This window comes from Pristis pectinata, chromosome 15 (assembly GCF_009764475.1).
Source record: "Pristis pectinata isolate sPriPec2 chromosome 15, sPriPec2.1.pri, whole genome shotgun sequence".
In the NCBI taxonomy this organism is placed as follows: domain Eukaryota; kingdom Metazoa; phylum Chordata; class Chondrichthyes; order Rhinopristiformes; family Pristidae; genus Pristis; species Pristis pectinata.
Genome location: NC_067419.1, coordinates 37,906,478 through 38,050,656, shown reverse-complemented (window position 1 = coordinate 38,050,656; position 144,179 = coordinate 37,906,478). Strand labels below are relative to the sequence as shown.

At 41.1% G+C, this 144,179-nt stretch overlaps 1 protein-coding gene across 8 annotated transcripts; it reads left to right on the top strand.

Moving 5' to 3' along the window:
* Nucleotides 1-43,310: 43,310 nt before the first annotated feature.
* slc38a4 (solute carrier family 38 member 4) lies at nt 43,311-128,029 on the top strand. 8 transcript variants are annotated; one of them, XM_052030021.1, is made up of 19 exons: nt 87,358-87,504; nt 89,468-89,566; nt 91,304-91,377; nt 93,157-93,429; nt 96,833-97,057; nt 99,020-99,113; nt 99,272-99,387; nt 102,879-102,952; nt 103,455-103,547; nt 105,594-105,675; nt 107,497-107,579; nt 108,650-108,708; nt 110,139-110,426; nt 110,511-110,590; nt 112,110-112,210; nt 112,446-112,570; nt 122,764-122,908; nt 122,992-123,089; nt 125,081-128,029. In XM_052030021.1, exons 5-19 carry the CDS (start codon nt 96,939-96,941, stop codon nt 125,180-125,182), a joined length of 1,659 nt encoding a protein of 552 aa, XP_051885981.1. In that variant the 5' UTR covers nt 87,358-87,504; nt 89,468-89,566; nt 91,304-91,377; nt 93,157-93,429; nt 96,833-96,938; the 3' UTR covers nt 125,183-128,029. The 8 variants fall into 8 exon arrangements, with proteins under 8 accessions (XP_051885978.1, XP_051885981.1, XP_051885980.1 ...); XM_052030025.1 differs by having other exon boundaries at nt 87,390-87,475; XM_052030020.1 differs by lacking the exon at nt 91,304-91,377.
* The last annotated feature ends 16,150 nt before the right edge of the window (nt 128,030-144,179 follow it).

Here is a 144,179-nt window from a genome sequence, read left to right as displayed (position 1 = left end):
AAAATTATTGGCTCTGAAAACGCATGGAAGATTTTCCGGTTTCCAATCATTGTGTTATGTATCTCAGTTTCACTTTTCCTCTATTTTGTAGGTGGACAGTGCTTCATAGTATTTTTCTCCTGTTGAAATGTTGCTCTTGGTGCCTTTAATTGGTTAACATGAACGTTAGAAATTCAGCTTACGGTACACTTGACTCAGCATTGAAGAATGGCTTTAAAGCAAACTGCTGGTCTTAACTAAAAGTGCATATTTTGTTGAGAGCTATGTACTGGAAAGTAAAGATATGGTCTCACTCATGAGGCGTGGGCTATTAACTTGGAACTAGTTTTATCAGAGCATTGAAATTTTCCTGATAATTTTATCAGAGATGTACACATGCATGTGGGTAATCTATAATAGTATTTATTACAGGATCTAGTATTAGGAAATGTGGCTCTTCTGATTAAGTAATGAAGCAACTGATAAGTGAGAAAAACAGAGTTAATACTTCAGGTCAAGACCTTCATCGATGTGAAACATTAACTCTGATTCTCTCTCCACCAATAGACCTGTTGAGAATTTCTAATATTATTGTTCCAAATTTCTGTTATCTGCAGTATTTTGCTTTTTCTATGGATTTCTGGCTCAGGTGCCCATGGAACCATATCCCCACAGGAGTCAATGGTTACAGGAAGTTTGAAGGAGTGAGGCAGGAAGTTGAAGGTTACGTTGGTGCTTCATTATTCAGCGAGTTGCTAGTGGCTACAATGAATAGCAAATAAACAAATAAGGGATAACAAGTAATAGATAACTACATGAGGGCGAAAGGATTCGAGAGATTTGCTAATTGGATGAGATAGAAAGGAGTGGAGGAAAGTTCACTTGGAGCATAAATAGATCATATGACCTCAATTTGTGCTGTAAATTCTGTGAAATTTTGGAACTAATCGTAAATGGTTATATTTATGGGAAGGATGTGGGAGGAGGATGGAAGCAGATAAATTGGGGCTGTTTCTCACACTGCCCCATTCCTGGCAAGGACATGGCCACTGCCCAACATCCTTAGGACCTACTGCTGGCCAAGTCGAGGTGTCACGTGATCTAGACAATAGGACCCTCTCCTGTACAAAATGATGGCCTACAATGGACCTCAGCTGCTACTTTTAGACATTAGTGAATAAAAACAGACTCCTTGCAGTTTTTGCTGGCAGACCACCAAGAGGAGTCCAGATGTTTTATGTTCCTTTTCCTGAAGGAAAGAAAGGAACATGCTTTCTACCTACATCGCCACATTCAACCTCTGTGAAAGAACTTGCCCTCAGACCAACTCCCTGCCATCCCCATGACTGCAAGGAACACCCAATACTGCCCAGAGAGGGAGGGAGGGAAAGAAAGGAAGAAAGAAGGAAGGAGAGATAAAGAACAGAACATTCTGAGGTTGAGAAAGGTACATCATGAATGCAACTCTTTCCATTTGATTTACTTAATACAGTAGGATAGAGAGATCAATGTTTTGAACAATGACTGCCAATGAGTGATATATAAATAACATTTGTGAAACATTACTTCTAACTTTATTGGCATTACTTTTTTAATCTCTTTAGTCCCTATCTAAATTGGCATTGAAAACAACTTACTATTTCAATTTAGTTTGTTTAAATACTCATGGATCAACAATTTAATTACATTAATTATATTTTACATAAATACCTGGAACTGTCTTCATTCATATTTTCTCTTTTCTTTAATGCAAGCGCTAACTCCCTTCCACTGGAAGGAAATTTGATACAAATGCATAGGAAAATTTTTCAAAAACAATGCACAGCAAAATCTTTCCACTCTAATCCATAGCATTGAAATCACAAAGTATCTGAGACACCACAATATGGTAAGCACATGTTATGAATAGAATGTTTCTTGAGGACAAATGATATGGTTTTAATTCAAAGCTCAGTTGCCAACCATAGATACCTCAATGAAAAATTCTTCAATAAACAATTTCAGTGCTATAATAATCGTGATTTAAACACCAGCCTTGACAAATACTCATTGTTTTTGACAGCAAGAAACATTGCATTCTGTTACTGCAGCAATTTTATTGTGAATGACTGGTGTTTTTAGATTGTGAATTAAACTCCATGGAATGTCTACAACTAGTTTGTAACAACCCTTTTATGGATGTTAAGAAGAGTTGGAAACCTTATAGTGGATGTCAGCAACAAACTACTCTGCTTGTTGTGAGACTTCTGATCATCCTATACAGAACAAACTTTAAGATACGCTCAAGTCCTGTCCCTCTGCTTCATCTATCCCTTAGACTAGGCCACAATACAATGAAGTAAATATGATGTCTAAATTTACTGTCATCTATACTCACCACCTCAGTCCCTAATTGTCCAAACTTTCTTCAACCAAAACAGGAAAGATGATTTTGCTTGGCCAGGGATCCCTTGGTAAAATGATGAATCTTTGATCAGTGGCAGGACCTCAAACAAAGTAATGGAGTGGCATTAGCAGACCAAGTCAACCAGTGCACACAAAGTTCCTCTGGATGCCTTTGGCAGCTGGGAAAGCCAATTCCTAGCTTTGCTGGCTGTTAAAGCCATCAATTTTGTTAAATATTACTGAATATTTCTCAGCATTTTTGAGTTCAAGTCTTGGAATGGGCCATGAACCTCAAATCTTCTGCTTCAAAAGGAAGATTACCAAGTGTCGAACCACAGCTGACACACTGTGTGTATTCAGGCTGATCCTTCAATGCAACTTAAGAGGAGTACTGCACAGTCGGAGGTGCCATATTTCAGAGGAGATGTTAAACCAAACTGGAGCAATCTGCTGGAGAAACTCAGCAGGTCAAGCAGCATCTGTGGGAGGAAAGAAATTGTTGACGTTTCAAGTTGAAACCCTGCATCAGAACTCAGGGCTAATTTCTTTCCCCCACCCCACAGATGCTGCTCAATCCACTGAGTTCCTCCAGCAGATAGTGTTGCTCCAGATTCCAGCATCTGTGATCTCCTGTGTTTCCTCTCTGTTAAACCAAACTATTTGATGTGATTTGGGGAATTCTCCAAGCACCATTACCAAAATTCACTCCTTAACCAGCATCGATAAACATCTCATTATCTTTACAATTACCTCATTGTGGTTCCTGGGACCTGATAGTCCACAAGTTGACTGCTACGTTCCCTGCATAGCACTGAATATACCCCAAAATATTTCATTTTTTGAAGCATTCTGGGATGTCCTGAAGTTGTGAAAAGTGTTTTATAAATACAAGTAATTTCATTCTATGCTGAGCTCCTGAATCAAAACTATATATATATGTGTGTGTGTGTGTGTGTGTGTGTGTGTGTGTGTGTGTGTGTGTGTGTGTGTGTGTGTATATGAGGTAACAAGTAACACACTTTGGTAGGAAGATTAAAGTGTTATTTATTGCTTGAATAATGGGAGACTCAATGGAACTGAAGAACAAAGGGACCTAGGGGCATACATGCACAACTCACTAAAGGTACCAACACAGGTTAATCAGTTCACAGGAGAAACTAACCACTGACATTCAGTTCTAGATGGACAGAATTGAAAAGCAGGGAAGTCATGCTAAATGTATAGAACCGTGGCATTGTGCATCGTTCTGTATGTATAAAATACATAGAGAGCCAATTCTAAAGGTCCGTAAAGATTCACAACAATGATGCCAGAAGTGAAAGGTCATAATTACCAGGGAAGACTGAACTTTCTCCAGTAAAACAAAGGCTATAACAAGACTTGACAGAGAATGTTAAAATAATAAACATTGTTTGATTGGAGAGGACTGAAGAACATGCTTCTATTTGTGGGAAAAGAAAAACAAAATTAGAAACGTAATTAAAATTGCCTGATGAAAAAAGCCTTTCACCAGGCAATTTTAAGAACATGGAAGGAAACATCACAAGGAATAGTTGGGAAAACAGCATAGGTGGATTGAAGAGGAAACACATCAGAGCAAGAGGGCAGGTATATACATAACTGGGCAGATGATGATGAGTGAGAGAAGGTTGTTATGGACCATAATGTCAGCCAAGACCAACCGGGGCAAATGGCCTGCTCTTGCGCTGTAGCCCCTATGTAACTCAGTGTAAAAACTAGGAGTTTGTCATGAATTCTGACCAAGCCTAGAACTTGGTCAGCACCAGAACATGAAAGAATAGCCATGTGTCCCAGACCTGAAACTGTAACTATTTCCCTTCGCACAGATGTTGTTGAACCCGCTGAGATTTCCAGTATTTTCTATTTTTGTTACACCCAGTTGAATGGAAATCCAGTGAGTCAGTGCCATCAGACATTGAAAACGTACAAGGGGCTATATCTCTGTATAACGTTGCCAAACAGGGTGAAATCAGCCCAAAAATATTTCAGACAATAATGGATAAAATACGGCAGGGTGTTCCCCACTACCTGTGCAATCAGGATGAAATGCTGATTGCCCTGGAAGTATTAATGACTTCATCAAAGAGCTGCACCATCATAATCTTCTTCAAAGTGAAGCAATTAAGCCTTCATGCAGCATGAAGTAATCTATTTGAGACTCATATTTGGCAAAAACAGACCAAGACCAAAGCGGAAGAAAATGGCTAGGGTATGCTGGAAACCCTCTAACGCTACAGAGCTCTGATCTTCCTTCAGGATGTTCCAAGACAGCAACCAATTTTTACCATATCTTGCCACCATTTTAATCCATTTTCGTAAGTCATTGAGAAAAGATGAGCATCAAGTCAAGTCGAGTCAATTCGGAGTTTATTATCAAGTAAAACTTACTTGCAGCAACATCACAGACACATAGCATTAGAGATGCAACATTCAAAAGAAAAATATAAATTAATCATTTCCATTGTAGTGCAAAGGATCATAGTGTTACTATACTGAGGTAGTGATTAGGGTTGTGCAGGTTGTTTGTGCATTGCATTGGGGATGGGGTAAGAGCACGGACAGTGTACAAGAGGTGAAAGGCCAGTCTCAGCAGTGGCTTCTTTCTTGTTGATGCCAGTTGAGCATTGAGACTTGCTTGCGATGTTTTATCTGAAAGCTTGGTGCAGTCATCACACATCTTCAGTGAGCAAAAAGACACACAGAATGGGGAAAAGGACTTGGCCATTATTTTGGCAAACAGTTGGTTCTATACATTTCTTCTCAGATGACCTTTCACACTGGACCATTTTTATACCCAAAGTCAGACGATGGCAGCTTCAAGACTACAATGTTGGGAGGCGTTGCTTTCACAATACGATTACCCTATGGAGCAATGCACCTGAAAACAAATGCTGTAGCTTGGGTTTTGTATTTTGGTGGGGCAATGACCAAGACCAAGGACTGTGGGCACAGCCACCTAAAACTGCATCAGGTGTGGAAGTGGCTGGCTCAGCCAGTCCAGAGGATGATTTTCTCATTTGTGGACAGCTACTCAGCTTGAAGTATTGCTGATGGGGTCCTGTACCTCCATGGAGTGAATTATTGATGAAATGAGGTCAGGGTTTGAATTGCATGGTTTGCCAAAAGAGTTGACTTCTAAAGAGAATCCATAGTCTGGTCAGCACTGTCTATACAAATGTATGAAAAATGAGCAGAATATTGGCCTTCTGGCTTCATCTGCTCCATCATTCAAAAAGATCATAAGAGATTGATTGTAACCTCAACTGTATATTCCTGCCTGGTTTCAATAACCTTTCATGTCCTTGCTTATCTACTTCAGCCTTAAAAATATTCAAAGACTGCCTCCACTGCCCTTTGAGGAAGAAAGTTCCCAAGACTCACAATCCTCTGAGAGAAAAGATTTCACCTCATCTCTGCCATATATGAGTGAGCCCTTAATTTTAAAATGTGACTCCTAGTTCTGGATTTCTCCACATGAGGAAACATTCTCTACATCCACCTGTTATGATGCCTCAGGATCTTATATGTTCCAATCATGTCCTCTCTCAAGCTTCTAAACTCCAGCAGATACAAGTCCATCATTTCCTCATAAGTCACCTGTCCATTCCAAGTGTCAGTGCAAAGCATTTACATTCTTCCTTAAATAAAGAGACCAGTGCTGTACACCGTATTCCAAGTGCAGTCTCACTAATGCCCTATGTAACTAACGCATAGCCTTCCTACTTTTATATTGAATTCCCATTGCAACAAACAATAATTCTGTTAGTTTTACTAAATACTTGCTGTACCTGCAGATTTATCTTTTGCAAATAATGCACCCAGATCCCACTGCATCTCAGATCTGTGCAACCTCTCACTGTTTAGATAAGATGCATCCTTTTATTTTGCCTTCCAAAATGGACAATTTCACAAATTCCCACATGAAACTCCAGATATTTGCTCATTCACTCAACCCACCTATATCCCTTTATATCTTACTTATGTCCTCTGCATGTCTCGTTTTCTAACCAAACCTTTGTGTCATCAACAAATTTAGCAACCATACCTTTGGTGCCTTTATCCAAGTCCCTTAAATAAACTATAATATGTTAAGGCCTCAGCATCGATACCTGTGGCATACGGCTCATTCCATCTCGTCGATCAGAGAACGATCTATTTATACCACCTCTCTATTTCCTGTTGGCCAGTCAATCTTTTAAAGATACCTATATGTTACAGCCTTCACCATGAGCTTTTATCTGCCACAATAGTGATGTGGCACTTTATTAAACACTTCCTCAAAGTTTAATAGAGTGTATTCACTACACACATTACCTAGAGTCATAGGGCACAGAATGCCCAAAGAGCTCATCGTCTCCACACCAACCACCAAGCGACTACCCAGTACTCATACCTACCAATCCCATTTTACCTCTCACATCCCCAAAAACTCCCACCCACCCCCATATCTTACCACCCACCTAAACCAGGGGCCATTTAGAGTAGCCAATTAACCTACCACCCTTTGGAGCATGGCAGGAAACAAGAGCATCCAGGGAAATCCACACAATTACAGGGAGAAGGTACAACAACACCAAAAGTCAAGATTGAACCAGGGTCTCTGGAGCAGTGCTGTAGCTGTCATCACCACATCTCCATGTTATCCTCTTTAAAGAAGTAACAAGCTTGCAGCTTTTGCACACACCGGTTGCATTCTGATATTTCCTTCTCATCCAAAGGCAAGGCTGAATGGTCAGTTTGACCAGCAAAGTAAATGTTGACAAAACAGTTGGGTTGGGCTTATTTGTGGAATGTTTCTGTCAGTGGAGTGAGGCTGAAAACAGAAGGCAGCTGCAGTTCTTTAAGATAACAGGGACTACTTAATCAGCACATTAAGTGTTGAGAAGATGGAATAGCTGCATGACTCAGCAAACAAGCTCTGTTTCAAATGGCAGCTTACAACATAGCTACAAACAATCTGCTGGAGGAACTCAGCGGGTTGAGCAGTATCTGTGGGAGGAGAGGAATTGTCGAAAGTTTGGGGTTGAAACGCTGCACCGGTCCTGATGCAGGGTTTCGTCCCAAAACATTGACAATTCCTCTCCTCCCACAGATGCTTCTTGACCTGCTGAGTTCCTCCAGCAGGTTGTTTGTTGCTCCAGATTCCAGCAGCTGCATTCTCCTGTGTCTCCATAGCTACAATGTAGGACTTCATATTTTGCCATCCTAGCACCCCACCCCCTCCCCCCCATCTTAAATTTTATTTACAGTGTGGTAGCAGGCCCTTCCGGCCCAATGAGTCTGCGCTGCCCATTTTAAACCCAGATTAACCTACCCGTACGCCTTTGGAATGTGGGAGGAAACCGGAGCGCCCAGAGGAAACCCTCAGAGCTAATACCCGTGCAGATCTAGTGATGGTGGGTCAGCAACACATCATGGTACAAGGCCACACAAACAATTTTGCCCGTACCTCTGAAACAACTTTCCAATTTTTTATAAATTAATCATTTTATGGGGTGTGGACATCATTGGCAAGGTCAGCATTTGTTCTCCATTTCTAAATGTCCACAAGAAGTGGTGAGGCACTTCCTTGAACCACTTCAGTCCTCCCAGTGAAAGTGCTTCCAGCAACGATTAGCTGCAACTTCCCCACTCCCTCCCCAAAGTTCTATGACTTCTATTTGAAAGTTGTTATTGGATCTGCTTCCATTAACCTTAAGCGCAGTGAACTGCATTTTTGCAACAATTCCACGCATAAAGCGAAACATTCTCTCAATCACTTTATGAAATTATTTTATACTGGTACAACAGTACTAATCAGGAAAGGTTGCTACTTGCCCTTGTTCATTGCAAAGTAGGCATGTTTATCAGAACAGAATATTTGAAAGGTCAAAGCCTCTATGGTCTACATTTATGTTTTCAGCTTTAAAAGTAAATTTGCCATGTTCCTTCACCAAAGCCTTAGAGTAATCAGCATTTTTTTATTAACAATTGAGTGCTGTTTCTCCTCACTTATGTCAGAATACTTCCAAAAATTTCTAACATTCAAAATAAAAGGAATGAGGTATTTGTGGTCAGTCCCCTGCTGAGGCAAGCACTTAATTCCACAATGTGGAATTTTTACTAAGTAAGATTGAACCCTGAAGTTTCCCTGCATCAGCCTGGTACACCATGAACCAAAGTGAAATGCTAATTAGTGTTCTAAAGCACTTCTGGCCTGCTGGAATTCATTTAAGCTGTTCTTTATAAGGAAAAAAGCAGTATCAAGTTCAATGCTCCTTACATCTTGCCACAAATAAAATGGGCCTACATGACTAGAATGGAAGTCTCATATCAGTAATCGTTCCAAATGATACTTTAGCTTTCTTCCTTTCCTTCTTTTAAGCTAGACCTCCACTCTTATATTAAGGCTTTATCCATTATTCTTTGAGCTTCTGTGAGTAACAATAGTCACAGAGTTATACAACATGGAGACAAGCCTTTGACTCACTAAGTCAGCGCCAACCATCGACCACCCAATTACACTAATCTAATACTAATCCATTTTATTCTCCCCACATTCCCATCAACTGCCCCTTGATTCTACCATTCACCTACACACTAGGGACAATTTTACGGTGATCAGTTAACTTACTAACCTGCACATTTTTTGGAATGTTATTGGAAACTGGAGCAGCCAGAGGATACTCACTGGGTCACAGGGAAAGCGTATGAACTCCACATAGGCAACACTGAAGGACAGGATTGCACCAGGGTTGCTGGAGCTATGAGTGGCTCTACAAGCTACCCTACCATGCTGCCCAAAGTGATCATTTCTATCACCAGCCTTCATCCCTTGGGCTGCTTCTTTTATTGATTGGAATTCATAACCCAAATTCAACCGACTGACGAATAACGGTTCCGCCGTCAGTTTCTCATGGCTTGGTTTGTCTTGGACCTCCACAATTGGGAGTCTGAGATGACTTGGAAGTCAGACAACGATACATTTGGTATAGGTCTCAATTGACTTTGCATCCAGCCCTCAGCTTTATGCCAGAGAAGGTTAGAGCACAAACAGTGATTCCATTCATTTGCCGTAAGTAAATTCAGGTAAGTGTTTGAGTTATTTTACTTTATTATTTACACTTTTAAAGTATTTTTTAAAATTGTTTTAATTGAAATGTAACATTTTTTAATAGCTGTTAAATTTAAATGTATTAAAATCTACTTCAATCCATCAGGGGCACTTAAAAACAATTCAAAAAGCTTTTACAGTGTCATCAGTAATAAATGCCTGAACCTAGTTATTACTCATTTACTCTCCAAAATGTAGGTGGATGGGCATTGTGGGCAGCAGGTCTGGCCATGAGGCTGGGTCCAATGTGATCAGCCCAAGTCATTCTCCCCTAATGATTAGTCACAGCTGTGACACGTTGGTTGGACAAGGAGTTCAGCATTTTATGTGCAAATTTGAATAATGAAAAATGTCTCAATCTGAACGACTGTATTGCAGCTATAGATGTGGTCATTCTCGAGATGTGTGCATTGCTGGCAAGGTCAGGATTCATTGCCCATTCCTTGTTGTTTTTGTTAGAGTGACAATATGACTTTATCTTGAACCACAACATATGATGAAAGTAGTCTCGTTACAAGAAGGGAGTTCCAGGACTTTGACCCAAGAACCGTGAAAAATTTTAGTTCAGCAACAAGTTGGCATGGTCCAGATTTATTTGCAATAAGATAAATTCAACCGTAGGATCTTTGAGTATTTTTATTGTAAACAAAAATTCAAAGCAGCTCAAACAACCCCAAACTCAGTGGAAAAGCCGCTGAAGCCTTGCTTTCATCACCAGCTGGCTGTCATATTGGGCAGGATTTCAGGCAGAAAATCATGATTGTTTCCAGCATCATCCTGTTGGAGATGGTGAATACATGTGGTGGAGTGTGATCCTGGTCATCTGTTCTCTCATTCCCTCTTGTCTACTAACTCTGGATCTGTACTTAAGTACAACATCCAGGAAGCCAGAAGGTCCCCTTACACTTAGCCCAACAAATAACTGATGCCAACTGAAGAGCTTGTTGAGAATGAACAGTCATTGTTCGCAATGTCTGCTTTAAGTTCAATTTAACCACTACCAGTCTTAATGTGGATCTGTAATTTTCACTGATATAGCAAACTGACCTTTGAAGTTTCTTTGAGTAGTTCACTCTTTTTTCGTACACAATCTCAAACTATGTATTTAGAAATGAGATTTTACACTAGAGATTCAAATGGCCAAATGTTTTTGCTGTCAGGTTGGTCTGGGGCCAAAGGGGGGACCGGAAGTGAGATATTTATTAGCTATCTCTTTAGATCAGTCAAGCAAACTAAACCTTGACAACCTTCACACCTGCGTCAGCAACAAGATAAGGTTGCGTTTCTTCTCAGTGTTTTCCACTGTGGTGCTTTTGCAAAGCCAGTAATTCCATATTAATCCAACAAAAGTTTTTATTTCGTTAACATATTATTTTTAGTGGGAATTGTATGTTACTGATTTAAACCCAACCAAAGTAAATACTACGAATCAAAGAGAGAAAAAATTCCTGTTCTGTCCTGCATTCCTCTACACCATGTGAGAATTTTAAGCGTATTTGCAGAAGTTATAACATTTAATTTATATAACTTATTTGCTATTGAGATCTGGGTAATTTACCAAAATGCTCAGTCTGAAGTTATCTATCCCTTTTGGCAGCCTAACTCTTGAATTATATTTCACTGATTTCCATTATTTAATTAAAAGTGTAATTTTGCTTAAATCCAAGCAAACAAAATTAAAAACTCTGTCAACTTTTTTTGTTTTTAGTAGCATGAGACTTTGGAAACTAAATATTCATGCACAACATTGCTCTGTAAGGGTGTGGTTGTCAATCTAATAATGCATTGTAAACCAGTCAGCATGAGATCGACAAGTGCTCTGACAGCTACCACCCACTTCCTTTTCACCACATCACCAATCGAACCTTTCTGTAATGTCTTCTCCCAAGATTCTGCTTCTGGTGTTGGTGTAACTAAATCTCATGGTCCTGTGGGGCATCTCAAATGACCGAGGTGATTTTACCACTGATGTACACTGTAATCAATTGCACATGAAGAATTTGCATCTGTTGTAGCTCAGTCACAATCTGTTCCAACTCTTGCTATACTTGTCTTTTGTAACCAGAGCCTGATGCCAACTCTTTATTAGGGGTTATTCCATTCAATAGCTTTGTTAATTGTTCCATTTTTAATATATTCAACAATTCTTTTATAGAATATGGATGTTGCTAAATGTCCATCCCTATAATTGCCTCTAAACTGAGATTAAGATTCATGTAGCGGTTAGTGTAACGCTATTACAGCGCCAGTGACCCGGGTTCAATTCCGGCCACTGTCTGTAAGAAGTTTGTACGTTCTCCCTGTGTCTGAGTGGGTTTCCTCCGGGTGCTCCGGTTTCCTCCCACATTCCAAAGACATACGGGTTAGGAAGCTGTGGGCATGCTATGTTGGCATCGGAAATGTGGCAACACTTGCAGGCTGCCCCCAGAACACTCTACGCAAAAGATGCATTTCACTGTGTGTTTCAATGATATCTTATCTTATCTTAAATGGGAGAGTCTGCAGTCAAATACAGAGGCAATTGAATAAGGGTGGCAGATTTCCTTCTCTGAAGGACATTGTCAAACCATTTGATTATTTTTTGCAATAACTCAATCATTTCACAGTTGTCATTCCAAATGTATTTAATTACTTGAGTTTAATATCCTCAGCTGTCCCAATGGGATTCACACTGATGTTTCTAGATCAACAGTACGGGCCGCTGGATATTAGTCCTGTAACTTATCCACAATGCTACTGTTTTCCCAGATCTCTTCCTGGAGATTCAGCCAATAGTGCAATGGAGTCAAAAGCCATATGACAATGCGAGAAAATAGTGCAGTGACTGATGTCCAAGTGAGGGTGGTGAGGCAGTCTGAACCTTTTATCTGTCAGTCATTTTCACCTGCTTTTTACCTCCTGACATTAGAGAGTATTGTGCGAGATAACCCAAATGGACCAGGAACTGGGTTGGGTTTTAAACATTTTGTTCTGGTGTTTCTTGCTTGTTTCTTTTGTCAAATTATTTACTTTGACTTGAGCATTCACAGTGCAGCAGATGTTCATTAAGTATCAAGTGTGGTAATGTTCACTCATAACAGCCTACGTCTAATTATGCATGTTTTTAAGCTACTTTCTAATTCCTTAGGATGAGATGGAAGGGAAGAAATATTACAGCGAACATGCAAAATGTTTCCACACCCTTCAGTATTTCAAAACTGGGATTCATGGCAGAACAAACCAGTTGGTGGGCTGAAGGGCCTGTTTCTGTGTTGTATGACTCTCTGACTCTAATTATTAAAAATTTCAAAACCAAGGTCAAGTGATATACAGTCAGCTCCGAACCTACTGAATGGGATTGGACAATTGAAGGGCTGAACAGATTAGAATCACAGTTACAATTCAGATTTGGTCAAAACACTGCCTCACAGCTAGAAAAATCTTTTGATTTTCAGGAAAATTATTACCACAATATATGGGATAAATCTGTTCCTATTGATGTTCCATTATAAACTATCCTAAAATTTCTCACTCTTACTTCACTGTTAAATGTAAGTAATTCTGACGGCAGGCCGACCATTAAAATAAATGCATTACTATAAACAATATTTTCATTACTTTTCTCCAAATAAAACTAATTCCAAACTCAGTAAAGTGAGCCCTGCACTGAATACCCTCACTCGTGATAAGTGATTGTTACAGCTGGATTAAAGGGAACTTAAGGTGATCTCCACAGAAGTTAGGGGAACATGTTACCTTTCTGGAAATATGGTAAAACAGTTAAAATAACTCTGAAGCCCATATTACACTTGTTATTTAAAGTCAATGATAATAAATGATGACCAAGGCCTAATGTATCTCACTCCTAGCCTATCAGGCACAGGGATCATTTCCTGGCAAGTTTTGAAGCTACAGATATTCACTATTTTAGCTAGGTAAATGATGGATTTTTTTTTGTATCATGAAGGACAGAGGAGTTATTTACAATAATCTATTTGTAAGGTAATCACACTGTACAAGCTTCAACTATTGTTACCTGCCGTTGAAGCCCTAATCCGTGTCTCTCTACCTCCAGCTCCTGGCTGGTCCCCAATCCAGATTCTCCATAAATTCTACTGCCCTTGTCCTGATGCCAGCCAAATTTCCTTCAACCACCACACTTCTGCTTGCTGATTTACATTGGCTCCTGAATCAACAATGCTTTGGTTTCAAAATTCTCAATCTGATTTTCAGATCCCTCCCTTTCTCTGTTTTCTCCCAACACAACACCACTCCAAGGCTCCACACTCATCCAATTCTGGTCTCTTGAGCATCTCCAGTTTTCCTCACTGAAACATTAGCCTTCAGCTGCATTTAGCTTAAGCTTCAGAATTCCTTCCCTAATGTTCTGTCTCTCTGCCTTTTCCTTCTCCCTTTCAAACACTCTTAAAATATCTCCCTCTTTGAAAAATCTTTTGGTCATCTATCCTATTGGCTCCTTATGCAGCCCAGTACCAAACCTTCTTTTGATAATTCTGTGAAGTGCTGTGGGATATTTTACCAGAATCATAGAATTGTTTCCATTAAGTCTATATACATTTCCATTAGAGAAATCCTTTCAGTTCCTTTCTCCGTAATACTGTAAATTAGTTTCCTAGAAGATCCTTTCCAATTCCCATTCCCTCTTGAAAGACCCGTTGATTCCATCTCTATCATTCTTTCAGAAGGTAAACTACAGAACATACCTAACCACAGCTTAAAAAAAAGATTTTCCTCACTACACCCACGTACCTTTTGCCCAAAGTTTTAAATCACTGTCCCTTGGTCCTTTGAACCAGCTGCTAATGGGAATACCTTCTCTCTGTTTATCCTGTCTAACCAGGTCATGATCTAGCAAGAGGATTTATATACAAAGATCTTCTGCCATTATATAGGACCGTGCTGAGACCGCACCAGGAATAATGAGTGCAGATCAGATTTCCCAACCTAAGGAAGGAATGCAATGAAACCTCACCAGATTGATTCCTTGAATGGGGGAGAACATAATGTGAGTGTAGATTCAGCAAACTGCTTCCCTACTCCCTAGAGTTATGAAGTATGAGATGCAAAACATACTAAATTGTTCTAGAGCTTGGCAGGGTAAATGAAGAGATGATACTTTTCCTGCAAATGAAAAATCAAAAAAAACTGCAGATGCTGGAAATCTGAAATAAAAACCAAAAATTGCTGGAAAGACTCAGCAGGTCAGGTAGCATCTGCAAAAAGAGAAACAGTTAATGTTTTACTTCCGGGATCCTTCACTAGTGATTGGAACCAAGGATCTCAGAACAAGGAGTTAGCCATTCGGGACAGAAATAAGAAGAGTTTTTATTACACCCAGAGAGTGGTGAATCTTTGGAATTCTCTATGCAAGAGTGCGGAGGCCCAGTTGTTGAGAATATTAAGAAAGAAATTGATAGATTTTGGATATTAAGAGAATCAACTGATGTGGTATGGGAAGGTGAAACTGGGGTAAATGATCAGCCACAATATTGAATGGTGGAGCACACTCAAGAGTTAAATGGCCTATTCCTGTTTTTATTCCTTACATTCTTATGTTCTTATGCACCTCTATCGCATCACCCCTCAACCTTTGTTATTCTAAGGAGAACAACCCAGTTTCTCCAGTCTAACATTGCAGATGAAATACCACATCCCTAGATCTTTCCAATAGAATTTTTAGTCCAAGGCAGTCCAATAAACTGCCTCTAAGTAATGGTAAAACACTTTATGAAGGCAAATTGTTGTTTTCATGAACAGAAAAGCTCACAAACATAAATATGTTAATCAAAAAATAAAATCACTGAAAATGTGTTGCATGTTGCAAAACAATCTCGGGTTTTCATTCCTTTGAAAACTGTTTGAAATATATTTTTAAAGATGATGGCACAGTTAGCACTGTACAGCTGCTCTTGATTGTCTGTATAATTGGTTGGTTATAATCTTAAATTGCAATTAAGTTGATGTCCATTTTCTAAAGTGCCTATCATTGTAACTTGAAGCAGCTGTGCTGAAATACAGCTGCAGCACGCTCTATGGATTTTTTTCCACAGGATACACGTATTTTTCAAGAGCTTGTAATCTGAACAAAGTGATTTGCTGCATTTTATGCACAGATCCCCTTAAATTGCTCAGCACTGTAAAATGGAGTTCATTTACTCAGAACACAAGGTTGTGCTCTGATAAACACCCTTTTTACACAATAAATCTCTGGGACCCAACACATGATCTGAATACAAAGGTATTTCAATATTGAGATTTGCTTTTGTGTTTTTTCTGCTTCGTAATGTTTTCTCCTTGTCTGTCTTGCACTGTGCAGTTTTGGTTCTGACTTTTGATTATTTAATAGTTTTAGAATTTTATTGTCAATTATTCCAAATGTCTTTTTCAAAAGGGTTTTATGAGTTTATCTCTTAGTTGGCTGGATAATTAACTAGGAATGGGGTTACTTTCTTGGTTTCCATTTGCAACATCTTATTTGGACAGTTGTCCATCTACAGAGGTAAGTGCCAAAGCACAGCAGAAATAAAGGGCTGGAGGGAGTCTCTAAGACCACCTGTTGTGCAGCTGACTGCTGGAAACCTAATTGGTCTCTGCTAATCTAATCATACCCAGTTTGACCAAACTCAGTATGTACCCCACCAACCCATCCACTCCTGTCAAAAAACATCATCTCTGTCATCCCCACTGAGGGAGTAGCTATGTTTCATTCTTTCTTTGCAAAGCCAGATCAGATGGATTTCTGATTATCAGCAATTTTTCTTAATATTCAAAGATATTGCATGCATGTGAACCATATCAATAGATGGCAGCATTGTTTTCTCAGTTGTAATTAAATGAATAGGCTGACTTTGAGCACCTATCTGTACTATGTTCAAGAATATTCAGGTTCTTAGCTTGTGGATCAGCATTTAAGTATCAGAATTTCGTTTTAGATATTTGTCAGGAAGATGATAAGTGACAGCACAACACTATATAAACAGAATCCCACCCACCACCCAATCAGCCTTTGCAGAGGTGATCAGGAAGATGTATTGGAACTATTGTTATTCAGGCACTGACTGGGAAACTGGTGAGGCTACAGAAGCGAGGGAACACACCGCTCCAGTGATCTCACTCTTCCCACACAAAATTTTAAATTTCAAAATTTGCCAAAAGAAATGGCAGCAAATCTGCAGCTGGTGTTGATTGAACAGCAGAGGAAATGGAACAAGATATAATGTGAGCAGCCAATCTGCCATCACCCAATTCCTTCTATTTGTGAGAAAATGATTCTGCACTTTAAGGTTCTCAGCTATTTTGCAGGTTTCCTGTTCCCATTCATTTTCCTCTAAAACTCCTGCCAAAATGTTTTCACAGTTGTAGATGCCACTTTATTACTGATCTTCTGTAAAGATTGCCCATGCTGCAATAGCAGTTGCTTAAACTTTCAGTGCTCTCCACAACAGGGCACTGTGCTGCATGTGGTCTAGGACTGAGGGACACTTTCTGATAATTGTGCATGTGGTTTGTGCAATCCAAGTTTCTACTGTGGAGGTCCTGACCTATTTTTGGCCTGACTGATAACATATGAAGGAATGATGGTGTCTGATCTGTTATGGTTTCACAGTATGTCAAGATTTGTAGTTAAAATGGAAGCTATCAAAGACCTCTAAGGTTTTGTTTCTTGCTTGTTGGTTACTGGTCCAAACTTAAATTCAGTTTTAATGTAGGCATTAGCACTCCTGCCATTGAGTCAGAACATGATTAGTTCAAGGTTCAATCTACAAACTTGAACACAAAAATCCACATAATGTTCAGAGGGAGGGCTCTGCTGCTGGAGCTGCCAGTTCTCAGTTCAGAAGTCAAACTCTAAGATAGATGTAAGAAATGCCATGGCACTCTTATGTAACAGAGTGTTTATGCCTAGTGTCTTGGCCAATATCTATTGCTGGGTCAACATTGTAAAATTAGTTTATCTGGTCATTATATAATAAGATATATGTGTGACGCTTCCCATGACAAAATTGTGTTACAACAGTGACTACACTTCCAGAGTATTATATCACACATTGAGTGCTTAGTGGCATCCATAAATATAGATACAAGTGTTTATTTTAATTTAATTTTAAAGTCACTACTTTTTCCATTCTTGTCACTGGAGGCAATATGTGCTTCTCTTCATGCTGCTCAGCAGCTTCAATATGGTACTAACCTCCCTTTTGACTTTTTACTCTCTGTGTTCCCCTACACTGCAACCACTCTTGGCTGACGTTAATTCAGTCTTGCAACCTAGAATCAAGCCTTATACATTTGCACGTGTACTTTCTTATTGCAGTTGAAGACTTTCACTGCTTTAAAACAGCATACCTGTGATGGGTGATCTCCATTATATTGGTAGCAATTCTTCCTGCCAATCTCAACTTCCTCATCAAACTCACATGCGACTTTGCCTTAGTATCAGCCTTAGTATTTGCCTAAGTAAGAGGGGCTTGGATGAGCACATGAATGAGAGGAAAATAGAGGGATATGGGCATTCTGTAGGCAGGAGGGAATAGCTATATCGGCACAACATTGTGGGCCAAAAGCCCTGTTCTGTGCTGTACTGTTCTATGTATCAGAGCTCCTGCCTTTGCTGCTGCTGTTTGCCAGCACACTGCATTAACACTGGTATTATTCATGAGCCAATACTCTTCAGTGTTTTCAGAAGCCATCATCATCGATGCATGCATTTTTAAATACATGCTCACATTTTAAATCTTGTATACTCAATAAGTTATATTTACTGGTCCGGTTAAACCCCCATGAACTTGTCCCACAATGCTCCACTCAGGAAGGCAACAAAATTAGCATTGACAGACTTTCAACACAACCACAAAATTATCAATCTTGTCTGCCCATTGGCTTCCAGTTCTCAATTTGTAACTTTCTACAAACTCCAAAGGTGCCAAATTAAATTGATTCTAGAATTTCTGTCACTTCATAAGATAACATATCATTTATCTCATCTGAGGTCTGAAATAAAAAGTAGCATACACATCTGAACCTCTCTCTGTTGGCAAGATTGTCATCCTACACTCTTGCATGCCTTCATTTTTGATCTGACTTTTATTTTCAGTTTCAACAATATTGTTTGCCTCAAAGAACATCTCCATGTATTACACATAAGGTGAGAAGGGCTTATGCACTACATCATAAAGAACAAGGCTCCCAAGTTACGTGGATTGTGTCCGATCTGCCACCTCCTACTGTTCCCACTTTAACAGCTACAAGGCTTACCTCAATAATTGCGTGCAATCCTTTTTTTTATAACTGCATGCACCACTCTGTATTTCTCCTGTGGTCAAGCCTGAATTTGAATCCCATCATTTGACAAAAATAGAGAAGTTTTCTTGTTCAGAATGTTGTGAAGCTTTGTAATTTCTCTTCCCCAGAGGACCTTGAGATGCTCAGTCGTTGCATGGAATCAAGGCTGTAATGGGTGGATGGCTGACGTTAAAGGAAACAAGAGATGTGGGAAAGTGGCTTTGAGGTTGAGATTATTTTTCTCTGCTATTCAGGAAGACATTCTTCTGTAATCTCAGATCACAGTTTCAAGGTACAAAATACCTCGGAGATGAAGAGGTTAAGGGACAAGATGGTGGAGGAGTTTAAAATATGGAAAGGACTAACAAGTAGATGGAGGAGAATTACTTTTAATTGGGGAATACTGAACAAAATTTGCTGTGAAAGATTTTGTGAGATCATGGGAATGTCTGGACGAGGAAAATCCGGCGGCAAAGCTCAGTCCAAGGACAAGTCTTGCTCGTCCTGGGCCGGACTACGCTTCCCTGTGGGCCATGTTCTAGTGCCTCCACCTGCTCATTTTGGTCTAAAACACCTGCGGTAACTTCACCTCCACTTCTCCAGCCACTAATGTACAACACCACTCTTCGTGACTTGATGCTACCCAATTTAAAAAGACTGGGTAAGAACATGGATAGGAGGGGTTTAGAGGGATATGGGCCAAATGCAAGCAAATGGGACTAGGTTAGTGGGCAAGTTGGGCTGAAGGGCCTGTTCCCTTGCTGTATTACTCTATGACTCAAAAAGGATGGCATTTTTGGTTTCGAGCAAGTCAAGTTAAAAAAAGATCCAGATTAAGCAAGTCAGGCATATTTGCATTGCTCATTGGATAATTTTACTTTTAGTATCTTCCCTGAATCTCTCAAAGAATGCCAGATCTATCAACAGGGAGACTACTATAAGTTCTTTCCATGAAATCTATTAAACAAGTAGCAGAACAAGTGCCTTCTGCTGATGAAGCAATAATTTTTAATTATGCTCATTTCTTGCTATTCAGTTGTCTAACACTCATCTTCAAAATTCCAAAATGATTATCAAAAGAAAAATGACAATTTGAATGTTGAAAAAAGTACTCAGATTCTTGTCCACTAAAATTCTTATTGATGCATTTTACAAAACTTTCTATGCTGCAGGAAAACGACTTCCTAGGGCGGCTTCATTAACAAGCAAGCACACAAACAGAGGCAATTATGAATTCCTGCAACTATCACAACAAGACTTCCTTTCCAGCTGTTCTTTTGCCACTAATAAAATTACACAGAGTTGTTCACAGGAGATGAATCAGTATAATGTACTTTACTGTAAAATAAATGCACTTGGCAAGGGAAGTGGGAATAGACTTCAGCAAAGTGTTAGCCCCCTGGAAACCTAAGATCAGCCTGTCAATAAATCTCTTCTTATCTGTGTTTTGCTGGTACTGAGAACGCCATGTTAATTTGTTTCCATTCTTCTCTCTAAATGTAGAATGCATACTAATCCCCAAATAGTAAGCAATGCAACAAAATCAAGAGAATAACATTATTTGCCAAATATCACACCCCTATCCTTAAAAATGATTGTTTCCTCACAATGGCTTTCTGCTATAAAGATTTTGCCTTCACTTTCAAGCAATGAACTTTAGTATACATCATTACCATGAATGCATTCAGACAATGCTACTTAATTACATTAGTTTTTTTTTGTATTTGCTTAAGGATAGTTCCTTCCTGTGCTTCTCTGATGGATTTCTTAGTCACTTCTCCTCAGTTGCACTTACTTTAGACGTCAGTACAGACATCCACCAGGGAAGTGACTCAATGGTCAGTTATTTATTACTGCCCACCAGCAAAGGTATGTAACTTGCCAAACTGAAGTTAAGTTTTGCTGCGAAAATGGAACAGCTTCTTCCCCTCTGCCATCAAATTTCTGAACAGTCTATGAACACTACCTTGTTACTCCTTTTATTTGCACAATTTATTTATTTTGTAATTTATAGTAATTTTATGACTTTGCACTGTACTGCTGCTGCAAAACAACAAATTTCATGACATATAAGTCAGTGATAATAAACTTGATTCTGATTCTGAAAAGAGCTTTCTGTTATTTGTGTTAATTGAAGAATTAAGAAAAGCCACAAGTTGCTGAGTGACTTGAAATGCCCTGCTGTTGGCAGCACATAGACAGAAAGTCACCCTGAAATGTCCTGTGGGTTTTGTGGTTGCTGCTTTTGTGCACTAATTGTCAATTAATTTGTTTTTGCTGTACGAGGTATATTAACAATTGCATAAACTGGGAGAATTATTTAATGAACTTTGCAATGGTTGCAAAACTTCACAAACTAAAAGAACCAAACTTCCTAGAGTTTGGAAGAGTACAAGTTGATTTCATTGAGACACTGAGACTCTGAGGGGGATTGACAAGATAGATACCACAAAGCTGTTTCTTCTGGCCAGCATTGTCTCAAGATGAGGGGCCATTTAGGGCTGAGATGGGATGGTATAGCATAGTATAGGTAAGACTGGGCACCCTGATTGTTCAACATACCTCGAGAGGAAATAAAAGCAGAAAATGCTGGAAATATTCAGTAGTCAGGAAGCATTTGCAGAGTAAGAAATAATGCTTCAGATTGAAAACCCTTTGGTAGAACTTGGAAAGGTAGAAAAACAAGATAGTGTTATGTTACGGTGAGGATGGAGGCAGGTTGGTTAGGTCAGAGGGAATATCTGATAGCATGCGCCCAGGGGTGCCATGGGAATAAGCTGTTGATGAAGTTATCTGGTTGACATACCTCTGGAGGCCTGAGTGGAAAGGAAAATCTCTGTTGCTGAGGGAACATGAAGCTCTCTAAAGTAACAGTGGGAGCAGGCAGCAATCAAAGTCAGCACAAGGTGTCAAGTCCAAGGACCTGGACACAGTTCTGAGAAAGTTTAATAATCTCGCATGCGTGGTTAAGTTCACTGCAAACATTATCAAATATCATCACCCAATACACCACTATGTCTCATGCAGTGAGCCAAGCAATAGATTCCCATTTCCCATCAATCAGGGCTGAAGCATTCATTTGCCCCACTGCTAATTCACACACTTACTGCTGCTTCAAGTCCCATACCCACATCTCACAATGTCCATGCACTGCCAGCTATCCAAGCATGGCAGGAACACATTGTGCAGCACTCACTCACACCCATCCTTCCAGAATCAGTACCATCAACTGCAAACAAACAGGGTACAAGTACAGCTTCAACTGCTCCCAGCCCTGGAGGACAGAGCGCAAATGGAGCAGGAAATGTCCCTACCATTGGAGCCATAAGAGATAACTGAATGCTCATATCTGATCCTCCTCCTGGTCATTTCACATTCTCTTCTGGTTTAGAAGCTGCAGAAGTGTAAGCATACGTCTCATATGTGCCCCCTACTCTCCAAATCCCCTCCATATAATCCGATCCTTCTCTACTTCTTTCTCCTCAGAAACCATCAGGAAGCTGCAGACTCGAGTGACTCAGGTGAGGGTTTAAATGGGAAAGCAAGTCACACTGCATTATGCCCCATTAAATTGATGTCCATACTGTGAAACAGAAACCCAATTTCATAGACAGACTCCAGCAACAAAGGTGAAATGGAGTGTTACATTTCTATAAAACACGACAGCCTAGAAAGGCATCTGTACCATTTCTCCTGCATTAAATCAGTTAGCAACCTCGCTAAAGATTTTTCAAAAAAACCTAAAAATGGTGATGTTTGTTAGTGCTATTTCCAGATCAATGCTGGTAGCTTCCCTCTTCTAACAGAAGCCTGGTTCAAGAATGGTGGGTATTAGGGGTAACATTTCACATGTCATTAACACTTTTCCTCACAGCTCTGACCTCAGGAAGGAACTCTTAAAGAGTCACACCACAATACTCTGAGCACTCTTTTCAGTTTTGGGGAGCATTGGTACAATGATGGGAGGGAGGTGACCAAGAATTTTCAGAGGAGGGTAGGGGAATGCATAAAAGCTTTTGAAGGAGAGTAAACAGAAGACAACTGCATTACACAAAGGGTGTAGAATCAGAATCTGGATTATTATCACTGACTTATATGAAATAAAATTTGTTTTGTGGCAGCAGTATAGTGCAAAGAAGTATAAATTACAAAATAAATAAATGGTAGAAAAGAAAAAGGAATAACGAGGTAGTGTTCATGGACTGTTCAGAAATCTGATGGCAGAGGGGAGGAGGCTGTTCCTAAATCTTTGAAATCATAGAAAGATAAAGCCCTTCAGCCCACAATCATCAACCACCCATGTACACTAATACTACATTAATTCCATTTTTTATTCTTCCCATGTTCTCATCGGCTCCTCCAGAATTATCTGAAAGTGTCTGAGTGCCCCTTATGAATGCATGTATTTTTAGGAGCCCTGCAAAGCAACAAAGTGCCCCTTCAAGCTATGAATATACAAATCACATTTACCAAAAAGATTTTCTACTTCACAGGTGTAGCATATCTGGACTTCAGCAATGCAGCACTGCACAGCATGTTGTTTTGTAGTGCAGATGTTGTGTGAAGCATCTGTCAGCTGAGACAATCTGCAAGGATCCTAAGGCAAGGTTTCTGACAATGACCATGACCTCCAGTGTGAAGGCAACACAGGCACTTGTGTTTGTTTGCTAGAGCGACAAACTGTCCATCCTTATAAACAGTTGCTGTTAATTCACTCAGAAACATGCACATATTTGCTAATAATTGAGGTTTTTGTCAGTGAAGCATCCTTTTTTTTATGGGTATTGAACAGATAAATTCTAAGCATCCTGTGAAACATTTAAATCACAGGTGAAATGTATTACGTATGACAGTTAAGCAGAGAATAAATCTATCTTCTTGGCTAGTTGAGTTGGCAGGTGGTACAGTGTTGCAGTAGGTGGTGCAGCTGCCTCACAGTTCCAGTGACCGAGGTTTGATCCCAACCTCTGGTGTTGTCTGTGTGGAGTTTGCACACTATCCCTGTGACTTTGTGGGTTTCCCACAGGTGCATCTGCCACATTCACAAAGATGTACTGGTTGTTGGGTTAATTGGCTATTTTGTTTACCCTTAATGTCAGAAAGGTGGTCATTGCACAGGTGAGAGAGATTAAGTTATAGGGAAATAAGTAGGGGAATGGGATTGATTTGAGAGCCTCTATAAGCTTGATGAGCCAAGCAGTTTCCTTATACAGTATGTTATAAGAGAACACTAGATATGAGGTGCCTTCTGCATAAAATTTCTTTGTGGTGTTAGTATGATTATTTAAAATATTTTGTGCTCTTTATAGCTGGTACCTGTTTAATATTCAAACTATTAACTGTTATTAATCTTGATAACTACATCATAGCCCTCTCCTCATTGACATTCCATTTTAATCTTCATCTATCCCAGCTCTTCCTTTGTAGGGATGCCTGAACAACTAAGGCTATGAATTTCCCATGACCTGTATTTCATATTTGGCCAAAACGCAAAATACTTCAATGAAATGAGATTGCAGCACATTTAAATTCTGTTCCACAGAAGTAGTGCAAATAACTGTGAGGCATGCCATTAAAGAGTTTTAACAAATAAAGCTAAAACTTGGCGCTATGAATTCTGATAAGGTTCACACTTGAGCTTTGTGGTTTTCTTCCCAACATTCCATTCCTGCTGTTTCTGGCAAATCTCACATTTTTAATGGCTGCTAAACCACAAAGTTGTTTGTTTCACGTTCTGTTTAATGGAAACTTCATAAAATTGTTTTAGGTCCAGTGATTGGTGAAGTGTACACTTCACAAAGAATTCTAATCTTTGGCAAGTATACAAGTTGTCACAGAGAAATAAATCATGGGTTTTCCTATCAAAGTTGTCAATCGTGGTCAACAATTGGTGGAATTTCGTGTTCATTTCACAAATGCATATTTTAAGCCTGTCTTGAACAATCTGTCATGTTCAGAAGGGTATTAGCATGCATATTGATCAAACATGCCCAGACTTTGAGGATCGTTGTCAATGATTGACTAGAATATCTTGTGCACATTTTTGAGGTTAAGGCAGACAGGATCCAAGGCAGGCTGACTAATTGGATCCAAAACTGACTTGGTAAGAGGAGGCAGAGGGTAGTGGTGCAAGGATTGTAAGTCCATGGCCAGTGGTACACCATACAGATCAGTTCTGGGAACCTTGTTGTTTGTGACATATCATTAATAACTTGGATGTGACTATAGGAGGTATGATTTATAAGTTTGCAACTGACACAAAAGGTAGTGGTGTTGTGGATAGCAAGGAAGGTTGTCTAAGACTACAGCAGAATATAGATCAGATGGAAAGTTGGATAGAATTTAATCCCAACAGGGTCAGGTCAGGGTGATACATTTTGGGAAGTCAAATAGGGGTAGAACAAATACAGAAAATGGTAGGACACCAGGGAGGTACGTTGGGGTTCAAGCCCATAGTTCTCTGAAAGTGGCAATACAGGCAGATAGAGTGGTAAAGAAGGCATATGGAATGCTTGCCTTCATAGGTCAGGGCATAGATTATAAAAGTTGGTACTTTATGCAGCAATTTTTCCTACACTGGTTGCACATGGAGTATTGTGCACATTTCTGGTCACCACATTAGGACAGAAATGAGGAGAAACTGCTTTTCCCAGAGAGTAGTGAATCTGTGGAGTTCTCTGCCCAGGGAAGCAGTAGGGGCTACCTCATTAAATATATTTAAGACACGGTTAGATAGATTTTTGCACAGTAGGGGGATTAGGGGCTATGGGGAAAAGGCAGGTAGGTGGATCTGAGTCCACCTCCAGATCAGCCATGATCTTATTGAATGGCAGAGCTGGCTCGATGGGCCAGATAGCCTACTCCTGCTCCTATGTCTTATGTTCTTGTGTTGTACGTGAGAGAGTACAAAGGAGATTCACTAGGATATTGTCTGGACTGGAGGACTGCAATTGTGGGAAGAAATTCGATGGGCTGGATTTGTTTTTCCTGGATGCTGAGGGTAAAGGTATATAAAATCATAACAGGCATAGACAGAGTAGATAGGTAGATCATCAGAATTTTTTTTTCCATGGTATGGGTATCAAAAACAAGATTGCGCTGCTTTACGGTGAGAGGAAGGAGTTTTTAAGATATCTGAGGGGTAAGTTTTTTTTACACAAGGTGGTTGATACCTGAAGCTTGCTGCCAGAGGTGGAGGTAGAGTCAGGTACAATCATTTTAGAGACATTTATACAGGCATTTAAACAGGCATGGTACAGAAGGATACGGACCCAGAGCAAGCAACTGGGATTAGTGTAGAAGGGGCCAAAGGGCTGTTTCTGTGCTATATAACTCTATGACTCTATAATGTAGTGGGCCAAAGGGCTGTTTCTGTGCTATATAACTCTATGACTCTATAATACTGATATGATGCCGGAACTTCCAAATTGGATCACAACAATTCAGCTAACATGCTGTAAGTATGCAAAATGATCTGGGCTTCAGCAGCAGCAAGGAACTGATTCAAAGTTGAGCTATGTGGTTTTCATCCCAGTATTCCAATACTGCAGTTTCTGACATGGATTGCTTCTGACTGATTGGAACAGAAGTTTGTTAATGGTGATTTACTAGTGTTTCCCTAACACTGGAGGTTCAGAGGTTTTGAGGGTATTATGGTTTAAAATAGAACTAAATTTTAATCTAAACCCAATGCTACCATTTCTTTGGGTGAGCAGCATGACAGGGAAAACAAAGAGAGGGTCAGCTGATAGAGAGAAAAGGAGGATTCTCCTCACAGGAAAGGGGTCTCTCTGGATGGGAATTGAGCACTGAGAGTAGGGAGTAAACTCGTACATCCATCTCACTTGGGGAATGTGTCAGGATTTCCTGCTTCTCAAAGGATGTGGTGACAGAGATCTGCCACACCTTGGAGTCAGAAAGAAAGTTAAGGATTGTATTGCCTATGAAAGGGAATGGGATTTTCTTTGCTTATGGCTCTTTCCAGATTGGTGTTAAGGACAGATTCTAGCACATTGTGGATATATTTGTAACACATATTTTTGGAAGACTCTTGAACAGTTCTCTTATACGATAAAGGTTAACACTTTCTCAATTGACCTTGTTGTGACCCTTGCACCTTATCTTTCTACCCATACTGTACTTTCTCTGTAACTGCAACACTATTCTGCTATTATTTTCCTTTTGTACTACCTCGATGTACTTATGTATGGAATGATCTATCTGGATGGCATACAAACAAAGGTTTTCACTATACCTCGGTACATGTGACTATAATAACCCAATTACCAGTTACCATATTGCTGCTTTCAGGAGATAACTGGGAGTAAAATTCATTTCTTTCATCTTGAGCAAGCAAGCAGAAAATTGGCATCCTCAGGATTCTGAATTTCCCAATAGTCCAAGGAATCAGTAATACACCCACATCACCTGATTGGTATCTGGAACTGTATAGGAACTGCAAGGAATATTTTCTCTGTCAGTGTTAAAGTGCTCTCCAACCTTTCACAAAGGATCATGATGGTGAGAAATAATGATTTGTTGTGAATGCAGAGTCGCAAATGGCAAAAATCTGAGAAGATCTGTGCTGTCATTGCTGCACTCAGACTTTGGATAACCTCCACTTGTGCTGCAATGGAACTGAGGCATTGGCCATCAGATACTGGCTGATGGAGGAAGTTGGCCAGTTCTTCCCTGCTGGAAAGGAATGGCTCCAGGCACCATGCACAAGGATGGAGCTGCACTGCCCAATGCTCCTTGACACACCCAGCCTTCAAACAGATCTGTCAATTCCATTCTACATGGCCACGAGCCTTTATCATCTGTGCTCACCTGATGACTCTACTGACCTCTAGGGAGTTAGCAGGTGGGCCAGCCTTTCACTTTTCCCTGCCCACTGGGCACTCATGCCCAATGATTCGCTACACACAGTTCCCACCTCTAAGCTGACCACTAGAGTATGCAAGGTATCCCTTTCTGAGCTGGTGCCTGTTAGTGTTAGATTTCGGTGACTCACCATAGGCAGATCCCATTTCCAAGTTGACCTCTATAATAAGCAAAGTATCAGGTTCTGTGTGGTGACTGTGTATGTTAGATTGAGTGATGTGGTCCTTTTCACTGCCCTGCTCTCACTGCTCAGTCATCGTCACCTGGTCAACAGGGAGGCTTCTGAAAGGAGAACTTCAGAAGGATAGGATCATAGTGAGCAGCAAATGCTGGTGAGGTCCACACTTATAGCAGAGGATCTCACAAACCAGAGGAGCTATGGGAATGAGGAGAAAAAGAATTGAGCAAGATCATCTCTTGCCTCTGGGCTACTTCAGCCAAAGACTCTATGTAAACCACTCCATTAACAGCCAACGTTCTGTCCTTGGGGTGAAGAGGTAGAGAATGCCTTTGGAACCACATTTCTCCTTTGTGTGTTTGCTGGTGCTGTTGATAATTGACAGCCATCTTCTTTCTGGAGGACAGAGGGAAGACTGTGTTGTGCCTACAATGAATGATTCATTTGCAAAGTGTGGCTGTAAGGTTTCTATGGGCTATTTAAACATGAGGTTCCTCCCACCCCTGATTTTAGAGAGATCCATTCAGTGTGTGCTGCCCTTGTATAACATAGGACAGTTAGAGAGGCTAGCAATGTGGTTGGAGGAGGATGGAATTTGACGAGTATTCATTAACCTACGCAATGGGTGTGAGATCATTAAACTTTACAGCACTGCCCGTGTGTTCCTGTACCTTCATTCTTTGTGTGTTGAAGCAATTCTGATGGTTAATAATTGGATTGCAACTGTGTTTAGTGAACTGCATTTAACATCAATGCCCAATTGAGTTACCTGTAATAAATAATAAAATTGTCAAAATCTAGTTTAGAACAGTATTCGTGTGATTTACACCCCAAAACAAGTGCTAAAATGGAGCCTGCATAATCCACTTTCACACATCTCCTGACTCAAGCTTCAGATAAGGACACTAACCCCTAAAGACACAGTCTCTTCAGCAGCCACATAACAATAATACATTTATGTTACTTTGGAGAAGGCAAACTGCAGGAGAGAAGGAGGGAGGTCCTACAAACACTCAAAATGTCATACAAGTCCTGGTCTCCATGGTTATTAACTGAGGCAATAAAGAATGCAGTTACAGCTGGCTAACCACTGAAAACATAGTAACAAGATGGACCTCCAATTTTATGCGAGTTCTTTACGTATAAAACAGGTAAGGATTAATCATGGGTAATAACAAAGCACCAGAAACCCAGTACCATCCAGTGTAGTCTCCTCCCCAGCTCATTATATGCAGGAATTAAATGTTTAAGCTTGATGCATTATATATACTTAGAGCAGGCAATCTCTTCTGTTTTGTTGGTACCTAAATATTTTGCTTCCCCATATTAATTACACATATGAAAAAGTGAGCTGTTTGAATATTGAAGGACAGCAATGGCATTTAACCCAGCAGGCTGCTGATCCATCATGTTTACAGTGCCGATGTGGAGACAAATAGAGCAACATTTGAAATACTTTTCAGTAGAATATGTTTATATTTTTGGTATTCCTTATGTACTGAAAAATATGACACCATCATAATATCATAGAATACTGCATGGTTATGACATATTGCAGCCAGAATTAGAAACCACTTACACCATGCAGACAGCTGTTTGCATGCCTGTTAAGGTCACAGTTGGTTCAAATCTTTTTATAGCATGGTTCCTCCAGCCAAGTTCAGAAGATCTCCTCAACTTTCAATTCATATTTGCATCAAGTCACCATGACAACATTTTCCTAGACCTAATTTCTTTGCAGTAGACAGCCAGCAGCTAGCAACAACCCACTCCCTACAACCTCCTGACCCCACCACCTCTCCAGTCCCCATCACCATATTGCAACAGAGCTCCAAAAAATGCGGAGAATAATGCAGAGCGATTTTTGAGTATTTTCTGACTTCAGACAAAATACATTTATGGATCTGTAAAATCAGAACCCATTCCTTACTGAGGGACGGCCTTCTCCTCATTATGCTCTGGTGTTGGACACTACACAGAGTTTAACAGAAATACTCAAAGCTGTGCTGATTTCCCATCACTTGTGTAAGTAAATCCATCCAAATGCCCTGCAGCGGGTCAGACCAGTGTCCCCATTCATTTGAATGGAGCGGCCTGGCTTTGCAAGACGAAGATAACTATATAGCAATTTACATTGTCATTGAGTTAAGTGGTGTAAATGTTTAAGTGTTGTTCAGTAGTTTGGTTCTTCATTTTGTTAATAAAAAGCGTTCTAATTGATTTATTACAATTAATGAATTTTCTGAAACATTCAAAGTTTTCAGCAGGCTTGACAGGAATTTAGAGCTACTTATGTAGTTTAGCAAATGAGATCATGTTAAGAGGCAGAGTAAGCTGCCTCAGTAGTAGCAGGAAGCTAAAAAGTTGCACCATCTGACTCTGTGAGTGGGCAACATAGCAGGTGAAGTTCAGCCTATGAAGATTAAAGAAGCACACACCGTAATATTTTCCTAAAGGTCAAAGATTACGAGCTGTAGAAGAACAAAGTGGATTTGTGTGTCTGACATGAATTACTGCAGGAAGTACACAGGGAAATACGTCATTAAAATCTTTCCTCCCTTTCTCCTCTCCTCCTCCTCCTCTCCCCATTTTCTCCCTTCCCTCCCTCTCCTCCCATTCCCCCTTCCTCCCCTTTACCTGAAGTTTTTCAAGCCAAATATTGTCATGATAATAGAATCAGGTGGTGTGTAGCTATTGTATACACTTTCTAAGTCTTCCCCAATTTAGAAACAGATACATTAGCATGGAACACAACATGGACATTTTGATAACTTAGATTGTTAGGTTATGCAGGTGGGAAAATTACAAGTGAGAGCTGCTAACAACAGACAATTCCTTCGCACCTCCAAAGTCATTCCATCAATTGTCCAACCAAGGATCATATCTGTTCTTGCAGATATCTGGTCAATCTTATCTGAGTAGGATCCTGACTTCCAGTGTGAAAGCAATACAAAATGGTAATTGGTTTATTATTGTCACATGTACCAAGGTACAGTGAAAAACTTTGTTTTGCATGCCATCCATATAAATCATTCATCACATCAATACATTGAGGGAATACAAGAGAAAACTATAACAGAATGCAGAATATAGTGTTACAGTTACAGAGAAAGTGTGGTACAGGCACACAATAAGGTGCAAGGCTATGACGAGGTAGATTGTGAGGTCAACAGCCCACCTTTTCATACAAGAGGCACTTGTGTTTGTTGCTGGAGCTGCAACATCTCCACTGTTATTAACAACTGGAGTCAATTCACTCAAATATGCACATATTTGGCTTACAATGTGCTGATGAAATTTTTGTCCGTGCAATGCCTGCTCATTGGGTACTGCACAGATGTAGGGCAGCACAGTTGGTGCAGCCAGTAGAGTCACTGCCTCACGGTGCCAGAGACCTGGGTTCAACCCTGACTTTAGGTGCTGCCTGTGTGGAGTTTGTGACTGTGTGTGGGTTTCCTCCCACATCCCAAAGACCTGAGGGTTGGAAGGTTAATTGGCCATGGTAAGTCGACCCTAGTATGGAGATGTGGTAGAATCTAGGAGGGAGTTGAAGAGGACTATAAAAAAAGGATTTGAAGTTCTTGATGGTCAGTGAGCCAAGGGGCCTATTTTCATGCTGTATCTCTGTAATTCTATGATTTCGAGGTATCATGCAAAGCACTTAAATCATGTGTGAAATATGTGACATACCATGATTAAGCAGAGAGTAATGTACAGTAAATCTAACATATAGCTTTTAGAACCAACGGGTGTTTAAGATAAGATGATAAGATTTCTTTATTAGTCACATGTACATTGAAACACACAGTGAAGTGCATCTTTTGCGTAGAATGTCCTGGGGACAGCCCGCAAGTGTCGTCACGCTTCCGGCGCCAACATAGCATGCCCACAGCTCCTAACTTGTACGTCTTTGGAATGTGGGAGGAAACCGGAGCACCCGGAGGAAACCCATGCAGACGCGGGGAGAACGTATAAACTCCTTACAGACAGCAGCCGGAATTGAACCTGGGTCACTGGCGCTGTAATAGCATATGCTAACCACTACACTACCATGCCTGCTTTCATTACCAGTGACAATTCGGTAGGGGCCTGACACTCCAACCCAGCCATTTTCTGGGCTAGATGATTTGGAGGGTGGCACGATTTTGCAGCAGGTAGCGTTGCTATGTAGCAGCTCTCACAGCCTGGCCTCAGATGCTCACTGTGTGGAGTTTGCACTTTCTCTCTGTGACTGCAAGGGTTTTCCCCTGTTTGTTCCAATTTCCTCCCACATCCCAGAAACATAATGGTATGCTAATAGGCAAGTGCAAATTGCCCCTAGCGTAGGTGGGTGTCAGGAAATTCAGGAAGAGTTGATGAGCACGTGAAAGAAAAGGGTGCAGAGAGATAAGTGGGGGAATGGTAGAGCTGGATGTGCTCTGATAACCAGCATAAACTCAATGACCTGGATGTCATTAGGAGATAGGAGATATATAATAATCTATAAATGTCTTTACAGGCTTTTCACTCAAACATCCAGGATTTTCTTTCACTGAAAGCAAGTTAGTTACTACATGCTTGTGAGAGATCGTTGTCCTCTAGGCAGGAGCTAGATCATTGTTGCTGCTTCCCATATCTTGACCAATGACAGGAGAATAACCGCTCTTGAAATGATGAACAGCTAATAAACCATATATCTTTCTTTTATGTAGATGATTACAACATGACCAACATGACCAACAAGACCCAAGATGTGCAAACTTCACAGTGAGTGATGTGTTATGCTACATAAAATGATAGTTCTACAACTTCAATCAGATATTGCTGCATCAGGAAATTTGACACTATTACAGACAGAGGATTTTTGATTCCCAGCCTGTGTTAGATCTCATACTAACAACTCAAATCGATGGTGATGAGATAGCTGCCGTTTAGAGGAGAGTTATTTATTGTAAAGTGAGAATGTTGCCTGTTAATGAGATGAGCAATGGAAGAGTGTCATTCTAGAAGCTTACTACTCAGTAAAACAGCTGAAGCATTCTATGACACTATAACACTTTGGTGTTGGAAAGTATTGGATAATTTCATCCTGATGGATTTTTTTAAAGCTCCTCAACTGTCCTTTGGTCCCCTGAATAGTTTTATTTATGGGATTTGCAAACTTCCACAACTTCCGATTGTCACCGCAGGAAGAAATTGGAAATAGATTTGCCCTATAGAAATAAAGGACTGCAGATGCTGGAATCTAGATGAAAAACACTATAATGCTGGAGGAATTCAGCAGGCCAGGCAGCCTCTCCTTCCTCAGGACTGAAGATAGGAAAAGGGGGAACCCAATATATAGGAGGGAAAAGCAGAGCAGTGATAGGTGGACAAAAGAGGGGAGGTGGGGTGGGCACAAGGTGGTGATAGGTCAATGCAGGTAAGACGTAGTGATAGGCTCATGTCTGAGTTATGTGAGGAAACCCATGCAGTCACAGGGAGAATGTGTAAACTCAATACAGACAGCACCTGACGTCAGGATTGAACCAGGGTCACTGGCACTCTGAGGCAGCAGCTCCACTAGCTGCACCACTGTCGACAATGATCTTAGATATTAAAGATCACAGCAGAACCTCTTGATCTTGGCTATTAAATTATTATTTTAAAAATTACTGTCCAGGAATTCATGTCTGGACAGTAGCTCAAATAGTGCTGCATTGTACACTTCCTCTGAAACTAACTCCATTGAAGTCAAAATATGGGAATGCTAAAAATCTGAAATGAAAACAAGAAAAGCTGAGCAGTTCAGAGAGCAGATGCTACTATGTAGCACACCTAATGGTACCAATTGGGGATGAATTTCATTTATAGGTTCAATTCCTAATTGACAAACATTCTGAATAGATTTAACCATATGAAATTTAAACATTTTAGAGCATTATTTTCCCTTGGGCGTTTCTGGAATATATTTCAGAAGACTCACAATCATAACAAAAGTTCTATTCAGTATTGCCCCAGTTGAATTTTAATTCATAATGTCTCTTTCATTAACCTCTGTGTATTCATTGTCTTCATAAAATTCTCATCATTTTTTTCTTGATATTCATATTTGCCACAACCATGATGTTAGCTGTTGAGAAAGAATTACAGTGTAAACCATAAATATACTTAAAACTAATAAAAGCAGATGGACAGTATTAGTCAATGGGAGACACAAGAGATTCTGCAGATGCTGGAATCTGGACCAACACACACAACATGCTGGAGGAACTCAGCAGGTCAGGCAGCATCTATGGAGGGAAATAAACAGTCGATGTTTCGGGTCGAGACCCTTCATCAGGACTAGTCAACATTGGTCAATTGATTCTTTTTCAGATTAACACCTACTGTTTTCCATATGTTTCTAAAAAAAATGACAAATGAATTTTGTATATTAATAAAAACATAAGGCTTTTAACTAAGCTTAGTCAGTGATTGTTTGAGTCATGTAGATCAGGAAAGTCGCAGGTTCAATCCCTGGACCACATTGAGTTAACTGAGTTTAGCGGATTGGCAGCAAGGGCAGTAGCATTTGGCACTGAAGTAGCTCTAGGTTGGGTTATATAAAAGTCATCCAATGTACTGGCTGTCTGCTTTTTAATAAATATCCACCACTATGTGGACTTGATTAAACTCAAGTGGTGCCCTTGAGACCAAATATCACATGAGCTCCCACATGAACAAAGATAAAATACCAATCTTTGTCTTTAGACCATGCCCAAATTGTCAATATTTGGTAGTAAATTAGTGAAATTAAAGATGGAATATGGTAAGAAATAACATAAATAACTAAAAGATTTTTTTAATGCTTTGCCAGTTTTAAATTACTTTTAAAACCTCTGAGATAATTAACATTAACTTTTAGACTGTGAGGAATACAAATCAATGATCATGTATTTGAAATGCTAGTGCATCCTTGAGGCTGCCTGCTTTTGAGTAACGCTAGTTTTAAGGAAATTTATTGCAGATGGGCTGACAAAAAGTACAACTTTTGGTTAATTTTTACTTCATGAATGGATGCAACTGATCCTAAAGAAAAATAGAATTAGGTCTCTAAGAAGCAAAAATATTGAGACTAACAATGTTTTTGACTCTGCTTTCCTTTCATTCTTCTCTGAACATCTTAAGACATTTTATTCAGAATGGGTATTTAGCTGAATCAATCTGGAATTATACTGAATTTCCTTGTGTGGATTTGAAGAATAGAATACAAATATTTTTAGTAATTGTTCCGCAGGAAATATTTCAATACTTCTGCTATCAAATGCTTTACAACAAATGACTCAGATGATTGTATCAAATGTCATGTAAAATCTATGCAATAAAAAGAAGCAATAGCTACCTGTCACATTATGCTTCATCAAGTGAGATTGTCTCTTCCTAGTGAGAACAAAGTGTTCTGCATGAGTTATAGAGCTCTAGCAGAATGTCACTGAGATTTCGAGAAATATTTCAAAATAGAACCCTAAGAGAAGGTCAGTTCATTTATGATGTTTAGTGTCTTGGAACAACCACTTCTGTTGACTTTGTCAACATTACATGGTACAGCAAAACTCTGATTTTCTGCCATTTGGAAATCCCAATAGTTTGGCTTTTGTTGGCTGTTAGATATCTGTACATAAACATTCTACTTAACATTCTTAACTATGTTTTGTGGTCCTTTGAGGAATGCTGTACCAACAAAAAACAACGTAAAGGTGGTGAGTTATTTAAATGGTGTCAGATTGGGAAATGTTGAGGTGCAAAAAGACTTGAATGTGCTTGTATGCTAGTCACTATAAACAAACATGCAGTGCTGCAAGCAGTTAAGAAGAAAAATTGTATGCTGGCTTTCATAGCAAGATTTGTGTGCAAGAATAAGGGTGTCTTGCTACAGTTATACAGGGCCTTGGTGAGAATACACCTGCAATATTGTGTCCAGTTTTGTCCTCCTCACCTAAGAAAGGATATAATTACCATAAAGTGAATGGAACTAATTCCTGTGATGGCAAGACCACTATATAAGGAGAGATAAGGACAACTATAGTACAGGAGAGTGCAAGGGGACCTGATTGAAATTCATAATATTCTGATGGGGCTACATAGACCTAATGTGGGAAGGATGGGTTCCTTGGCTGGGCTATCTAGAATCAGGAGACACAGCCTCAAGTTACAGAGCAAGAAATGTACACCTGAAAGAAAGAGAAATTCCTTCCCTCAGAGGTTGATGAATCTATAGAATTCTCTACCACAGAGGGCTTCAGAGGTTAAATCACTGAATACATATATATATATTATAGACAGAAATATTTCTAGACGCAGGTATGGGGAAAGAGCACGATATGTTATTGAGCTGGATGGCTAGCCATGATCTTATTGAATGGCAGAACAGGCTTGAAGGGCTGAATGGTCCACTCTTGCTCCTTTTTTGTTTCTGTTTAACTTTAGACCAAATAAAAAATTTAGGAATTCTAATTCTACACAAGCAGCACCCGAGGCCAGGATTGAACCCAGGTCATCGAATGTATATAGCAGGTTGATTTGAGGGATTGGGGAGTCCTAGAATATTTTTGGGATGAGATAGATGCATGGTGACCTTTGATAATTACTTTGCAATTTTAAATAGTCATGGTAGTTTCTAGGCATTGTACTTCTTAGACATTTATGTGTGTAATCAATTTTTCTAGTTGATGTTTGAATGAACATGAATTCACAGTTTCACTAGTTCATGAGGTTACTTGTGGAATGAAGAGGGATCTGAGTTAGGGAGCAATTGGCCATTTCTTACTTATTTCCTTCATTCAACATTTAGTAGCAATATAGCAGACTGGTTGAGGCAATGTTTTAGTATGTGCACCTTCTTCTATCCCAGCACGAGTTGTGAGTGACAATGGGTGGATTGAGTGAGGGTCAACGTTTAATGGCCATCCCCCCCAAATGGGGTTTTCACACACTCTTATTGTAATAGAGTGAGAAATGTTTCTATTGTATAATCAATAACAAAAGTATAGTAAGGATAGAAAATATTCAATTAGAAAGAGAAGAAAAAGTTAAACACATAACCAATGAGGAAGAAGGATTTAGACCAACTGATTTCAGATAATGCATAATCAAAGACCACACCCACCTGGGTCATTCTCTCTTCTCTCCTCTCCCATCAGGCAGAAGATACAGGAGCCTGAGGGCACATACCACCAGGCTCAAGAACAGCTTCTATCCCATGGTGATAAGACTATTGAACGGTTCCCTCATATGATGAGATGGACTTTTGACCTCATAATCTACCTTGTTATGACCTTGTACCTTATTGTCTAGCTGCAATTCACTTCCCCGTAGCTGTGACACCTTACTCTGTATTTTGTTATTGTTTTTACCCTGTACTACCTCATTGTACAGTGTAATGATTTGATTTGTATGAACGATATGCAAGACAAGTTTTTCACTGTACCTCAATACAAGTGGCAATAATAAACCAATGCCAATACCAATAATACCCACAACAAAAGAGTTCAATTATAAAGAAATATAATTATTTTCTAAGTTACTTTGCAATGTTAGTTTAAGGACTACCATATAGAGCAGGAAAGTCATGGGTTCAATTCTTAGCCAAACCCTCAGAGAACTGAGTGGTTAAGAATCCTTGGACTGGGTGAGTGTGTTTACAAGCTTTCTTGTTCCTGAATGCTACTTAGTGATGTTTTGCTTATTGGTGTCATTTGGATATTAGATTAAAACAGATTAGGGGCTAGTTGTAATGAACAAATAAACTACCTACTCAAGGTATGGGCTGACAAGTAAAGGATGCCAACCTGGCAAAGTGCAGCAAGGTCTGCCTAGGCTTTGGAATGTGCACTAAATTCAGCACATTTGAGAGATAACTTTGGAGAATTAAACAGTAAATTAATTATTGAACATCAGAATAAAAACCAAGGCTCCCTCTGCCTGCTTAGATTGATGTACAAAATCACCCAGCACAAATTTGAATATAAAGTTATCCAACATTATCATAGTAAATTCTCGGCTCATTGCTGGTTGTGAGGCCCTGTTGTATTTTAACTTGGCTGCCTAGTTTCCCTACATTTCAGAAGTAATATATTGACAATAAACTGCTTTGACTAGCCTTAGGATATGAAATCATGTTGGAACAGGGAGAGCATTTCTAAAATTATAAATCATTGTTGGAAATAGGAAAAATAATTCATCAAGTTACAGCTGTTTACTATTGTTTGACAGGGGAAATAATTATTCCCAACATTGTGATTCCGTTAAATTATCTTCACATGACCACACATACTGGGCTGAGACGTACGTCTTTTTTGACCACATTTCATTAACTTCTGTGTGAAATTTGATATAAGGAACATCGTGACAAATGTTTGTGTCATATACTTGAAAGCATTTTCCACTCTTTCATCTTTGTAAATTCAGAGCAAGTGAAAGATTAGAGAAGGAGCACTGAGTAATGGAAGGGTAGCCAAAAGAGCTATCAATCCAACTCATTTTTAACACATTACAGTCCCTTTCTGCCAGCTGCTATATTCTTGGCTTAAGTTCCAAAGCTGTAAACATGAGAAGATTAATGGATCATGCAGATAATTACAGATTATACAGTTGACATATTCCATTTTAATATTTTGATTTCAAATGTGCGTAATCCAACCATCAAAGCATTGGATTTGTCTAATGTATGCTGAATTATTGTTAATACAACAAATCTGTCTAATGGTTGAATGATGGAAGTTTATAGCAAAAATATAAACTGCCACAACATTATGAAACTTTGAGTACAACTGCTAATGAATCATCTACAATACTTTCTGGGCAGTTTGATTTCTATGTCTTCATATATGGGGAACAAACTCTTCCAGTTTTCCCAGGGAAATGTCTTGCATCTTCCATAATCTTGAGCAAATTTTTGCTGACCATACCTACTCCCTTTCACTCATAAGCCCTGAACTCTCTAATGTACAATAGCAATAACTTTATTTTACACTTTTCATCTTTGATTTTAGATCTCTCCATGGTCTCACCATTTCCTGACTCAGAAACCCCTCAAGATCTAAGACAGCTCAAATTCTGGCCTTTTGCAGATTAAAATTAATACAACACTGGCGGTTTTGCTGCTCAGGCCTTAACCTCTCCCCCTCTCTTTCTTCCTTTAAGAAGCTGCTTAAAACCCACTTCTTGGTAACCTGCCTGAATATTTCCTTTTGAGGTTTGGCATCAAATCTTGTTTGACAACATTCCTGTAAAGCTCTTAGGATATATTATGCAATTAAAAGAATAACATACTACTATCTGTAGTTGTTATTATAACAGGTGCTTCTGTTAGTGAAGAAAGTTCATATCGGTTTGTTTGTTGGTCAACCTTAATTTGGGAAAGAAACTATTTAATTTAAGAAATAAAAACAGAAAATGCAGGAGGTACTCAACAGGTCAGGCAGTATTTGTGGAGAGAGAATCAGTGTCAACACTTCAGAATTGTTTGCTTTTTAATTAATTGAGTAATTGAATAATCAATTTCAGAAATTGCTAATTGTACGACTGGAAAATCCCAATACTGAACTTTTAAGATAACCTTTGAGAATCACAATATATTAAATGCCTTTGACATTAATTAAATTGAAATATAATTTTACCTCCAAATCTCAGATTTTCCTTTATTCTAAGCAGAAAGTTAAACTTTTCAGCCACAGTATATCTGACCACATAATTACACCTATCAATAATTTAAAAGCACCACAAACCACTTTTCTTCTAAGGCCCAGATTTTGTGGTTGTCATTACAGTGAAATTGTAATTGAATGCACCACAGTTTGGGGGGAAAATCAGTGATCCTCCAGAACTGATATCTGACATTACTATGCTCCTAATTATTGGATATTGATTTAGAACAATCTATCAGTTTCTGTGTATATGTCATAGCATTTTAGTAGATTCTAATCACAGTCTGACACACTTGGGTTAGATTTGGAATTGGCAGATTTAATCCTATGCCCACCATGAGAGTTACCCCATCTTTAGAAATTAAAAACTCCCAGTAGAGTTGACAGAAATATTCTGCCTTATTAAAGCAGAAAATGCTGGAAAAACCCAGCACGTCGGGCTGCATCTGTGGGAAGAGAGACAGAGTTAATGCTTCAGGTTGAAGACCCTTCAGTAGAACAGTGTGCCTTGTTATCCATGCAACTAAATAGTGCTAATTGCATTAATTCATCCTTTTCCTGTTTCCCATCAACTCTTCTTCCTTCACCAATCCATGCAATTTAATTGTGAAAGTTACTAAGTTTGTGCTTAATACACTGAAGGTGTAAGTCAATTCTGTCTCTCTGTGTAAAGGTAATCATCTTGGATTCAGTTATAAATCATTTACTTTTACTTTCATATCTATAGATCTTCATTTTGGACATACCCTGATTTTAACAAGCCAGCTGCTAGATTCTAAAATTTTTTAAAAAGTCATAATCTCAGAGCTGGGCACCCAGAGGTGGGAAGTGGGAGTAAAGCAAATTATATCTTTGGATAACATAGACATAATGAGCCAAATGGCTTCCTATTGTGCCATAAATTTCTATGATTTGATGGAGACTTTTACTGGCCTCCATTTTATTTCAATGGAGCTGGTGAGCTGCAGTAATCAAGTGTGAAATCAGTTGCAACCTACCCAAATGGTCCCACAGTGAATCATATGTGGGTACAGTCACAACTATGGAGGGGTTTTCTGCATTGTCCTTTGCCAACTATTGTCCATGTTACGTTCCCAGGACTCTGGAGAATCGTGCCTGCTTTTTATTTTCCTGAACCATTCTCTGCAAGCTAATAGGAGGAGAAATGCACCTTTAATTACTAATGTTAAACCTATGTGAGAAGGTTGGCTATCAATTGAATTTACCCCAATAGCTTCAGTTCCATTGACTTCAATGGAACAATCAGATTAAAGAAACTGCTAGCAGGGGCTTAATGGGCCAAATGGCTTCCTTTAATAGCATAACACTTTTATACTGACTCAGACTCAATGCAGCATATTGTCGACATGTTTTTTCAGCATAAAACTATTCACTGTACTGATGGTGGATAAGGGGATCTCTATTTTGTGCTTTTGCTGACTCTGGGTATCTTTTACAGCACACATAGGAACCATTGAGACCGCTCAGGGCTCAGCCCATAAGCTTCAATGAGGAACAAGTGCAGCCTTAAAATCAAATGTGTCTGTGCTGCCTCACCCTCTCTGAACGTTATCTCTAATTGCTGACAGGACATTAACCGTCTCAACCTCACCACTCCCGTTACCTATTCCAACCACACCCCTTCTGAACCTCACTGCCCTCCACTCTCTCCGTACTACTCCTAATCTTACCATCAAATCCACAGACAAGGGTGGTGCTGCTGTAGTGTGGCGGACTGACCTTTATATTGCCGAGGCCAGACATCAACTCTCGGACACCTCCTCTTACTTATCCCTCAACCTGGACCCACCAAGGAGCATCAGGCCATTGTCTCCTGCACTGTCACTGACCTCATCACCTCCTGAGATCTCCCCTCTAATGCCTCCTACCTCATAGTTCCCCTAGCCCACACTGCCCGTTTCTACCTCCTACCCAAGATCCACAAACCTAACCGCCCCAGTAGGCCTATTGTTTCTGCCTGGTCCTGCCCCACTGAACTCATGTCTTCATAACTTGACTCCATTTTGTCGCCCTTGGTCCCACCTACGTCCATGACACTTCGCATGCTCTCCGTCACTTCAACAACTTTCAGTTCCCCTGCCCTGACTGCCTCATTTTCACTATGGATGTCAAGTCTCTGTACACTTCCATCCCCCATCAGGAAGGGCTTGAGGCCCTCTGCTTCTTTCTCGACAACAGATCCAACCAGTTCCCCTCCACCACCACCCTCCTCCGTCTGGCAGAACTGGTACTCACCCTCAACAACATCTCTTTCAGCTCCTCCCACTTTCTAAAAGTGTAGCCATGGGCCCCAGCTATGCCTGCCTTTTCATCATTCTCCGCAACTTCCGCCACCTCCTACGGGATCCCTCCACCAGGCACATCTTCCCCTCACCTCTCCCTCCGCTTTCCGCAGGGATTGCTCTCTCAGCGACTCCCTTGTCCACTCGTCCCTCCCCACTGATGATCCTCCCGGCACTTATCCCTGCAACCGCACCAAGTGCTACACCTGTCCCTACACCTCCTCCCTCACCACCATTCAGGGTCCCAGACAATCCTTCCAGATGAGGCAGTGCTTCACCTGTGAGTCGGAGGGTGTCATTTATTGCATTTGTTGCTCCCGGTGCGTCCTCCTGTACTTCGGCAAGACCCGACACAGATTGGGCGAGTGCTTTGTCGAGCACCTTCGCTCCATTGCAGCAAAAGCCAGTATCTCCTGGTAGCCACCCACTTCAATTCCACATCCCACTCCCATACTGACATGTCGATCCATGGCCTCCTCTACTGCCACATTGAGGCCAGACGCAGGTTGGAGGAACAGCACCTCATATTCCGCCTTGGGAGTCTCCAATCTGATGGCATCAACATCGATTTCTCTAACTTCCGGTAACCCCTCCCCTCTTCTTTCCCCACCCCTGCCCATCTATTCCCCACTTCCTTCCCTTTATTCCATGGTCCACTGCCATCTCCTACCGGATTCCTTCTTCTTCAGCCGTTTGCCTCTTTTAACTATCACCTCTCAGCTTCTCCCCACTCCCCCACCCACCTACCTACCTGTCCCCTCTCACCTGGACTCACCTATCACCTGCCAGCCTGGGCTACCACCCCTTCCTTCTCCCCCTCCCCCGACCTCCTCCTTCTGGCGTCTGCCCTCTTCCTTTCCAGTCCTGATGAAGGGTCTCGGCCCGAAACGTTGACTCTTTATTTCCCTCCGTGGATGTTGCCTGACCTGCTGAGTTCCTCCAGTATTTTGTGTGTGTTGCTCCAGATTCCAGCATCTGTAGACTCCCTTGTGCCTGAAACACCTCCCACCCCCGTCAATGTGTAATTGCAGAACAGAACAAGTTTCACAGCCCAAACAAAACAGTGATAACACAGAGGTAAAAGTGCCTCCCCTCTCCGAATGTCAGGAGGAATTGTTACAGACCAGCGAGACTCAGACAATCAAGAGAGCTGGTAAACAATTTTAAAGTGTAATAACATACAGGAGAGGTTTGGGCAAATTCCTATGCTGACACCCACGGTGAATGTGCAGGACCACTGTGTTATGTGCTTTATCCTGGGCACATAGCTGACCACTTAATAGCTAAATATGTTTTTATTATATCTGCAAAACCATGCATTACATCTTCGAACACAGCTAGAATGGCTTGCCAAAACACTGAAAGCACCGTCCTCCTTTAAGAAATTCACACTAGTTAAAAACCGCTTTGGTAGTGTGCCTGGTGTGTCCAGACCTTTGTGAAGGGTCTGCCTCGATTGGTGGACCCCCAAGCACAGGGCGTGTCTTGTCATTCATGAAACATGAAACTGTTTGCATGCTGGGTTCACGTGGTGGAAATTTCCACTATCTGCTGTTAAATGCTGAGGATATCCCCTCTGAAATTACAATTCTCTGTTGCTCTCGTTACTTGATTCACAATGCAATTTAAAGGTGGGTTTGATTTACTTTAAAAAAAACTGTTTATTAATTAAAAAAGCATCCGCATTGTTTAATTCTCCAATGTGTTGTAATAAAATCCAAATGGTTTCAGACTGAGTTGTGTATTTTAAGCGGGAGACGGGTTTGACTCTTTTTTTGTTTCTGGACCCACTGCTGCTTAGAAATTAAGAAGTGGTTTAAAATGCAAGCGGGTATTTATAAACGATTGCAAAATGTGCAGTTAAAGTCACGGTGAACTTAAATGAGTGAATGTGTACGTTGGCAAAGGAAGAATTATTGTCAATATTGTATATGGGTTGTGGTTTTTAAAAAGGGGTAAAGGGGAATTATCGTTGTACAACCAGAGCGCTTTGATTCACTTTCTGCACATCCTATGCCATGTGTATCTGTGTGAAATGCGTTTGAATCGTGTTGCATTCTTCACGGTGTCTGAAGAAAACCCCTTTGTATTGATCTCCGCCAAAGCAGTTTTACTTGAGAAATGTTGCCGCACTGTAATCGCACTGTTGCCTTTGTTACACGCGTGATGATTGAGCATTTTTTTTTACCCAATTTTCTGGTACTCTTCTGCCCGAGTGAGAACTGTATATTGTATCATGTGGGAGAGGCTCTGTTGTGTGGAGGTTGCTTTTTTTTAAAAAAGTCCAAGGGCTGTCTGCTGAGGGCGTGGTTATCAATGTTGCATTTTGCATTAATTTAATAGTGGATGCGGCTGTCTGTTACAGAAAACTGCAATGTGATTCTATTCCCCCCCCCCCCCCCCCCCCATTAATGTTTATCGATGTCATCCAACAACCTGCTTCCTGGCAGCTAACCTCGGGGCGAGGCGGCGTTCCCCACCGCAGGTTGCCGGATATAACGCTGTGCTGGTGTGGTCACTGTAGCACAGGGCGGAGGCGAGAGGCTGCCCCACGAACAGGGACGTCCTCTCGATGGATGTTCCTGCCTGCAGCGGTCAAAGAGGGCTAAAAGTGCAAAACCCACAGGGAGAGGATTGTTAAGCCATCTGCACTCTCCCGGATAAGCAAAGCTTATCATCCAAGCTTTCAGATCCCTTCCCTTACCACCGCTCCCCCTTCTCCGGGTCTTTCTGGCTCCCCCGTCACCTCCGAGTGCACTTGCACCATCCTTGGAAGCCGTCAAAGGTTTAAGATCCATCAGTCCTTCCCCTAAACCTCTCCACCTCGCTTTCCCCCTTTAAGATACTCTTTCAAGCCTATCTCTTTGATCAAACTTTCTGTCACTTGCCCTGATATATTTCAATGACAATCTGGATTGCTGGAAATCTGAAATAAAAACAGAAAATATTCCGCTTCTGTGGAAAGAGAAACAGAATTAACATTTCAGGTCCACACCGTTTGGTTGGAACACAGGTGTCGCACCTGAAACATTCACCTCCGTTTCTCTCTCCATGGATACTGCCTGACATGCTGAGTATTTCTACTGTCTTGTTTCTGCTAACGTGTCTCAGCGTCAACTTCAGTCTGATGATCGGCCTTGGGAAGTTTTGTTCTCTGAAACGCGTGATAATAGTGCAAGTTGTTGCTGCCGTCACCCACTGACCCCTGAGATTCCTGATCACTGAGTCGACACTGGCTGATGCTTCTGCAATGCAGGAGATGCGAGGAAAGCCAAGGAGGCCGTGAGCAAGCTCTCTGCCCCTCGTTTCCTGTACCACTCCCAACCCACTTCCACAACCCACCTGCAGCCAAAGTGAGCTCAGGTTCTTCTCCTCTGGTTCCTGGCATTGAGTTAATTCATGGAGTCAGCACAGAAATGGATCTTCAACCCAATGCATCCATGCTGACCATGATGCCTCTCTATAGTAATCCCATCTGTCTGCATTAGGCCCATATCCCTCTACTCTTTTCCTATCAATCACCTGTCCAAATAGCTTTTAAACATTGTAATTAATATCTACCTCCTCTGATAGCTTGTTTCATATAACCACCACCCTCTGTGTGGAAAAACCTGCCCTTCAGAACTCCTTTTACATTTTTTTCCCCTCACCTTAAACCTTCCCCCTCCAGTTTTAGACTCCCTGGGGGGAAAAAAGACTCTTACTACCTACACCCTGTGTAATCTTATAAACCTTGATAAGTTCACCTCACAGCCTCGTATGCTCCAGTGAGAACAAACTGAACCGATCAAACCTTGCCTCATAACTAAAGCCCTCCATTCCAGACAACATTCTGGTGAATCTCTTCTCCACTCTGTCCAATGCTACCAAATCCTTCCTGTAATGTGGTGACCAGAACTGTAAACATAACTCCCAAGTGTAGCCTAACCAATGCTTTGTACAGCTGCAACATGACATCCCAACTCTTGTACTCAATTACTCAGCCTATGAAGGCAAGCATTGCCAAATGCTGCCTTTGCTACCCTATCCACCCTGTGTTGTCATTTTCAGGGAACTATGAACTTGCACTTCATGGTCTCCCTGTGCATCAACACTCCTAAAAGATCCCTGCCATTTACTGTTTACGTCCTGCCAGTATTTGTCATCCCAAAGTGCATTACTTCACACTTGCCTGGATTAAATACCATCTGCCACTACTCCACCCACGTTTCCAGCTGATCAATATCCATCTGTGTCCTTAGACAACCTTCACCATCTACAATTCCACCAATTTTCATGGTGTCAGCAAAATTGTTAATTAGACCATCTGCATTCTTATCCAAGTCATTTATATATAGTATATATATATAAAACAATCTCGTATAAATTCATAGCCTCAGATAAATTTACTGCATAGGAGTCCACTCAGCCCATTGCTCCATGGTAATCAAAAAGGAGTTATCAAAGCTGATCCCACTTCCCTGCTCATGGCCAGCCAGTTCCAGGGCTTGTATGCACTCCGCCTTGTGAGTCTCCAACTTGATGGCCTCAACATCGATTTCTCTAATTTCCGGTAACCCCACCCCTTCTTTTCTTCTCCCAACCCCACCCTCCTTTGTCTTCCCTTATTCCTATGTCTCCCTTCCCCCACCTTGATGACCTGCCCATCTCCTCTCCTCTCCTCCCCTCCGCCATCCTTATTCCATGGTCCACTGACCTCTCCTACCGGATTCCTTCTCCTTCAGCCCTTTGCCTCTTCTACCTATCGCCTCTGATTATTACATCTTCCCCTTTCCCCTCACCTGGACTCGCCTATCACCTGCCTGCGGGCGCTCATCCCCCTCCCCCCACCTTCTTATTCTGGCTTCTGCCCTTTTCCTTTCCAGTCCTGATGAAGGGTCTCGGCCCGAAACATCGACTGTTTATTTCCCTCCATGGATACTGCCTGACCTGCTGAGTTCCTCCAGCACTTTTTGTGTGTTGTTCCCGATTCCAGCATCTGCAGAATTTCTTGTGTCTCCTTGTTGCACTCGTAGCTGTCTTTCAAATGAGGTAAGAAATTTCTGCCTCCATTGCCCTTTCAGGCAGTGAGTTACAAACTCTCACCAATCTTTCCACATGCCCTCTCTCTTATATTTGTCAGTGACCTTCATGTCCTTCAACGATTGACCTCTCTGCTAAGGGAATAGGTCCTCCCTGGTCATCCTGTCCAGGGCCCTCATAATTTTATACACCTCAGATCCCTCATTCTCCTTTGTTCCAAAGAAAACCATTCCAGCCCAGCGTCACCTCATAAATGTAATTTTCCAGATCTGGCAACATCCTCATAAGTCTCTGCACTAACTCTCATGCTGTCACCTATCTCTATAAGGTGGTAATTAGACTAAACACGGCATAACTGTCTAAGTCTCTCATTTTTATACATTGCAATCAAATCTCCTCTCACTCTTCTTGCTAGTTCCTTGTTTAACAGTTATCGACTGCATATCCACTGTGCATTTACCAGTGTAAATTCAGGCCTTCTGATACCAACAATGCAATGTCCCCCTTTCTTTCCTTAGTGTTATTTCTTTTCTCCTTTTGGGCAGATTACAAATTGAACCAGATTATAGTTATATTTTTCATGTCTTGAGTTAAATAAAAGGAGCAATTGTTTTCCCCTTCTGCCAGGTACCTTTCCCCTCCACTGGAATCTGACCACATAATTAGCTCTTCATTATATTAGTGGAAAAGTGCTGCCTTGTTGCTATTGCACTCATTGAGATGAGATGCATCCAAATCTGTCTGATTGCAGTTGGATATAAAAGGTCCCATAGCACAATGTATGCAAGACTAGTAATATTCCTGGTCTTTCCTGACTAATATTTTTCTCCTATGCAAAGCAGATTAAATTAGTTATTTGTGCTGTTGGTCAGGCTTGCTGTGTGAAAGTTGTTTGCCATATTTGCCTATATAATTTTACTTTCAAAATGATTTGTCATATCTTTGGAATTTGAATGGTGACCTCTTCCTCATTCTCATGTTTTGCACAGTGTTGACGCTGCCTGTCAACATGATGAAATCCCTCATTGTTCCCCAGCACTCATTGGCTGCTATACCTTGTTCGCCCATTGTACTTCACTCCTGGTAGTTGGTTCATTAACCTCAAAGAAAGTGACTAAGAAGAAGGAGTACCCAGGGTGGCAGTTATCATAGTGTTGTGGTTCTTCCTGAAGGATGCTATCCCCATAAGTAGCCAATTGCCAAACACATCAATATAACAATACTCTTGGCATTCAGGGAATGGCACATTTGATTCCAAATCCTGTCAGGGATGAGAATTGCATGGTAAACGTCACGTGGGCTTGAAATAAAAGCTGGTGTCTTGAGTAATGCATTAGAATGTCTCTGGAACTGGAACTCAATAAGATTCTGTGCTCTTCCAGAGGGAATGGAAAAGTGAAATATCAATTTGAATTGTGTTTTAATTTAACTGTGAACAAAAATAATATATATCACGGAAAAGATTCACCTTTGGATACTAGTGCTAAATGCATGCATGGATATTGGCAGTGATTTGTACTCACCCCTTCACATTCATTTCTGTTAATTTCAGTTGACCAGTGGGAACTAAGTGTGTGGAAATGATACACCTGGAGACCAGAGGCAAAGATTTTCCCCTGCTCTATGATGCATGTTTCCTTTGGACCAGCTATCCTGAGGCTTCTATGTAGGGGCAAAGCTATCTTAGTGCAATAATTCAAATGCAGGATTAAAATAGGCATGTGTGGAATGCTATTGAAATGTTTAAGTATCTCCAATGTAAAGCTCTATATCATTACCTGCCATTGTCCTGTATGCCACTCAATTCTCCCAGTTGTCTTTGCCACTGACGGACTAAATTACTTAAATGCTCTCCCAAATGGCTTCTAATACTATACCTTTCACTATCTCTAGCTCACTGACAATTCTGCTCGTTCTCCAACCCCAAGTCTTGCTCTACTAAAACTCACCTTGTCCTTGGACTACATTAATATCCATTTCCACAAATTTAACACTATTGCACTTTTCACATTCTTTATGAACTAGCTTCTCTCTCCATAACATTCCATAGCCAATAGCTTTGGCCCACCTGTGGTTTCATGATTTCAGTTGTGCAAGTCCTCCTCTCTGGAGAAACTCTCTTGAACTCCTTTTAGTCACTTCCTAAACCCAAAGTTTATGTTCACCTGGATTATTCTTAACCTTTCCTTTGATGCTTTTATGACATTTTATTTCCTGTTAAGGGCCCCTTATTCATGAAAATTGCAGTTGCTTTATTTTCTAATTGTTACAAAGAATCTTGGATTTGTAGGTGAGATATGAACTTTTGAATGAAATATTAAAATATTTTTGGTACAATAGGATATTGATTCTCCAGTACAATGCAGGGCTGAATATCAAAGCATGACTCTGGCCCTCTCTGATTTCTGGGTTATGAATTTGGTTGGGAATGCAGGCTAGAGAATGGGAAAATTGGGGGCAAACTACCCTGGTGGTCATTGTTTCACGTTCATCGAACTGGATTAGTGTTGGCACGGGATGTCAAACATAGAGTCACAGAGTTGTACAGCACGGAAACAGGCCCTCCGACCCAACTTGTCCATGCCAACCAAGGTACTTTCTGAGCCTGTCCCATTTGCTTGCATTGGGCCCATATCCCCCTCTAAACCTTTCTTATCCATGTCCAAATGTTTTTTAAACATTGTAATAGTACCCATCTCTTTATTGGTATTGGTTTATTATCGTCACTTGTACTGAGGTACAGTGGAAAAACTTGTCTTGCATACCCATTATACAGGTCAATTCATTACACAGTGCAGTTACATTGAGTTAGTACAGAGTGCATTGAGGTAGTACAGGTAAAAACAATAACAGTACAGAGTAACGTGTCACAGCTACAGAGAAAGTGCTATACCCACCACCCTCTGTGGGAAAACTTGCCTCTCGGATCCCCTTTAAATCTTTCATCTTTCACCTTAAACCTATGCCCTCTAGTTTTAGACTCCCCTACCCTGGGAAAAAGACTGTCCATCCACCTTATCTATGCACCTGATGAATTTATAAGATCACCTCTCAGCCAGAGGAGAAAAGTCCCAGCCTATCTATCCTCTCCTTGTAAATCAAGCCCTCCAATCCCTGCATCATCCTAGTGAACCTTTTCTGCATGCTCTCTAGCTGAATCATATCCTTCCTATAGTATGGCCACCAGAACTGCACACACTATTTCCAGGTGCAGTCTCATCAATGTACAACTATAACATAACGTCCTAAGTCTTGTACTCAATGCCTCGTCCGATGAAGGCAAGCGTGGCGTACACCCTCCTCACCTCCTTGTCTATCTGCATCACCAATTTTAGAGAATGATGTACTTGTAACCCTGGGTGTCTCTGTTCTATAACATTCACCTGTCATTTCTGTGCAAGTCCTACCTTGATGTAACTTCCCAAAATACATCACTTCACACTTACCTGAGTTACATTCCTTCTGCCATTCCATTGCCCACTTTCCTAGTTGATCTAGATCCTACTGTAACCATAGACAACTGTCTTCACACCACACCACCAATCTTGGTATCATCCACAAACTTATTAATCATGCCATCTACATTCTCATCCAAATTGTTAATAGATATGGCAAATAACAGGGGACCCAGCACTGGTCACAGGCCTCCAATCTGAAAAAATAACTCCACTACCACTCTGACTCCTTTACCAATTTTGTATCCAATTGGCTAGCTCACCCTAAATCCGATGTAATCTCGTCTTCTGGGGCAGTTTACCATGTGGGATCTGTTGATGGCTTGCTCAGTGTAGGTAACTTAAATATGTGATCAGTGTAGGTAACTTTTAAAAATAGGTGAAATAGGGTAGTTTTTTTCTGTTCTGTTTTTTTTGTGATGCTGATTTATTAAAGAAATGATATTTATTATATTCTGCACTGAGAATCGAGTTAGTGCTCGATCTGGGCAAAGGACCTTGGCTTTTAAACCTTTTATTTTGTAATGTTTATAAAATGTTTTACATTATAGTTTCTGGATTTAATTTTTTTTTAATGTCCCAGCTTTAACTCAAGATAAGGGGTTAAGGGGACAAGGGTTGGGTTCTGACCCACTACCAATGTTAGACACAAGCCATTCCACAGCAAGAACATCACACAACAAAACAAAACTACTATCTGCCTCAACCCTGTGGTGAGCTGCTTGTGTCAGACAACGGGTATCAGCAGATCATCCTGAGGTGAGGAAGCCCCTGGGTCTGTTTTTTTTAAACAAATGTTCTGCAGGAATCTTTGGCCCAAGCCAACAAGTCTCCTGCCCTTAGATCATGCTGTTTCTTTCAGCATGGTTTGAGGTGTGCTTTTTTTTCTGGGAAGCCTGCTTCCAGTTGCCTGGTGATACTCTCTCTAATGCATTGTCCCTCTGAACAAGAATGGCTTCTGTTCTCATAGAAGAGTTTTGGCAGCCGGTGAGATTACTGGGGGTTGAAGCTGGCACTGAGATTCAATTCTTGTAAATGTCTTTGTCGCTCTGAACATTATTTAAAAAAAAGATATTTGAAGACACTGTTCATTTTTCTTAAAAATAAAACAAAAAACACACACCTCAAACAATTAAATTCATTTAAGCAAATTGAATTACATCAAATAAAATGTACAGATCAACAGAGCATTCAGTTATTTAACTCGCTGTGTCTGTGTGGACCCATCTACCTAAATCTTATTTCTCCTCTTGTATCCCCATCAACTCTCCCCTGATCCTCCTGCCACCCACCTACACCAGAAGCAATTTAAATTTTCCAATTAACCTACAATCTAACATGTGGGAGAAGCGACACAGTCACTGGGAGAAGATATGCCGTGCTGGAGGTCAGAATCGAACCTGGGTCTTTGGAACCGTGAAGCAGCAGCACTAACTGTTGCTCCACCACTCTGAAAAGTGACTTGCACCAAGTTAACTTGGCACTGCCTCAGCGGGCAGATTCTCCAGCCTAAAAGCTATGAAATCTGAGGAGTCGTGGAGTAATACTGCATGGACACGGGCCCTTTGGCCCAAATGGTCCATGCCAACCAAGATTCCCATCTAAACTAGTCCCATTTGCCTGCATTTGGCCTATATCCCTCTAAACCTTTCCTATCCTTATATCTGTCAAAGTACCTGTTAAATCTTATTAATATATCTGCCTCAACCTGCCTCCTCTGGCAGCTCATTCGATATATTCACTGCTCTCTGGGTGAAAAAGTTACCCTTGGGTTCCTATTAAATCTCTCCCCCTCAGCTTAAACTTATGCCCTCTATTTCTTGATTTCCCCAACCATGAGGGAAAAGACTTGTGCATTCATCCTATCCCTCATAAATTTTATACACCTCTATAAGGTCACCCTGTGATAAGAATCGCAAGAATTCTGTGCTTTCTCATTGAACTCCTTGAGGAATCCACCCAGCACACCAAAGCTTTCCTGAGGCTGACACTTTCTAGAATGGATGACGAACTTGAGCCTGAGGCTTGGGAGTCCCGAGCATCCACTCAGTTAACTACTTAAAGACCAACAGATCCAAGTGGATCTGAGGGAATCTCCTGGCTTTTAAGCAGAGGATCACCCAATATCAAATTGCTTTGATTCAGCTGGGATAAGATGGACCGATAATTCCAACAATCAACCATTTGAGGCATTGAGTTCAAGAGTCAGGAAGTTAGGTTGCAGCATTTTTTAAAAAAAATTACTCTGGTTAGGCCACATCTGGAAAATTGCATTCAATTCTGGTCACTCCATTATAGGAAGGATGTGAAAGTTTTGGAGAAGGTGCAGAAATGGTTTACCAGGATGCTGCCTGGATTAGATGACATGTGCCCATGAGGAGAGGTTGGACAAACTTGGGTTGTTCTCTCTGGAGCAGTGGAGGCTGAGGGGGATACCTGATAGAAGTTTATAAGATTGAGAGGCATAAATAGAGTAGACCACTGGTATCTTTTTCCCAGAGTCGAGATGTCTAATACTAGAGGGCAGGCATTTAAGGTGAAAGGGGGTAAGTTCAAAGGAGATGTGTGGGACAAGTTTTTTTTTTACAGAGAATGTGGTGGGTGCCTGGATTGCACCGCCAGGGTTGGTAGTGGAGGCAAATACAGTAGAGGCGTTTAAGAGGCTCTTAGCTGGGCACATGAATATGGAGGGATATGGACCATGTGTAGGCAGAAGGGACCAGTTTAGTAGACGTTTAATTACTAGTTTAATTCAGCACAACATCATGGGCTGAAGGGCCTGTTCCTGTGCTGTATTGTTCAATGTTCTACTCAGCATATGAACAAAATTTATTAATGAAAAAAGTCTTCAGAGGACTCGAGGGCTTCAGTTCAGAGGACTTCGGAGCAGCTGAGTTTTTTCTGTTTATCACTTTTATTAGTGTTTTAAGTATAAGGGTTAGATTTTTATAACTTTCCTTAGTAAATGTTTTAAAAGTTTTTTCTAACTAGTTGAGTGGGGGCTGGACTGCGCAGGCGCGGTGCGGGCAGCTTGAAAAAGCAAACAGCCTATAGAGCAGGCAGCGTCGGAGCGGGCAGCTGAGTGAGTGGGAGCAGAGTGTTCTGGGCTTTGGCTCAAGGGGCTTCGGTGTGAAGGGGCAAGGAGGGTAAGTAGCTGGTAAGTAGGTAAAGGTAAGGTTTACCTGTTGTCTATTATAGATTTGTAGGTGGGATTAACTAGGGGGAAAGAAAAATAAGGTAGTCAGATGGAGGACATGGTCATATGCTGCAGCTGTTTGATGTGAGAACTCGTGGACCTTGCTGTGGTCCACGATGGCCACATCTGCAGTAAGTGCTTGAAGCTGGAGGAACTTCAGCTCAGAGTTGATGAGCTGGAGTCACAGCTACAAACACTGTGCAGCATAAGGGAGGGAGAGAGTTATGTAGACACAGTCCATCAGGAGGCAGTCAGCCCCCTTAGAGCAGGTACATCTGAGGTTCAGGATGCAGATAGAATGGTGACTGTCAGGGGAGGGAAGAGGAAGAAGAAGTCAGGCAGGCAGACAGAGCAGGGAACCCTGGAGGCTGTTCCCCTCAGAAACAGGTTTTCCGCCTTGGAGGCTGTTGAGGGGGATGACCTGCAGGGGCCTAGCTGCAGTAACCAGGTCTCTGGCACTGGGACTGGTACTGTTGCTCAGAAGGGAAGGGTGGGAAAGAGACATGCGGTAGTGATAGGGGACTCGATAGGGAAACAGATAGGAGGTTCTGTGGCAGTGAGCCTAAATCCCGGATGGTATGTTGCCTCCCAGGTGCCAGGGTCCGGGATGTCACTGATCGGGTCCACAGGATTCTTGAGCGGGAGGGAGAGCAGCCAGAAGTTGTGGTCCATGTTGGCACCAACGACATAGGTAGGAAGGGGAATGAGGTCCTGAAGAGCGAGTTCAGGGAGCTAGGCAGAAGACTGAGGAACAGGACCTCAAGGGTAGCAATCTCGGGATTGCTGCAGGTGCCACGCAATAGTGAAGGCAGGAATAGGAGGAGGTGGCAGATAAATGTGTGGCTGAGAAGTTGGTGCAGGAGGGAGGGTTTTAGATTTCTGGATCACTGGGATCTCTTCTCGGGAAGGTGGGACCTGTACAGAGAGGACGGGTTACACCCGAACCAGAAGGGGGCCAATATCCTTGCGGCTAGGTTTGCTAGGGTGGTTCAGGAGGGTTTAAACTAGTTTGTGAGGGGGAAGAGAACCAGAGGAGTAGGTCAGAGGAAGAAAGGAATGGGGAAAAGTTAGATCAAACAGGTAGAGAGGCTTTGGGGAAGGAGAAGCAGAATACAGGCTATAAAAGTAGTAAGGTAGATGGACTGAAGTGTGTTTACTGAAATGAAAGAAGTGTCAGAAATAAGGGAGATGAACTGAGGGCTTGGATAAGTATGGGGGACTATGATATTGTGGCTATTACTGAGACGTGGCTGACGTCAGAGCAGGAGTGGATATTGAATATTCCTGGTTTTCGGTGTTTTAAGAGGGATAGGGAAGGGGGGATAAGAGGAGGAGGGGTGGCAATACTGGTCAGGGACACTGTTACGGCTGTGGAAAGGATGGATGTTGTAGAAGGATCATCTCTAGACTCTCTATGGGTGGAAGTAAGGAACAAGAAAGGAGCAGTTACTCTACTAGGAGTATTCTATAGGCCCCCCGGTAGCAGTAGAGATATAGAGGAGCAGATTGGCAGGCAGTGTATGGAAAGAAGCAAAAATAACAGGGTTGTTATAATGGGAGACTTCAACTTCCCAAATATACACTGGAACCTGCTTAGTGCCAAAGGTTTAGATGGGACGGAATTTGTTAAATGTGTCCAGGAGGGATTCCTGATGCAGTATGTTGACAGGCCAACTAGAGGGAATGCCATGCTAGATCTAGTTTTAGGAAATGTACCTGGACAAGTGAAGGATCTATTGGTGGGTGAGCATTTGGGGGACAGTGACCATTGCTCCATAACCTTTAAAATTGTCATGGACAGGGACAGGTGCAGAGAGGACAAGAAGATATTTAATTGGGGAAGGGCGAACTATGAGGCTATAAGGAGAGAACTTGGGAGTGTAAAGTGGGATGTCCTTTCTTAAGGGAAATGTACCATGGAGATGTGGTCGATGTTCAGGGATCTTATGCAGGATGTTAGGGATAAATATGTCCCGGTGAGGCAGAGAAGGAATGGCAGGGTGAAGGAGCCGTGGGTGACGAGAGAGGTTGAACGACTAGTTAGGGAGAAGAAGGTAGCGTACATAAGGTATAAGCAGCAAAGTTCAGACAGGGCCCATGAGGAATATAGAGTAGTGAGGAAGCTACTTAAGAAAGGGCTGAGGAGAGCTAGAAGGGGACATGAAAAGGCATTGGCTAGTAAGGTTAAGGAAAATCCCAAGGCCTTTTTCACCTACGTGAAGGGTAGGAGGGTGGCTAGGGTAAGGGTAGGTCCGATTAAAGACAAAGGTGGGAGAATGTGCCTGGAGGTGGCGGAAGTGGGAGAAGTTCTCAATGAATACTTCTCTTCAGTATTCACCAAGGAGAGGGGTCTTGATGACGCGGAAGGGAGTGCTGGTAAGGGTAATGTTCTCGAGGTTGTAGATATCAAGAGAGAGGATGTGTTGAAGTTGTTAAATAATATCAAGACGGATAAATCTCCGGGTCCTGACAAGATTTTCCCCAGGCTGCTTCGAGAGGCGAGGGAGGAGATTGCTGAACCGCTGGTAAGGATCTTTGAGTCCTCGTTGTCCACGGGGATGGTGCAGGAGGATTGGAGGGTGGCGAATGTTGTCCCCTTGTTCAAAAAAGGTAGTAGGGATAGTCCAGGGAATTATAGACCGGTGAGTCTCACGTCTGTGGTGGGTAAGCTGTTAGAAAGGATTCTAAGGGATAGGATCTATGAACACCTGGAGAATCATGGACTGATTAGGGACAGCCAGCATGGCTTTGTGAAGGGAAGATCTTGCCTCACAAGCCTGATAGAGTTCTTTGAGGAGGTGACCAGGAAGATTGATGAGGGTAGTGCGGTGGATGTGGTCTATATGGATTTTAGTAAGGCGTTTGATAAGGTACCTCATGGTAGGCTTCTTCAGAAGGTCAGAGGCCAAGGGATCCAGGGAAGCTTGGCTGTGTGGATTAGGAATTGGCTTGCCTGTAGAAAGCAGAGGGCTGTGGTGGAAGGAGTGCCCTCAGATTGGAGGGCAGTGACTAGTGGTGTCCCGCAGGGATCGGTTCTGGGACCTCTACTTTTTGTGATATTTATAGATGACTTAGATGAGGGGGTGGAAGGCTGGGTTAGTAAGTTTGCGGACGACACTAAGATAGGCGGTGTTGTGGATAGTGTGGAGGGCTGTCGGAACTTACAGAGGGATATTGATAGGATGCAGAGCTGGGCTGACAAGTGGCAGATAGAGTTCAATCCGGAGAAGTGTGAGGTGGTACACTTTGGAAGGACAAACTCCAGGGCAGAGTACAGAGTAAATGGCAAGGTACTTGGCAGTGTAGAGGAGCAGAGGGATCTGGGGGTTCATATTCACAGTTCACTGAAAGTTGCCTCACAGGTGGATAGAGCAGTTAAGAAGGCCTATGGGATGTTAGCTTTCATAAGTCGTGGGATTGAGTTTAAGAGCCGCAAAGTGATGATGCAGCTTTACAAAACTAGTTTTGGTTGCCGCATTATGGTAAGGATGTGGTGGCATTGGAGAGGGTGCAGAGGAGATTTGCCAGGATGCTGCCTGGATTAGAGCGTATGGAATATGAGGAGAGGCTTAAGGTGCTAGGGCTTTATTCACTGGAAAGGAGGAGGATGAGAGGAGACGTGATAGAGGTATATAAAATATTGAGAGGAATAGATAGACAGTCAGCGCCTCCTTCCCAGGGCACCAATGCTCAAGACAAGAGGGCATGGCTTTAAGGTTATGGGTGGGAGGTTCAGGGCAGATGTCAGGGGGAGGTTTTTCACCCAGAGAGTGGTTGGTGCATGGAATGCACTGCCTGGGATGGTGGTGGAGGCAGATACATTGGACAGGTTCAAGATTTTGTTGGATAGGCATATGGACAAATGTGAGATAGAGGGATATGAGGGAGGAAAGGGTTAGATAGTGTGAGGGTGGTTTGATGGACGGCACAACATGGTGGGCCGAAGGGCGTGTTTTGTGCTGTATAGTTCTATGGTACTACTCTTTCAAACTTTATTTGAATGTTCCAGAGTTTAGCTTCTGAACAGTGGAAAATGGGTAATCTTCTTCAAACTTCAATAAAGGATTTCACTAAGCTTACCCCTTTAGTTACAAAGTTTGATCAAGTTTTAAGCACAGTTCTAATTTTAACTGCAGCAATTATTTTGCAGAGCATGCTATAATTTTCACAAATGTTGGTTACAATGTGTAGTTTAGGAGATGTTTTAAAGAGGAAACCCTTCTGATGGATTTATTATTGAAAAGCATATTTGGATGCCTTTGTGTTGACAGACAGAAGTTACCTTGATTTTCTTTGTTCTTCCTTTCCAATAGTTTTGTACAAATTATGACCTTTTATTAATTTCCTGCTTTGTTCTTCAGCGTAAATTGTAAAGGAAAATGTTAAATTGTTTTCCTGTTTAGGAGATGAATTTCCTTCTGTGACATCAGAACCTGCCACAATGCTGTACAGACACTGAAATACTATTGAATTATAGAAGCATAGTTATTATTGTAATATAGGAAATGGACAGCCAGTTTCCTGTTAACAGCAGTATGATAACATGCACATAATGTGTTTTATTTGTGATGTTGATTGAGGGATATATGCCAGGACTGTGAGAATTATTTCAAATACAAAACATTGCTGAGCCACATTCTTAAATCATTGTGGACATTGTTGTAAAGGCATTTCCATAGTGTCATTGCATAGACTTTCAGGATTTAGTCCCATTGACAATGAAGGAACAACAATGTATTTCCAAGTAAACACTGGTCAGGGGTGTAAGTTGGAGGGGAACTTGCAGGTGGTGGTTCCCCTGTAGCTGTTCTTGGTGGTAGAGGGTCCATTTTTGGGCAAAGATATTGGAATAGCCAAGGCATGTAACAGCAGATGGCACATTCTACAGCTACAGAATGCCACTGGTGGGTGTATATTTTTGATCCAGTCTTTATCCATGGAAAACACTAAAATGATATTCGTGCAGGAAGGAATCCGCTCTTGGGAGAAGCTGGCTGGCACAGTGCTAGATGCAACTTAATGAATAAATGAGGGGATAAATATGTTTATTTACTGCAGAAATGAATCACCAGTTTACTAGCAGAATGTTTGGAAACTGGGTGAAAGGTGATTGGAATGCATGGAATTTGCAACCTGCTTGTAAAATAGTTTAATGTTGATTGATGCTTTGTTTCCTTGACTATCTGTTCAAGTGACTAAACCTGTTTGAAGTAGTGACCTTGTCAGATTGCATGTAACAAAAATCTAAATCAAAATAATCTGTAAATTGCAATCAAGTTAAGGTGACTATAACGTTTTTAACTATGTTGTCAAAATACAGAGTGTGTCTAGAAGTTGATTAGACAAGCCCTGGAGTAGCGAGGAGGCATGAGTATATTGGGACAATGAGCTGGATGATTGTCAGGGACTATAGTCGAGAGTGTATGACTGCAGCCCACCTTTTGGCATAAGCACTTATTCCCATCGCTAGCACATAATGACTGCGATGTCTACCATCTGTAAAGTGTTCTGCAGTTACTCACCTAAGTACTCTTTCCAGTGAGACCAAGTGTAGATTGGTGACCATTTTGCAGAGCACCTGTGCTCAGTCTGCAACAGGCGTTGTGAGCTTCTGGTTGCATGTCAGTTCAACTCTCCTTCCTACTCCCACACCGACCTGTCTGTCCTTGGCTTCACTGTGGCAGCGGAGAAGGCCAAGCACAACCTAGAAGAACAACACTCCGCGTTCTGCTTGGGTAGCCTACACCACAATGGTATGAACATTGACTTTTTTCCAATTTCAGGTAACCCACTCCCCCGTGTTCCTTTCCCACTTGACCAACCAGGGTCTCTCCCCTTTGTTCACCTTTTCTATCTCTCCCTCATTATCTAGACTTATCACCCTCCCCTCACCTGGTTCCAAGTGGGAATGTCTCCTTTGGAATGGGGTGGGGGTGCGGTGGGATATGTCTGGTGGTGGAAACAAAGGTAGTGGAAATTACTGACCTGTTGAATGTGGAGACTTGTGGAGTGGAAGGAGAGTGGGTGAGAGCAGCTGTGGGAAATGGAGGGGAAGCCACGGTTAATGCAGAGGGAAGACATCTTGGAAGTACTGGTGTCGAAAAGACTCATCATCAAAACAGAGACAGTGGAGAAGAAGAAACTGGGAGGGTGGGATGGGGTACTTACAGGAAGCAGAAAATAATCAATGTTAATGTCGTGAGATGCAGAAAGTGATCATGCAGACGCAGCAAGCAGCAAGGAAGGGAGTTTGAGAATAAAAGTAAATAAATCTTGCTGAGCTTCTGCTGGTGAGACTTCAGTATTGTGTGTACAGTAGTTTCAGTCTTTGTTCCAAGAGGATATACTTGCCTTGGAATTTAGTGTATTGTGGATTTATTAGTTAGATTCCTGAAATGAGAGGATTGTCCTTTGAGGAGAGAGGGGCCTTGCACACTGAAATTCAGAAGGAACAGAGGTGATCTCATTGAGAGATTAAAATATTCCAAGAGGGATTGACAGGGTGGATGCCAATTAGTTGTTTTCTACGGCTGGGGCGTCTAAATATCCAGAAAGTGCGGCATAATCACCGAACAAGTTGTCTGACATTCAGGACTGAGATGCATTTATAAGCTGCTGCAAGTCTTTACCTCAGAGGGAAAGTATGTTCAATATTTGAGTATATTTGAGGCTGAATGATTTTGGGCGTTGATGGAAAATCAGAGGAGATAGGAATAGATGAGGAAGTGGATGAGGCATAGGATCAGCACAGGAATTTTAATGCGTCTGCTTTTGGAAGTGCACCACACACACATTGTACACATGCCAACATACATGCATATAAAGTGCTAACAACAATTTCAATGAAATTCCATGTGCCACAAACCCATCAGAAATAACATATCCCCACCATCTGTATGTTATTGCTGTTGGGTTAAGACCATTCATTCTATGAGAAGTAGCAATTGATGAATGTGATGGCTGACCTGTTAGAAGTCCACAGAGGGTGTACTTATTTTAGCAAAAACCATCTCCAATTATTGCAACACTGAGAGCAGTACTAAATAAATAGATTTCTATGCTTCAGGAAGTTCAGAAAGATAGGATTGTCTGTGAATCTCAAATAAACTATGGAATGTTAGCCTTTTCCTCGAAACAAAATCGATCAGTGCCCCCTATTGTTCCAGGAACCAACAAAGATTTGATGACTAAATGACCTCATTCTGCATTCAATTCTACATTTAATTCAGTTGCCTGAAGTCCAGTTTTTGCAAAAAGTATTCATGTCACTTTTTATCTGTTCTCAGGAAGGGGAAAACTATGAAATAGCTCCATTACATTCATTGGACAGTCAAAATCCTTGTTTAACAGCTGTAAGAAAACACTAACGGTGCATGCAAGAATACCAAAAAACAGATTGTGAATTCAGAATTAACACCATTTCTACAGGTGACACACCTGACTTGGTGCCATTCTACTGAATACTGACTGATGTAATGTAGCAGTTAGCGTAACACTATTACAGCGCCAGCGACCCAGGTTTAATTCCCGCCGCTATCTATAAGGAATTTGTACGTTCTCCCCACGTTTGCGTGGGTTTCCTCTGGGTGCTCCGGTTTCCTCCCACATTCCAAAGATGTACAAGTTAGGAAGCTGTGGGTGTGCTATTTTGGCATCGGAAGCGTGGCGACACTTGCAGGCTGCCCCCAGAACACTCTACTCAAAAGGCGCATTTCACTGTGTGTTTCGATGTACATGTGACTAATAAAGAAATCTTACAATCTTGTGTTTTCCTAATATTGGTCACCCCCAGGTTACGGCAGGCTTTCATTCCTGTGAACTATACGTAACCTGAACAAATCGGAAATGTGGCCATGAATCAGGTTCCCCCACAGCAGAAGATGCCTGCAAACCCACAGCAGCTGGCAAATCCATTCCGCCGGTGTCCCCAGTCTTTGTTCACGTGTATGGGCTGTGCATAAGTTGGGTGTTCATAACCTGTGAGGGACCTACAGATGTTTTTTTTCTTTCCACCACTGTATCAATCTCCACTAACATCTGAACTCCCTGCTGACAGTGTCCCAGTGTTCTTCAGCTTGCTGCCTGCCAGCATGGTTTACTGTGCATACGTTCTGAACAAGTCCAAAAATCTCTTTGAAATTCTGCCACTGCATACAATATCAACCAAATGAAATATAAACAGTATGGGGAGGAAGAGAAGTATAGCTAGAAGCTCTGGCTCAACTCTGGTGTGGCCTGTGAGGAATTTGCATGTGAGACTGCGTGCATGCCCTCCAGGTGCTCTGGTTCCCTGCCACATTCCAGAGACATCCAGGTTGATAGATTAATTGACCCTATAAACTGCCCCTTGTGTGTGGTAGAGGGGGAAGTTGATGGGAATGTGGGGAGAATAAAATGGGATAAGTATGGGATAGGTGAGTGATGTTTGGCAAGGACACAGTGGGCTGAAGTGTGTGTTTCTGTGATGTATGACTCTGTGACTGCAATATACAAGACAATCTATGCAAACAGTGCATAGCTATTATTTTGTAAAAGTTTATAAGCAGAATATGACTACTTAAACTTTTATTGCAGCAGACTATTTTCTTGACAAGCGACATGTTCATTTTATATAGAAAACTTCTTTATTTGTTATGCATGCTGTATCTTGCAGATTAGCAATCCACTCAATCATTTCACACTTAACATCATCTACATGCCAGAATACACTTTGTTCCCACCAGAAAGATCAAGAGATTCATCTGTATTACTTTGAAATATCTGGTAGTGCCTCATTCATTCCTAATCACATTTTAACTCTTTTTTTCTCCCTACTGGGGATGCTGGTGTGGAAGAGGACATTGATATTGGTTTGCTTATCCTTGCGGTGAATTTGGAGGATCTTGTGGAAACGATATTAGTGGTATTTTCCAAGGCCTTGAGATACCGATTTAGTTCGGGTCTCAGAAGCATATAGGAGGATAGGGATCATTTGTAGACCATGAGTTCCGTGCCAGGTCTGATGTCTTCACCATCAAATACCCTTTTCCTCAATGACTAAAGGCTGTGCTGGTGCATTGAAGATGATGATGAATTTCATCATTGATTTTGGCCATCACCAAGAGGTCGCGCCTGAGATTTGGAAAGTGGTCCATGTTTTCCAAGATCTCGGCATGAACCTTTTATTGTTGGAGGGCAGTGTGGCGCAGCAGGAGCGGGTTAGCAGAGAACCTTTGACTTGCAGCTGTTGAGTATGTGGCCCATCCCCTCATGTACTTAAGTGAATGAGTTGACAATGTCTTGGAACTCGGTCTTCAAGCATGCACAAACTTGAACATCATCTATAGCTCTGCTTGCTGAGGTTTGGGTGACCTTGGTTCTGGAGTGAAGTCCCCATAGGTTGAACAGGTTACTAATAGTAGTGAAGGTTAGCTCCACTCCCACAAGAAGTTGTTGGAGATGAAGTGCAACATTGTAGTGAGAAAGAACGTAGGGACAATGACAGCTTTGTTTAACACTGAGATGGGTTCTGTTATAGACCCATTGGTTAGTATCATGGTTTACATGTCATCATGGAGCAAATATATGATAGAGATGAGTTTAAGGAGGGTGTTCTATAGTGCGAAGAAGGCCATGTATAGTGGCTACTGCTGCTGTCTTAATTTTTCTTGGTGTTGCTGTTCAGTGAAGATCATGCCACTATACCTCTAGATTAACACAATGCACACCTCTGATTAAGGGAACAACCCTTTGGCCACTGGGAGAGTTGAGGAACCCTGATGATGACTTTCCCTGTGGCAGAGAACAGGGAGAACCTCTTTATAGTTACCACAGTCAGATTTGTCTCCTTTCCAGAAGATGGTCACAATTGTGGTTTCTCTGGGGTCCCCTGTTTATATCCTCCTCTCCCCAGATGTGGACAGTAAGGTTGTGGGTTTTTTTAAATTGAAGCTCTTCCCACTATGTTTTAGGAGTCTGCTAGGGATACCATTTTCCTCCTGATGCCTTGTGATTTCTGGGACATGGCTTTCTCAACCTTGTCAACTTATGACCAGTGCTAGGATCAGTCTAAGTCTCTTGTTGTTCATCATGCACATTAACGAGTTAGAATGCAGGTGGCATGATTAGTAAATTTGCAGATGACGCCAAAATTGGTGGTGTGGTGGACGGTGAAGAAGGTTGTCTAAGGTTCTAGATCAACTAGGAAAGTGGGCAAAGGAATGGCAGATAGAATTCAATGCAAACAAACAGGAAGTGATGCATTTTGGGAAGTTAAAGTAGGGCAGGATATACACAGTAAATGACAGGGCCCTGGGGAGAGTTGTAGAACAGAGAGACAGAGGGGTACAAGTACCTAGTTCCCTGAAAGTGGCGACATGGGTAGATGTGGTGAAGAACATGTATGGCACACTTGCCTTCATTGGATGGGGCATTGAGTACAAACATTGGCATGTCATGTTACAGCTGTACAAGATATTGGTGGGAATGTATTGTGTGCAGTTATGATGGCTATTCTATTAGAAAGGATATGATTAAGCTAGAGAGGGTGCAGAAAATATTCACAAGGATGTTGCTGGGATTGAAGGATTTGACTAATAAGTAGAGACTGGATGGGCTGGGACTGTTTTCCCTGAAGTGTAGGAGGCTGAGGAGTGACCTTGTAGGTTTATAAAATCACCAGGGGCGTAAATAAGGTGGATGGTCAGTTATTTTTCCCACGGTAGAGAAAGGTTTAAAGTGACGGGAAAGATTTCAACGGGACCTGAAGGGCAAGTTTTTTTCACACAAAGTGTGGTGGGTATATGTAGCGAACTGCTAGAGGAAGTGGTAGAGGCAGATACAATTACAATGTTTAAAAGACATTTGGACAGGTTCCTGGACAGGAAAGGTTTAGAGGGATATGGACCAAGTGCAGGCAAATGGGACTTGCTCAGGAAGGTACCTTGGTTGGCATGGACAAGTTGGGCTGAATGACCTGTTTCTGTCCTGTAGGACACAATGACTCCAGGAGGAATTAAGAAAGTTGGATTCATCCTGCTGCCAAATATTGGTATGACACCAAGAACATTCCCAGCTAGGATTAAATGGAAATCCTCCTATTTATATTCCATACTCTAATTCAAGAGCACCTTAGCACTTGTGTTAGCATACCAAGAAATAAGCAGAACTCTCTGAGCTTGCGTTGCCCTTGCTATATTAGTAAACATGGGCGGGTATGGATAGCTGCGTGTTTTATATACCCCAACCCCCAGATACCATTCCTCTGGCTGTAAACAAATACCTTCAGAACAGCGGATCAAGCAGTACTCGTTCGATTGTACAGAGAGGCAGTAAGAATTCCTAAGCACTCAGAAAAAGTTTATTCGCAATGATTGTTGCATTTCATGGAGAACTGAATGTGTGAGGTTGGATCTAATAGATGCACAGGTGAGCCCGTTATTCCTTTTCTATAATGAATCCTTTAGAAAAGTCTGGTCACAAATAGACCTGCTTCCTCACGTATTAGCTACTCTTATCCGTTGCAGCTTCTCTTAAAGGATCTTTGTAATAGGAGATTCTATTGTTACCACAAGATTGGGGCCTCTTTTGCTCCGCTGGTTCCTGCTATTTTTTTTGTCAACTTTTTCTTGCCACCCAGTTTGTGGTCTTGTTTGATCTCTTTTGGTGGTGGGAGGTGGAAGAAGCAACAGGATCAAATTGCTATTTGAACACAGAGGTGAGTGCCAAGGCTTTTCAATTGGCTCAGAAGTTATTAACCAATTAAGGTTTGAGATCCAAAACTCATCCTCGTTCTTTTTGTGAGACTTACCGGTTCAGTTATGAACCAAACAGAATAAAACTCGTTGAGAAGCAGCTGAAATAATCCATCCCCTTGTTTCCAATATATTTGGGGAAATACTGCTTGTTTACTGAAGATTAGAATTTTAAATAAAGGGGAAACACAGTTAACAAACTTAACAAGCTAACCTGTGAGATAGGACACATAATTTGTTGACATTTCTGTTAAACTCCTCTCAATCATTACTGGAATACAACAAATTATGCTCAGATAGTGCCCAAGAATCATAACCTTTGTGTAAATCAGACTATACAGCTTCCTCTTCTGAGATAAAGTCGGTGTTCAACTTTTATTGTACAATGAATGCTAAGAGGGAAACTGTTGACTTATGTATCTCATTTATCAGGCATTCGATTATTTTTGTCATAAAGGTAACTATCACAAACTTTTTTTGTCAAAGATTACAACTGTTGAGAGTGGTGGCTCATTCAGTGCACTATTATTATTTACTCGGATACATGCCTGACATTATAAGTGAAGCACAGTTTAATTTTCAGATTGTAAAAGTATATGTTCCTCAGAAACCAAAAGATGGCAAATACATTTTGCTGCTTGTTCATGGCAATCTAATAGTATAATGCATCTTCCAGATTTATTACACAGAATTATTTAGGGCAAATGTGTGTATCATACTAAGGCAGTCCTGCTTGTAATGGGATTATTAATAGTGTTTAATTTCATTGTGATATTTTGAGATTGGAACATGGAAATAACCAGATGGTTAACATCTTTTGTGTCAAATTCCTCTCGCTGCTATTTCATTATGGGGTTTAACCCTTTTAATTGTCTACTGTAATTCTGCAAAGACTTAGTAAGAATGATGTTGCATTTTTTTAATGTATTGCATAATCTGTGGTTAGGCAGGTACCAAGAAATTCCCATATTCTAAGGGAACATTTCTAAAGATGGTGCAAGGAACTGTTGTGCTTTAAATTATAGGATATATGGAAAGGTCTGTCACAATAGACGGAAATAGTTTACCGATATATATTAGTAGAGGCCCTGGATAGACAAGGGTGCAGTGAGGGGTTTAGGTATGCATTTAAGTGCACGCAATGAAAGCTGAGCTTTTTGTTTTCAAAAACGTTTATCTATATTTTCAATCTGACATCTCTCACACACATCTTCCCTGTTAAGTGATGGTCCATCATTTTCATGAAGGCAATCACCCATGACAGTGGTTCCCAACCTGGGTGCGAGGCACCCCCTCCCCCTAAGAGATGCTCTTGGGAGTGGGAGGGGCTCCAAAGACTACAGAGGATCCATGGGGTTTTAATAATATTGAAGTAATTTAGTTAGAATGTTCACAACAAAGGTAAAAATAAATAAATATTTACTCAGTACACCAGCTTTCCCAGTTGCAACAGTGGTCCGACAGTGGTCCTGGGAGAGTCCCAATAGGAGTGGTCTATGACAACATCGAGCATTTCTTGGCCGGGTGGGGGGGGGAAGCAAGGACAGGATACATTTTTCACTGAGTGTGGACAAATGGGAGTTACCTCAGGTTTTAAAAACAGTGACTTCCCCTTACTGAGGTATAATAGTATCAGGGAATCAAGTGAAGGATTTGCCCTGCACAGGCACTAACAGTCGTAGGCTGGTGTGTGGTTAATTCTGTGCTCTGCATTGTAGTTGGTATTGGTTTATTACTGTCACTTGTACCGAGGTACAGTGGAAAAACTTGTCTTGCATACCGATCGTACAGGTCAATTCATTACACAGTGCAGCTACATTGAGTTAGTACAGAGTGCATTTAGGTAATACAGCTAAAAACAATAATAGTACAGAGTAAAGTGTCAGAGCTACAGAGAAAGTGCAGTGCAGGTAGACAATAAGGTGCAAGGTCACAACAAGGTAGATTGTGAGGTCAGAGTCCATCTCATCGTATAAGTGAACCATTCAATAGTCTTATCACCATGGGATAGAAGCTGTCCTTGAGCCTGGTGGTATGTGCCCTCTGGCTCCTGTATCTTCTACCTGATGGAAGAGGAGAGAAGAGACAATCACCCGGATGCATGGGGTCTTTGATTATGCTGGCTGCTTCACCAAGGCAGCGAGAGGTAAAGACAGAGTCCATTGAGGGGAGGCTAGTTTCCATGATGCACTGGGCTGTGTCCACAACTCTCTGCGGCTTCTTGTGGTCCCGGACAGAGCAGTTGCCGTACCAAGCCATGATGCATCCAGATAGGATGCTTTCTATAAAAGTGCACCAATAAAAGTTGGTGAATGTCAAAGGGGACATACCGAATTTCTTTAGCCTCTTGAGGAAGTAGAGGCGCTGGTGAGCTTTCTTGGCCGTGGCATCTACGTGATTTGACTAGGACAGGCTGTTGGTGATGTTCACTCCCAGGAACTTGAAGCTCTCAACCATCTCTACCTCGGTACCATTGATGTAGACAGGTGCATGTACTCCACCCCCTTTCCTGAAGTCAATGACCAGCTCTTTTGTTTTGTTGACATTGAGGGAAAGGTTGTCATCATGGCACCATGCAACTAAGCTCTCTATCTCCTTCCTGTACCCCCACTCATCATTGTTTGAGATGCAGCCTACTACGGTGGTATCATTTGCAAACTTGTAGATGGAGTTAGAGCAGAATCTGTCCACAGAGTCATGAGTGTATAGGGAGTAGAGTAGAGGGCTGAGGACACAGCCTTGTGGGGCACCAGTGTTGAGAATAATCGTGCTGGAGGTATTGCTGCCTATCCTCACTGATTGTTGGTCTGAAAGTCAAGAATCCAGTTACAGAGGGAGGTATTGAGTCCCAGGTCTCAGAGTTTGGTGACGAGTTTGCTTGGAATTATAGTATTGAAGGTAGAGCTGTAGTTCCTCTGCTTATCACTGAACATTTGTGTATCAAAGACACTGTCGGAGGTTAATTAACTTTTTTTTCAAAAATATTGCAAATATAAAATACATTACATTCTTACATTCCACTTTTATTTCCCGAACATAGAACAGTACAGCATGGGAAAAGGTCCCTTCGGCCCACGATGTCTGTGCTGACCATGATGCCAATCCAAACTAATCCCCCCAGTCTGCACGTTCTCTATACCTCCCCCCCCCCCATTTCCTGCCTGTTCATGTGCTTATCTAAATGCCTCTCAAACATTGCTATCATATCTGCTTCCACCACCTCTCCTGTCAGCACATTCCAGAGACCTACCACTTAAAAAAAAATCCTTGCCTAGTAAATCTCTCTCAAACTTTCCGCCTTCTCACCTTAAACCTATGCCCTCTAGTATTTGACATTTCCTCCCTAGGAAAAAGATTCTGACTGTCTAGAAAACAATCCATGTTTGTCTAACCCCTCCTTATAGCTAATACTCTAATTCAGGCAACATCCTGGTGAACCTCTTCTGCATCCTCTCCAAAGCCTTCCTGTAATGTGGCCACCAGAACTGCACACAATACTCCAAATGTGGCCTAACCGAAGCTTTATCCAGCTGTTACGTGACTTGTTAACTTTTAACCATATGCCTTCTTTACCACCCTCTACTTGTGTTGCCACTTTCTGGAGCTATAAACTTGCACCCCAAGATCCCTCTGTGCATCAGATAATCTGAGGAACTTTTACACAGGTTCCAGCACCTTGGTTTGCAGTGGTGGGAGGGCTTTCTCCATTGAGCTTTTGTTGTGACTGTACCAAATTTGAGTGCATCCCTCAGCACGTGGTCCTGGCCTGCAGCACTCCATCAAGCACTCGAAGATCAGCAAAGTTTGGGTAAACCAGAGGACATTTTTCACCAAGCTGGTCATCTATCAGCAGCAGGTGGTGTTTGCCTCTGTATGTGTGTGTATGTGTTTCCCTGGCTATGGCACATGGAGCACAGAGTCCTGTGGTAACCTCAACTAAGACCACTGTATCTCTGTCCAGATCTTCCTGGCAAACATTCTTTGGAGAAGGAGGTGGATGATGGTATCATCCCACCTGGGGACAACATGCTGTGTTGCTGATATTCTGGTTGTGTGAGGAGGATCTGGCAGAGACAGTCTTCCTCTCCACCAGCCAAGCAAGATCATGGTACTTTATGTTAAAATCAGTGATCGGATAAATCTCTGCAATCTAGTTTTCTATTCGCATGCACTAAGTCATTGTTATCTAGATTTGACTGGTGAATGCTGCCTCAAGAGAGGTTCATCATTTATGGCTTTACTTGTAAGTACCAGATAGAATGAATATTTTGTCCTTGATTACAGCCATCCTACCACTATCATCCTACTCAATGCTGTGCTGAATCTGCTTACAAGCTCAACATCCTACTAGATTGTGAGCTGGGTCTCTAGCCCAAAGATTGTTGATTCCATCTCCAGGACATTTCCTCCTCAGTCCCTTCCACTTTTCGTCTGCAGCTGAAACCCTCTTCACTAAAATTTGCCCATCTCAGACTCAGTTCTGTTAATGCTCCATTAGTAAGCTTGTCATCCCCATTCTACAACATCCAACTCATTCAAAACTCCACTGCCCCCACTAGCTCCCATTTGCCCATTATCCTGTCCTTAATGACCCACCAACACCTGACATTTGTGTTTAATATTTTAAAACAGCTTTTAGATTATTTTATTTCTTTATTTAAAATACTAATTTTTATTTTTCATTTTATTTTTAATTGTTTTTAAAAGTTGCTGAATGTCAGACATTCAAAAATCTTTACTAAACTACTTTGACAGCTGGCAAAGTGGGAGACAGTCTTTGGTTGTCAAAATGGTCAAGGGTTATGGGACAGGTCTTCCCCATCGCTTCATTCAAGACCCTGCGGTGGCTTAGATCCTCAGTGCCAGACCTCGGGATGCTCAGCAAGATTGGAACTCTTTATCCAGACTTGGTTTATTTGGGATATTTGGTGGGCAACAATTTAGGGTGGTGGGTCAGAGCCAGCAAAGTCCAGGTCAAAAAAAAGCTGGAACTTGATGGGGTTATGATACCGTAATTATAATGTGTACAAGGTAAATACAGTTATTGAACCAGCTTTTAGGTGTGGCTAACTTAAGTATGAAATTTCAGTGAACTGGATTCATTTTCTTTGACTGTACCACTGCAACCAAAAATAAATGTACTTACGTTTAGTTATTTGATCTTCTCTTGCACACTGACATGCCACTGACTTCAGATGAATAACTAGAAGTGTCGTGTCGTTTATCAGCCAATAATTCATCACGAGAGCTCAGTCAACTTCCAGTTCTTCTGACGTCTGCAATTTGCATTAACCTAAGATTTAAAATGTCAAGAGGTCTAAATAGGACAAGGTCCCCATTAACCATAAGAAATGTTTCAACACCCCAAACTCTTTTATATTCATGACTGCCGTGAATTGTTCAAAAACATGCACCAAGTCTTCCACACTCACCCTTTGCTGACTGTCATTGGCTCCTGGTTCATCTACAGCTATGATATTGAACATTTCATTCTTGTGCTATACTCAAATCCATCTAAAGCAGTCTTTGCAACTTCCCCAAACCCTTCAAACCTCCGGGAATTCTACATGCATCCAAATTTGAGTAACTTCTTTCATACAATTATTGATGCCTGTGCCTTCATCCAGGTAGTTCCTAAATTCTATCATTTCCTCTCTTTAATCTCCAACTCTTTCTCACCCTTTAAGGCTACACCTTTGATGACTTTTTTTTTTGTCTGAATAATGCTACTTTTGAAATACCTTGTCCCTTAGTATCTTCTCTCATTCATTTTATAAGATATTGGAAGACAGCCAGTAATTGAATCTAACAAAGTACTTTGTTTGTTAAAGAACCTTTTTACGTTGACCTCTTTGCTGAACTTTACAGCTTCTGAAAGCCTCTATGTTGAAACATTTATAGCAATATATGGTAAGCTGGTGTTCCAATAGTCCAAATTGGTCACAAACTACAATTCTTAAGAGTACATAGCCAATAGTACATAATCCACGCATGTTACTCCTGGGGTTGCTTAATGCTGTAATTACATTTTTTTTATGTAATGGCACAAATTAGCTTGGGGCTGAATATTTCATGTGAACCTAATTATTCCCAATTGTTGTTCTTGTTATATGGCACTGTAACATAAGTATTTATGTTCAGACTATTTCACGTGAGAAGATTTTGTAAAAGATGAGATGTCTCTATTAGTCACATGTACATTGAAACACACAGTGAAATGCATCTTTTGCATAAAATGCTCTGGGAGCAGCCTGCAAGTGTCGCCACGCTTCCGGTGCCAACAAAGCATGTCCACAACTTCCTAACCCGTACATCTTTGGAATGTGGGAGGAAACTGGTCCCTCTTCATGGCAAGTTAGTGTTCCAATAGTCTAATACCTACGGCACTAATAATGGAGTCATGACTTAATCGCCATCATGGTTAAAGTGAGATTGACATCCCCTCTGAAAATTGAGATTTGCTCATGTGCCCAGACCAAAAAATTACTTCTCTCATTGCTGACGCAGGTTGATGAAAGAATGGTCTGGCCATCCAGAGAGGTGCTTGAGTAAATCTTTCCCTTTCCAACCAGTCAATGTAAGATATCATCTTCTGTTAGGGAAAGCTGAATTTAATCAGGTTAGTCAGGCTTGCCTTCATGCTTTTTTTTAATTAAGCCGAAGCACATATTAACTTAACCCTTTGGCAATAAACATGATGTCCCAATATGTTTTGAATGAAATATGCTGAGAGGTTGTGCATCACTCTGTTTATTCTCGCATGAGACAGTTTTCAGCTTTTCCCCTTACATGCCTAATTTAATCTACTTTGTGTTATCCCAGGTAAATAATGGTTCTACCAATTTTGCTTTAGGCGAAAAATCTTGACGTTCTTCATTAAACTTTTCCATTTGTTTCAGTCAAAGGGAAGCCTGAGGGAGGTGAATTGTAAATTGTATTGAAAAGTAAATTGGCATCTGTCAAAATAATATAGCCTTTTAAAGGAGTTTTGTTCTGAGTTGAGAAAGCATTGGTGTTGGGTTGTGGCAAGATACAATTGGAAAAGTTATCCAGATATTGGTATTGTAAACATCTCCAGTTACTAAATGCCAAACCTTTAATTGCTGCAATAGTTATTAATTAACCTGCAGATTAATATTAGTTTGTTATCTGCACAGCAGTTGTTAGCCTGATGTCAGAAATATTGAACCTGATGAGGCATAATGGCACTGCCAGTGCTGACAGTGGATTGTAATGGGCCCAAACAAGCTGACTGATAGCCAGCAACTCTGGCATGTTTGCCCCCCCTATTCTACCACATTGAGCCCTGCAGTGGAGACAAGACGCCTCACCTTTAAGCTAAAGAGGACAGGCAGACTCTTGGTGACCCGTTTTTACAGCCTGAAATAGGCTGTGAATCTTGTGGAAAAATGTTAATGTTTGAATTATTATGGTTATTTAAATAGCTTTTGTTATTTGTTAATGTCTTATGGTATTTTAATTCAACTTAATCATTTAATTTTTTTAATTATTTAACTATTTTGAATAATTTGTAAATGTCTGTGTCTATTGGGGATGTTTAAAAATCTATTTGCTGTCAAAATCTATTGGAGCATTTGGGGTGCAGCGCCTCAGTGGTACACCACCTGGGATCTACTTGTGTCATACAAGATACTTGTATGACACAAGTAGATTATCAAATCATTTGTCCCTCCACATCTGGAATAGATAAGTACTGGGGGCTGGCACTATGAACAGCAGGTCTGGTCTAGCATAATCAGCCCATGATTTATTTAACGTCCCTGAAACTAGAGCCCACAACCCAACCCGTGATGCACTGTTGAAAGAGAGCTGCAAAGTTGGAGGTGGCGTGTTATGGATGAAAGGTTAAGCAGAACTTGATGTTAATACTACTGACGCAGATGAGCCCCTTGCTATTTGTGGGATTTTGCTACATGACAAAGGTGAGTACAGTTTAAAATTCACTAGACGTGGGGCATTTGCAACATCCTCAAGAAGTGAAAGTGGCAGTTAAATCAAAATCGGTAATAGTAATAATTACAGATTAGTTCAGGCTGTATCTTAATTAGTTTTTGAAGAAAATCTTCATTTTCTCCAATGTAATCATGAACACCTTTTTGTTTTTTGCCTGATTTCTGCCGCACTGTTACTCTTCCGTCCCCTTTTCACCACAGTTCCGCCATTGAACAGGTTGTCCTACAAAAATAGAACACTACAGCATAGTACAGGCCCTTTGGCCCACAATGTTGTGCCCACGTTTTATCCTGCTCCAAGGTCTATATAACCCTTCCCTCCCACATAGCCCCCTATTTTACTATCATTCATGTGTCTATCTAAGAGTGTCTTAAATGTCCCTAATGTATCTGCCCCCACAATCTCTGCAGGTAGTGCGTTCCACACACCCACCATTCTCTGTGTTTTTAAAAAAAAACTTACCCCTGACATCCCCCTTATACCTTCCTCCAGTCACCTTAAAATTATGTCCCCTCGTGTTAGCCATTGTCACACGGGGGAAAAAGTCTCTGACTGTCCACTCTATCTATGCCTCTTATCGTCTTGTACACCTCCTGTATACCAAAACAAATAGAATTGGTGAATTGCCTTTATAAGCATCTTGAAAGCCATATGGAGAATTCTTAGAACAATATGATCAAAAATATAATTGAATGAATTAATTGATGGCAGGGGAATGTTATTAGTGGAAATAAAAGTATTTTTCCAGTAGGCTTTAGTGGATTTTTTAAAAATCATTTTAAAAACAAAATATTCATCTAATGGCTAGAGAATCTGCTCTATTGTTGCAATGCTTAAAACCATCCCCACACAAGTAGCATCAAGTTTATTAGGTCAAAAAAAGTTGTGCTTTCTGAACTGCAGAAGACAGTAAACAGCAGGAGTACAGACATGTTTATAATTGGCATTTGCATGAGATGCTGAATTATTGACACAGATTGCATTGGCTTCACTTGCACCATTGAAGATTCTAGTGTCGGTGCATCAGGAAGTTGCTACAGAAGAACATTTCAATAAGTATGCAAAATGCTCTCTTATTCTCATAGGTTTTTGCTAGACAGCTTTTAAATTACACTTGATGTTGTTTTGATTATGCATGCTGCTTCACCAGATTGATTCTTGGGCTGCGGGGGTGGAATTGCCACAAGAGGAGATGGTAAGCAAACTCTTCAGAGTTTAGAACCACGAGAACTGATATCGTTGAATCATACAAGTTACTTAGATGGTTTGACAAGGTAGCTGCAGGGATGATGTTTCCTCTGGTTCAGGCATCTTGAACCAGGGGTTACTGTCTCAAAATAAGATGTTTGCCATCCATAACTGAGATGAGAAGACCATTTTTCGCCCATTCCTTGGAATTCTCTACCTAAAGGGCTATGGGGGCTCAGTTGCTGAATTTACTCAAGACCGGTGTGTGATAGATTTTTGGACATTAAGGGAAATGAGGTTCGTAAAGGAAAGTACACTTTATCAGCAAGTGTGCTGAAGACTGTGTATCAAAGAGGACAGTTTCGGGTGTTCCCAAACCAGAAACAATGGATAAACCCGGAGATCCATGCAGCTCTCAAATCAGGTGACCCTGACCAATACAAGAAATCAAGATACGACCTCTGTAAAGCTATCAGGGATGCCAAGAGACACTATCAGTCTAAAATCGAGTCCCAGACCAGCCGTCAGTTGTGGCAGGTCTTACATGCTATAACTGGATACAAAACAAAGTCGGGCAGCATCACTGACAACAGTGCATCCCTTCCCAATGAACAACATATTCAATGCACATTTTGAACAAAAGGGGATTGGAATGTTACCACCCATCCCGACAGCCTCCAATGCACCTGAACCCATAGTCATTGTTGATGACGTAAGATCAGTCTTCCAGAGAGTGAACCCGTGGAAAGCATCTGGCCCGGATGGTGCCCCTGGCCGTGTCATTGAGTCTTGCGCAGATCAGCTGGCGGGGGGTATTTTCAGACATTTTTAGCCTCTCCCTGCTTCAATGTGAGTTTCCACCTGCTTTAAGAAAACCACTATCATCCCAGTACCTAAGGAAAAACAAGGTAACATGCTTTAATGACTACCGACCGGTGGCTCTGACATCCACCATCATGAAGTGCTTCGAGAGGCTGTTCGTGGCACGCATTAACTCCAGCCTCCCAGACGACCTCAACCCACTTCAATTCACCTACCGCTGAAACAGACGCCATCTCCTTGGCCCTACACTCATCTGGACAGTAAAGACACCTACGTTAGATTATTGTTTATTGACTATTCTGTCTTCAATATCATAATTCCAAGTAAACCCATCTCCAAACTCCAGGACCTGGAATCAACAACTGCCTTTGTGACTGGATCCTTGACTTCCTGACCAACAGTAAGGAAAGGCAGCAACACCTCTGCCATGATTATTCTCACACTGGTGCATCCTCAGCCCTCCTACTCTCCTCTCTATACACTCACAACTGCCTGGCCAGATTCTCAGACTCTGCTCCACCTCCATCTGCAAACTTGCAGATGATACCACTGTACTGGGCTGCATCTCAAATAATGATGAGTCGGTGTACAGGATGGAGATAGAGAGCCTAGTGACATAGTGTCATGACAATGACCTTTCCCTCAATGTCAGCAAAACAAAAGAGCTGGTCATTGGCTTTCAGGAAGAGGTGGGGGGGGGCAGTGCGCATGCTCCTGTCTACATCAGTGGTGCTGAGGTCGAGAGGGTTGAGAGCTTCAAGTTCCTAGGAGTTAACATCACCAATAGCCTGTCCAACCACATAGATGCCACAGCCAAGAAAGCTCACCAGCGCCTCTACTTCCTCAGGAGGCTGAAGAAACTTAGCACGTCCCCTTTGACCCTCACCAATTTTTATTGATGCACCATAGAAAATATCCTTTCTGGATGCATCATGGCTTGGTAAGGCAACTGCCCTGCATGTGACCGCAAGAAACTGTAGAGAGTTGTGGACACAGCCCAGCACATCACGGAAACCAGCCTCCCCTCCATGGACTCTGTTTACACTGCTCACTGCCTCGGTAAAGCAGCCAGCATAATTAAAGACCCCGCCCACCCCGGACATTCTCTTCTCTCCTCTTCCCCCCGCAACCCCCCCTCACCCCCCAGAAGATACAAAAGCCTGAAAGCACATTTCACCAGGCTCAAGGACAGTTTCTATCCCACTGTTATAAGACTTGTCCCCAGAATGATAAAATGGACTCTTGACCTCAGTCTACCTCGTTATGATCTTGCACCTTATTGTCTACTTGCACTGCACTTTCTCTGTAACTATAACACTTTATTCTGAATTCTGTTATTGTTTTACCTTGTACTACCTCAATGCACTGTATAATGAATTGATCTGTATGAACAGTATGCAAGACAAGTTTTTTACTGTACCTCTGTACATGTGACAAGAATAAACCAATTCACCAATCTGCTGACTTGCTCTCCGTGGATTTTCATATTCAGGTGGATTTGCATATTCAGGAGATATGCCCAAGGCTCCACCTCAGACTTGTTGCAGAGGAACCAGAGGATCTGGAACTCGTAGCTGTACTCATGAGGTTGGTCTGGAATGTGGGTCAAGTGTGCAGCTGGTGCTGGGGTTCGAAGTGCTTGTATGTTTCAACTTGTTCTGAAATGTACAAGCTGAAACTTGCTTATATACAAGTTGTTCTATCCACAGAGTAGTCAATGCTAGCAGCCTTGATGGTATCCATGTTTTACTCTGTGATATGTAGGAAGTCCACACCCCATCCCTCATGAATAACAAATACTTAGTGTAGCGCTGAGACAAAAGATCAGCCATAATCTTGCTGAATGGTGGATTAGTAATCAGGAGCCAAATAGGTTACTCCCAATTCTATTTCTTGTGTTCTCGTGTAGTCGGCCAATGTGCTGGGAACCAGCATTTATCCTGAACTTGCTGGCCAAACTCTGCCAATGATTCCTGGCTTTAATCCTCATGGAGTCCAGTGATGGAGCACAAACTTCCTGCATTTCTCCAGCAATTAAGCTGTGGAACTTTGCCTACAAAACAGTCCTATATATTTGAATGAATGGGAACAGTGGCAAGGATAAAGGTAAAGTAATTCAGATTTTTTGAAGTAAATTTGCTTTGATATCGTATATAAAACCCTGGTTAGACCACACTTAGAATATTGTGTTGAGTTCTGGTTGCCTCACCATAGGAAGGGCGTGGAAGCTTTAAAGAGGGTGCAGAGGAGATTTACCAAGATGTTACCTGGATTGGAGAGCATGTCCTATGAGGATAGGTTGAGCGAACTTTTCTCTTTGGAGCGAAGGAGGATTAGAGGTGTACAAGATGATAAGAGGTATAGATAGAGTGGACGGCCAGAGACTTTTTCCCAGGGTGGAAATGGCTAACATGAGGGGGCACAATTTTAAGGTGACTGGAGGAAAGTACAGGGGGGATATCAGAGGTAAGTTTCTTACACCGGGAGTGGTGGATGTGTGGAACACACTGCCAGGGGTGCTGGTAGAGGCAGATACATTGGGGACATTTAAGAGACTCTTAGATAGGCACATGGATGATGGAAAAATGGAGGGCTATGTGGGAGGGAATGGTTAGATTGATCTTAGAGTAGGTTAAAAGGTTGGCACAACATCATGGGCCGAAGGGCCTGTACTGTGCTGTAATGTTCTATGTTTTATTGTCAATTGTTTAAGAATGTAATTGATAAATAATGTTCCTGAAAGACATCCAGAAACAATGAAAATGTAACAGTATGAAAGACAGCAAAGCCCAGAGGTACAAGGGTGCCCGCTCTCAGCGTCTGGCATTTTGAGATAGGACAGCTTTAGCTAGCAGTTTAATAACAGGCAGAACCAAAAATGGTGTGTTTGTGGTTGGCACCTTTGCCAGCTGTGATTTACTGCTGGAAGCAAATAATTTCAAAGGACCTTGAAATTGCATTCATAAATGTTTAACTAGTTTGTAATTAATAAATAAGCAAGTCAGGCAGCAAAAGGAAGATAATTTTTAATATCTTCTCCAGCACTTTTTATGTGTGTTGCTCCAGATTCCAGCATCTGCAGAATCTCTTGTGTCTCCATCTTTTTTTAAAAAGTTTGTGTTTAATTTTCCTTCATTATTTTCAACAAGAATTGAGATTCCAGTCTGGTGTGTTTAACTTCATCAATAAAAGGTCTGGAAATTTAAATTCTGCTAGTAAAATGTGATCCAATTTATGGGATCGACTTCTAGCTCCAGACGTATATTGGGGCAGATCTGTTGTCCAAGTATCAGCGCTTATACTGGGACTTATCCCTGCAGGAGTTCTGGTCTCCAATGCTGGATTCGGCAAAGCTATACCCCACTGTCTGCCACCTTGCTGCCCTGTTACTCTGGACTCTGGTGGAGTCCAAAGGAGCAGCATGATTTTCTGCCGATCTCTCAACTTTCTGGTAGTCCTCGTTCAAATGCTAGGGGAAAAGCAAGTAGCGTTTTCATTACTTATTCAAGGTAGATTTTTTAATGGTTTGAAGTTGATTTTTAGTGTGGGAATGTTTTCTTAGTGTTTTTTTTAAAAAAACTTTTCAACAATATTTTTATGTGTTGCTGAATGTTTGCAAATGTCAAAGAGATTCACAAGTGGCTCTGATAACACTGACAGCTACAACAGCCTGTGAGCCATTTGAGGGTTGTTGGGGGGGGGCGGCGGTGGTGGTGGGGGAAGGTGTTTGAGGTGAGTCTCCGCTGTCAAAGCCATTCTGTCAGTGCAACTGGCTGTCTGCTGCAGCAGGTCCATGACGTGCCCAAGTGCTGGGAGCTGAGCTCCCAGTGGAAGGCTACACTGAGGAACGATGCGGGAAAGGACCGTGTGGCACTGGGGCAGGAGGACGGCGATTTCAGGGCACGGAAGATCAATTCCCACAGATGCCGCCTCAGAATGGGTGGCTAAGAAAATGAATTGATCTGTATGAATGGTATACAAGACAAGTTCTTCACTGTACCTCAATAATAAACCAATTTCCCTGATGACCGTCTAAACCAGGTCTTTTAAAATACTAGTATGCCACAGGCCCAATGCCTGTTTATTATTATTTATTAGTTTATTATTGTCACTTGTACTGAGGTACAGTGAAAAACTTGTCTTGCATACCGTTTGTACAGATCAATTCATTACACAGTGCATTGAGGTAGTGCAGGGTAAAAACATCAGAATACAGAGTGAAGTGTCACAGCCACAGGAAAGCACATTGCAGGTAGACAATAAGGTGCAAGGTCAAACAAGGTAGACTGTAAAAGCCAAAACAGAAATGCAATGTGCCTGGCTTGGGTCTTGCTTCAATTGTTGTCAGGTCTACATGCAGCCTAACTCATGGTTAGTGGAGGATTCCAGCAAAAAGGCACGGTTAAGTATGTATCTTGCTGAATTCTGGCCACACATCTCTGCTCCTCCTAATCACATGAACAGGCTGCTTCTGGCCATAACTTGAACCAGTTTGGACTACAAGTGGCAATCTAACCCTGGGTACCGCCAGCCATCTTGCTGTTCCATTTGCATTAGTAAGCCTGTACTAAGACAGCCAAATAAACAAACAAGAGTACCAGTTGGGTTAACTGCACCAACTTAGGCTGTAGTTTAATACTTAAGCCATGTTGTTCACTGTAGCCCCTTTCTATATTTGTCAGATGGTGTGGCCAGCTGCTGGTAAGCAGATCTGGGCCTTCCAAGCAACCCACCCTGATTGAGTTTGGTGTTGTCATTCAGTGTATTAGATCATCGCAGTACAGCATAAAAATAGCCTATAGTCTGTCTTCCATGATTTGAAATGGAAAAGGAGATCTGTAACAGATAATTCTCAGCTCACTGAGCTGCCTCTTGCCCTAACTCCACCTTCCAAATGCTGCCTCCTTGTTTATTCTCTATTACTGCCATGCTCCAGATGTGCTACACCATTCAGATCCCCTTGGTTGATGCCCAATCTTTTGTCCGAAACATTCACGCCGTGCACCACTGGCTCATCAGTGTGTACCGCCTACAAAATGAACAACATCTCACTGAGGCTTCTTCAACATCTTCCAAACCTGTGACTTCTACCACCTAGAAAGGCAAAGACAGCAAGAGCATGGAAACTATGCCATCTGCAAATGCCCTCTAAGTTGTGCATTATTCCGACTTGGAAATGTTGTTTCTTCGTCGCTACTGTCTATTTTGACACATTATTTCTGGAAGTCCATCCCCAGCCACACTGTGGGAGTAACTTCACCAGTTCAAAAATGCAGCTTGTTATCTCCTTCTCAAGGTACTTGGGGTAATGCAGAGACGGAAGTTCTGAATAGAAAATGTCCACAATAAATGAGACTTAACATGATGTCTACTGAAAGCATGTCTCCAATTCACAAAATGCTAGCCTTGAGCTGTGGTGGTATGGCAGGATGTGGTACAGGTTTGTTTCCTTCCCTCATGTTGCTATGATTAGGCACCAGCCAAGAGTGATCAGATTAGATACTGAGGTGCCATTAGGTTGTTCTCGTGCTTTTCCTGGAGGGGTCCAGGATCAGGCTGGGGGTCCATCTTTTTATAACTGCAGATCTGACTGGGAAATTAGAATGATTCCCATAGTTCAGGAACAATGTCCCTGACATCACACTCAAGGTAAATGAAAGTCTGACTGTAGTCATTTGGGGGCCTAGTTAAAATGTTAAGGTTATACTCCCGTAGCACTATTTAATCTGCATCGTGGGTGACAGTTGTTATTCTTTAATCTTTGTATTGATGCATTGGGTGGCAGTGCTTGCTGGGCATCAGACAGGATCTTTGGATTTCTCTCAGTTCATCAGCAGCCATTTTGGGGAAGGAGTGCGGGGAGAAGGGTCCAATCTCTTAGCTTGTGTTTGGAACCTTGTCCTTGGGTTATCAGTAGCATCTGGCTCCAATCTTGATTCCTAAATCATCATTGCTGTCAGATGTTATGCAGTAAGACACTGTATGTTCATTGAAATAGGCTGGACCTTGCCTTGACCCCTTTCTCTGGGTATCAGAATCAGATTTATTATCACTGATGTATGTCATGAAATTTGTTATTTTGTGGCAGCAGTACCATAGAACCATACAGCACAAAACAGGCCCTTCGGCCCACCGTGTCATGCCGTCCATCAGACCACCCTCACACTACCTAACCCCTTCCTCCCGCATATCCCTCTATCTCACGTTCCTCCATATGCCTATCCAACAAGCTCTTGAACCTGTTCAATGTATCTGCCTCCACCACCACCCCAGGCAGTGCATTCCATGCACCAACCACTCTTTGGGTGAAAAACCTCCCTCTGACATCTCCCCTGAACCTCCCACCCATAACCTTAAAGCCATGACCTCTTGTCTTGAGCATTGGTGCCCTGGGAAGGAGGCACTGACTGTCTACTCTATCTATTCCTCTCAATATTTTATATACCTCTATCACGTCTCCTCTCATCCTCCTCCTTCCCAGTGAATAAAGCCCTAGCACCTTAAGGCTCTCCTCATATTCAATACTCTCCAATCCAGGCAGCATCCTGGTAAATCTCCTCTGCACCCTCTCCAATGCCTCCACATCCTTCCTATAATGAGGCGACTAGAACTGAACACAGTACTCTAAGTGTGGCCTAACTAGAGTTTTGTAAAGCTGCATCATAACCTCGCGGCTCTTAAACTCAATCCCGCGACTTATGAAAGCCAACATCCCATTGGCCTTCTTAACTGCTCTTTCCACCTGTGAGGCAACTTTCAATGAACTGTGAATATGAACCCCCAGATCCCTCTGCTCCTCCACACTGCCAAGTACCTTGCCGTTTACCCTGCACTCTGCCCTGGAGTTTGTCCTTCCAAAGTGTACCACCTCACACTTCTCCGGATTGAACTCCATCTGCCACTTGTCAGCCCAGCTCTGCATCCTATCAATATCCCTCTGTAAGCTCTGACAGCCCTCCACACTATCCACAACACCGCCTATCTTAGTGTCGTCCGCAAACTTACTAACCCAGCCCTCCACCTCCTCATCTAAGTCATCTATAAATATCACAAAAAGTAGAGGTCCCAGAACTGATCCCTGCGGGACACCACTAGTCACTGCCTTCCAATCCGAGGGCACTCCTTCCACCACAACCCTCTGCTTTCTACAGGCAAGCCAATTCCTAATCCACACAGCCAAGCTTCCTTGGATCCTTTGGCCTCTGACCTTCTGAAGAAGCCTACCATGAGGAACCTTATCAAACGCCTTACTAAAATCCATGTAAACCACATCTACCACACTGCTCTCATCAATCTTCCTGGTCACCTCCTCAAAGAACTCTATCAGGCTTGTGAGGCAAGATCTTCCCTTCACAAAGCCATGCTGGCTGTCCCTAATCAGTCCATGATTCTCAAGGTGTTCATAAATCCTATCCCTTAGAATCCTTTCTAACAGCTTACCCACCACAGACGTGAGACTCACCGGTCTATAATTCCCTGGACTATCCCTATTACCTTTTTTGAACAAGGGGACCACATTCGCAACCCTCCAATCCTCCGGCACCACCCCCGTAGACAACGAGGACTCAAAGATCCTTACCAGCGGTTCAGCAATCTCCTCCCTAGCCTCTCGAAGCAGCCTGGGGAAAATCCTGTCAGGCCCCGGAGATTTATCTGTCTTAATATTATCTAACAACTTCAACACATCCTCTCTCTTGATATCAACAACCTCGAGAACATTACCCCTACCAGCACTCCCTTCTGCATCATCAAGACCCCTCTCCCTGGTGAATACCGAAGAGAAGTACTCATTGAGAACTTCTCCCACTTCCGCCGCCTCCAGGCAAATTCTCCCACCTTTGTCCTTAATCGGACCTACCTTCACCCTAGCCATCCTCCTACCCTTCACGTACTTGAAAAAGGCCTTGGGATTTTCCTTAATCCTACTAGCCAAAGCCTTTTCATGTCCCCTTCTAGCTCTCCTCAGCCCTTTCTTAAGTTCCTTCCTCGCTACCCTATATTCCTCACGGGCCCTGTCTGAACCTTGCTGCTTATACCTCACGTATGCTACCTTCTTCTCCCTAACAAGTCGTTCCACCTCTCTCGTCACCCATGGTTCCTTCACCCTGCCATTCCTTCTGTGCCTCACCGGGGCATATTTATCCCTAACATCCTGCATAAGATCCCTGAACATCGACCACATCCCCATGGCACATTTTCCTTCAAAAAGGACATCCCACTTTACACTCCCAAGTTCTCTCCTTATAGCCTCATAGTTAGCCCTTCCCCAATTGAAAAACCTCTTGTCCTCTCTGCACCTGTCCCTGTCCATGACAATTTTAAAGGTTATGGAGCAATGGTCACTGTCCCCCAAATGCTCACCCACCAATAGATCCTTCACCTGTCCCGGTTCATTTCCTAAAACTAGATCTAACATGGCATTCCTTCTAGTCGGCCTGTCAACATACTGCGTCAAGAATCCCTCCTGGACACACTTAACAAATTCTGTCCCATCTAAACCTTTGGCACTAAGCAGGTTCCAGTCTATATTTGGAAAGTTGAAGTCTCCCATTATAATAACCCTGTTATTTCTGCTTCTCTCCAAACACTGCCTGCCAATCTGCTCCTCTATATCTCTACTGCTACCGGGGGGCCTATAGAATACTCCTAGTAGAGTAACTGCTCCTTTCTTGTTCCTTACTTCCACCCATAGAGAGTCTAGAGATGATCCTTCTACAACATCCATCTTTTCCACAGCCGTAACAGTGTCCCTGACCAGTATCGCCACCCCTCCCCGTCTTCTTCCCCCCTTCCCTATCCCTCTTAAAACACCGAAAACCAGGAATATTCAATATCCACTCCTCTCCTGACGTCAGCCACGTCTCAGTAATAGCCACGATATCATAGTCCCCCATACTTATCCAAGCCCTCAGTTCATCCCCCTTATTCCTGACACTTCTTGCATTTAAGTAAACACACTTCAGTCCATCTACCTTACTACTTTTACCCCCTGTATTCTGCTTCTCCTTCCCCAAAGCCTCTCTACCTGTTTGATCTCACTTTTCTCCATTCCCTTCTTCCTCTGACCTACTCCTCCGGTTCCCTTCCCCCTCACAAACTAGTTTAAACCCTCCTGTACCACCCTAGCAAATCTCGCCGCAAGGATATTGGCCCCCTTCTGGTTCAGTGCAAGACATAAAGGCATTAGTATAAGTTACAAAAATAAATAGTGCAAAAGAGAAATAACGAGGCAGTGTTCATGGACCGTTCAGAAATCTGATGGTGGAGGGGAAGAAGCTGTTCCTGAAACTTTGAGTGTGGGTCTTCACACTCCTGTACCTCCTCACTGATGGTGGTGACATGAAGGCATGTCCCAAGTGGTGAGGGTTCTTTAAAGATGGATGCTGCCTTCTTGAGGCACCGCCTCTTGAAGATGTCCTCAGTGGCTGGGAGGGTTGTACCCGTGATGGAGCTGGCTGAGTCTACAACCCTCTGCAGCCTCTTTCGATCCTGTGCATTGGAGCCTCCATACCAGGTGGTGATGCAACCAGTCAGAATGCTCTCCACTGTACATCTGTATGAATCTTTGGTGACATACCAAATCTCCTCAAACTCCTAATGAAGTAGAGCCACTGGCATGCCTTCTCAGTGATTGCATCAATGTGTTGGGCCCAAGGTAGATCCTCTGAGATATTTACGCCAAGGAACTTGAAGCTGCTGACCCCTCAATGAGGACTGGTGTGTGTTCTCCCCACTTCCCCTTCCTGAAGTCCACAATCAATTCCTTGGTCTTGCTGACGGTGAGCACAAGGTTGTTGTTGCGACACCACTCAACCAGCCGATCCATCTCACTCCTGTACGCCACCTCATCGCCCATCTTTGTCACTCATTTTGACCTCACCAACCACCCCCCCCCCCCCATACAAACCCCATGCAAGTTAAAATCAGCCTGTATGGCACTATTCTAACATCACGAGCAAATATTGATCAGAAGAGGAAAAAAAATTGGATCCTTCACATCTTCCCAGCAATTATTGACAAACTATAACATGATTTGAGATACAAAGTGATTTTCTCTTCCCAATGAAAGAGTTAGCTCTGACGTGCAGCAATTAAGCTGATAGCTGTCTCTCATATCATGTCCTCAAGCTAAGGAGGCCTGGTACTTGCCTTAGTATAAGTGCAGTCAATGCCACATGAAGGTTAAAGAGTGACCGCCTGCAAAGAGTATAAATTTTGCGTTGAAGGTCTCAGTGTTGGTAAAAGGCCAACTTTCTCCCGACAAAATGTAGCCATGTTTGGCAAGTGTCTGCAAAGCTCTACTGTCCTTGACTGGAGCATGTGGTGTTTGTAGAGTAATCTGCTGACCTCCCTATTGATTTCCAATCTATTCCCAGGGATGAAAGCTTTTGTTTACTGAAGAGCCACCAGGTCCAAACTCAAACCTGTCACATCAATGAAGGCTTTACTTGCCAGAATATAAACAAACAACAGACAGGAAGAGACCCACTCGTCAGTTCAGCTCGCACCATACGATTGTGATGACTTGTGATACGCATCCAAAGTCTTCCCACCTACCCAGCTCCACCTGAGAGGTGAAAAATCATGTAAAAATTAATGGGAGTAATATCTAGAAATATGTGAAATTCTCTTTAGGATATTGAAGTTGATCCAGGAGACCACCCTGACCCTGATGAATATTATAAATTACATTTTGTAAAAGCATTGACTCATTGGGCTAAAATATCCTCCTTCTGTCCCATGGTAATTCTATGGTTCTACCAGGTGATTTCTGGTCCAGCCCTCCTTGGAAGGAATTCATCAAATCAGTGTTCACTGCAGGAACTGGCAGCCTGTTGTGTATGTGCAAAACCTCCTAATAATTAACCTAGTTACAAGAACACAAGAAAATAAGTAGGTTCAAGCCACTCAGGCCTTCTAGTCTGTCCCTGCTAGTCAATGGGTAAGCAAGCACTGAGCATCTCCCAGGAAATTCCAAGCCAATGAGGTGCCAGATAAAAATATGACCGAACCAGCAAATATTACCCCTTTCCTCGGTTAGTTTCACGATTAGCATTTCATTATTTATCAAACAATTTGACTTTGCCTCTTGCAGCCTAAACTAGAAATCACACTTCACCACTGGAGTCCCCATGTTATGCCAGATACTCAACTTTCCACAATGATACCAAATTTAAGTTCTAGTCTCATACCAATTCATCTCTCATTCCTGGATAGGTTGTAAGGATACGCATGTTGCCCAGTGGGGTAGTTGTCTCAATTCTTTCATCTCCCATTTCTACTTTTCTTATTTCCGACTTTCTGTTACTATTTTACTGATATTATCACATTAGCATTGTCATCACTGGTACTTTCTCACTATGCTGCTCTGTGTTTGTTATTCTGTATCCCAATACATTGGGGCCATCCTCAATGTATTGTCTTTGTAGCTGATTCGTTTTGCCTCCACTCCATGAATGCATAGAATTCTACAGTCATTCCTTCTTTACGGTATCTCAGGAGCTTAAAAGCCAATCTTATTTTCCATTAATCATGACTTCTTGAGTAACCTTTGCTGTCTAGTGGTCTTTTCTGCTTTGGGCTTTAGCCTTTACATGAGTGGTTTATAAAGAAAAGAAAATTTGCACAAGGAATAGAAATGATACAACTTCAATGTAGCAAAAATATTGTAAGGGTTTTTTTTACAATAGCATTATCAAACAGAAAAAATAATCAAGCTACATCAAAGCAGGAGATCAAAGGCTCTGTCAAAGAAACTGGGTTTTAAGAGGAGACTCTTATGGAGGAGAAGGAAAATAGAGATGGGGAAAGGCCTTGGGAGGGAATTTCAGAGCCTAGGGCCTTGGCAGTTGAAGGCATGTTCATGTTAGGTGGAGTGATGAACTTTGGAATCCAGAATTGGAGGAGCACGTACCTCAGAGGGTTGTAGGACTGGCAATTTTAGGAGGGAGAACCATGGAAAGAATTTGCTTGTAACCAGGGAATAATAATGTTAAAGATTTTATTTTAAATGAGACCTCCACTAAGTAATATGTCAGTTGTAGAATTCTGCTGATGGCAGCTTGATAAGATAAACAAAGTCTGGCTTAATCTTGGATTTTTGGATAAGATATATTGTGCTTTGTATTACTGACGCAAACAGTCCTTAAATGGAGGTGTTGGGTTTGGTGATTTGATTGGCTGTCTCATGTACTCCCCTCTTCTTTAGTCATCTGCATCATGTAGACAGGTGAACAATCAGTTCAAGGTCTTGTGTGTAACATAGTTACTTCTCAGAGTCAACCTCCAAACAACAGACTGAGAAAGAATATGTTAAGGTATTATTGGTTTATTTAACTGAAAGAATGTAAGTAATATATATATATCATTTTTGTATCTTGAATATTATTGACTGTTCACACTTGATGTACTTTTTAATTTATTTCATCTGTACTTATGAAATATATTAATCAATATTATTGAAAGCAATGTTAAATCCATGTTTATAAATTGAAAAATTGAATGTTGGTTAATTTATTTGTAACAGGACTCTTGGGAAATGGAGACTAATTTGAGAAAGGAAGATTTTTGTTGAGTAAAGCGTTCTTAAAGAATTCCAAGGCACTCTTGGTTTGGGTTTTTCTTATCACCTTCATGTTTTTAGATATTTTCATGATGCAGTCCTTTGGGTGACAGAATCAAACAACACTAGCTTAGAATTGCATTGAGTAATTTTCTTGCCTTTATTGTTTGCTAGAAGTGTAGGAATGATGGAAATGGATAAATGTCAGAAAGTTAAAATGGATATTATAAACAAGTATATTACAAAGAATTTTGAAAGATATATAACACTACAGCACAGTACAGGCCCTTCAGCCCACAATGTTGTGCTGACATTTTATCCTGCTCTAAGATCTATCTAACCCTTCCCTCCCACATAGCTCCCCATTTCTCTATCATTCACGTGTCTATCTAAGAGTCTCTTAAATGTACCCAATGCATCTGCCCCCACAACCTCTGCAGGCAGTGCGTTCCACGCACCCACCACTCTCTGTGTAAAAATAAAATCTTACCCCTGACATCCCCCTTATACCTTCTTCCAATCACCATAAAATTATGTCCCCTCGTGTTGAGAAATATAAACCTTTATTTAAAAAAACAGAAGTAGTTTATAGTCAGATGGTTATAAAAGAGCATCATTGAAACTATCTTGCACAAGGAGACAGCAATTCATTATCTTGGAATGCAACACATAGACCTGTGAAGATGCTGCAAGTAGCCACAGATTTATAAAGTTGGACTGTACTTATTTGAATCTTATATATATGCTGGGTAATTTTCCATCCAGAAATAGATTTTACACCCATATTCTCAAAGTACTCGCTGTGGCATTTCTAATCATTATGAAGCCAGTTGAGGGGGGGTAGTAACTCGCTGTCAATGCCTGTGGAATTGTACCACAGTAAGAGCCAGAGTCAAAGTTGAGATTATTGTCCTAGGCACAAGTGCAAGGAAAATCTTACTTGCAGCAGCATCACAGGTGAGTAGCAGCAGATAAGCAGCATTCACAAGAAAAACATTAATTTATGTTTAATTTTGCACAATTCTTCCAAGAAGGAACACAATTAAAACAAAGAAAAATGAAGTCAAACAGGCAGAGGAAGAAGTGAATTTTCATTCATATGGCCCTCTTATGACCTTGGGACATCTAAAACTTTTCACAGCCAATTAATTACTTTTGAAAAGCAGTTACTGTGGGGAAACACGACAATCCATTTACACGCATTATGCTTCCACAAAAGTAATGGGAGAAATGAATGATTAAATTGTGTCAGTGGTGCTGAGTGAAAGATTGACATTGCCTAGGACAGTAGGAGACCCCCCCCCCCCTCCAAAAACAACTCTTCTTCAATTAGTTCAGTGGGGGCTCCAACATTTATCTGCAACTCTCAACACTGTGCTGCAAAGTATAAACTGAAGTTAGGGTTAAGGTTATCCAAGGCTGACACTTCAAGGAAAACCTATTAATAGAAAATCATATTTAATACAAGTTGCTCCTAGTGTGCAGGTGAGTGGTAGAATCTGGATGATGGTGATGGAAATGTGTGGGAAATAAAATGACATTAGTGCAAGTTATTTTTCATGGTCAATACAGACTCAATGGGCTAAAGGGCAAGTTTCTGTTCCTTCTGATTCTATGACTCTAATTCAGTCAAGGTTGTGAATTAATTAGCTTCCTAAACCTAGTCTAGACAAATTTTAAATTGCCACATGGCTTCTAATTAGCCATTCAAATTAACCAATCTGTGATTTATTTTCCATCCCAACAGATTAACAGAACTCCCGGGAAAGATTTATTAAGACCAATTGAAAAAGGTTACAATAAAGTTTACTCATGAAATCTACTTGAAGAATCTTGCTTACTTTCAGTAAGTATATCATAATTGTTCAAGACTTTTACTTGCTAGAGAGAAGAAATTTATCTTATTGGTCTTGGTGACCGAGAAATTATTCAGATTCAGTTGTTAAATCAGGCAGGTGCAAGACCAAGTCACTTTAGTCTGGTATGTTATTTATGTTGAAGAAGTCAAAATCAGCATCTTGCATTGAGCAACATACATTGCACAAGAACAGGCCCTTTGACCCACATTTCTTTGCTAACCAGGATGCTAAATTAAACTAATTAAGCCCATCTGCCTGCACACGACCATATCCCTGTATTCCCTGCATGTTTGTGTGCCTGTCCAAATGTCTCTCGAGTGCTATGATTGTGACTGCCTCCACCACTGCCCCTTTCACCTGAAAGTTATGACCTCTAGAATTTGACATGCCTCTTTATCTACCCTATGTATGCTTATCATAATTGCATATCCTTCTATCAGGTCTCCCCTCAGCCTCCAGTGCTCCAGAGAAAACAATGTCCTTCCTGTAAAGGGGCGACTAGAACTGCACACGATACTCCAAATGCGGCCTAACCAAGGTTTTATACAGCTGCAACAATACTTCCTGACTCTTGTACTACATGGCCCAACTGATGAGGGCAAGCATGCCATACACCACCTTTACCACCCTATTTATTTGTGTTGCCACTTTTGGGGAGGTTTGGACTTGAATGCCAAGATCCCTCTGTACATCAATGCTCTTAAGGGTCCTGTCATTTGATCTGCCAAACTGCAACACCTCACACTTGCCCAGATAAAACTCCATCTGCCGTTTTTTCTGCCCATATCTGCAACTAATTAATATTCTGCTTTATCCTTTGACAACCTTCTTCATTATCCACAACTCCACCAATTATTGGGTCATTCCCAACTTGCTAATCAGCCCATCAACATTTTCATCCACGTCATCGAGATATATCACTAACAGTGGAATTCTCACCACTGATCCCTGTAGAACACTACTGATCACAGACCTCCAGTCAGAGTAACACCCCTCCACCACTACCCTCTGTCTTCTATGGCCAATCCAATTTTAAATCCAATACATTTTGTAAATATAAACAATTTTTCAGATATGAGGAGAATCAAGTGATATGGGTTAGTGCAGGAAAGTAGTGCTGAGGTAAAAGATCATATGTGATCTTATTGAATAGCAGTACTGAGGCAAGAGACCAAGTGCTCCTGTTTCCTATGTTGTTATTATTGTGTTTTATCACAAATTCAGTCTGGGTTATTTCAGTTTCATATCTCTGAATCTATTGATTGTGATTCATGTTTTCCCTATGTACTTCAATATACTGTGTTAATGTACAATGCATGCAGCTGTGAGTGAAGTAGCTTTGCATCGTGAGTAAATAAAATCCTTCCTCCACACTTCCAGAATAATTAACGACTTAAAATTGTTCCCATTCTGAATGTGGTCTCTCGAGTTAATGCAAGTAGAAGGCTACTTACAGTGGGAAGCAGAAAAAATGGATAATCACAATGAGAACCAAATTGTTTTGTCATCTCTCTTGGCCTTTTTTAAACAAACACCTTTACTATTAATTATAATCAGAATAATTTCATATTTGCAGTTTTGGAAAGAAAGTAGTTATTTGCTTCTGAATTTCATTTGTACTCTTAAATGGAGGAAGTAATTTAATATTATTTCCTTAACATTACATTAGCGGGGGAGGTTTTTGTTTTACATGCATTGAGGAGTCCTTCTCTACGGCCTTCCAGGTTATCTGAAGAGGGAAGGCATTGAGTGTGAGGTGGTACACTTTGGAAGGACAAACTCCAGGGCAGAGTACAAGGTAAATGGCAAGGTACTTGGCAGTGTAGAGGAGCAGAGGGATCTGGGGGTTCATATTCACAGTTCACTGAAAGTTGCCTCACAGGTGGATAGAGCAGTTAAGAAGGCCTATGAGATGTTAGCTTTCATAAGTCGTGGGATTGAGTTTAAGAGCCGCGAAGTGATGATGCAGCTGTACAAAACTCTCGTTAGACCACACTTAGAGTACTGTGTTCAGTTTTGGTCGCCGCATTATAGTAAGGATGTGGAGGCGTTGGAGAGGGTGCAGAGGAGATTTACCAGGATGCTGCCTGGATTAGAGCGTATGGAATATGAGGAGAGGCTTATGGTGCTAGGGCTTTATTCACTGGAAAGGAGGAGGATGAGAGGAGACATGATAGAGGTATATAAAATATTGAGAGGAATAGATAGAGTAGACAGTCAGCGCCTCCTTCCCAGGGCACCAATGCTCAAGACGAGATGGCATGGCTTTAAGGTTATGGGTGAGAGGTTCAGGGCAGATGTCAGAGGGAGGTTTTTCACCCAGAGAGTGGTTGGTGCATGGAATGCACAGCCTGGGGTGGTGGTGGAGGCAGATACATTGGACAGGTTCAAGATTTTGTTGGATAGGCATATGGACAAATGTCAGATAGAGGGATATGCGGGAGGAAAGGGTTAGATAGTGTGAGGGTGGTTTGATGGACGGCACAACATGGAGGGCCGAAGGGCCTGTTTTGTGCTGTATGGTTCTATGGTTTATGGTTCATGTTGATCAAGGCTCAGAAAATATGTTCAGTAGTCTGCTAACTATAGTCATCTGAAAATGCCTATTTATCCACCCTTGGGCAACTTGCAGTCCTTCCCTTTCTTGTTTGTTCAGGAAGAACAATATTAATGCCTTGGTCATAATTTGGTATGATTAGCATTAATAACACAAACTGGCATCTTGTTAAATCTAGCAAGAATCTTACATTTATAAACACCATATCAAGGCCGGTATGCTTATGGTGCTAAAGAAACTAGAACTCTGTTCCTCTTTCCACAAATACTGCCTGACCTGTTGAGTGTTTCCAGCATTTTCTGTTTTTATTTCAAATGTAATCTGTTTCAGGGTAAGAGGTAAAGAGTTTACAGGGGATCTGAAGAAGAATATTTTCACCCAAGAAACTTCCAGAGGGGCTGGTGGAGGCAGGGACAATCACAAAGTTTATCTGGATGAGTACTTCACTTGCCAGGGCATAGAAGGTTATGAATCAAGTGAAGTAAATGGAAGAAGTATAGACGGGTACATGATGGTTGGCATGAACATGAGCCAAAGCACCTGTTCCTGTGTATGACTCTATGGTGGATTCTTTGGAAATATGGGGCATCTTCTGACCATAAAAGTCACGACAAATTCAAGTCGATCTGTCTTTATGATACGTTCTTATAAGAATTATTTTCACTCCATGCAGTTCTTTTTGAAGCACAGGTACTATTATAATGTGGGAAATGTACCAGTCATTTTTTTTGCAAAAGAAAACTCCCATGAGCAGTGATTTAGTTGGGTTTATTCTCTTCAGAGATTAAAATAATGAGAGGTGGTCTAACTAAAGTTTGTAATGTTCTGAGGGGCCTTGATAGAGTCAATGCTGAAAGGTTATTTCCCCTCGTAAAGGAATCTAGAGCAATGGAGCAAAGTTTTAGAATAATGGATTGCTTATTGAAGATGCTAAGGGGCAGTTTCTTCTCTGAAGATGACAAATCTTTGGAATTGATGAATGGTCTTCAATCTCAAAATGTATTGTTTCTCCTTCCATAGATGCTGCCTGATCTGCTGAGCTTTTCCATCATTCTGTCATTTTGAGACCTAGATCAGGTCTGCCGTATCTATCGTCAGAGCCAAACCTTGTGTCTTAATTCATTTTGGTGCTGTCGGTTAAAGGATAAATATTGGCCAGAACTCCAACATGAAGTCCCTTTTTCCTGGAATAATGCCAAGGCATCCTGCTGGAGTTGACTCCCTCAATGCTGCATTGAACTGGCAACCTATGTTCAGATCTCAGGAGCAGGTTTTGAACCTCCTTACACACAGGCAAGAATGCTGCCACTGAATCAGAATTGAATCCAGCAATGAAAACTACTACACAAAACAGAACTGTGAATAGAAATATACAAATGAAAGGCTAGGAAACAATAATTTCTTCCTGCTGTCTTTAGCAGGTTTGCCTATGAGTGCATTTCCCATGGAAGTACTCAGTATTACTGAGGACTTTGGAGAAGATAAAATTTCACCCCATCCTCTTAATTGAATAATTACTTGCACCGGAACTTGCAGGGAGGAAATATTGTCACCACAACAGTTCAAGATGTCATTGCTTTAGGTGTACAGACATTCAGCCAATAGCCTGACATCTAGTCTCTACTCACGCCCAATGAGGCACTACTTCCAGTGCAGTGATACACAAAAAGTGCTGGAGGAACTCGGCAGGTCAGGCAGCATCAATGGAGGGAAATAAACAGTCGACTTTTCCGGCTGAGACCCTTCATCAGGACAGGAAAGGAAGAGGGCAGAAGCCAGAATAAGGTGGTGGGGGGGAGGGGGAGGAGCACACGCAGGCAGGTGATAGGCAAGTCCAGGTGAGAGGGCGAAGGTAGTGAGAGGGGGAGCAGATGTAATAAGCTGAGAGGTGATAAGTAGACGAGGCCAAAGGCTGAAGAAGGAGGAATCTGGTACGAGAGGGCAGTGGACCATGGAATAAAGGATGGGGGAGGGGAGGAGAGGAGATGGACAGGTCATCAAGGTGAGGGAAGGGAGCCATAGGAATAAGGGAAGACAGAGGAGTTTGGGGGGGGGGGGGGGGGAGAAAAAGAAGGGGTGGGATTACTTGAAGTTAGAGAAATCGATGTTGAGGGCATCAGGTTGGAGAATCCCAAGGCAGAACATGAGGTGTTGCTCCTCCAACCTGTGCCTGCCCAAGACAAGAGTCCTCTCAGATTCAGTCACAAAAAGGTTGTAATCAAATCTATCCTACTCACATTGGCAAATAGTGCAGTGTGGATGTTAGCAACATTTCTTTAATCTCCTGCCCCCTCCTCTCCACCACCAATACATGCACTGTTCCTTCAGCATCTGTTATGGTGCTTTGACTCATTGTAAAAGTTGTTGCTATAGGCTGGAATTGGTAAATATTTGTTGAGTTCTTATCTATTGATTGAAGAAGTGAGTTGTACTGAGTCTTATGTGCTGTATGTTCTGGGAATCAAAGCAATGAGCTAGGACACAGTTAAATTAGCACTGGATATTAAAACCTGTATGAAAGTCCAGATATTAAGTCTTCCTGTTCATTTATTTCTGTTTCAAGGTGAACAGGGCAATCTCCATTCATTGCAGGACATTTCATCAAATCATTGAACCATCTAAGGAGAAGGTGACCATTTGGCCCAATGCGCCTGTGCTGACTCTTTCAAAGAACTGTTTAACCGGTTCCACTTCACTGTCCCTTTCCCAAAGCCCTGCAAATCATTAGCTTTTCAGTACTTACCCAATTCCCTCTGGAAAGTTAGTGTTGACACACCCTCTACTGCCCTTTCAGCCAGATTATAAATTTATAAAAATTATATTAAAATTTTATAAATAAGATTATAAAAATTGCAATTAAAAGTGGCTTGCCATGACTTCCCCTCCCCTTGTGCCACACCCCCATTGCATCTGTGTTCCCTGGTTACATACACTCCAGCCATGGAAACCGTTTCCCCTGTCTATCCTTATCAAAACACTTTATAATTGTGAATGTCTCTGCTAATTTTTGACTGCAGGGAGGATAATTTTAGTTGTTCCAGTTTCTTCACATAACTGCAGGCAATATCCCTGGTGCTCAACACCAATATGTACAGTTTTGGGTACCCTGTTACAGGAAAAAAGTCATTAAACTGGAAAGGGTGCAAAGAAGATTTACGAGAATGTTATCTGGGCTCGAGGGCCTGAGTGATAGGGAGAGGTTGGGCAGGCTGCGACTTTATTGAATGGAGCTTAGGAAACTGAGGGGTGACCTTTATAGAAGGGTATAAAATCATGAGGGGCATAGACAGGGTGAATGCACACAATTTTTTTCCCAAGGAAGGGAAATCCAAAACTAGAGGACATGGGTTTAAGAAGAGAGGGGAAGATTTAAAAGGGGACCTGAGGGGTAACTTGTTCACGTAGAGGGTTGTGAGTATATGGAAATGAGCTGCCAGGGGAAGTGGTTGAGGCAGGTACAATAACAATGTTTAAAAGACAGATAGGAAAAGTTTAGAGGGATATGGGTCAAATACAGGCAAATGGGACGAGCTTAGATGGGCATCTTGGTCGGCATGGGTGAGTTGGGCCGAAGGGCCTGTTTCCATGCTCTATTACTTTGACTCTGTATAGGTCATTTGGAAACCCTGCATTTAAGTTGGTGATGAGGACTCCAATACCAGGTCCCTACATTTTTCTTTGACATCTATCCTTTTCCAGGATTTACCCAATAATCTTTTAACTTGTGTAATACAAGTCTCAACAGACACTTGTAAAGTACTCCATGTCTCTTACTTCTCAATAGGGGGAAAGAAATTCCTTCCCTAGCTACTGGAGATTATTTGTTTCTTTAATAATATGTTCATTAATTGGTTTAATTTTCTTGAAAATTCACAATAATGGCTTGGAGATTGGCGAGAAAATGCTTTTGTACATTGACATATTTCCCCACATAAGTACCTATGGCGTTCAGGATTTCAGTGTGCGTGTTGATGAATGGTGACGTCTCAAACTTGCTAGCTGCTCTTTGCCCGTCTTTTCCCAATGGCGTTTGACCGATAGTCTAACCGTGAAATACAACTGTGTGATCAATCACTGGGAGGTTCATTCAAGGAACCTGTGCTGGGTTAAAACTACAAGGAATTGCGAAAGATGCTAAAGTTACATTTTACTTTTACTAATTTAGTTAAACATTTTAATTGTTTGTAAGTGTTTTCTTATTCATTTTTAACTTACTTGATTATTTTTCACTAGTTTGTGAGTGCTCTTGAATATCTGCTTAGTGACCTGTTAAAGTTATCTTAGTCAGTCATATCATGGGCATGGCTCGACCGGGCTCCCATGAGTGATATGATGTTTACATGTGCAAAGGCAAGCTGTACAATTGCCAGTGAGGAACCAGCTCAGAACTTGTCAGGTACCCGCTAATATTACATTCAGATTTGGTACATAAGTCAGCAGCAAGCATAGACAACTCACTACTGGTAGTAATTTTGTGCAATGATATTCTCTCAATATCACCTTTGTAGCCTACTCTAACACTGTTACGTAATGAAATTGTTGACGTCAATGGAAAGAACAAGTGCCCTGACAAATATATGGTTGACCCTCTATTGATATTTTACAAAGGAGTAAATATGTATGAGTAGGTCTGCCAGCTATTACACAAAGCATGTTGACTCAATGCAATCTTTTTTTTTCACCTGTCTTTTAACAGAACACTCTGTCCAGGAAATCAATACAGAATTTGACACGATACATCAAACCTCCTAAAATATTTGTGCTGGTTTCTTTTTCTTACTGGCTTTGTTTTGACTGAAGATATGGATCGCATGGAGCTAAGGAAAGTGAGCAATGAGGCTGATGATGAGACCAACAGTGATGACAGTATAGATGAAGGCTACACCAAAATACCAGAACCAGAGAAAGCTCCAATTGGCAGGTAAATGTGAAATGATTGAATATTTTACAGAGATATTAATCTCACTGACAGAAGAAAGTTTAATTGATAATATTTTGAATTCAAACTCCTTACTGTGATGCTTCACCTGAAGTTTGAACTATTTAATGGGTAGAATGGGAGAGAAGTTAAATTTATTTTAATTGTCTGAAGCAAAAGCTCAGATTTTATCTGTGTATGTTCATACTGCAGGTGGCAGCAGTGGGCTTGTATATTGAGTTGGATAAATATGTAATCAGAGGAAAAGTGGTGTGTATATAGTCTAACCTAGGTGTAGAAGTGCTGGAAGATGGGATTAATACGAATGGGTGCCCACTGGTCAGCATGAACGTGGTTGGCCGAATGGCCTGTTTCCATGCTGTATGACTAAATGACTCCATAATAATTGAATATAGAAAAATACGTGTGAATAAAATTATTATCCCACAAGTAATGTTAACATGGCAAAAGAAGAACGAATTCCACTCCATCCCACCTACCTGAATATTCACTCCACCAGTACATTGTGGCCTCAGAGTGTATCATCAACAAAATCCATTGTTCTCCCAAGCAAGTCCTGAACCAATGACTTCTGTCACTAAGAAGGACAAGGGGAGCAGGTGTAAGGAAGTGGCACACCTTTTAAATTCTCTCTGTCACCCACCATCCTGACTTGGAAATGTATCACCATTCCTTCATCATCGCTGGGTCTAAATCCAGGAACTCCCTACCAAACAGGATTGTGGGAATATTTTCACCGGAAGGACGGCAGCAGTTCAAGAACATGGTTCACCATTACTGCTTCAAGGGCAATTAGGGGGTCTGCAAAAAGTGCTGACCTTGCCAGCGATGCCTGGGTCCCAGAAAAAGAAATCCAGGCATTTTGATAGACTTGGAATGAATATTCAGTGCAGACTGGATATTAATAAATTGGATAGAAAGTCCAACCACATAGTTAAAGCAGTCAAGTTAGAGAAGATGATTCTCATAACTTCAGAGTCTTCTGGTCAAACCACAACTTGCATACTTCATCCTCATCCAGTGCTTCCTGGTACAAAAGTGGATATAATTTGTTCCATTCAAACACTGGTGAAAATACTGGGAAGAATTGAGATTATCCCTAGATTTAGAAGACCGAAGAGAAACAGAACTTTGAAAGGAAATGGTTGAGAGTTGATCTATACTGAATATAACAGTACATAGGAAATTAAACTAAACTCTGCGATGCAGTGAGGGATCATGAGCTCAAACAAGCAAAAGGAGCAGTTCAGGCTGATATTTAGAACCTTGTCTTCAGATTGACGGACATGCCCTCTTCATGTTACTACCATCGGGGAGGAGGTACAGGAGCCTGAAGACCCACATTCAACGTTTCAGGAACAGCTTCTTCCCCTCCACCATCAGATTTCTGAACGGTCCATGAACACAACCTCGTTTTTCCTCTTTTGCACGATTTGTTTTTGTAACTTATGGTAATTTTTATGTCTTGCACTGTACTGCTGCCGCAAAGAACACATTTCATGACACGTCAGTGATGATAAATCTGATTCTGAAGTAACAAACCAGATGAAAGGCTTCTGAGTGAACTGGTGAAGAAAAATGAATATGATAGGATGCAATGATGAGAAGAAGGTAATGCTGAGAAATTCATCCCCAGTCACTAGGTTGAAACGTTCTACAAAATAGTAACTACACAATCTGCTCTGCTTCTGAAATCTGGTTCCACAGAAGTCAATGGAAGTGAATTAGAATGAGAGGAGCTTCTGTGGTGCAGATGGACCATAGATAAATTTTTTAGGCAAATGCCATTCTGATAGAATAAGCAAGGTGGGCCAAACAACCATCCTCGTCTGAAGTTATCTGGAGGGTATGGGTTGGTCCATTTAGGGTTGATTTTTGCACCCTGTCTTCTAGATGAAATTCCAGCAAACTGTTGCCTTACTTAGATTTGCTTCCTATCCCCAGTCAATTTGTTGATGAAGATGATGCCGAAAGTCAGAGGTTTTTAACAAGTGGATTTTTAAGGAAAACAAAATATGAAGAATATCAGGAAGAATATGTGAGTAACTGTGTCCACCGCACTTGCAAACACTTTTCATATTGGCTGTGTTTTTTTTTGTTGTTGATTGCTTCTTGCAAGTGTTGAAAAATATACTTGTTTTACACTGAAAATGGTAATGTGGAAATGCACTGACTTATGCATTATATTCCTTGCAGCATCCTGGGATGACATCATTTGGAATGTCAGCATTTAATCTCAGCAATGCAATCATGGGCAGTGGCATTCTTGGCCTGTCCTATGCTATGGCCAACACTGGAATCTTACTGTTTGTGTAAGTATTGACATTAATTTACTGTCCAGCATGCAGTGGAAATAAGATTTCACTGACCAAAACTTCAAGCAAAACGGATGGAACTGGATGACCTAGAGAACTAGAATCCTGGAATTTCATAGAACTATACTAGTTTATCCCAAGGATGTAAAATAAATACTTGCATTTATATAGTGACTTTCATGGTAGTTCAAATGTGCTACAGTCAATGAAATATGTCATGGAGTCACATGGCTATGACATATTTCAGTAGCTATAGAACATTCGAAAATGTCAGAAGAGTGTTAATATAGTAAAAATGGCAGATAATCTGTGCACAGAAAGCTTCCACAAACAGTAATATTGTGATAACCAAATGATCATCTTTGGTGATGGTGGTTGAAGAATAAATATTGCCAAGAGTGCAGGGAATAACTCATCAACTCTTCTTTGAAATCATGACCAAGATCTTTGCAATTCCACCTCAGATCAGGCAGCGCATCAGTCTATTAATTTGCAGATCAGTGACATTTGACCAGTTATGTCATTTATTTCAAAAGTGGCATATTCTGCACTGAAATTGCCAACAGCAGAAAGGCATTCGTGAGACTGAAGTTTCCAAGGGGTGAAATTGCACACATACATGTAGGTATGTTCAGCCACTTGCATCTCAGCTCAGCTCGGACTTCTGCATATATTTGCCTAACCATCTCTGAGATCGGAGTCCCACTGGAGATCAGATGCTGGCATATTTGGACTGGCATTCTCCAGTGGTTCATCTTTAAGCCCAGGGCAGAACACTGACATACTGAGGAGATAGATTAGGTTTACCTCTGATCCACCCCTTAGCATGCATACAGGCACTCCATTCATTTGTAGGTAACGGCAAGTAACTGTTTGGAAGATTTTACTTCATTTTAATATTTTTACTTGTTCGCAAGTATTTTAAGGTGGTTTTAATCAATTTGTGTCATTTTTATTTAATCTATATTTCAATTTTTTTAATAATCTATATTTTTAAATTCTTTAAATCTGTTTGAATAGTTTTTGTCAGAGTCTGATTAAAAACTATTCAAACAGATTTAAAGAATTTGTAAATGGTGAGATGCCGCAAGTCATCAGGATGTGGTCAGTATATGGAATGAGCTGCCAGAGGAAGTTGATGAGGCAGGTACATCAGCAAAATTTAGAAGGTACTCGGACAGGTACGTGGATAGGAAAGGTTTAGAGGGGTATGGCCCAAACGCTGGCAAATGAGATTAGCTTGGATGTGAATCTTGGTCGGCATGGACTAGTTGCACCGAAGGGCCTGTTTCCATATTGTATGACACTAAGGTGCTCTCAGAAGATCGAGGATTTGGGACACTTCTGGGGCATGGAGGGTCAACTCACCCAGTCCTTCACATGCACAGAAATCCAAGCAGACAGGGTCCACGTGTAGGGAGACTGGGCAAAGGCCAAATCCTGTACGTAAAATGTTCACCTCAGGAGAGTGGTACCTGAACCATGAAGCTCACATTATATAGTGTGGTGTGAGCCACTGCAGTGGAAAATTTATACTTCTTGGCTAGAAGTGCTTGGAGAGCTATTAAGGTTAGCTCTTTCTGAAAAGTAGTGAGCAGATGCTAAACTAGAGAAGCAGGGAAGGAAAATGAGGAATAGTGCAGTAAGCAATCCTACACTATATAAGATGACACCTCTTGATCATTAGTGGCAGCTGTTGGTTATTTCTGTAAAGAGATGGGCTGGCCTTTCGAAATGTATCTGAAAGAAATATGAACCACAGTATTTCCTGTATCCAGAAAATTATTAGTAATCTGTGTGCATTGGCAGGTACAATGTTTAAGTTTTAGAGACAAAGGTCAAAATATTGTTGATTTGATATGCAATCATTTAAGTATAACACTTTGAGAGATGTATAGCTTAACACAAAATGCTGGAGGAACTCAGCGGGTCAGAAACCAAGTAGGGAAATGGACAGTCGATATTTCGGGTTGAGACCCTTCATCGGGACTGGGACGAAAGGGGGGGAGGTAGCCAGTATAAAAGGGTGGAGGAGGGGGTGGAGCAAGAACTGGAAGGTGATGGATAAATCCAGGTGAGAGAGGGAATATGGGCAGGTGGGACACCCACATGACCGGCTGAATTTCTCCAGCATTTTGTGCGTTGCTCCAGATTTCCGGCATCTGGAGTCTCTCTTGTGTCTCCATATAGCTTAACAGATTTGTTCAAAACCAGTACATTCTCAACTTGCTTTTTATGTTAGAGACTTTAACAATCCTCCCCAAAACTTAATCTAGTCTTTGATTTTATTTGTTTGATTTCAAATTAATCTTTTGTATCAATAAACATTACTGGAAAATGAGAGCTTTCATGACTTGTGAAAAAAGATTTTGAGATGTATTGAACTGGCCAGCAATACCATCCATTTAAAATGTAGGTGAATGCAAGAACACAGCTAAAATAATGATCTGAAGCTGGTTACATTGTCGCACAAGAGACAGCAGTAAACGATCATTGGTGTCAAAGGTAAAATAGAGTAACTATAACATTTCAGTGAAATCCAATTATTTTTATGGATTAATGAATATAATGAGGGAATTATGAGTAAAAATGCAGTTGCTAATCCAATTGGTATCTAAAATATTGATCCAAGTGTAATTTAAGAATCCTGGCCACCAAGATTTGGGAAAAGGAATGTCTGGAATCTTTGTGAACATTATATCACTTCACTCAAATTGCGGAGATGAACTGGAGTTCCTGCGTCACTTATGACCCAGTTTGATAGATAAATTCACACTCATCAGAGCATGTGATGCCTAAGTTGCTGGTAGTATTGACTGGTCTTAAGCAGTGTAGCCAGTGGCCCTGAAGGACTGAAAGATAAAAGAGAAGATGGTGTTGCAGCTGTTGGCCCTTCAGCTCGTCACAGATCCTGAATGTTTGTGACATTTTCTGCTTTGGTTCTGGTTATTTAAGCATCAGCATTGCTTGTGCTGTTTGTCTGGAACTGATGACAGTAAAGCTAATGACTAACTAAACTGACATTCTGTATTCAAAATGATAGGAGTTAATAAAAATGAATAAGTTAAGCATAAAACCCAGCACTCTGTTTAAAATCTTTACACAAACTCAGGTTCAAGGACAGCTTCTATCCAGCTGTTATAATACTATTGAACGGTCCCCTAGTACGATAAGATGGACTCGACCTCACAATCTACCTCATTATGACCTTGCACTTTATTGTCTACCTGTACTGCACTTTCTCAGTAGCTGTGACACTTTATTCTGCATTCTGTATTGTTTTACCCTGTACTGCCTCAATGTACTGTCTAATGAATTGATCTGCATGAATGGTATGCAAGAGAGGTTTTTCACTCTACCTCAGTACAAGTGGCAATAATAAACCATTTCCAATTTTCTACACAAAGAATTATTTGATACTAGCAATATTTAGAAAAACATGGTCATATTTGACATTTTTTTTTGTAAGCCGTTTTTTGCTTTAACAGGATCCTGTTACTCGGAGTGGCAATATTATCCTTGTATTCTGTTCACCTCTTACTAAAGACTGCAAAAGAAGGAGGTATGTGAGTGCCTTTAAGGAGATGTTACAGATGCCATTTAGCAGAATGAGCTGAGCTATGGATGTGGCAATTCACCTTGGGCTACAGGTCATCCCTAGCTTATGACCACCTGATTTATATACAGCCCATGCGTATGATTGAGTGTTTGGGAGAGAGGCGGGATGGATTTGCTGGCTGCTGCAGGGCTGCAGGCATCGTCTGCCACCTGGGAACTTGGTTCGCGACCGCACTTCCGACTTGTGAACTGTCTGGGTTCGGGAATGGAACCCTGCCATAACCTGGGAACAACCTGGAAATGGTGCATTGCAAGGCCCACTGGTGTTATCCACTGATTCATTTTCAGAAGTAGTAAGTGAAGGAATATTAGCCAAAGAACATAAATGAGAGCATGGTTGAAGTATCACTCATTTTAAACTACCATCCAGTCAGATTGTATCTCTATAAAATCTACATGATTATTATCATTTCTTTGTTTAACTGAAGTCTTTTTTTTTAAATCAGGCTCTCTGATTTATGAGAAATTAGGAGAGCGAGCATTTGGATGGCCTGGGAAAATTGCAGCTTTCAGCTCTATTACAATGCAAAATATTGGAGGTACTGACTCTTTAAAAATCTATATTCAATTTGACATGTATTTTTAATGATTATCCAAACAACCTATTGTTTATCTTTGTTAATCTTAGGACTAACCATTAGACTTTGGGCTGTGGGATATCGGAATGAAAAAAACATTTTTCACCCTGTATTTACTATTGGTCGCAGTGAAAGCTTTTATATGCAATAAATTGAGATAAAATTTACAGCCTCTGGAAAAGCTTAATAGAGAGCCAGCACAGACATAACAACAAACCATGTTTGACCTAACTAGATTAAGCTTTATTTAAAAAAAGAGTACGGATAAGAGCATTGCAGCTGAGATTATGTCCATGGACTTTCAAAAAGCTTTTAAGTTTGTTCGCAAAATTGAAGGCCATAGGCTGAAAGGGACATTGACAACATAGATGTAAAATTGATTAAGAGACAAGAAACAGAGAGAACGAAAGTAGTTCAGACTAACGAAAATTTCCAGGAATTTGTATTAGAATCACTGCTTTGGTTTAAACTTGGAGATACAGGATACAGTTACAAAATGTTCAGATGGGTCAAGATTTGGTCTGGTAAATAGTGAGGAAGATAGCAAGAGAGTAGAACCCCATCTGATGTATTGTGTCCAATTCTGGGCACAGCGTTTTGGGAGGGATATAAAGATTTCGTAATTATAGGGTAGAGATTTAACAAAATGGTTATTCTATTAATTATTAGATGGGATTGCGATGATAGAGATACTCTGGATAAGCTGGGTTTGCTATTCTTGTAGCAGATGAGAGTGAGGAGATTTGAGAGAGGTGTTTGATTTCAAACATAAAACCAGAGAGCACAGCTCAATACTAAATTAAGACTGCATGAGGGGAAGCAATTTAATGCATGGAATGTTTAGCATTTAGTACGCAGTGCCTGATGGGTGAGGAATACAGATTCGACAGTATTTCCAAGTGGAAATGACTAAATACATGAAGGAGTAAAAACATGCAGAAGGATGAGGAAAAAGAATGGAGAACTGTAACAAGACTGCATTTTGAAAGAAGCAGCACAAACTTTATAGGTCAACCACCTTTCTATTGTGCCATAATGTTCATGAAGATTAATACAACATTCATTTTACTCGACACAGAAATTTTAAGTTGACATTCTCAAGCCAAGTTTTCAAATATGGTTAACATAAGTCTGTTCATTACATTTGATCTTAAAATCATGCAGTTTTAATTTTCTAGATCAAAATGTTTTCTAGGTGTTTAATGTATTTTATACATATCGTTAAGTCATTGCAAATTATATTTATACTACTGTTTCTGTGAAATCCTGAGTTTTTGGAAGTTATCTGAAAGTTAACTGTATAGAATGCAGGAATAATATTTTTAGTTGTTTCTATTTAAATATTGTTTGATTTCTAAACAATTTTGGAATGAGTAATTTCAACACCTTTTCTTAATTCACTGCACATTTAATTGAATAAATAGAAAAAGTTTCCTTATCTGTGGGTGTTCTTTTCTACTTCATTCTCAGTTTACACATCCTGGGAAATCTCAAAGCACCAGGACAGACTCCAGAAAATAAAACAACTATTCCATCATTTCAGACTACTTAACATTCCATTACTCTATCCAACAGGGATTTTTGTGCATTTTCTGGCAAATACAATCCTGCCCCAGGTGTTCTGAACCACATGGGTATTACCACATTGGAGTGTGATTATCTTATGAATTAAACATTACCATGTCCTTCAGAGATCCCCAATGTATATTTATTTTCTTGCTTTTAGCTATTTTGGAACTCTCCCTTTTCGCTGAAGGAGTTGTCTTTTTAACAGCATTATGATGCAGGTGAGCCTCATTAGATCAAACCCCACCTCCACCAACCTCATTAAGAAGGATAATGCTGCACAATGAATTTCACACAAAATAACAGAATATAGTAGGAATACTCTATAAAGATTCCAGCCTCTGGTCCCTGCAAAATACAGCAAAGTTATCCTGCAATTCCTTAGTTTTTTTTTGCTGAAATTGAATTAAATGTTTACTGATAAAATAATTCCTATTACAGCCATGTCAAGTTATTTGTTCATTGTGAAATATGAACTACCAGAAGTTATTCGTGCATTTATGGGAACTGAAGAGGTCAGTGGGTATGTATCTTGAATTTAAAATGAGAACATTTCTACTATATGTTTTTCAAATACAGTACCATACATCACAGTGAATTTTGTATTTGGCCCATGTTCAACCACAAGAAGTGACTAGCATTTTTAATCCCTCACATTAGGAGTAAGCCAGTTAGCACCTCAAGCCTGCTCCACATTTTCTCAGATTTACCAGGTCTTTGCCCACTCAGCTAACCTCTCTATATCCCTTTTGTGGGTTCCTTATCTCAGCTTTGCAACTTAATTTCCTATCTTTGTGGCATCAGCAAATTTAACAACTATATCTTCAGCACCTTAATTCAAGTCACTTTCATAAATTGTAAAGTATTGAAGCCCTGGCACCAATCCTTGTGGCAGACAACTCATTATGTCATGCAACCTAGAAAAAGAGCTGGTTATGCCTATTCTCGGTTTCCTGTGTTGGCCAACCAATCTTCTTTCAATGCCAGTATGTTACCCCTCTCACCTTGAGCATTTGTATTTTGGAAAAACTTTTGATGCATCACCTCATCTAATGCTTTCTGGAAATGTAAGCATACTACAACTACCAACTTCCTGTATATCCACAGCACGTCACTTCTTCAAAACAAAACCTCTAACTGAATCGGTCAAACATGACTTCCTTGTCACAAAACCATGTGACTTTGCCCGATTACTTTTTATGTTTTCAAAGTGCCTTACTGCAACATCTTTACAAATAGTTTCCAATGTTTTTACAGTGATATTAAGCTTTCTGGCTTGTTTCCTGCTTTCTGTCTCCCTCCCTTTTTGAATAAAGGAATTATGTTTGTTATTTTCCAATTGAATGGAACCTTTCCCAAATTAAGAGAATTTTGAAAAATTAGAACCAACACATAATCTACCTTACTAGTCACTTCTATCATTTCTTATACTAATATTTCGCTCTCTAGCTTTGTCTCTGTTCTTTGATTTGCCAGATCTTTGCAACTTTGATCCCTTACTCCCACTATTTGGTTTAATTCCTCCTGGTCGTGCGCTTTGCTGGAACACTGGCCCCAGCACAGTTCAGGTGTGAACTATTCCAATGACACAGCTCTCACTTTCCCCAGTACTTGCACAAGTACCCCATGAACCAAAACCCACTTCTACCACACTAGTCTTTGAGCCAGCCATTCCTCCTCTAACCTAACTTGTTCTATAACAATTCGCACATAGCTCAGTTAATAATCCAGTGATTAGTACCTTTCAGGTTCAGCTCCTTATTTTGGTGTCTACTCCCCATACTCATGATGCAGAAATCTTTGTCCTGCCAATGTCACTGGTAACCTATGTGTACCACGTTGACCAGATCATCCCACCCCATTCTAAATTTCTCTGCAGCAGATATCCCAAATTCTATCATAAGAAAGGGAAAACATTCTTCCAGACTCTTTTTTTGCAGAGAATAATATTGCTGGCACTATTCTGTCCCCTACTACCACTTTACTCTTGTTGATCCCTCCACTTGGTTGGCTTCCTGTACAAACCCAGTCCAATCCAAACAAGTTCAAATCCTTTGCATATCTGCAAAGGCTGAGGCTCCTGTGCTCCTGACTGCTGGGTCTCCTAAGCTGCTTCACTTGCAGTCCCACTCCCCCTTCCCTGACCACTGACCAAATTGGGAGACGCATACAACTGAATGTATGGTAATTCCCTGAAAGTTTATTGCCACAGGATCCAGGGAGACTCATTAAGACTTACTTGATCTGACACTTTAGTTTGAAAAATGCAAGTGAAAAGGATCTGATGGATGAAAAGGTTACTTTATATGCAGGAAGCTTATAATGAAATAATAATCTCTTACAGACAGTGGTATACAAATGGCAATTACCTTGTTGTAATTGTGTCGCTGTGCATCATCCTGCCTCTGACCTTTTTAAAAAATTTAGGTAAGCTATTTTTCGGATACTCGAACACCTTCATGGTGTAGTATAGCAAGATTTTATTCTGCGTGATGTCTCTGCTGAATCACACCACCAACTGCAGTGACAAAATTGGCCTGTAAGCATCATGTGAAATGGAGTTTAATATTTCTGCAGAGACACTTAAATTTGTTTTTGATACTATCTGCTGTGTCACATCAAAAGATTGGCCTCAAACTATCACAAGTGTCTCCTCTTCCTTTCACAGCACTCAAAAATTACTACTTCCCAAATGTGTCAAGTTAATATTTGTAGATTACTTAGTATTTTATTATCTTACTGATGATGAAGCCTTAACAAATTGGAATTGGTAGTGGAATGGTTATACTCAGAGGTTAAATCAATTATTGTACTTTGTTCCATCTGAAATTAAGCATCAAAATGTATATTTTATTTTGTGGCCAATTTTCTTTGAGTGAAAATAATTATCACCAGAGCACATTACAGGATGAACAAGCAAATCACTTTTCTACTGAAAAGAGAAATCTGAGGGCTGATCAAGTAGACAGAGAGGGAGAGAAAGAAAGAGAGAGGATGCTTCTGTTTGTGGAGGTGGACATAATTGGATGCTTTTAGTATACGTGAGTTATTAAGAAATAAAATGAAGTATTCAGAAGAATGTTATTTATCCAGAGAGCGAATGAACCCAATGATGTGAATGAATTTCAGGGGAATCTGGTTAAGCTTAGAGAGTAAAAGGGAACAGATGCTAATGAGAAAGAACCGAAATCCAAATGGTGAATAAAGGTCTGACTGGGCCTGGAGAGTTTTCTATCTGCTGCAAATTCTATATGATTTTGTGTCATATGACTTGCACAAATCACATGGAAACAAGTACAAAATCAAATTTTTCACTGGTCATGAATGCAAGAAAATTTTCTTGACTATAAGATGTTAATTCATAGAAACATACATAGAACAGTACAGCACCGGACAGGCCATTCGGCCCACAATGTTATGCTGATCTCGCCAATTCAATATATTTATGAAACTAAAATATGTCTATAAGTATCTAATAGTTTCCTTCTTCTGAACAGGTTACCTTGGATACACAAGTGGATTTTCCCTTTCTTGTATGGTCTTCTTTGTTGGCGTTGTGAGTATGGGCAGGCTATGTAACAATTGTTGTTACAACAGGCAAGTTCTGTGACGGAACACAGACTGTGTAATTCAATCTGTACATTTATATGCCTCAGAAATCTTTATTCCAGAAGAGAACTTTATCCATGAGATGGAATATGAGGTAGGGATAATCCAAATTCATCCTCCCATCTGGGCATCAAAGGCAGAGAAGTGTAAAGTTGCCATAAACAGTAAGCAGCCATTTACTGTTTGGATGGCATGCGTTCAGTTCTGTCTTCACCTTCTAATCACCTCCTAGTTTGTACCAGGCTGAGCAGAAAACTGTTGGGCAGAGCCCTCACTAAAAGGCAAGGTCTTTACAATATTTATGTTCTCCTTCTGACACACAGGGTTCCTCTGGGTTCTCTGGTTTCCTCCCACATCCCCAAAAATGTGTGGGTTGGTAGGTTAATTTGCCACTGAAATTTGCCTTTAGTGTGTGGGTGAGAGATGGAATCTGGTGGCGTTAATAGGAATGTTGTGAGAATGGATACCAGGGGAATTTAGTGGAGAAATGTGATTGCTCTGTGAGGCAGCATAGACTCGATGGGCCGAAATGGCCTCTTGGGTTGAGCTAATTTGCCTGAATGAAATCATCCCTCGATCTGCAGAAAACATATTACTCAACTTTGCTGTGTAGTCAAAGGTGATTATATAGAAGAATTTGGTTGTTCTTTCAACTAATTCTTTACAATATTCATTGGGCCAGATTGTTTGCATCCTGTCCTTCACCTGACTGTAGTCTGATTGACAATTCAACAAGACATTGCAGTCCACCAGTAGCAACCAGCTCCTGCAGTCAGAGGCCTTTTCACTATTTCCAAATATTTTTGATTGTCTGAAACAGAGTAAAATTTTAAAAAATTAGAATTTTAAAAAATAGGTACAATTTGATATTTATTTATGAAACTGGCTTTAATTAATTAAAAACACTGCGTTGAAATAAACCTAAATCTTGCCGAATCTCATCTTTTTAATGAAGGTCAGTGACCTCATTTGAAATCAGCACACATGGCCAGTGCTAAGCTGAGGGTCCAGATACAAACCATAATCAGCCCCCACAATTCAGCAACTTGAGGAACACCCCTGCATTCAATGGCAAGTTCAGAGGAGAGTAAGAGGTCAGGTACGTCCACATCTGGCCTCCAGCACATTCCTGACCTCCAGCACATTCCTGACTTGCACTCTGCAGTGCACAGACACACAATTCCATAATCCCATTGGCATGTACACAGCATCTCTCTGGTGGTTCTCGACAGCACACTCTGACATGATCAGACTGTTTGACTAAGTCATTTCCCCCTATTTTTGCAGTATGAAAGATTGTCCTGCATATTATCTGCACTGTATAATTTGTACAAAATGATTATTTTCTGTGATAAAGCTATTGAAATATTCTTCCAGGTAATATACAAGAAATCTCAGATCCCCTGCCCGTTGCCTGCATTTGGTCACTATTCTGGAAATGTGACGTCACTGGCAAACACCACAGGACATGTTTTAATAATGCATCCAATGGTACTCAACGAATCCACTGATCATGATGTAAACCTCATGATGCCCTCTATTAATGGACACACCGCCAACCACAACGAAGATGATTCCTCCATCGTCCACACTAATGGTTTCAGTTATGATGCTCGTGATGAAGGTGACATGTGCAAACCCAAGTACTTCGTATTCAACTCACAGGTATGCCAGAGTTTAAAAGTATTTAAGGAGAAATTGCTTTGTGTTCTGGCTCACTATTTGATGAGGTTTTCTTTCTTTTTGTAGACAGCCTACACCATCCCCATTTTGGCCTTTGCATTTGTGTGTCACCCTGAAGTACTCCCAATCTACAGTGAACTTAAAGAGTAAGGACTTCATGCAGATCTTCATAACATTACAACTTGATGTAATTGTAAAGATGCTTTCTAACAATGCACAGAAAATATAAAAGGAAGATTAAGGTCCAAAGGAAGTTCTTTTGTTTTAAAGAAATTTACAACATATGGATGCTGCCTGGATTTAGAGGGCATGTGCTATCAGGAGAGGCTAGACAAACTTGGGCTCTTTTCTCTGGAGCGGCGGAGGCTGAGGGGTGATCTGTCGGAAGTGTATAAAATTATGAGGGGCATAGATAGGGTGGACAAGCAATATCTTTTTCCCATTATTGAGTGATCCAATACTAGAGGGCATGCACTTAAGGTGAGAGGGGGTAGGATCAGTACAGATGTTTTTCACTCAGTGGTGGATGTCTGGAATGCGTTGCCTGATGGTGTGGTGGAGGCAAATTCATTGGGGGCTTTTAAGAGGGGCTTGGATGGGCACAAGAATGAGAGGAAAATGGAGGGATATGGGCATTCTGTAGGTAGAAGGGATTAGCTATGTCGGAGCAACATTGTGGGCTGAAGGGCCTGTTCTGTGCTGTACTGTTTTATGTTCTATGTAACACAAAAGGAGGCAATTCTGATTATCATGGATCCCACTCCCCAGCTGTTGCTCTGTGGCCCTGCAGGTTATGGCTCATCCAAGTTGGGTTTTAGAGTGGTACTTCACAGCACCAGTGACCTGGGTTTGATCCTGAATTGGGTGCTGTCTGTGTTGCATCTGCATGTTCTCCCCGTGACTGCATGGTGTTCCTCCGGGTGCTCTGGTTTCCTCCCACAACCTTAAAAAAAAGGTGGTAGGTTACTTGGCCACTGAAAGTTACCCTTGGTGTGTGGGTGAGAGAGAGAGAATCTGGTGGAGTTGATGGAAATGTTGTGAGAATAGGTAACAGGGGAAATTAAGTGGGGAATGCGATTGCTTTGCGAGCCAGAATGGACACTATGGGCCGACATGGTTGCTTTTTATGTCAGGTTGAAGTACTTTTTACATGGTTGGAGGTTTCTGCTTCCACTCAGGCCCCTCTTCTTGTTGAGTAAGTGATTTTTTTTCTTAGTTCCCCCACCCCCCCCCCCCCCATCCCTCATCCTTCTACCAATAACTTTCAGTCTGAGCCCCCTAATTGTGGACCCCTCTGCCAAGGAAAATGGATGATTCTTGTTCACCCTGTCTAAACCTCTCAAAATTTTATATATCATAATCTACTCTCTCCTCTGTTCCAAAGAAAGCAACCCCAGCCTAGTCAGTCTTTCCTCATTACTGTAATTTTCCAGCCCTAGCAACATCCTCATTAGTTTCCTCTACACCCCCTGTTGAGGAAGTTAATTCCACTTATTGTCAGTTTCATGTCGAGCTGACATTTCAGGCCTTAATTTACATTTGGAGTCCTACCAACATCTGTCAGGCAAATAGCTAGTGGTAGGTCCCTGGAACAGGAAAGGGATCTTTCATTCTGTAACAGGGTATGCAGTATAGAACTGAAAGAAATTTCTGTTTATTTTTCAGTCGATCGCAGAAGAAAATGCAGCATGTCTCCAATGTGTCGATTACTGCAATGCTCATCATGTACCTGTTGGCTGCTACATTTGGCTATCTGACCTTTTTAGGTGAGTTTGAAGTCAAGGAGTGTGATGATAAAATATGCTGTATTAAATTGGATGATCTAAGTATTATCATTATGTGCTGCAATTGATGTGCTACAAAACATGATAATGTTTTTGTTATAGTTTTCCAATCAATTCAATGCTGAATATATTAGTGGTAAATTAACAAAGCTTGAATGTTTGGAGCCCTTCACTTGCAGACCAACTTAATTGTGCTGGTGTTTTATTTTCTGCACAGGACAAGTTGAAACAGAATTGCTTCACACCTACACTAAAGTCTACCAATTTGACGTTCTGATTTTGTGTGTTCGTCTGGCTGTGCTGGTAGCTGTCACACTGACTGTGCCCATTGTGCTTTTCCCGGTAAGCAAGAACGTGGCACTTGGGAACTAAAAACTTTCAAACACAGATGAGCACTCTTGTGTTACCTTTTTAAAGATTCTCCCTTTTTGACATTACAGAAAAATCCAAAATCCCTTTTGTCCACATAACTTGAACTCCAAGGCACAACAGCTATATCTTGCCGAGGCTGGTGAGAACTCAGTTGTGCATTGATGACCAGGGAAGTTGGAGCTGACAGATTCATTTAAAGCATTCATAAAAGGAGTGGCTTTGCTTCTTGGCCCATCACTCATCCATCTGAAATCTGAAGCTCATGTCAGATGTAAAACCCAGAAAATAATTTGGGACATTGTAACTCACTTCCTAGTAGGGAATGAGGGTGAATGGATGGCTGGAATAGGGAATAGGAAATGCACATTAGCACCCCTTTAGAATAAAGGATTATTCCTCACCAATGAGTGTCTAGTATTGGCAACCAGATATTATTTATTTAAATGAGACTTCATCAGCCATGGTTATCCTACCCATTACCCATTTCTTATTGTGACTCTCCTGAACTTCACCATTTGTGCCAGGAACTATCACCTCTGACTGCCACTGGTTTAACAACCATTTACCATTATAGAGAGTGGGCCAGCCACTTTCTCGATTTTATTCATGGCTGAAGCTTAAAATCAAATATCTCACTCCCCATAAGTCCTGGGAGAGAAATAATTCCCAGTTTTGATTATCATTCCACAATTAAATTTTAAGGAAGAGTAGAACAACTGAGTCACCCACCCTCCGTGACAGCTGATGGGTACAATACAAAAGTAGTTAAGTTGCTGGACTAGTTTATAGAGATCTGAATAATCGGTATGGGGACAGTTGCCCCATCAGCCAGAAAATTTAAGTGTAAATGGTTAATAGCCTCTAATAAAAAGCTAGTGTCTGTAATGGCGATCATGACTTTACTAGACTGATGCCCATCTAATTCTCTAATGTCTCTTAAGGAAGGAAATCTTTTGTCCTTATCCTTTCTGGTCTATGTGTGATTGCAGGCCCACACCGATTTGGCTGATTCTTACAGCCCTCTGAAATGGATGAGCAAACCATTAGTTCATGGCCAATTTGGTATGGGCAATAAATGCTATCTACGTCCTCTGAACACAAAAAACCCTTCATCTTACACAAACCTCCTCCTGACGCAAAGTCCTTCCTTGACAGCAATAATTAGGTTGGGAACACTGGTATAAACTATGGTTAGCTCTGCTGGGAAAGAAATGTGTTCAGTAAGCTGTCTTCTATAAACAACAATCATCAAAGAAATGCCATCTAAAGTATTGCGTTACCAACTGTTCATTATATAACCATGACATAAAATAAACAGTCTAAAGTATGCAGGGGAACATGTTTCCTTAAGTGGCAATAAGGCTGAGCAGGCTTTTGGTGCTGGGAATAAACTAATATTTAAAGGTGAAGGAGAGCTTAGATGTTGGAGTTCCTTATAATGAATTCTGCCATTGGTTATTTGTAGAAGTATGCCGTTACATTTTCATTCAGGTAAGTTTGCGGTCTGGTCTCATGTGCCTCACGCTCACTTTTGGAGGAATAATGTGTGCCCCAGAACAGGTCCATTCAATGAAATCCATTCTGAAGTGATCCAAAGCTGATTTACCTTTGAACTGGCATACCTCACCAGCAGCATGGTATCCTAGAATTGGGTAATCCTGGTTCAATCACATAGTGCAACGTTGAAGACAGCATTGTCATTAATGGCACTGCTATGGTCACATTGTTTCCTCTTTTCAACCATGCCACTGCAATGGCTGGAGTATGAACAAATTGGGTAGAAATTAATCCTTTTTTGCATATGCTAAACCTGAAATGTAGTAATATTTGCACATTGAACTCTGATTTTCATTTTGACTTCAATGGATCCAAGTTTCAGAAATGGAGTTTAATGCACATCTCAAAGTTAAAGAGTTTATTGTCATGTTCACAAGTATATGTACGCACAGGTGCAATGTAAAACTTGCTTGCAGCAGCATCACAGACACAGAGCATCATACATGTGTGATGTTAATACATACACACTCGGCATACTCAAGAGGGACAAATGGACATTTATCATTGTGAGTTCACAGTAGCATGGCTGGAGGGGGAGTATGGCAGTGAAGCCATTGCCCATTGTAATACTGTGTACAGTCATTGACTTCACTAGGGTTAACTGTAGAGTATGTCATTTAACAGTTGACAAGGTTCATTTGCTTCCATTTTCACCTTCTTCCCTTGTATTGAATTTCAGGACCCTTCTCCCCGTGTTTATAAATTAATGTCAAGCAAATTTTATGCACCTTGTTAAACAGCAAAAGAGGAATGACATTGATCCCTTTTTCCCTTGTCCTTAAATCTGGTGAAATTGTACCATTCATCTTCCACTAGCATCAAACTGCTAATCTTGCTTATTTGCTGTACGTTGAATGCTTAAAGGAAAAGCAAACTGATGCAAGGAGGTTCTTTGTGTTTGATTTATTGTGAGATGAATCTGACCTTGGGCCTATCCCAACAGGGGTTTGTGTGAGTTTTCACTTTGGTTTGATTCAACAGGTGTGAAGGGCATTGACTCTTCAGACCTCTTTCTGTGCTTCTTGACAGTTTTTCCACAGACGTGACTCATGCTTTGCATACTGGCAGTTTCTCTGGCCCACTTCAGCTTGGGAATTTCTGGTCAGCCAAGTCAGGCAGCACCATGGAGCCCTTCAGCCCAACTCATCCATGCTGAGCAATTTGCCTAACTGAGCTAGACCCTTTTACCTGCATTTGGCCCATATCCCTCTAATCCTTTCCTATCCATGTACCTGTCCAAATGCCTTTTTAAATGTCATAATTTTACCTGCCTCTAACACATCCTCTGGCAGCTCATTCCATATACCACCCTCTGGGTGAAAAGGTTTCTCCTTTCCCCTCTCACTTCAAACCTATGTGCACAAATTTTGGATTCCCCTCCCCTGGGGAAAAGACTTTGGCTCTTTACCTTGTCTATTGCCCCTCATGATTTTTATAAACCTCTACCCCTCAGCCTCTTACACTCCAGGGGGGGAAAAAAAAAGTCCTAGCCTATTCATTATCTCCTTATAACCCAAGTTCTTCAGCCCTGGTAACATCCTTGTAAATCTTTTCTGTATTCGCTCCACTTCAATGACATCCTCCCTCTAGCTGGGCGACCAGAACTATACACAGTACCCCAAACATGGCACTACACCCCTAATTCTAAAGGGCCCAGATAACACATGGATGACAAGATTATTTTTGTGCTTGTTTTGCCTTTAATTTTCAAACATTGTAGATATTGATAGTTGATTGTAATATACCTGTCAAATTGTATATCACTGCTGTTAAACTACTGCAAAATGAAATATCCTCTTGATACAATTTTTGGTTAGGTTGAACATGTTTGATATCAGCACTCTAACCTCTGGCTATGTTTTTAGCATGTAAAGAAATTCTGTCATCCCCAGTCTGTTGGGGTGAGATGTAAAGAACCGTGCCGAGAAATTCAATTGCATGATGTTGTTTTTGGTTATTATGCAATTGAAAATCAATTTTTGCCAAAGTGAATTGAAAGTGAAGTGAAAGACCATTTCCAGGTCATTTTGCATCATTCCAAAAGTCCAGCCTGGCTCAAGTCACCCTTATGACCATGACGTGCTTTCTGCACCACTGACGTACCTTGACATCACTGCCAGTGCAACACTTCTTTTGGAGCATTGCCAAGAATCCTGGGCACTTCCAGAACAACCTGTTTTTTCACAGTCGTGGCGTAGTGGGAAGCTTGCCAGTTAAGTGACTTAGCTTCATCTTTGGGAGACCCTCTCCCTTGATACTGCATCAACCTGCAACACCCAAATCTCCCCCCGTCTCCAACCTGCCCATCCCGACTCCCTGATATGCTCCCAACCATTCGGGACTGAGATGAGATGTCTTCATCCAGACATTATTGAATCTTTGGAATTCTAAGGGCTATGAATGTTTAGTTGATGAGACAGAGGTTGATGTACTTTCGGATGTTAAGGGAAGTGAGGGTCAGTACAGGAAGGTAACACTGCATTAAATGATCAGCTATGATTTTATTGAATGGTGGAGCAGCCATGAGAGGCTTTTTTTTAAAATCTTCATATGATCCTGTTATCACTCCCAGTGAAAGCGCTACTTTCCTGACAACCCCATCCTCCAACCACCCAAATGCTGTTCTCCAGATGTGTCCACCATTCTCCTGTTTATACTCTCACCTTTTGACCTTCTAGCTTCTGTTGTTCTGTCCCCAGTCATCCACTACCACAGGACCAATCAGGCTTGTGACCTTAAACACCCTGGTCCTACCACCTAATGGAACACTAGGTGGCACATGCTGGATTCTGGAACCATTCAGTGCCCAGTTTCTTGAGTCTTTGGGAGCAAGACTATATTACAACTGATGGTCTACCTTGGAATGGATGTTGCTATTCTTGTGGAGAAGGTTAAATGTAGCAACATGAATATGGATTAATAATAGTTTGAAATCGTAAATTTAGGTTTGTTGAGATGATTAAAGTCTTTGATTGCAGGAACTATAGTTCAGGGAAAAATTATATATGTGAGTTCACCAGAAAGTGCATTCAATACACTGAAAGAAAATGAGGTCATTCTCTATACTACTATACCTCATAAACTATTACTACTTGGAGGTCTGTAAAATGCACGTCATCAGGAGAGTTCATGGATTGTCTTCAACACATGCCAGACTCTAATAAAAAGAAATCCCCGAGATACAAAGCTAATACATGTTACTCAAACAAAAAAATCAATTCCTCACTGTTATCTTTCTCTTGAATTAGAGTTGTTTTCTGATTTATTAACATTCATTGACAATTTGTTTTAATTTGCTTGTCGAATTCATTTATAATCCTGGAAATAAACATGTTCAGCCTAATAGAAAAGACGTCTGGAGGAACTTTCTCATCTTAGTTCTTGAATGACCTTTACTGAAGCAAATTAACATTAGATTGATGTCTTTAATTATTCGACGTTGCATGAACAAAATCAACCTGCTTTGAATTAATTTGAAGTAGGGAAAGGCCAGTTTCTGAGTAGTGTCTTTTTATGGGCATATATTAAGATTTTAAAAATGAAAGCAGTCCAGCACAAACATAACATACAACGTTGACTATTCTGGATGAGAGCAGAATGGTTTTGTCATGCAGAGTTTAATTGCTACAAGAAAACACTTTTGGTCTCAATTGTCACATTATTTGCAAAGATATTTCTGTAGTTCTTTTTGCTTTAGGATCTGATCATTTTATTAGTGAGAGGCGGCTCTTCCAATCGAGGCACTTAAGACAAAGTGTGGGGTGAGTTTAATGTATCTCGGAACGTTTATGGTTCTATCACAAAATTGTCTTTCATTAGAAAGAAGGTGGAACCAAGTGCCCTAATCGTTAAAGGATAGCTTCAGAACACATGAATGCAATTTTGGCTATTGTTTCAGATACTTATTTTGTCTGGTAATTCCTTGTTCCAAAAAGCAAACTGCCAGTAGAACTTAGTGGGTCAAGCAGCACATGTGGAGGCAATGGGATAGTCGACATTTTGGGTTAAAACCCTGCAACTGATGCAGGGCCTCGACCCAAAATGTTGACCATACCTTTGCCTTCACAGGTGCTTCTTGCTCCAGATTCCAGCATCTGCAGTCTCTTCTGTCTCCATTCCTTACCTTATTTTGGTTACAGAATTTTCCCAACATTTAGCAAATTTATAGCAAGAGGCACTTGCTCTTTAATGTGCAGTTTTCTACAATTGTTTATAATATACTGTACCCCCATAACTTTATCTGCAATAGATGTGGAGTTTGTCCACTATTTATGGTTTGTTTAAGGCCCCAGGACTGGGACAAAGTATTAAAAGTTCTGTTCAAGCATAAACTTAAATCCAATCTGAACCCAGCACAAGCTTGAGGACTGAGGTTTTTTTTTCTGGTACTTGATCCAACCCGAATCTGGGTTTGGCTCAGATACCATCAGACATGGGTCAGGTACTCAAGACCTGCTCTGTAGTCTCCTACATGTCTAATCTGGACTGGGTTAGAACAGAATTCGGATTTTTCCAAAGGCAAATCTTGGAGAGATTGAAAAATAAGAACAGAATGCTGGAAGTGCTCAGCAGGTCAGGTGATACCCGTGGAGAGTTAATATCTCATATCAGTGACCTTTCATCTGAGGAAAAATAATTGACTGGAAATATTTACTGTCTTGCTCTACACTGCTGCTGCCTGTCCTGCTAAGTATTTCAAGCTGAGATTTTTCCAAACTACTTCTGGATAGATTTCTACTTTGGTTTATTCCATGTAAGTGAAATGAGAGATGTTGGAAGAGGTTGCACCTAAGATGTCCGAAGAAATCAATCTGATAAGAGGACTGATCAGCAAATTACTGTTTCAAATGCATTTTGTTTTTTTATCCTGTAGCTAAGGAGGTTGGTTCATCTCTAAAGACCTAGATGAAATGAATCTAGCTGATCTTAATTCAGTTTCTAATATGGAAGAATCAACAAGAGAACTCCCAATTTGGTATCAAATCATCTAACTCAGTTGGGTCAGAGATAAGTAATGAAGGAAAAAGATTTTTATTTTGAGGTTGGAACTGAACAAGATGATAGTTTGATACAAAATAAAGCTTTCTTAACTCAGTCTATGTCCACTGACCTGCAAATGTTTGAAGCTGGCAATCTGCACTTCCACTAAAATCTTTTAAAAAGTGTAGTTTGTTCCATTAAATATGGATGATTTGATGAAAGAAAAATTGTGCATGCATTTTACTTATCATTCTCTAATTTGGAGTGCTGCTGATCATTCATTGGGCGTGCCCAATCCTCAGCCTGGTGACTAAACTGACAGACTGCTGCATTGCAAAAAACAGATAGTACTCTATTGCTTGCTCTGCTATCCTTTAATACAGAACCAAAGATTACCTCTAGAATGACTTCTGCTATAAATGGCTTATCACCATTCCTTGCATTCTAAAGCTTGTGACTGTATATAATATTTCTTAAAGCATTGCACAGTTTCAGAAATTACAATGGTCTGAATTTTGCAGTGAAACTGTCAACATTCGCCATCATTCTGCAGTAAAACTCTGAGCAACTTCAAGGTTTCTCTACAGACTCAATTTAATGCTGAAATCCCGGAGTTACTGCCAGTAACTCTGTGCAGCCTGACAGCATTTTCACTGTGATCGAGGGGGAATAAACCAATATGGTGATAATTTCAGATAGTTAAAATTATTCTCACATTAAGGTACTGTGAAAATGCTAAGCTTTCCTGCATATTAAGGTACTGTGAAAATGCTAAGCTTTCCTGCATATTATGAAGTGAAGATATAAATGATCTGCTTAAGCCATAATTACCACTTAACAACCTAAGTCTGAAAGATATTTTACATTTCAAAATATAATGGAATTTAGAATGATTATATTTTAAAAGGTTTATGATGTTTCAGCTTCCACTTTAATCAGGTGTGTATGTTCCAATCTTTAGACACTTTATAGATCATGAAATAAAGATTTTCTTTTCTGGCTTTTCTACATGGGAATTCTTCAATGTAATTGGTTGTTAGATTGCTAGATGACCTCACGTTGCTAGAAGCCGGGGAATCGCCCCTCCCATATTGGTTCTTCTCTATTATTTACAATACAGACAGTGTGTGAACTAGTTCTCCGATATGAGAGATTCTGGAATCGATACCAAAGATACATCCACTTGTATTTGATTAAGAATACTGTACAGGCATCATTAGGCAAGGACTGTTCAAGTAAAACTAACATTTCAGCAACTAATTTATGCATATAACAAAACAATTTTGAACTAATTGTCTAAGAAAGGATGAATCAACAGTGAATGAGTTAAGAGAAATGGAGTAAAGGCACGGTTGCCTAAGTATGATCTGGTGGGACTCTGCACTTGAATGTTCTGTGGCCAAATTCCTTCATTCTCCTCTGCATGAACCTGAAGCCATATTAATCTCAGCGACCCATGTCCTAGTTAGCAGTGTCATTCAGCCATCATCCCTGGCAGCCTACACTGGTTCATAGTTAAGCAGCAGGTCAATTTTAAAACTTTCATCCTTATTTTCCAATCTCTCTTGGCCTCACCTCTCCTTGCCTTCTTACTTGGATTCTTCTGCAATTCAGATCTTTTGCCTGTCTCACAATATTAATTGTTGCAGCATTGGTGGCCGAGTGTTCAGCTGCAAAGGCCCAGGACTTTCTTTCTCTCTTCCTTGCTTACCTCACATTAAGATATATGTTTAAGCCTATTCTTCTGGAGCCCAGTATCATGCTTGTCTGATGGTGTCCCTGTTAAGCATCTTGGCACCCTATTAATTCATTAAATATCCCATTTAGATACAGGTTATTTTTGGCATTTGTGGAGTTAGAGAAAATAGATCTTAAACTGCTGAGATTTAAAGAGGGAGATCTAGAAATTACAGACAGTCATTAAAGGTATAACCTTTTCAAGTATACAAGTACCATTAGTATGCAAGGCTATAGATGTCTTGGAGTGATGCCATGGAGGGTGTTCTGAAGGTTACTCCCTTAATTTTTAAATGTTTACCATTTTTCTAACTTGTATTTAAACATGAAACTTTTTTGGTTTATAGATGTATACAATTTAGCTGAAGTTATAATAACGGCATATTAGCTTATAACTGTTTAAAGCATCTGGACGAATTTCCATTGCATTGGAACTTAATCCAAAGTAACGGAGGAGTACTGCCTCATCTAGGTTTAAAGTAGCTGATTTAGCAATTACATTAGAATTGCTAGAACTGGAAAATACAACAAGTCATTGCCTTAATATTTAGACAAAAGCAAAAACTGCAGATTCTGGAAATGTAAGATAAAATCACAAAATGCTGGAAATACTTAGCAGGTCAGGCAGCATCTGTGGAAAAACAATTAATGTTTTAGGTCATGACCTTCCACTCATTGCATTAATAATTTGGATTGAAGCAATATTTTTAAACAAAAAACAAACTCTTCTTGTATGATACACATCTTTAAACCATTTTTCTAAGATGGCAAGTTTACACAGAGAAAGCTCTTTAGCAGTTGAACCTTCATTGCCAAATGGAAAATGGTTTCATTAATCAATGGCACATTTGACAGACAATTAATTTTGCCAGTCTGCTTTGAAATATTTTCCTATACATCTCATTTATGGTTGTGCTTAGGCCGTTGTGCATTGCATTCCTGTGTAGTCATTATAATTGATCCACTTTTCAAGACTTCACCTTGTTACTCCTAGTTTGTACTATGAAAGTACTCCTGTGTAATTTATGTACTGCACCCAATAAGCAAATTTATACCATTTTATCTGCATAAAAAAGAAATATGTCACATGCAAGCTTTACTCCATTTTCATAAAGTTACTGGTGCACATTCTGTAAACCCTCTCTCTGTATCCCATTCTAATCCATTAAAACCACTGAACAATAGAAGCATTTTACCATCATCAACATAAACAGATGTTGAAATATCTCAGACATTTTCCTGTAGTAGCTCCAGTGAGAGTCCCTTCAAAATTTCAGGGATCAGGATGCTCAGTAACAAATGATACCTTCAGTGTTTCTTATAAATGGAGGCTTAACACCAAGGCTAGAAAAGTCCTCCTCGGCCCCCAACCTGACGTGAGTAATATGGTAGTGGTTGTGCATTGTACTCCAATTCTGAAATTTGGTCATGATTTACAGATAATAAATCTGTCAAGTGATCAAGGATTGAAAATTCTGCCCCCATTGTCAATTTTGAACAGTTCCTGAATAAATTACTTCATATTTGTGTATATTTTATTATTTCAGATTGTGTCTACCTCAAACAATATTTTTCTTCACTCTTTCACTGATATGATCCTTTTATGAGAGGAGCCAACTGTGATTTGAGATTACAGTGGGTCTTTCATTATCAAATTCTAATGGCCCACAGCAGATGGGAAATGGCCGGTCAACTTTCCACCATTTCAGCAAAACCTTTCTTCTTGACAATGTTAAGAATAATTAAGATCAGGAAATTATGCATCACATGGCTTTGACATGTGATTCAGAATGTTTTTCATGCAATTTTATGTTTAGGTATTGCAGACAATATAAAATTAGTTGCAAAACTTTAGAAACATTTTCTAATCATTACTTCACCTCCCTTAGATTCGAGCATCGATCCAGGAACTGATATTTCCAAGAAGGTCATTCAACTGGATACGACATATTGGAATTGCAGGGATCCTGTTGGTTTTAAACAACCTTCTAGTGATATTCGTTCCAAGCATTAGAGATATTTTTGGCTTCATTGGTAAGCTCTTGGGTAAAACTGATGCTATGTGTTTTAAGACTAGGCAGGCAGACACTCATATCGTGATCTTGATTGTATTGCAGGGGCATCTGCAGCTACGATGCTTATCTTCATTCTCCCCTCAGCCTGTTATATCAGACTTGTAAAGAAAGAATCGATGAGATCCATGCAAAAGATTGGGGTAAGTAAGTGACGTTGTGTTTAAAATATAGCAACCACCACATGGATTGATTTTGCTGACTGATTGGACCTGCTTGACTGATCTGTGCCCCACTAGAGCTGGAGATAATTTCTCTTTGTCTATTGGCCTGCAGCAGCTTGTCATTGCAAAGATCTCTGCTGTGATTTCTACCTAATCTTGCCTCTCGATGGCTTGAGCCACAGTGGATGGGATTGGCTGCATTGGCAGGATCAAGGAGGATAGAGAAGAGGATGCGGTGAGATACAGTGTGGACACATCTTCCTCACCTGCATTTTCCCTTCTCTCTCTGGCAACCTTTTGACTAACTCCTGCAGCAGCCATGGAGATGCTCCTTTAAGGTTCCCAGGGACCATAGTGGCAATGATGCAGCAACTATCATATCTCTGGGTAGTATCTACTGAATTCCATTTTAACACAGGAACCCCTCTGAGTTATTTTTAACTAATTTTCACCAATTTTTAGCAAGTCTCCCAATTCAGTATTGGAGTAAAACAAGATGAGATATTAGTCACATGTACATCGAAACACACAGTGAAATGCATGTTTTGCATAGAGTGTTCTGGGGGGCAGCCCACAAGTGTCACCACACTTCCGGCACCAACATTAGCATGCCTACAACTTCCTAACCCATATGCCTTTGGAATGTGGGAGGAAACCCTCACAGATACAGGGAGAATATACAAACTTCTCGCAGACAGTAGCCAGAATTGAACCCGGGTTGCTGGCACTGTAATAGCGTTACGCTAACCGCTACACCATATTCAGTGTACCAAAAATGAGTGACATCCAATTTCTAGGCATTGGGTAAGTGGAATTGTTTAATCCTGAAAGACCTAGTTCTAATTTATTTTTGGACTGTGTCCTTAAGTCCAACCCAGATGTGAATTTTGTTAGGTAGCAATAATTTTCATTCTGGAATTGATAGATGGGAGTTTAGGATATTATTTTGTAATTGATGGTCAGCTGTAAGTCAATGATAATCCTGTCTTCATAGGTATGTAACACTAGCAAGTAACTTGTATCCACATCATCCTGATACACTTTCCATTGGGGACAAAGGAGCCAAACCATCAGCATTTTTGGTGGTGATGCATTTTGCCTGCCTCTGCTGCCATGGTCATGGATTGCCGGTGTTGCAGTTGGGGGAAGTGGGGAAAGAATCTCTCTGCTCATATCAGATGTTGGCAAGAGGTTAAGAGCAAAAGGAGCAGAGTCCCTACATACTGGGTGTTGCTTCAAATTCCAACCAGTTCATTGCGTCTAGCATGATCTGAAATCAGCACTATCCTTTGACCCCTGACAGTGCACTGCTAAGTAATAACACCATTATACCACAGAGGTTCCACAACCCTTGAAGTAATTCCAAGACTTGGACCAATAATTTAACTACTTATTGGTATTGGTATTGTCACTTGTACTGAGGTACAGTGAAAAACTTGTCTTGCATACCGATTGTACAGGTCAATTCATTACACAGTGCATTGAGGTAGTACAGGGTAAAAGCAATAACAGAATAGAGAGTAAAGTGTCACAGCTACAGGGAAGTGCATTGCAGGTAGGCAATAAGGTGCAAGGTCAAACAAGGTAGATTGTGAGGTCGAGAGTCCATCCCATCATATAAGGGAACCCATTCAATTGTCTTATCACCGTGGGATAGAAGCTGTCCTTAAGCCTGGTGGTATGTGCCCTCAGGCTCCTGTGTCTTCTGCCTGATGAGAAGAGAGAATGACCCAGGTGAGTGGGGTCTTTGATTATGCTGGCTGCTTCGCCAAGGCTGTGAGAAGTATAGACAGAATCCATGGAGGGGAGGCTAGTTTCTGTGATGTGCTGGATTTACGTAATTAACTTATGTACTTTATAGTATTTTCTAATTCTATGTTAAAATGTACAATTACTATTTGTGTCTTTAGGGAAGAAAAAACTTTTTTCAGAGGAATTATGAATGTTAATTATTTTGTCTTGTTTTCTAGGCTGCAATTTTTCTTGTAATTGGCATCATTTTTATGATTGGAAGCTTGACCCTGATTGTCATTGATTGGATTCACAACCCCCCGGGATCAGGTGGCCATTAACCTGCTATTAGGTGTTGCTAAATGCAGCCATCAGTTTTGCATCCTCTGACTAAGCCTGGATACAGAGACAGTGAGAGTGGATGCCATTCCTTATTTTGTTTCACACAGCAAGATTCCAGAGACTTGAGCGTACCTCACGTGAAGGCTAGATGCCAGCTGTAGATAAAAGGAAGTTTGTCCTTACAAGGGATTGTGTTAGTTCTGCTTAAATTAACTTTAGATTGCAGGGGGGTGGGGGACAGAAACTGATGTGGGATAGGTAACGCTTACTGTGAATGGATACAGAGCAACACCACAAGTATAATGTACACTAAACTGCTTTTTGTAATTGACATGGTAATGTGTGTTGGCTACTAGAATACAGAAAACCTGTTATCTCTGACATTATGACAGCATGTATATAGTTTTTAAATAGTAAAGCATGTATGCATTTTTAAATTTACAGGATAGGGAGCTGACTGCTGAATTTGCTTCTGTCTTTTAAAGTACAGGAAGTGTACTTGGCTTGTGTAATCTACTGAGCCAATAAGAAGAATGCCACACTCACTTGCCCCCAGGAATCCCACCAACTCCTTTTCAGTTAAAAGATTACACTTGGAAATAAAGTATCACTATAAATGTTTTCTGTGTCAGTAATCAAGGTCCAGATCCTGTATCCTGTTACTGTTAACCTGACAAGCTCTCCCTCCTTCCCCAGTTCTGCGCCACTGGCTCTGGTTAGGCTAACCAGGTGCACTTATTCCAAATGAAAGGATCATTAAAATTGTGGATGGAATTCTACAACTCGCGTTACCTAGTTTGGAAAATAACCTTATTTCATTCTGAACTTTAACCTGCTATGATATACAGAGACTGGCAATGCATCCTTAATATAACCAGAACATTGGTATAATGACGACAAAACTTGTTACTTTTCTAAGCAAAGTCAAAGCTCAGCCTGAAACTTATCCATTTCACATAATCCATTTAGGTAGTTAAGCTTCAGCTCCCTTCTGTGGCAATGGTGCATTTGTAAATATTTATCTTTTTATTACTAAATAAAATATCTCTTCTGAATGGTGCTTTGCAAGTACTTAGTTAAATGTCACAGAACAAGTGTGGGTTTTATCGATAGCATTGTCTTCCAAACACATAGGAAGGGCAAAATGTTCTAGTAATAAACTACGTTTCGTTAAGCCAGCACTAGGTGTCAAGGGTGTTCTGCTGCAACCAACAATAATTTCAGCAATGTACATAAATAACACTTTTTAATGTGATGATAATATTTGGGGTTAAAATGTATAGTACTTTTTGCTGTTTAGTTATTTTTAAAAAAGATTCTAGAGAGATGAATAATTCAAATTTATTTTTAAACTAGTCTTTGCTCAGTTTTCCAACATAGTTGTTTTACTTGTTGAGTTATAGCCCATCTTAACTATGACTAACATTTCAATCCAAGTCTTCAGTTAGTTGTACATAACTCTGGTTTGTGTGTTTATTGATCTTGTTTTAACAATGTTTAAATTAATGTAACAAAATAAATTCATACTTTCCTCATTTGCTGATAATATTCTGAAATGTTGATGCCAAACAGATCTTTGCTTCTTTTGAAACACAGAACTTCGAAATACTTTTATTTTCTTCTCACTATTCATATGCCGTGTTTCTGCATTACTTTACAAGAAACTTTGTATCATGATGTCAGGATCTGTGATGTTACAGTGGAGAAGAAATCCCAGTGGAGTTTATTTAACTAGTCAAAGTGGATTTTATTTATTAATATGTTGTGGATCCAAGTGTGTGTGATAAGTAAATATTTCCACTGAAGTGGTGTATCCACGTGTACATGCTTTGAATGCTGAAGTGGTGATTTTACTTGAGTATTTTATTTGTTGTAAATAGGAATGTCCACAGTGAGTTTGTGTAAGTTTTGGTGAAACCCAACATTTAACCACTATGTTGTGAGAGGTTTCTATTGTACAAACCTTTGGTGGGTTGGTTTTGGATGATTTCCATATGGCCTTGATTGGTACCAAGGATGAAAACTCCACAAGCAGAAAGACTGGAAAGGGAGAAAAAGTAATATCTCTAAGGCAAAGAGGTGCCTATAGACCTCCTTGTCTACAATACTTGGATATATGTGGATTTGTCTTACAGCCAAACTGCTTTTCTCAATAAGCATAGGTAAGCTTTTAACTCAAATGGATTCTTTAACCCTTACTGTGAGATATTGGACACCTGAGGGCAGTATTTAAGTTGTGGTGGTTCTAAGTTATGTATCAACTAAGTTATGAATGTTCTGTATTTGCCTTTGATGAGCCCTGGTAACATCAGACACTTTGCCATAATATATATATAATTGCAGTAAGTACCAGAGTAGTGGAATGTCCATAACTTCAAGGGCCAGGAGTATTTTGATAAACACTTCTATAAGCCTGATGAGCAGGTTACTCTGAAGTTCTTTCAAGCATTTTCTTCAGTTCAGGATTAGTAAATTAGCCACAGAATGACATGTAGCCTTTTTTATTGTGAGTAATGATTTCACAAGTGTAATTTTTACTTAATTCAACATCTGTCCTTTTCAATAAAGGTGTACCTTAATATCTATGATCTCAAATGCCTTACCAGTGTACCTTCAAATTAGTTTTGTTTTGTGATATGAATTATTCACAGTATTTGTAAAATGGCACGTGTTTATGTATAGGCGGCTGAAACTGCCGTAGCAGGATTCAAATTGCATTTTGTTTACTTACAAAGATGGTGAAAACCTTTTCTGATTTGACCATTTTTGGAACAATGGGCTCCTTTGTATCAAACTGTTGTGAGGAAATGTATAATGTTAAATAAAGTTGTATAATGCTAAATGAAGACACTTTTTTTCCTCTTTTTACCAGCTGTCTTTCAAAGCAGAGGATAATAAACTGGAAATGAATTAAAACAGACCTTGACAAAGTATTCATTTGCCTTGACATTGGGTTAAGCAAATGCAGGTAGGGTGGGAAGAGCTTTAACACCCAATGATGAGGTGGTGCATCAGAAACTCCGAGCCAGCCCACTGTCCATCCTTATCCAGAAGCTCATCAGGAAGACCTACAAGACGAGCTGTTTTCAGCATATTAAGAGGGGTGTTAACACTGGGTTCCCAATCTCCACAGAACTCACCAGGGAAACCTAGACAATTACAATGGCATTGGATGGGAGCTGATAAATTGATCAAATACAGAAGAGGCTCAAGTTGTTTTGCAGTCATACTGGAGAAAGCTTCCTGCAAAGAAGGTGCACTTGTAGTCCGGAGAAATTATCTGCATAGGTTAATGCCACAGCAGTTGGAGCTGCAGCCTTTCAGCTTCAGGAACCCAGGTTCAATCCCAACTTCTGCATGGAGTTTGCAAGATCTCCTGATGTTCTAGCTTCCTCCCACACCTCAAAGATGTGTTGGTAGGTTATAATTGTTGAATGTAAATTACCCCTTGGTGTAGTAAATGTTTTTTTTAAGAAAAGAATCAAAGGGGAGTTGTTGGGCATGTATCAAAGATTAAGTTGTAGGGCTACAGGGAACAAGGAGGAATAGGACTGATGGGATTGTTCTGCAAGGAACAAACATGGACATGGCTGGTTGAATGGCCTCTTGTGTTGTAGTAAGGTGGTCAGCTCATAGGAGACCATACCTGCCACAGAGGGTGTATAGGAAAAAGCTATGTTTTCTTCATATGTCAGTATCTGAGCAAGGTTGGTGTACAGGAGCAAGTGGGATGCAGATACTTGCAGCACTTTGGAACAAGGACTTCCATGGTCCAACAGTGGTTGTCATGGTGACTATTGTCCTCAAACCTTCTGTCCTGGGATCTGGGTCTCGCAGTTCATCATGCTCAACTGCATTCAGACAGGTGCTGTTTTCCCTGACACCAATTATCTCAATGTCGTTGGCTGTGAGGCCAACCAGAGAGAGATCGGGTTTGTGTTTGCAGCTGCTGCTAGCTTCCCTTTAGCTCCATCGTGTCTCTGCAGACAGAACGTGGCTTTTGATCAATCACCAGGTGTTAATAAAACAGAACTTAGACCATAAGACAGGAGCAGAATTAGGCCACTCGGCCCATTGAGCCTGCTCCGCCATTCGATCATGGCTGATTTATTTTTCCCTCTCAACCCCATTCTCCTGCCTTCTCCCCATAACCTTTGATGCCCTTACTAATCAAGAACCTATCAACCTCCGCTTTAAATATACCCAATGACTTGGCCTCCACAGCTGTCTGTGGCAATGAATTCCACAGATTCACCACCCTCTGGCTAAAGAAATTCCTCCTCATCTCTGTTCTAAAGGGACATTCTTGTATTCTGAGGCTGTGCCCTCTGGTCCTAGACTCTCCCACTGCTGGAAACATCCTCTCCACGTCTACTCTATCCAGCCCTTTCAATACGTGGTAGGTACCTCATTGCTGTATAGTTAGCCTGGAATTATGGGGCTCAAAATGAGTTCACGTAATTCCAATGGAAGGTGCTGCCCAGCTGAAAATAGGGTAAACCCAGAGTACAGCAATTTTGTGCGGATCTTTGAGTGTCTTTGGGCCTGTTTCTTGCACTTAGAGGCATAGACTCACTGAAACAGGCCCTTCAGCCCCTCATGTCCATGCAGACCATCACGTACTCATCTACACTAGTCCCATTTTTATTCCCCCCAGATTCTACCATTCACCTACACTGGGGCAATTTACAGTGACCAATTAATCTACCAACCTTTAAGATGTGGGAGGAAACCCAAAGGGAGAAGGTGCAAGTTTTGCTTGCTGCACTGCTGTTCATGTCACTTGGAGAAGCTTTACAGTAGAAAAGGGGCCAGGTAGGCTGGGTTTGTTATCTTTGGACCAGTAGAGGCCAAAGGGGGCCTGACAGAGAACAAAATTCCGAGGGGCATGGTTAGGATGAATAGTAGGAAACATTTTTTGAGGAGCAAGGTTCCTTCCCCATGTTTGACCAGATGCCGAGAGACGTCTGGAGTTAATGTTACAAACTTCTGGGTTACATGTTCGATTTCTTGAGCAATAAAGCAAAGTATCCCACCATCCATTTTTCAAACCATCTTCCCTACCTGTCCTATTACAATCTGCATCTGCTCCAAAAGTCACTCAGATCCTCTACCCTTCTCAGCTTCCAATCATTTATTGTGCATTTCTTTGTTTACCTTCCCAAATGTATCACCTCCCACTTCTGAAGACTGAATTCCATTTGCCACTGTTGTCAGATCTGTTGGTGTCTTTCTGTAGCCAACAACTTTTGTTTTTACTGTCAACCACACTGATGGTTTTTATGTCATCTGCAACTTTTTAAAATTCTGCCCCATATGCTTGGGTGTAAACCATTGATATCACACAAAAAGATAGGGATCTATATCTGATGTGCAACTCCAGAAGGTAGTCTTCCAGTCACAAACACACTCCATTGGCCATTCTCAATTTTACTCGTGGCTTGCACTCTGATACTAGGTCTGGCACTTTTCTGACCTATCATGTGGAACCTTGCCTTGTTAAAATCCATATACACCACATCAAATGAACCACACCCATCTATCCTCCTTACCTTTGCAAATATCCTTCATTAATCTATTCTTCTCTACAGGATGAATAAAACCACACTTCTGAATTTAATCCAATTGTTTCCCACCTCTTTAATTAGCCTATAATTACTTGGTCTGTTTCTCTCTTCCTTTTTAAAGTGGTCCAGCAATGGTTCATTGACAGGAGTCAAAAGATTCAAGCCCTATCTGACTCTATTTCATTCCAATACTGAGACTATGCTGAAAGATCACATATCCAGATTTAAATAGATTCTCTCCATATCCTGCCCAACATTTACCTTCCAATCAACAATTAATGTAGATTATCTGGATACAGCAAAAGCCACGATAACATTACCTATGAGCCACAGCTAAGCAGTTCCAGTATAACTACAAGCACTAATCTTTGCCCAAATTATGGGATATAGTCACATGTACATCAAAACACAGTGAAATGCATCTTTTGCGTAGAGTGTTCTGGGGGCAGCCCGCAAGTGTCGCCATGCTCCCGGCGCCAACATAGCATGCCCACAACTTCCTAACCCGTACGTCTTTAGAACGTGGGAGGAAACCGGAGCACCCGGAGGAAATCCACGCAGACACTGGGAGAACGTACAAACTCCTTACAGGTAGCGGCCGGAATTGAACCCGAGTCGCTGGCACTGTAATAGCATTACGTTAACCATTACGCTACCATGTTGCCTTATGCAAAAGTGCCCAAGCAACATGCTGCCAGGGGAGGTGGCGGAAGCAAATTCAATAGAAGCGTTTAAGAGGCATTTGGATAGGCACGTGAACAGATAGGGAATAGAGGGATACGGACCATATGCAGGTAGATGGGATTACTTTCGATTGGTATCATGGTCAGCGCAGACATGCTAGACCAATGAACCTTTTCCTTTGCTGCACTGTTCTATGAAAGAGATTTATGGCAGTAAAAAGCCGATTTATGTACTGATTAGGTAACTAGGTAACCATTGCTTTATATTTTATCCTAGGTGTATCAGCAAAGACATTCCAGGCAAAACGAACAAACTTTTTTAAAATTAGAATTGCAGCTCTGTCATACATTCTTAGGACAGGTTTGGATCAACGGTTTGTTTGCTATTTCTGTTATTATTTACTGGAGTATGATTAGATTGCAGCCACTCACAGTAAGTTTAAATCAGAGCACACTTCAGGAAGGGCAATCAAGCAGAACAAGAATAATATATGAAAAAATACAAGAACCCCAGGGTGCAACCTAAGCTAAATGTCAATACTTTGCTTCTGGAGAGTGTTCAAAGTCTTTAATTATTTTACCTTTAATATCAATGGACTGAAACTGATGGACAAAAGACAGAGGCTTTCCAGTAAGTGCATACTGACCCCAGGATCTCTCCACTTCTCCAACCGCAAAGCGTTAAGTCAGAGAGATGTATCTAGTTTCAGCACTTGTGTTACATTAGGCTTCTGATTGGTCCACTCAGAAGGCACGGCACACACAGCAGTTTCTGTGATTTGATCCTGGCTACTTTATAATAATTCTGCTGATCCAGTCATTGCCTGGTCAGCAACAGAGTTCAGGCAAGGCACAGTGCTAACACAGCAGCTTTCAAGGAATGGACAGCACTCATACACACTGGATAGAACACATGGCCCTCTTGGCTCTGATTCATTTGGAAGTACTCCCATCTCTGAATCATAAGGTAGGTGATACAAAGTCCCACTCCAAAGGCTGAAACACAGTGATCTAGGGTGATGATCAACTCAGTGAAAGTTGGAGACACAATCTTGCTCATTAGTTTCCTTAGGCAGATGGCAAAGATCCCATCCCATTCACAAAATGCTGATGGATATTTAGTCCTCATTACTGTAGAGATTACCTGGTCATAAAATCATAGGATTATAGAGCAGAGAAACAGATCCTTCAGCCCAACTCATCCTGGGCTAGTCCCATTTGCCTGCTTTTGGCCCACATCCCTCTAAACCTTTCCAATCCATGTACCTGTCCAACTGTCTTTTAAAAGTTGTAATTTTACCTACCTCTACAAGTCCCTCTGGCAGCTCGTTCCATAGACCCACCAAAAAGTTGTCCCCCAGGTCTCTTTTAAATCTTTCCTCTCTCACCTTAAACCTGGGCCCTCCAGCTTTAGACTCCCATATCCTGGGGAAAAGACTGTGACCACCTTATCTATGCCCCTCATGATGTTATATACTGCTATAAGGTCACCCCACAGACTCCTACACTCCGGGGAGAAAAGTCGCCACCTATCCAGCCTCTCCCTTATACCTCTAGTCCCGGTAACATCTTCATGAAACCTTTCCAGTTTAGTGATAACTTCCTATGGCTGGGCAACCAGAACTGTATGCAATCCTCGAAGTGTAGTCTCACCAATAACTTGTACTGTTGTAATATGAAGATGAATTTGTGGGAGATGTGATATGCCCTATTTCCTGTGGTATTGTTTCAGCCTCTACAAACTTCAAGGTGAAGTAAATCTCCTCGACTTCAAAGCTCTCCACAAATTATATGAAATCCATGGACTTTAGTGTTCGATCTGATACAGTGAGCCTAGATATGACCTTTTAGCTTGGCAAAAGACAAATTGATTTTCTCACTGCGAGCAAGCATTACCTGATCAAGAGCTGTCATATACCCTTCCTGGTAGGCAAGTGACTTGTACCATTTATTTCAGTATCTTCATTGTGGCCAGATACCCTGGTGTATGTTTACTGGTTGCAACTAATCAGGTCACTAGTTTACTTAAGGATTATGGTAGGTATGAATTCCTGCCACCGCTTCAAATCTGCCTGCATTGCCCCTTCGGGTAATGTGCTAAAATTGCAGTCATCAGCACACAGGAGTTTGCACATTAGCTCCTCTCTGATCTCAGTGGACATGCAGTGTCTGTTCAGAGAGAAAGGTTTGCCAGGCAGATGAAACTTGATGCATATATTTCTTTTAATATCATCAGACATAGTTCAAGAGCCGCAAGGTGATGTTGCAGCTCTATCGAACTCTGGTCAGACCACACTTGGAGTATTGTGTTCAGTTCTGGTCGCCTCATTATAGGAAGGATGTGGAAGCTTCAGAGAGGGTGCAGAGGAGATTTACCAGAATGTTGCCTGGATTGTAGAGCATGTCTTATGAGGATAGGTTGAGCAAGCTAGGGCTTTTCTCTTTGGAGAGAAGGAGGATGAGAAGTGACTTAATAGAGGTGTACAAGACTGTCCAGTGGACAGTCAGAAACGTTTTCCCAGGGGGACAATGGCTAACACGAGGGGACATAATTTTAAGGTGATTGGAGGAAGGTATAAGGAAAATGTCAGGGGTAAGTGTTTTGCACAGAGAGTGGTGGGTGTGTGGAACGCACTGCCGGCAGAGGTTGTGGGGGCAGATACATTAGGGACATTTAAGAGACTGTTAGATAGACACATGAATGATAGAAAAATAGGGGACTATGTGGGAGGGAAGGGTTAGATGGATCTTAGAGCAGGATAAAATGTCGGCACAACATTGTGGGCCGAAGGGCCTGCACTGTGCTGTAGTGTTCTATGTTCTATGTTCTACAGCTGCAAATGAGAATTCCAAGTGGTTCAGTGTAAGGACACAGATCATGACCCAACTAGAAATATGTAATGGTGAGGGCTAGAACAATTCAGTTTTAATAAGATTTAAGATTTTTTAAGATTTCTTTATTAGTCACATGCACATCGAAACACACAGTGAAATGCATCTTTTGCGTGGAGTGTTCTGGGGGCAGTCTGCAAGTATTGCCACACTTCCGGTGCCAACATAGCATGCTCACAACTTCCTAACCCTTACGTCTTTGGAATGTGGGAGGAAATCGGAGCACCCAGAGGAAACCCACGCAAACACAGGGAGAACGTACAAACTCCTTACAGACAGCGGCCAGAATTGAACCTGGGTCACTGGCACTGTAATTGCGTTATGCTAACCGCTACACAAAACCTTAATGGCCTACTTGGAAATAGTTTTATTTTACCAAAATATCTCCATGGCAGCGATAAATGTCTACAAATTGTCTATTTCATTCATTTTGCTTCAAACTGTACATAAATTTCAAAACAATTATATAGACTTTGAACTGGTCCTATTTGTTACACGGTTGCCCTGGTCAACGGCATGAATGCAGTGACCTGGTAGATGATGGAAGTGTGAAGTAAAATGCATACTAAACTCCTCAAATGAGACTTGCAGTCAAAATGGAAATGCATAGAAATTTAAATGAAACTGTACAATAGATGGATGCATGGAACGCACTGCCTGCAGAGATTGTGGGGGCAGATACATTAGGGACATTTAAGAGACTCTTAGATAGACACATGAATGATAGAGAGATGGGGGGCTATGTGGAGGGAAGGGTTAGGTAGATCTTAGAGCAGGATAAAATGTCGGCACAACATTGTGGACCGAAGTGCCTGTACTGTGCTGTAGTGTTCTATGTTCTGGGTGATGTGTTTGCTACTTACTTAGGAGACAAAATAATATTTTGCTGATCTGTGGAAGTTTGCAGCTGCTAATAATACAGGGAAAATTTTCTCGGGGGTTCCCACCAAAAGCCCAAATTGAGTTGGTTGAAGAAAACCTCAGGTTGTAGATCTTCAGCTGGGTGGGAAAGACATGAGGTAATTGAAAGAGCGTGGAGATGATTGGGGGGTGGTGAGGGTGGGCAGCAATGGAGAGCGTCAGAAATAAAGTCAAGGTGGATTGAAAGCTGGTGAGGTCATTGAAGGTTGGGACACTATAGGATGTGGCATTGAGGGCTGGCGATGTGATTAGGTGGTGGCTTGATGGGGAGTGAGCACACAATTGGACAGAGTCCAGTAGAGAGGTGCGGCAGGTCATCTGGAATCTAATTAAAAGGCTTGTGCTCTACTGGTGCACCAGCCTCTGTCCTCCTGCAGCCCCAAACCAGCTGATGTCAATAACCACTCAGACCTTAAGTGCAGAAGGTTTTATTTTATTGGATATAGATCGCCAAAGCTTTGTGTTTAAAAGGCAGATCTATAAGTCAATAAACAGACTGGAATTTACATGGAAGAGTAATGAGCCCTCTGGGAGTGGTGTTCATCTTCTGTTAACAAGCACTCAGAGTCGTCAGCTCACTAATTAAAGAAATAGGAGATGGAAAAGCGGAGAAAAAGAAAAATAGACAGCAAAATACAAAGGACAATATGATGCCCTCAGGATGCCGAAGCATGTTTGCCTACAGACTCACCCCCAGTAAGCAGGGCTGGGTGTGGTACAAAGTCGCTTCAGCACATGATTTCCAGCCCCAGATATTCAGAGCATTGACTAAAATAGACACCACTTCCAGAGGCAGAGTACATTGCACTAACACAACTGTACAGTGCACTTGAATGAAACACACGATGATGCTGGAGGAGCTCAGCAGGCCAGGCAGCATCCGTGGAGAAAAGCAGGCGGTCAACATTTCGGGTCAGGTCCCTTCTTCAGGACTGAAGATAGGAAAAGGGGAAGCTCAATATATAGGAGGGAAAAGCAGAGCAGTGATAGGTGGACAAAAGAGGGGAGGTGGGTGGGCACAAGGTGGTGATAGGTAGATGCAGGTAAGAGATAGTGAGAGGCAGGTGCGGGGGAGGAGGGGAGAGCAGATCCACCGGGGGGCTGGGTCAAAGGTAAGGAGAGAGGAAAACAAAGGTTGAAAAAAAGAGGCTAGGAAAGGGAAGAGGAGAAGCATGGTGGGGGTGGCGGGTGTTGTGGGGAAGGGGGTTGGGGATTACCTAATGTGGGAGAATTCAATGTTCATGCCATATAGTGCACTTAATTTACAAACTGGTGATGAATTTCTCAGCAATTAGAACTATTGCAGTGTCAGAAACACACTAGGAAGTTGGTACACAGCAAGGTGCCACAAACAAAAGTGATCAGTGTTTTTTAAGGTGATACTGACTGTGAGATGAAAATGGACTTGCACACAAAGCTGCTCTTCAGAAAGCATTGATTGAGGAAGTAGACATTGGTTGAGAGGATAGACAGTTTAACTTTCTACCCAGGAAATCATGTTTCTGGTTGGCGGTTAGTCACCCCAGTCCCAGGACATCACTGCAGGAGTTCCTCAAGATACTGTCCCAGGTCTGTCAGCTTCAGTTGTTTTATCAATGGCCTTACTTCTATCATAAAGTTAGAAGTGGAGATGAATGTTCAATTCCATGTACAACTCCTCAGCAAACAAAGCAATCCACTTAGATATGGGCTGCTAAGTATCAAGCTGTGCTATATGAGTGCTAGACCAGGTGTCCAACAAGGAAGTCTAACCACCTAATCTTGATTTTTAGTGGATTACCATCATCGAGGCCTCACCATCAGCATTCTGCAATTCACCATTGAAGTGAACTTCAACTCGACCAGCATTTGGCAACAAGCAGTAGCAAATGATTCACCCCCTGACACCCCAAAGCCTTTCTACCATCTACAAGGCACAAGTGAGAGGTACGATGGAATGCCTCACTTGTCTGAATGAGTGTGGCTCTAACATTCCTCAAGCAGCTCCACACCATCCAGGACAAAGTATCCCATCCAGTACTCCAATGCATTCATTCCTTCCACCACCAGTGCAACATAACTGTGACCACAACATGCACTGCAGTTACTCAGACAGGCAACTCTGGCAACTCCTTCCAGACTACTGGCTTCTACCACCATAAAGGTAAAGGGCAGAGGCAGCACCACCCCCTGCAGGTTCCCCACCAAGTTATAGACCACCTTAACTTGGAAATACAATGTTCCCTCAGGAACTTTAGAAATAAAGGAAATGTTCCTTCATTGTTGCTGGTCTAAATCCTGAAACTCCCTACCCAACAGCTCTGTGGAAGTATCCTCACAAGAAGGACTGCAGCAGTTTAAGGATAAAGCTCATAATAACTTTCTCAAGGGCAATTGGGGATGAGAACTAAATGCTGGCCTTGCCAGATATGCCCACATCTTGAGGGGAAAAAAAAAGTAGACAGCACATCCAACAATGTGGGTCTCCTTCAATACCGGAATGGGGTCACTGGAGTGAGACTATGCCCACAAATAGAGGTGACAGCTCCATCACTGAGTCACACGAGGAAGATGAAGTTGGGAAAAGCATGGAGATGACAAGTTGTCTTCGAGACCAATGACTCTGAATCCACCAGTTGGTTCTGTGATGTGATCCTGAAGATGTGATTCAGGAAATTCCCTGCAGATGATCCGGACTACTAGGCGAAGTGGATTGGACAGAATTCCTCCAAAGTTAGCACATGGATCACCACTGAAACCTCTTCCAGATTAGTTTGGCTTTCATTGAGACCTGAGTGATTCCATACAGTCCGTGTAACAGTAGTCATGTGGGTCACCAAATCAGAACTTGAATACTAACATTGCAAAATTATTAAATGAAAACTCTGCCACATCCAGTTGAGGCACAGTGACAGACAGGCATTGGAAATTGTGCTGTGCATCAACATTACCTGTAATTATACTTGAATATCAAAGAGAACTAAATCACAGAGAGAACGAGATAATGTAGCATTCCCTACGCAAGGAAGTAAAGAGTCATAGAGATATACACGTGGAAACAGGTCCTTCAGCCCACTAAGTCTGTGCTGACTATCAACCACCTACATTAATCCTTGTTGTTCAGTCACAGGAAGAATGTGCAACCTCCACACAGACAGCACCGGAGGTCAAGATTAAACTTCAGTCTTTGGTGCTATGAAGCAGCAGCTCTACCAGCTGCACCACTGTTCTTGAAAACTTTACAAAATAAATTAGAAATGCTTATATGCACATTTTCCAGATCATTATTAAATAGAACAAAATTAATAAATTAATTAATCAGTGTCTTTTATTTTCTTTCTCATTTGAAACACTGTTCAAAAGTGGCTAAACATCCAGATCTCAGCATCTGCAATCTTTTGCGTCTCCATGTGTTTTCCAATGACCTAAATCATATGAGAGGCATAGCTAGAGTAGACAGCCGGTATCTTTTTCCCAGGGTTGAAATGCCTCATACTTTTGCATGCATTTAAGGTGAAAGGGGGTAAGTTCAAAGGAGACATGCAGGGCAAGTTTTTCTTTTACACAGGGAGTGGTGAGTGCTGGAATGCATTGCCAGGGGTGGTGGTAGAGGCAAATACAATAGAGGTGTTTAAGAGGTTTATAGATTGGCACATGAGTGTGTAGAGAATGGAGAGATATAGAGATTGTGCAGGCAGAAGGGATTATTCAGTTAGGTGTTTAATTACTAGTTTAATTAATTCAGCACAACATTGTGGGCTGAGGGGCATGTTCCTGTGCCGTACTGTTCTATGCTTGATCCAATCTACTGTCTAGAATTGTCACTTTGTAGACCCGCCCACACATCCTTACTTGGGGTGGATGCAGAGGACCGACTGAAATAATACTTTGCATCTTGAAGGCACCTGACCAGATGTAATGAGGTCAGTAGCCTGATATTCAGAGACATTTAAAAACCATTAATATTGCTGTAAATAGTTTTAAAACAAAAAAAAGGTTTTAACAATTAGTTTAAAATTCTGGGAAATATTTAGATACATTCAATAAAGTAAATAAAACTTGAGCAATTTAACATACCTTTTTTCTCATAATCTGGTTAAGAATACCCATCAAAATAAATTGGGAATTAACTCCTATGCAAGGTTTTCCTGGCATCAGATCACAGAGAGAGATTCCCTGGATTAATATTGGGGAATCCCAGCATACTTGAATTCTGCCACCGGACTTCAAATGGAGATAAATGACAGATGCACCGCCATCTGTCGTACAGCAGATCTGTCTGCACAGGTCGAGGATGGAGGTCCCTAAGTGATGACAGTTCCCCTTGGAACCAAGACAGAGCCAGTTCAGTCTGGTTCACTATTTGGTACAGGGTCTACGCAGTTAGATCATAGACTTCAAAATAAATCTTCTGTGTGTCAAATTAAAATAATTTTGAATTTGTAGACAGATAAGACAAAAACATAAAAATCAGACTACCTTCAGTAATAGACGGATCAAAAATAAGAGGTCGTTTGCGTGAAATTAAATGCAAGAAACCAAACAGGTAGATAGGGAGAGACATCTTTGGACAAAGCATTGATGCTCTGGACTTCACTTTGAAGTAGAAACTGCAGCCACACTCAAGAGTTAATTCCCTGATGAAGAGAAAAGTAGTAGTGCCATAGAATCATCAGAAATTTGTGACAGAGGGCATATAGCCCATCACATTTCTACCGGTTGAAAAAGAGCAACCCATCCATCTGTAGATCCATCATCTGCAGGTCACAGTTCTCCAATAGCACATCTAAATTCTGTTTATACCATAGCACAGAGTGATGGACTGAATGGTTTGCATCCATTTTGTAACTTTTAGGTTATCCATTCAAGTCCCATCAAGGAGTCTATCTCCTAAACATTTGTGTCTTCTATTTTGTGACAACCTGCTAGCCCTAATCACTAACTACCTCAGCATAACAACACTATGACCACACTGACCACTTTGCACTACAATGGACTTTGTTTTATTGTTCTAATTCTGTTTGTTCTTGTATAATTTACGTTTAATTTATGTTTTTCTTGTGAATTTTGTGTCTCTAATGCTATGTCGCTCTGATGCTGCTAAAATTAAGTTTCTCATTGCACTTGTGCATACATGTATTTGTGCAAAGGACAATAAACTCAGTTTTGACTTTGGCTTCATTCATTTGGCTCGCATTTCCCGTTGCCCATGGTCCTTAACGTTGCTGACAGAGGGTCATAAACTGTTGCCCCTGTTTAATCCCATCAGCTCCCACCTTTCCCCTCTGTGGAAAAAGCAGCAGTTCTCCCTTTGGCCTTATTTGTCACCTGAGAACCTACAAAATCAGGGTGGGACTGAATCATCCTCAATCCTAAAGGATTCCGCAGGAAGAAGCAGTCTACAGGGAGAGGCAGAAGAGCAATGCTTAATAAAGTGCAAACAAATTAATATTAACTGCACCGCAAATACCCTGCCCAGAGATGAATATGACATTGTAACTAGTTGTCACATTTAAGGTCTGTAACTTTTTTTAAAAAAAAATCATTTATTTTAGACCAGTAAGTTTGTTCCAAAATGCCTTAAAGCCAATGAAGTACTGCTGAATATAGTCACTGTGATAATGAAGGAAGACTCAGGCTGCCTTTGAGTGGTAAAGCACGATTTTCCGCTCTTTGTGAGTGGTGAGCAACCAGCAGCCAGGTCAGGTATCAACAATACCACGTAATCGCTCAAGCAATCGTGGTCTGAGACAGCAGTGTCCACATTTTGAAGAATCCTTCCCTGTTCCTATCTTCAGTCCTGAAAAAGGGTCCTGACCTGAAATGTTGACCACCTGCTTTTCTCCACGGATGCTGCCTGGTCTGCTGAGTTCCTCCAGCATCACAGTGTTTTTCACCTAGATTCCAGCATCTGCAGTCCTTTGTTATTGTACACTTAGGATAATTTTAGCATGGGATTGTCATCAAACTATTTTAAACTGAAAGCAAGAAAAATAATCTCAGATTCTAAGGAACCATATTGGCCCATAATTTTGCTGCAGTTTCCAACACTAGTTCCTGGCGTCTCTCTCTTGATTGTGCCATGGTCAGGTTAAACAGTGCAATCCTACCATCTGCTGACAATAATTGGTATTGCAGCAATAGCAATCCCTCCAATTAGCCAATAACCTCTCATCAAAAATCAAATAAAAACTTCTTATTTATCTTAACGTCACATAGAATATTTCTAAAATCTTAGTTTTCTTGGTAAATCTTATTTTGAATGAAGTTTGAATTGTTCAAGTGATGGGAAATATGTCAATACTCTATGGAAAACTTTATATATTTTAGATATTCTTAAGAAGGGACCTGGTACAGAATTTGATACACTTTGGAAGAATGAACACGAAGACAGAGTACAAGGTTAATGGCAGGATTCTTAGCAGTGTGCAGGAACAGAGGGATCTTGGGGTCCAAGTCCATAGATTCCTCAAAGTTGCCACGTAAGTTAATAGGGTGGTTAAGAAGTCACATGGAGTGCTGGCTTTCATTAGTCGGGGGATTGAATTCAAGAGCTGCGAAGTAATGTTGCAGCTCTGTAAAACTCTGGTTAGACCACACTTAGAGTATTGTGTTCAGTTCTGGTCACCTCATTATAGGTGAATTCCTTCAATATCTTAAGATCAAATGCAAAAATATAGATATCATAATAATGATTTCAGGTGTTTTAATCTCTAGACAATATCTGTAATGTAAAACGTGAAAACAGTGGTGGAAAAGGTGAGCAGCTTCCAAGTTCCTAGGCGTCAATATCTCAGAGGATCTATCTTGGGCCTAACACATTGATGCGATCACAAAGAAGGCACGCCAGTGGCTCTACTTCATTAGGCATTTGAGGAGATTTGGTATATCACCAAAGACTCCTGCAAATTTCTACAGATGTACAGTGGAGAGCATTCTGACTGGTTGCATCACCGCCTGGTATGGAGGCTCCAATGTACAGGACTGAAAGAGGCTGCAGAGGGTTATGTTCTCAGCCAGATCCATCACGGACACAACCCTCCCCGCCATCGAGGATATCTTCAAGAGGAGGTGCCTCAAGAAAACAGCATCCATCATTAAGGACCCTCACCACCCGGGACATGCCCTCTTCACATTACTACCATCAGGGAGGAGGTACAGGAGCCTGAAGACCCACACTCAATGTTTCAGGAACAGCTTCTTCTCCTCCGCCATCAGATTTCTGAACAGTCCATGAACACTACCTCATTATTCCTCTTTAGTACTATTTATTTATTTTGTAACTTATAGTAATTTTTATGTCTTTGTCTTGCACTGTACTGCTGCCACAAAACAATAAATTTCATGACATACGTCAGTGACAATAAACCTGATTCTGATTCTGAAATTAAATTTTCTTTGTGCTTTTGTCTTGTATCACTCCAGCATGAGTGATCATTGTTTAACCCAATGTTAACATATTTTGCCAAACTATTGTACCGAGAAATCTGAACTCATGCAGTGGTGTCCAACGGCAAACCTGGATGTCACTCTGAGATTTTGATTGGGTGCCTATGGATGATGTAAGCCACTTGTGCAGCAGCAAGTCTGACTTACTTATAGGGGACCTACCCAAGCATTGGACTCCACTGTGCAATTACATACTTCTCCGTGAGTCCTGCATTGGCAAGCGAATTCAGTGATATCCCTTCAATATGTCACCCCACCCATAAGATGCAAAAGCTTGAAAACATGTACCACCAGACTCAAGGACAGCTTCTATCCCGCTGTCATCAGACCCTTGAACAGACATCTTATATGATAAAAATGCTCTCTCAATCTACCTCGTCGTGGCCCTGGCACTTTAGTTGTCTGCTTGCACTGCACATTCTCTGAAACTATAACATTATGTACAACATAGAACAGAACAGCACAGTACAGACCCTTTGGCCCATGACATTGTGCGACCTATATGAACATCTCCTCCATGATCAATCTAACCCTTCCCTCCTGCACAGCCCCTAACCCTCCATTTTTCTTACATCCATGTGCCCATCTAAGAGCCTTTTAAATGTCCCTATTGTATCAGCCTCTACAACCACCCCCAGCAGTGCATTCCAGTCACCCACCACTCTCTGTGTAAAGAACCTACCTCTGACATCTCCCCTGAACATTCCTCCTCTGATCATTAAAGGACATCCTCTGGTATTGGCTATTACCACCCTGGGGAAAAGATGCTGGCTGTCCACTCTATCTATGCCCCTCGTAATTTCATACACTGCTGTCAAGTCGCCTCTCATCCTGCATCGCTCCAAAGAGCAAAGCCATAGCTCGCTCAACCTTTCCTCATAAGACACGTACTCTAATCCAGGCAGCATCCTAGTAAATCTCCTCTACACCCTCTCTAAAGCTTCCACATCCATCCTATAATGAGGTGACCAGAACTGAACACAATACTCTAAGTGTGGTCTAACCAGAGTTTTACAGAGCTGCAACATTACGTCGCGGCTCTTGAACTCAATCCCCCGACTAATGAAAGCCAGCACGCCATGTGACTTCTTAACCACCCTATTAACTTATGCGGCAACTTTGAGGAATCTATGAACTTGGACCCCAAGATCGCTCTGTTCCTGCACTCTGCTAAGAATCCTGCCATTAACCTTGTACTCTGCCTTCATGTTCATTCTTCCAAAGTGTATCACTGCACACTTTTCTGGACTGAACTCCATTGCACTTCTCCGCCCAACTCTGCATCCTATCTATGTCCTGTTGTAATCTACGACAACCTTCTACACTATCCACAACCCCTCCAACCTTTGTGTCATCCACAAACTTATTAACCCATCCCTCCACTTCCTCATCCAAGTCATTTATAAAAATCACAGAGCAGGAGTTTCAGAACAGATCCCTGCGGAACAGCACTAGTCACCAACCTCCAGGCAGAATATTCTTCATCTACTACCACCCTCTGCCTT

Coding starts and splice junctions, on each gene's coding strand:
- slc38a4 (XM_052030018.1), top strand. CDS start 96,939: ATGGATCGCATGGAGCTAAGGAAAGTGAGCAATGAGGCTGATGATGAG. Junction 97,058..99,019: donor GAGAAAGCTCCAATTGGCAG/GTAAATGTGAAA, acceptor TCCTATCCCCAG/TCAATTTGTTGATGAAGATG. Junction 110,427..110,510: donor ACTTCGTATTCAACTCACAG/GTATGCCAGAGT, acceptor TTCTTTTTGTAG/ACAGCCTACACCATCCCCAT.